This window comes from Triplophysa rosa, linkage group LG9, assembly GCF_024868665.1.
Source record: "Triplophysa rosa linkage group LG9, Trosa_1v2, whole genome shotgun sequence".
NCBI lineage: Eukaryota > Metazoa > Chordata > Actinopteri > Cypriniformes > Nemacheilidae > Triplophysa > Triplophysa rosa.
Genome location: NC_079898.1, coordinates 8,784,677 through 8,915,795, shown reverse-complemented (window position 1 = coordinate 8,915,795; position 131,119 = coordinate 8,784,677). Strand labels below are relative to the sequence as shown.

At 40.0% G+C, this 131,119-nt stretch overlaps 7 protein-coding genes and 1 pseudogene across 9 annotated transcripts in view; 2 read left to right on the top strand and 6 right to left on the bottom strand.

The window, feature by feature from the left end:
• Nucleotides 1-490: 490 nt before the first annotated feature.
• On the bottom strand, nt 491-1,344 carry LOC130559264 (regucalcin-like; annotated as a pseudogene).
• Nucleotides 1,345-10,718: 9,374 nt separating this feature from the next.
• Nucleotides 10,719-40,600, bottom strand: si:ch211-250c4.3 (uncharacterized protein LOC100535981 homolog). Its single transcript, XM_057342933.1, has 8 exons — nt 40,267-40,600; nt 31,753-32,531; nt 25,217-25,381; nt 21,366-21,534; nt 20,682-20,800; nt 14,385-14,506; nt 12,811-12,914; nt 10,719-12,163 (listed from the first exon to the last, which is right to left on the bottom strand). The coding sequence occupies exons 1-7, from the start codon at nt 40,343-40,345 to the stop codon at nt 12,821-12,823; spliced, it is 1,527 nt and encodes a 508-aa protein (XP_057198916.1). The 5' UTR covers nt 40,346-40,600; the 3' UTR covers nt 10,719-12,163; nt 12,811-12,820.
• A 9,439-nt stretch (nt 40,601-50,039) lies between these two features.
• Nucleotides 50,040-56,544, top strand: hells (helicase, lymphoid specific). The gene is made up of 23 exons (XM_057342097.1): nt 50,040-50,377; nt 50,455-50,552; nt 50,656-50,759; nt 50,873-50,995; nt 51,379-51,432; nt 51,547-51,571; nt 51,682-51,743; nt 51,837-51,875; nt 51,981-52,205; nt 52,516-52,698; nt 52,802-52,945; nt 53,066-53,262; nt 53,383-53,479; nt 53,633-53,794; nt 53,943-54,094; nt 54,172-54,316; nt 54,411-54,494; nt 54,846-54,965; nt 55,049-55,165; nt 55,262-55,421; nt 55,560-55,656; nt 55,915-55,991; nt 56,099-56,544. The coding sequence occupies exons 1-23, from the start codon at nt 50,370-50,372 to the stop codon at nt 56,185-56,187; spliced, it is 2,562 nt and encodes an 853-aa protein (XP_057198080.1). The 5' UTR covers nt 50,040-50,369; the 3' UTR covers nt 56,188-56,544.
• Nucleotides 56,545-57,132: 588 nt separating this feature from the next.
• Nucleotides 57,133-60,619, bottom strand: si:ch211-250c4.5 (myosin heavy chain, embryonic smooth muscle isoform). Of its 2 annotated transcripts, XM_057342791.1 has the most exons (3): nt 60,345-60,619; nt 58,297-60,135; nt 57,133-57,305 (listed from the first exon to the last, which is right to left on the bottom strand). In XM_057342791.1, exons 2-3 carry the CDS (start codon nt 60,062-60,064, stop codon nt 57,253-57,255), a joined length of 1,821 nt encoding a protein of 606 aa, XP_057198774.1. In that variant the 5' UTR covers nt 60,065-60,135; nt 60,345-60,619; the 3' UTR covers nt 57,133-57,252. The 2 variants fall into 2 exon arrangements, with proteins under 2 accessions (XP_057198774.1, XP_057198775.1); XM_057342792.1 differs by having other exon boundaries at nt 58,297-60,619.
• Nucleotides 60,620-60,825: 206 nt separating this feature from the next.
• On the bottom strand, nt 60,826-70,396 carry atl2 (atlastin GTPase 2). The gene is made up of 13 exons (XM_057342793.1): nt 70,295-70,396; nt 67,853-68,190; nt 65,274-65,408; nt 65,091-65,195; nt 64,662-64,712; nt 64,539-64,595; nt 63,898-63,990; nt 63,679-63,817; nt 63,472-63,599; nt 62,895-62,951; nt 62,751-62,822; nt 62,034-62,465; nt 60,826-61,675 (listed from the first exon to the last, which is right to left on the bottom strand). Exons 1-13 carry the CDS (start codon nt 70,365-70,367, stop codon nt 61,556-61,558), a joined length of 1,800 nt encoding a protein of 599 aa, XP_057198776.1. The 5' UTR covers nt 70,368-70,396; the 3' UTR covers nt 60,826-61,555.
• Nucleotides 70,397-72,249: 1,853 nt separating this feature from the next.
• On the top strand, nt 72,250-75,101 carry galm (galactose mutarotase). The gene is made up of 7 exons (XM_057342434.1): nt 72,250-72,594; nt 73,350-73,504; nt 73,616-73,822; nt 73,960-74,041; nt 74,271-74,421; nt 74,509-74,683; nt 74,787-75,101. The coding sequence occupies exons 1-7, from the start codon at nt 72,408-72,410 to the stop codon at nt 74,862-74,864; spliced, it is 1,035 nt and encodes a 344-aa protein (XP_057198417.1). The 5' UTR covers nt 72,250-72,407; the 3' UTR covers nt 74,865-75,101.
• A 111-nt stretch (nt 75,102-75,212) lies between these two features.
• dhx57 (DEAH (Asp-Glu-Ala-Asp/His) box polypeptide 57) lies at nt 75,213-88,801 on the bottom strand. 2 transcript variants are annotated; one of them, XM_057342431.1, is made up of 23 exons: nt 88,696-88,801; nt 87,938-88,362; nt 87,573-87,788; nt 86,313-87,205; nt 86,026-86,219; nt 84,601-84,722; nt 84,304-84,502; nt 84,007-84,131; nt 83,790-83,923; nt 83,296-83,350; nt 82,985-83,199; nt 82,676-82,792; nt 82,454-82,550; nt 81,138-81,311; nt 80,014-80,214; nt 79,620-79,896; nt 79,442-79,537; nt 77,072-77,155; nt 76,856-76,993; nt 76,677-76,751; nt 76,462-76,596; nt 76,155-76,355; nt 75,213-75,702 (listed from the first exon to the last, which is right to left on the bottom strand). In XM_057342431.1, exons 2-23 carry the CDS (start codon nt 88,333-88,335, stop codon nt 75,559-75,561), a joined length of 4,290 nt encoding a protein of 1,429 aa, XP_057198414.1. In that variant the 5' UTR covers nt 88,336-88,362; nt 88,696-88,801; the 3' UTR covers nt 75,213-75,558. The 2 variants fall into 2 exon arrangements, with proteins under 2 accessions (XP_057198414.1, XP_057198416.1); XM_057342433.1 differs by having other exon boundaries at nt 86,026-86,213.
• Nucleotides 88,802-98,083: 9,282 nt separating this feature from the next.
• Nucleotides 98,084-131,119, bottom strand: part of epas1b (endothelial PAS domain protein 1b) — a 50,917-nt gene continuing 17,881 nt past the window's right edge. Inside the window, exons 2-16 of the mRNA XM_057341995.1 lie at nt 128,096-128,286; nt 121,251-121,396; nt 120,041-120,125; nt 111,489-111,601; nt 111,202-111,404; nt 108,778-108,884; nt 106,424-106,571; nt 104,756-104,922; nt 104,386-104,567; nt 104,164-104,277; nt 103,225-103,685; nt 102,908-103,004; nt 102,480-102,585; nt 101,121-101,273; nt 98,084-101,018 (exon numbers count right to left, since the gene is read on the bottom strand). Coding sequence (XP_057197978.1) covers nt 100,867-101,018; nt 101,121-101,273; nt 102,480-102,585; nt 102,908-103,004; nt 103,225-103,685; nt 104,164-104,277; nt 104,386-104,567; nt 104,756-104,922; nt 106,424-106,571; nt 108,778-108,884; nt 111,202-111,404; nt 111,489-111,601; nt 120,041-120,125; nt 121,251-121,396; nt 128,096-128,286 — 2,425 coding nt within the window. The 3' untranslated portion in view covers nt 98,084-100,866. The remainder of the gene's footprint in view (nt 101,019-101,120; nt 101,274-102,479; nt 102,586-102,907; nt 103,005-103,224; nt 103,686-104,163; nt 104,278-104,385; nt 104,568-104,755; nt 104,923-106,423; nt 106,572-108,777; nt 108,885-111,201; nt 111,405-111,488; nt 111,602-120,040; nt 120,126-121,250; nt 121,397-128,095; nt 128,287-131,119) is intronic.

The following is a 131,119-nucleotide window of genomic DNA, read 5'->3' as shown; positions in this document are numbered from 1 at the left end:
AAAAATTGTCTCTTTTGATTTTAACAGACATCAACATGGAAAACGCAACTGTAGTAAGCAATCGTTGTCATTGTACATAGCACCATCATTAATACACCATATAACGTGTCTGATCAGCTCACTTCACACCTCTGTTTGGCAGCAGCACGTTGAGATCATAATAATAAACATTGCAAATGTGGAATTATGATCTCTATCAAATCCATCCCTGGAAATCTTTATTAATACTTTTGTTCCAGAGTTTGGTTAATGTAAGCAGATCGAAATGCGTCAATCCTTTACTACTCTGTACATCCGCTGATAAGGTCTATTAAATCAGTTTAAGGCAAATATTTTCCTTGTCTAATACCACGAAACAAAGAGTTTTCATCTCACCTAAGGCGTGCATTAAAGCGACGGTTGCACATTACAACGGTGGTAAAATAATCATGTTGTTTCGGCAGGAAAAAATTGGACGGTTTAATAAGCATCATCGCTGTCTTCTTGGTTTTTATCCAGTACATGAGAAGGATGGAATGCCCGTCACTCCCACACCCGTAACCTGCGGTGAGAATAAAGGATATTATGTGTCAGTTATGATGTCACCCCGTGATGTCACCTTATGTGTTATGTCACCTTAAATATGCAGCCAGCCACGGGCTGTTTGGCCAGTGAATCTCCATCCATGTCTTTAGACGCTGTGATGGTGACGTACAGATCAGCGTGATCCTTCCCACCTTCCCAACATGAGGTGGTCTTCTCCTGGAAGTTTCACTGTCTGCAGTCGGGTGCCTGAAAGAAGTCATTCAGATAAAGATGGCCGTTTTAAAGCCTTTATTGCAATAAATGGTCTCAAAATGTAATTTTAGTGTGGTTCATTTTCCTCCAGCAACACAAACACACACGGCAAAGGCTTTTACAAACTCACACACCTGTTTGTGGGTCAATGCGCAAATCTCTTCCTCCGTTGTAGCAGGCGACCCACCGATGCCCTCTGGGTCTATGCACATGCCGTCTGGTATATCTTCGTCGGGCTCCACCCTGTAAACCCCTCTGTGGTCAGCTTCAATACACACACACACATACTGAAAATACAGTATGGACATCCAGTCTGGATGTCGTAGTCATGTACGACAGGCTGTCGATGTGGTAGAAGATGCGGTGATCCAGGGACCAGTCCAAACTGTGGGAGATGTCCACCTGGTCTGAATGATGAACGGTCAGGATAAAGCGTGTACACAGACCCCGGTTTCCTCTCCACCACGGCCGGCGGCAGTTCTATTCCCATGGTACCCGGACACGGTGGGGGAAACGTGGGTATAATAAAATGAACTGCAATACATTACACTTTTATATAACTATACACTTAGCATACAGCAAACCCTAATGCACTGTATTATTGTAGGGTCTATGCACATGCCGTCTGGTATATCTTCGTCGGTTTCCACCCTGTAAACCCCTCTGCGGTCAGCTTCAATACACATACTGAAAATACAGCATGGACATCCAGTCTGGATGTCGTAGTCATGTACAGCAGGCTGTCGATGTGGTAGAAGATGCGGTGATCCAGTGGGAGATGCCCTGGCCTGGGCGAGTCAGACGTGAGCGCTAGCACGAAATTGTAACCGTCCAGTGGAGAGGTAGGGGGTCCCAGAGCTTTTGAAGAAAAGGTGGGAAGCCCCTGCCACCGGCCGTCACGGGCGGAGGCCTTGATTCTCTAACAGCGAGAAGCCGCCCGGCACTGTAAGGGCCACTGGGTAAGCATTATTCCCCCCTGGGGGAAAAACGCTACAGAGACCACTACCTACCGTAGGGAGGAATTAGTGGAGACACCAACATGGTCTCACCATCAGGGGAGAACTCATGGGAAAATGTGCGGACTGAAGGAGTTAACCGCAAGGTGGAAGTCCACCTAGGGAGGTCATGGGTTGCCGAGGTGGGAACCAATCATGAGGATACATCAGACGGAACCACCCAGTGGGGAGGGGTTACCACATCTGGAGCACTAGGTCCGGTTAGAGCTATGTGGTAGATAACTCAACTGTTCCCCGGCCTAAGGTGCTTAGTGATGGATGGAATGCCTGTTCTTTACCCAGTGGGGAAAGAAGGGAGGCGGAATTAGCGCACTGACCCACCTAGAGGAAGGGGGGAAGGCGCTTTCGCAGGCGTACGCCCTATCGGTCGCCGGTCTTACCTGTTGCCCTGCAAGACACGGGCTGACACCGGTTCCACGCGGAGGTTGTAGAACCTCGCGAAGGTGTTGGGCGTAGTCCAACCCGCAGCTCTGCAAATGTCTGCCAGAGAGGCGCCCTGAGCCAGTGCCCATGAGGAGGCTACACCACGAGTGGAATGTGCCCTCACTCCTAATGGGCAGAGGCGATCTTGAGATCAGTATGCTGTAGCAACGGCATCCACGATCCAGTGCGCCAGTCTCTGTTTGGAGACAGCCCTCCCCTTCTGCTGACCTCCAAAACAGACAAAGAGCTGCTCAGAGCTTCTGAAGTAGAGGCGCAGCATGTGTACTGGACACAACACGGATGGGGTTGGGTCTTCCTCCCCAGGGGAGCGCCTGCAAGTTCACCACCTGGTCCCGGAAGGGAGTGGTGGGAACCTTGGGCACGTAGCCAGGCCGTGGTCTCAGGATTACGTGAGAGTCTCCAGGCCCGAATTCTAGGCATTCCGTGGACACAGAGAATGCTTGAAGGTCCCCTAACCTCTTGATGGAGGCGAGCGCCACCAGGAGGGCCGTCTTTATCGTAAGATGAGAAAGAGCGGCCTCTCCCAGGGGCTCGAAGGGGGGCCTCTGGAGGCCCGCCAGGACCACTTCAAGGTCCCAAGAGGGTACGGAGCGCGGACGAGGCGGATTCAGCCTTCTCGCGCCCCTAAGGAACCTAATGACCAGGTCGTGCTGTCCTAGAGACTTGCCAGCAACTGGTTCGTGATGTGTGGCGATGGCGGCAACATACACTTTTTCCAGGGGCCAGACATGGAGGTTCCAGAGGTCTGGCCTGGGATGCCATAACGTGCCCTTCCCCTGCGAAAGAAGGTCCTTCATCAGGGGAATCGGCCAGGGGGAAGTTGTTGTCAGAAGCACTAGCTCTGAGAACCAAGTCCGGTTGGGCCAATAAGGCGCAACTAGTAACACTTGATGCTCCTCTTCCCTGACCTTGAACAGGGTCTGTGCAATAAGGCTCACTGGGGGAAGGCATACTTCCGCTTGTCCCGCGGCCAGCTGTGCGCTAGGGCATCCGTGCCGAGGGGTCCCCCCGGTCAGGGAGTACCAAAGCGGACAATGGGTGGAGTCCGGGGAGGCAAACAGGTCCACCTGCGCCTGGCCGAACTGCTCCCATATGAGCCGGACTGCGCGGGGATGGAGTCGCCACTCTCCGCGAGGCGTCGACTGACGGAGCGCGTCGGCTGCTCCAGGCAGTTGATATGCCAAAGCAGGCGGGAGCCCCTCCACCTCCCCGACACTGCGTGCCCGTTGCACACGGCACCCCAACCCTGCAGGGAGGCATCCATGGTCACCACGACGTGCCTTGACACATGCCCTAGGGGGACCCCTGTCCACAAGAAGGTCATTGAAGACCAGGGGGTCAGGGTGTGTTGGCAGAAAGGCGTGATGACCATACGCCTGCTGCCGGTGTGCCACGCTCTCCAGGGAACCTGACTCTGTAGCCAGTGTTGGAGCGGTCGCATGTGCAACAACCCGAGGGGGACCACCCCCACCAAGGACGCCATGTGCCCCAGGAGCCTCTGAAATTGTTTCAGGGGGACCGCTGACTGCCTGTTTCAGGCAGTTCAACACTGACTGAGCGCGCTCTGTAGTCAGTCGCGCTGTCATGGAGACAGAGTCGAGTTCCATACAGAGAAAGAGGATGCTCTGCAAGGGGGAGAGCTTTCCCAGTTGACCTGTAGCCCCAAACGATCTAGATGCCGGAGCACCAGGTCCCTGTGTGTACACAACAGATCTCGCGAGTGTGCCAAGATGAGCCAGTCGTCGAGATAGTTTAGTACCCGCACACCTCTTTCCCTGAGGGGAAGGAGGGTGGCTTCCACGATCTTCGTGAAGACCCATGGAGACAGGGACAGAAAGAAGGGGAGGATGCCCGCCCTGATATGATACGGACTGATATGCCCGCCCCTCGAAAGCGAACCGTAGGAACGGCCGATGCCGAGGGAGGATCGAGACATGAAAGTACGCGTCCTTCAGGTCGATTGCCATGAACCAATCCTGACATCTGACAGACGTCAGGATGCGCCTCTGCGTGATTATCCTGAATGGCAGCTTGTGTAGGTGCTTGTTCAGGGCACGCAGATCTAGGATGGGGTGCAGTTCCCTGACTTTCTTTGGGACAATGAAGTACGGGCTGTAAAACCCATTGAACATCTCGGCTGGAGGGACGGGCTCGATCGCTTCCTTCGCCAGAAGGGTGGCGACCTTGGCCTGAAGCACGGGCGCATCTCTGCCTCTGACTGAGGTAGAAAGGATGCCCCGATACTTGGGCGGGCGTCTGGCGAATTGGATCGCGTAGCCGAGACGGATCGTCTTCCCTAGCCAACATGACGGTCTGGGAATCCAAAGCCAGGATCCCAGGAACCGAGACAGGGGGACTAGGGGTTCGATCTGCTTCATAGTCCCCGCGGGGGGTGGTTTGATGGCTAGCAGTACGGAACCCTCGCCGTGGGGAGGCCCCCGGGGAGGAGATCGGCTCTGCTGTTTTTCCTGCCTGGCGATTACGCAGGTCAATGCACTGTCTGACTGAGAGTGCTGAGGGCTGGTGATTATACTCAACGTTGTGTTATACTTATGGGGGACCCCCATAAGCCTTGATTCAATTAGAGCACTGGTGCATACCCTTTTATAATGGGGATTGTGGTAGTGTTTGAAATCAACCAATCACATTCAGACTTAAGTTAAATATGAACTAATATACACCCGCCATCAATTCAAGTCACTGATTAACCCTTAAAAAGTATAACTGTTCCCAAAGGATATTTTCTGGCATCAATGGGCTATGTATGCGTTACTTCCGCGTTTCACAAGAAGAACCCTCGGCAGTTTCCGGTTGGCGAGACTTAAAGCAGAGAGAAATTTATCAGATGCTGTACATTGCGGCACACTGCAGTGGTATATAGAAGTGCTGTTGTACCGTATTTGAAATGATACTTTCAAAAGTTAACATTTCGTTATATGTTCGTTATGTTCCTTATTTGTCTGGACATTGTGAAGTTTTTTTTTTTAAAGGATAATGCCATCGTCCACCCTGTTATCTTATATAGACGTCCAGGATTATTTGTTGCTGAACTCACCAGTGTGTTTTTTCCCCAGAATGTATAAAATTGTTGATTTGGCCACTCTTAATATTCCAGGGGTGTTTCTGGTGGATTTGTTGTGTTTTTGAAATCTAACAGCAGACAATGCCGCGTCTAGGTATGTCTATGGTTGTATAAAGGTAGGCTATAGCGTCACAGGTGCAGGAGTGTTTAATGTGTGACACAACCTCGTGACGAAAATAATGATGGTTTTTCGATATTCGTTTTTCAATATAAGAGAAGCACTCTTGCATTGTGATATTGCTTAAACGAATAGTTCACCCAAAAATAAAAATTCTGTCATCATTTACTCACTCTCGAATTGTTCCAAATCTGTAAAAAATCTTTGATCTTATGAACACAGAGAAAGATATTTGAAAGAATGATTATAGCCAAACAGTTCTTGACCACCATTGGCTACCATAGCAGAGCATATGAGCGCCCGGGGAGCGAGCGGGGAGTGGAGCATGCAAAATATAGTCGGAGCGTGCAAAATATAGTCGGAGCGTGGAGCGGGTTTTTATCCAAAGGCCGGAGTGATCGCTCTGTCTTGCTCCGGTTCGCCAAAAATAGACTAGGCGCCTATGTTTAGCGAGGGATGCTTTTGAAACGTACCGCGACGCATCTGGTGTAAACACAAGCATAGACTAGAATGACCGTGATCAGTTCCGGTAGCCGCGTCGGAGCCGTAACGTGCCACAGATGTGTGCGGTGTAAACGAGGGGTAAGGTTTCGGTTGAAAACGGAAGGTGTTAGGCATGCAGAGGAATTTTAAATTTGAGCGAGCGTGGAGTGATTTCACCGGAGCGGGATGAAATTATAGGTGAGCGGGGAGCGGAATTGAGCGGAGAGGTCTGGTTCACTTTGAGCGGTGGAGCGGGGGGAGCGAACACCCACGTGAGCGGGGAGCAGAAATTCTCACCGCTCAGCTCTGCTCACATACTCTGTACCATAGTAGGAAAAATTACTTTATAATTATTTAAAAATATTAAAACATTTTGGTTGAAATCCCATTGCTTTGCATGCTAATTGAACATTATTGATGCAAAAAAACATCTTTCTGTAATTAATAATTATGTTGTGTATAATTAATTTTTCATTTGCATGTTTTGTTTTCTATTGGATAATTCGGTGTCATCATACTATAGGTTTTGTATTGTATCAGATTCTAGTAGTCCTTGGTTACACTGTTGACAACTAACACAGCACTGACCTCTGCTGGTGAAGCTTTGCAATCACAAACAAAAAGTGAGAAAAGATCAGCAGCACGAACAATTTTCAGAAAAATGTGAAGATGGGTGACGTGTACATATGCATGTCTTGGATTTGCTTGTGTAGTTTTGAGGAGACAGACATGTAGTTCAGCTATGTGGCAAGAATTTACTCTACAGACTTCTATACAGCATGTGGCCCATGCCATCATTTGTTTTACCGCAGGAGAGGACTATTAAAATGTATGTTTTAATTGTGATATTTCTGTGAAAATAAAGGTTATTTCCTCTAAATTCTAATTTACAGTGCCTCACTTACCACAATAACAAATAATCTTTTAAAATATCAATCCGGATGCTCTGGAATGGATATGTTCTTGAAAGGTTAACAAGATCAAATATACTAAATGTGCTTGATGTACAAGTATACAAATATACTAAGAATTTTTAGTTCATCTGATAAAAGAAACAAAATTTTAATTTTCATTAGATTCTCATTACTAAAAGGTAATGCTTTGATTTAAATAAGCATACATTTAAGCCAATATGAAAAAATATATAAATTAGGGTGTCAAATGATTAACTGCAATTAATTGCATTCAGAAAGTTGTTGTCTACATAATATATGTTTGTGTACTGTGCATATTAATTCATTTGTGCACATTCATGTACATTCATGTATATATATATATATTTAGGAAATATTTACATGTATTTAGTATTTATATTTACCAATAATTTAAATTATACATAAACTTTTATTAATTTTAAAAATTTTCTTAAATACTGTATATGCATGTATGTGAATGTGTTTAGAAATACAAAATTATCATCAGATTAGGTAAATACAACATTTTATTCTGGATGAATAAATGGATTATTCTTGATCCCAATTAATCATTGGACAGCTCTAAATACATTTTTGGAAAGAACTGTCACCCAGAAATGTTCTTGGCAGGTAGTGGTCAAGTAGTCAGTTTTTGCTTTAGTTTTCAGTTTTTTGGAAGCTTCTAATTTAGTGTTTATGGAGTTTCATTATTCTTCATTTTGATCTCCAAAATCTGAACCTATTTTAGTTTTTGTAATTGTGTTGTTTCAAATTACACAAAATTAAGATGTTTGGTATTTAGCAACACTGTCATTATGAATATATTACTGCTCTGTGGTAATTATGATCACGGAATCAATTTTAGGCATTTAACAATTCATATAGCTCCAAATAACACAACTATGCATAACACAGTTTTGTTGGCAAATAGATTTTAACATTAGTTGCTACTTTTGAAACTATTTTGAACAAAGCTGTATGATTTATTCAGTGCCACAGACACATGACCTACTTTGTCCAGTTTGGAGAAAAACAAAGAAAAACAAAAGCACAGGTTTTGCTTCACCGAAGCGTCCATATTGCTGTAAATCATCAATGAGCAGCAGACATTCCACTACATCTCACCTCTGCTCCGTGACGGTGTTATCTGTTGATGTAGAGGGTGGGTTTTATAACATTTCTATGATTCATTTGTACTGTTGTCGTGTTGGCTGAAATGCATCCTGAAAGCAGCCCTTCGTGCCCCCATGGACCTCTGAGGGTACAAAAATGTGGTTTGTATTCATAAAGCAGCTCAGCTTTCATAAAAAAAATGTATAAGTTTCCCTCAAAGCATTGATTGACCTACATTTAGTTTTGTATCAGTAGATAATTCAAGAAAGTTTCTCATATTGGTACTGTTCTGTTCCTAGTAGTTCAACCCAAAATTAAAATCCAGTCATCATTCATTAACCCTCATGTTAATAAATGATAGGTTAATAAAATGTAAATAAAACCTGTATATGGCTCTTTCTTCTTTGAAACACAAAAGAAGATATTTTGAGAAAGGTCTCAGTGGTTCTGTCTATACGATGGAAGTCAATGGGGGTCAATGTTGTTTGGCTACCAACATTGCTCAAGATAACTTCTTTTGTGTTCTGCAGAACAAAGAAAGTCAGGCTTGGAATGACATCAGGACGAGTAAATAATGAAAGAATTTTAATGTTTGAGTGAACTTTAACCCCTTAAAATGGCCCAGAACATGCATTACCAATATGTTCCAGAGGGAGGCGCTGAGTAACATCTAGTGTGGACTGCTTTGCAAAGTGATACATTGCTCAAGTGTCACGAGTTTAGGTTCTACGGTATCGCTGCGTCCCAAATCGCATACTCAATGAGAAGGTACTCAAATTCAGTAGGTACGTACTCAACGGGGCAAAATGGGTACGTACTGTTTTCCGTGAATGGGTGTAGTATGTATGCGATCAGCCGTTGTCCGCCATATTGATGATCTTCTTTTCCTTTTTAATGGCGGGGAGCAAATTACGGTTGTGGTGCATGTCCGCCGCCTACTGTAATGGAGTGTACATGGCCAGAGATGAACCATGCGACGTAATACCAAGCGCAACAACTGAAGTTATGAGAGACAGGTGCATTAACATCAGTAATGCTAACTTTACCTTCCATGAGTTTTCCCAACATTTACAACATGTTTGTAATGCTTTCACAAAGGAGATCTCGCCTTAGGAGAGCACTGCTGATTTTATTGTCAAGGAATATAAGTATTATTGTTTATAAATTAAGTGTACCCTAGAAATGGCTCCCACACCTACACTTGTGCACAATATTATTGATAAGTGCTGACCAAATGACATATTGTATTAAAATAAACTACTAAATGTTATTGTATTGCCATATGCCATCTATGCATTAATACAGACTACAAAAATGTGAATGCATACGTTTTCAGTGAAGCAATGACATAATGCATGAAGTAATGTAATATGTTTTATTTACAGAAAACTATAGAATAAACATGAATAAAAAATACGTACATTTGATGTAAGAAAATAAATAAATTTAATCATTATTAATACATATACAAGTAAACATTACATAAATCAAAGCTTTATTTCAATTTATTGTTGTAACAAATTATTGTTGAACCCCACACCCTACTGCCATCTCGCAGCTGACCACCGTCGCCACCTTCGTGATTTTAACGAGTGTGCTCATCTGTCCCTGTAACAGTCAAAACAAGATTCTAGTGACCTCTGTGATTTGTGCTCAATACTGCATTTAAATGTGGAGGTAGTTGCACATGTGTTAACTCGCTGTTTATTCAACTCAAATGTTCCTGAATTCATCATCAGTACTAATGGACAAATAAAATATATACATTATGTTTAGTTACATTACTTATATGTATCTATGCAAGCAGTGAGCAATGCTTTGTACCACATATTAACAGACATAAGCTCCATTACTGTGATAGTGTATTTCATGTTGTGATGTGCTCATTTGCAATACTTCTCGAGAAATGACAGGTCACATGTTACACAGACATTAAAAAGCGTCTGTAACATGCGTATGGTTTAAATATTTGTCACGTTAAGTCTACTTCGAAGACGCATGTGTGCGTGGAGCTCCCCTTTATGCTATACATATTAAAACACTGCATTTTCACAGCAAAATCAAAAATGTACTAAACTATGTAGCATCGTACAGGTTAACCTTACGCTACAGCACTTTAACAAATGCGACTGCAACGCCAAGAGAAGCGTTGTTGGCTAGTAATACGCACTTTTGAAAACACCTGCCTCGCAGTTCTCCGCTATGCTCCTGTTTGAACTTATCCTGCCCCGTGGGCTCATGGGATATAGTAGTATCCCAAGTATCTGTCGCTGGGTGCTTCAGAATGTAGGCGTAACCAGTAAGCCATCCAGGAGTTTTTCACCTACTCTTTTATGAATACTGAGGTTTGGGACATACTATATTGTTTTGTTTTCACATTATTTTCGCAGTTTCGGACGCCACAGTAGTATACACACGTCCAAATCTCGCGAGAAATAGTGCACCAGGCGTAAATTTCTCGCCTACTGTTTTATGAATACTGAGGTTTGGGACATAGGCCTACTACTCTTTCGCCTACTGCTTTTTGCCTACTATGTAGTATGACAGTATGCGGTTTGGGACGCAGCACATAACACATTTATATGACACTGTGGATGACATTTAATACTTGAAAAAGAAAAACCTGAGATATGAAGAGCAATGCTTAGAGTATTTACTGCCAACTCTTAATGACATGAAATCTCTTTTTAGTGACTATATAAAAACAAAATATGAACTCTCATGTATTTTATCAACACATCACTAAATGAACTCACACCAGTTGATGCCATTTAAAAAATATCATGTTTTATTTATTAAAAAATAACTTTGAATAACAATGCAATATGCATATTGAATTATTCTGTCGATTTGGTACGCTGCAATGCACAACATAAGTACAAGCCTTTTGTCTTCTGTCCTTAACCAGACAAAGAAAATCTGCCATTCATCAGCAGCACTCATCCATTTTACACACATTTTACTCAATAGACACAGAACAGTTACTGCTACATGAAACAGAACGTCAAGCATACATTGTGTTAAGGTCAAACACTATCATGATGGCAAAGTTTATTATATTTAACTGGAAAATCAATGCATGTTTCGCGTGAAAGATTTCTGCAGGTGGTCTGCAAAACAGCCTGATAAGTAGATCAAATCAGAATTGTAGTACCTCACTCAGCTGTGAACAAAGAAAAAAGTTGCAATACTGGTCTAAACGTTGGGTGAGTGGTTACATGTTGAATTTAGGATTCTGATATTCATTTTTAAATTGATGTCGGAAAGTTTCAAGTTTAAAAGTTACAGGCTTTTATAGTTCATAGTTCTTTTGATATAAAACAGCCATAGCAGATTTGTTTACACTAAACCTTTAGGCAACTTTTTGTTTGGTCCGATCGCTGCACTCTTTTAATCAGAACAGCAGTAACGTATGGCAGGCATGTACTGTAGAAAGCCTCCCAAATTTCATATTTAAGGATCATTTTACAGGTTCATACACATTCCTCAGCTTTGAGAGAGGTGAAAGGTCACAAACATTATATAACATCTGGCAGATGAGCTGCCATAAGTCATTAATGTGTTATCATAAGGCACGTCAGTCGAGCCATGCGTACGTATGTGGACGTAGGAATTCAGGCGTGGAAGTTTTCCTCTTCCACTCTCATCTGTATCATATCTTGTGGATTTACATATTTGTTACATATGTATATACTGTACATACATACACAAGTCAACTCTTACAATAGTGGTATAAAAGTTACACATTCCTCCTTAGGAAATACCTGCATGATAGATATAGATATACAGCAACAGTATGCATATTCAACATTTGTAATTTTTGTTCTTTACAAATATTTTACAATTAGAGCGTATGGTAAATTGTTCTGGAAAGAAATGTACATTAGACTATACATTATTGTTATTATTATCATCAGAATATACTATAATTCTGAATTCATATTCTCAGAATGCACGTTTCAAGTCATATTACACATTTGAGCTCCATCAACAGATCAACTTAACACGTCACTCGACATACTGTATAAACATCCCCTCTAGTATCATGTACAAGCAAAACCAACATTTCTATTATCAAGACTCAAATCCAGTTTCCTTTTGTCATCTTTGTTGCATCCGTTTCTCTTTCAGTTTGTATTTCCAAGCTGGACTGCAAAAGCCCTCGCTTTGTCCTTTCATGAAAATGTAGCTCCATGGCAGACCATCTGCTCAATGTCTGATGAGAAAACAAAAGACGAGTTAACATGTTGCTCATTCAATGTGTGGATGATATCAGCTGTACTGAAATAACACAGCAGAGAGATACATCTCTACTGTCTAAACAGTGTTGTAACAACACTGCGCCTGAGACAGACGATGCACAGAAACCGTCTCTGAACACTGGACATCAGTAGGTGCCTGGCACCAAAGGGTTTATTGTCTCTTCTGCCATGGGAGTCTATGGCAGCCCGTTGAACTAAATGATACAACATGATGTAATTTGGCACGATGATTGTGAAGAATCTTGCAGTGTCCAGTTTTAACCTTCTAGTGCCTCAAAACTGCTTCAATTTGACTTTGGCTTTTTTAATTCAGTTCGCAAATCATACAAACTTAGGATGTATTTGAATCATATGTAATGACCACATTTGTCATGGATGTGCTGCTTGCAGCTATATTTTACTTTTACGTTATGCATTTGCCTACCGCTTATGTACAATTATTTACAGCGCAGCCAAGGTATTACATCTTGTTGTATGTGCCCAAGACCTTGGCAATGCTAGCATTGTTGTTTAAATGTAAGATTTATAGTTCGTTTTCAACCCCATGTCTATATTTCTGTCTCTGCAAATTATAATTAACAAATTTATATTCTTAGCCTACCTGATAAATGCTACTGGGGCCACAGATAGTCCACCTTCTGATGTCCCAGAGCGATCATTGAGTTCCTGTTTATCCTGGGCCGCTCTGATGACATCATATCTGGCCTGTGAAATACACCGAAAACATTAGACGTCTTATTAGAATACCTTTCAGCTCATTTGTTCTGAAATCTGGATGTAGATTTTAGGCGTGCTTTTCATATTGTGATAAATATTGCAGAACGACGTAAAAGTATTAAATAAGTGATTTATAAAGTATTACTTTTTTTTTTAGGTAGAACTAAAGTTAATGCAAATGCCCCAATAATTCAGCTTGAACTGTGGAGGAATGTCCGACCTCATTTTTTATTAACATTACACTTACGCTACATACGAGTATTGAAACACAATTTGACATGCGCCTCCCACTGTTTCACAATCGTCTTATTGTATGAACTTCTGGTCCATATGGATCATTCCCTCAGAATGTATCTGTTCTTGGGAGGAGAGCACGTTCAGCATAGCTTCCATATCTCATCTAATGAGTGAAATACATGGGGAATTCTTCTACTCCCACAAGCATACCTCCGGCCTAACACTGCAGCCCCATAACTATTAATTCTGCCTCCGTGCCAGCTAGCGTGCGCAGAATCACACCGCACTTGTGGAATAGGTTGAGGGGGAAAGGAAACCTGTTTATTTTGTCCACAGGTTGTGTGACTCCCACTAGATTCCTCGAACCTTAAAGTCGAATTGGTTTTCAGCACTTTATAAAGAGTGCCTCTTAAATTCGAGGCAGAGTCTGTACAAGAGTACTACTTTTTGCAGATATACAGTACTCAAAATGTGCAAAATTTGCCAAAACGTAATGATGACTCATCTTGCACTCATGGGTGAATCCAGTTTTTTGTCCAGTCAAATGCTGCAGAATGAGATAGCCCCTCCCCCAATATAACCTACTAGCACCCCGTCTTTGTTTGATAGAAAATACATCAACACAAGATTTGTTTTTCGATTTCAATAATTTTTTATCTGTTTATCTTTTTTCACACTGTCTAACTTGTGTCCTACACCACTGAATCCTGCTTTGACACAAACTCAAAAAACTGCACAGCGATTGAACTGTGAGTATCATTGTTGTCATCCATAAAATCCCATCATAGTGGAAGCTTTGTGACTGAATGTGATCCAGCGTTCAGTGCTCGGCTCATTCATCCAGCGTTGGTGCTAGTCACCGACTACCACATGAGTCCAGTGCCAAGATATTTAAGAGGAGGCAGTGTACACACGAGATTAGGAAGCCACTCTGTTTACAGCTTAAGCATGCACATGTGATGAAACCTTTATCTCCATCACGTGGAAACATAGTGAGTCATAACATCAAAGGACCGGTCCCATTAGTACTACTTGTTTGTGATATGGTTTCCCAGAAGTTGCCGTAGCACTCCCATGGGAACAAGAGAGGCGTGCAGCTGTGGGAATTACTGTCTGTTCTAACCATCTGTGACATATTTGGACTAAGTATTAGAAATAATAATCAAATATTCTGCTTGAAATCAAATCTGTTGTTTTGAATTCTAATGAACCGAAATTTACCGGTAAAGTTGTGGACACGATCTCTTCAAGGATACCGAAGACAATCCCAATCTGCTCTGGTTCCTCAGTTTGGTTTTCTTTACCAGTTCTTTAACTCGGCCCCAAGTATAGTTCTCACTTAACTGTGGACAAACAAATACAGAATAAAGATACATGTACCATAGTCTGCTGAAATGAAAGTACAATACATAGGTTGCAAACTCTGAAATCTTGTTCACGTTTGTGTTTAGAATCATGTTGATGTCAAAAAGCTATTGGTTCTTATGTGTGATAAACAAACTGGCCGTCACAAACAAAATTTCAGTCCTTACAAAAGGTATTGTACAGTATGACGAAAGCACTGGAATATGTCACAAATCATATATCATGTTATAGTTCATTTAAAGTATTCTTAGTCATTTTCTGAGTTTTACAGTATACTGTACAAAAAACTTTTTTTAAAAGATTTATTTGTGTCGCTTTTGCCTTTATTTACACAGTTTTAGTGAGAGAGAGGACAGGAAGCAAAGTGTTATAGAGCGAAGGGAGTGGGTTCGGGAAAGGACCACGACACGGTATTCGAACCCGGGTCGCCCGATGCGCAACCACACCACGTGTCAGAGCACTGCCCATGATGCTATCAGCTCTGACTAATTTTACGTAATTTTACTGTTTTATTTTACAGTTCCCTATCAAAAGCTACTCTCGATGCTGCGTTTCAAAACGCTATGGGAACATTCTTTGTTCGACCGGTTGTGAAGCACGTGTGCCAAACACGCCAAAAATTGGCTTAAATAACCACGGTGGGTGACGTAATTAATTACACACACCTGAGGTCTATAAATACGCGTGAAAACGAACATATCCTCAGGTTCTTTTGTCTTCAAGGATCGCTTTTTGTGTGAGTGTGTGTGTGTGTGTGTGCAATTTGTTGTGGGAAGAAGTCTTCTCTTTAGCATAGCTGTTTAAAATATATATATATATATATATATACTTATGGCGGAGTCATAAGTATATATGACTCCGCCTATCTCCGAGGCTTACCTAAGAGGCTTATCTCCGACGATGACCCACATGAGTTTTGTTTCGAGTGCTTGGGGGCTGAACACGCTGGTCTCGGGCTCGTGGGAGAATGCGAACATTGCAAGGGTTTTGATATCCAAGTTCTTCGCGCTCGGCTCGCGTTTTTTAAATGAGACCGAACCGCCTCTCCCTCGTTAGCCTCCTGGGGATCGCACCGCGATATAGCAAGAGATCACCAAGCGCTCGAGACTCAATGACAGATTTCTGTCAGGTGGCCCAGGGGAGGGACATCAGCAACGCTCTCTCCCCTTCTTTGGTGACATCCATGATGAGTTAACTCGTTCATGGAGTAAAGACACAGGGCTATATGATGATCCCCCCGTGGAGGAGACGTTGGCAGGCTATCTCTCCCTTGGAACATCATCATCCCTGAAGAAGCCTGTACTCCCCACCAAGCCTTGCAGAGCATTATCTTCATTGGTGGGGAAGGCTTTCCAGGCAGCAGATCAGGCTGCTGCTGCTCTGCACACCATGGCGCTTGTGCAAGAGTATCAGTCTCACCTGCTCAATGACCTGAGCACAGGTGGGTCTATTGACGAAGAGGCGTTCTCAGAACTTCGCCAGGCTACAGATGTATCCCTCCGTGCCACCAAGCAGAGGGCCTGTGCTATCGGCTGATCAATGGCCGATCAATTTGGTCTCCACAGAGAGGCATCTGTGGCTCAACCTCACGGACATCAAGGACAGAGACCAGGCATTTCTCCTTGATGCCACCGTTTCGCCTTCCAGTCTATTTGGCGATGCTGTTAATACCGTTGTCAGTAGATTCCGGGAGGCCAAGCGCCATGAGGAGGCGTTCGTAAGGTTTCTTCCCCACCGTGCTCAGGCGTCAGGATTGCCGGCCACCCAATCCCGACATGGCCCCACCCAGACTCGTTCTGGTCCGGTCTGCCTCAGGCGTGAGGTCCAGAAGGAGAGCGTGGCGAATTGTGCTCCCCCTCGTAGAGATAGGGGAGCGGGTCGCAATGCTTTTCAGGCCGCCTCTGGGAGGCCAGATCTGAGGAACATCATCTCCTCATGAAGAGGTCCTGATGTTTGTACGCCCAGGACCGTGGGGGTGTGCCCTCCCGGGAAGGGGCGATTAAAATTTCAAGAGTGATAAGAGGCTCCTTCCTGGCACCCTCAGGGGACCCCTGTGCTATCTCCGCCGCCAATGGTGTTTCTGGGGCCAGCAGTCCACAACAAATTGTTACGTATCCGGTTATCTCCTGCCACGATTCAGGATGCCGGACATCTAACGCCCCCCCCGACAAGACAAAGTGTCAAAATGAACACCCCTTTCAGAAAAATTGGCAGCGTGGATACTACTGCCAGATATCTCCCCTTGGGTAGTAATAACTGTAGGCACAGGCTACAGGATTCAGTTCGCATATCATCCTCCGTGTTTCAACGGCGTAGTTTCCACTTCCGTGAAACCTGAACGAGCGCATTTGTTGACACAGGAATTGCAAGCTCTGCTGGACAAAGGGGCCATAGAACGTGTTCCCATCAGACAAAGAGGCAGGCTATTACAGTCTGTATTTTCTGGTTCCCAAAAAAGATTGGGGGTCGCGTCCGATTTTAGATCTTCGTGGGTTGAACTGCTACCTGAGAACATACAAGTTCAAAATGTTGACGATCAAAACGATCATATCTCAGATTCGAGTGGGCGATTGGTTCGTCACAATCGATCTCAAGGACGCGTATTTTCACATAGAGATCTTGCCACAACACAGGAAAATTCTGAGGTTCGCTTTCGGGATGAAGCTTACCAGTATTGGGTTCTTCTATTCGGCCTAGCCTTGTCACCCCCAACGTACATAAAATGCATGGATGCAGCTCTGGCTCCTCTGCGACTCCAGTGCATCCGCATTTTAAACTACATAGACGACTGGCTGATTTTGGCCCTGTCACGGGAGCTAGCGCTTCGCATCGGGATGTTGTCCTAGCTCATCTCGAAAGGCTAGGATTGAGGCTCAATGCCAAGAAAAGAGTTCTCTCTCCTGCGCAGAAGACAACATATGTAGAGTTGTATGGGACTCGATCACGAGGCGGGCACAGTTGTCCCCAGCACGTGTCGAATCTGTTCAACACCCTGAGGAACATCAGGCTAGGCCATAAAGTTACAATTCATTACTTTCAAAGAGGTCTAGGTCTCATGGTGGCTGCATCTACAGTGATACCATTGGGCCTCCTGCATATGAGACCGTTTCAGTTGTGCCTCAAAGCTAGGGGATTTCATCCAAGGGCCAATCCCCAGAGGCAAATAAGGGTTACGCGCCAGGGGCTTTGTACCCTTACTATGTGGTTCAGACCTCGGTTTCTGTCTTTAGGTCCCACTCTCAGTCCATGGTGTCGTCGCAAGATGCTTATGACAGACGCTTTCCTCATGGGTTGGGGTGCGGTCTTAGATGGCCGTCCAGCCCAAGGGACCTGTGAGAGGTCTTCTTCTCGCATGGCACATCAATTGCCTCGAAATGATGGCTGTATTTCTGGCCCTGAAATACTTCCTCCAGCAGGTAAGAGGTTACCATGTCCTAGTGAGGGTGGACAACACGGCGGTAGTCGCTTACATAAATAACCAGGGCGGACTGCGGTCGCGCCACCTGAACAAATTGGCACAGCAGGTTCTGCTTTGGGCAGAGGGCAAGTTCTTGTCCCTCAGGGCAATTTACATTCCGGGGGATATGAATGTGAGAGCAGACTTTCTGTCCAGACAAGCTGTGACGAATGGGGAATGGAAACTCCACCCAGAAGTGGTCAATCAAATCTGGGAAAGATTTAACGTGGACCTCTTTGCTTCACAGGAGACAGCACAATGTCCCCTCTACTTCTCTCTGACTCATCCAGCTCCTCTGGGTCTGGACGCGATGGCCCAGACATGGCCCAGACTGCGTCTTTACGCATATCCTCCGATAGCTCTGCTCCTGGGAGTCCTGGCGAAGGTCTGTCAACAGGGGTCTCACCTATTATTGATAGCTACCCGTTGGCCGACAAGAGTGTGGTTCTCGGAACTAGTAGCCCTCCTCGACGGCTCGCCTTGGGCGATTTCAGTCAGGAGAGATCTTTTGTCTCAGGCACAGGGGACAGTGTTTCATCCCCGTCCCGAGCTCTGGAACCTCCATGCCTGGCCCCTGAAGGGGACCAACGAAGAGAGGCTGGCCTTCCAGCCGATGTAGTGGAGACCATTTTAAGTGCTAGGGCTCCCTCCACTAAAAGAATTTATGCCCTCAGATGACGTGTTTTCGAAAGGTGGTGTAGGACGCACCATACAGACCCAGTTCACTGCCAGATTGTTTCAGTGTTGCAGTTTCTGACCCCAGGGACAAGCCCCGTACTCTCAGAGTTCATGTGGCTGCCATTTTGGCTTGCCATGCTCTGATTGGTGGGGTTTCTGTGGGAAAACACCCGTTAATCGCCCGCTGCATTCGTGGAGCTAAGCGGCCCACTAGAATGACAGTCCCTTCATGGGACTTAGCCATAGCGCTCGAGGGTCTGGTTTACACCCCATTCGAACCAATAGAGTCAGCACCAGTCAGGTTTCTGACCCTAAAGATGGTCTTTTTAATAGCTATTACTTCTCTGAAGAGAATTGGAGATCTGCAGGCCCTGTCAGTCTCGCCATCCTGCTTGGAATTTGCTCCTGGGATGGTCAAAGCCATTTTGTATCATTTTTTAATTATCTCCCGAAGGTTCCATTCTCCACCGTGCATCCGGTGGTTCTTGAGGCCTTCTGCCTTCCGCCGATCACGACATCAGAGCAGGAAAGGCTTCACTTAATGAGTCCAGTACGTGCTCTTCAGAACTACGTCCACCGCACCAGCCAGAGGCGTAAGTCAGAGCAGCTTTTCATATGCCACTAGACAAACTATGTCACATTGGGTGAGGGATGCTATTGCCCTGGCCTACGAGGCGAGTGGTCAATCTTCACATCTAGGAGTTAGGGCTCATTCAACCAGGGGGTTGCATCCTCTATGGCTTTAGCAAGAGGTGCCCCCCTACACTAAGTGTGTGATGCGGCGGTCTGGTCCTCTCCGCATACATTTGTCAGATTCTATAGCCTGGATGTCCATGCTACTCCGGGCTCACGTGTCCTGGAGTCAACATCCCAGAGTCGTGTTTGAGGCCTCTTTAGTGCTTGTGCGCAAACACCACACAACCTTGGGGGTCCAGACACTTGCAGTGCGGCGGTGTTGGTATTCTCGTTCCCATAGCGTTTTGAAAACGCAGCATCGAGAGTAGCTTTTCATAGGGAACGTCTCGGGTTACTTGGCTGTAACCCTGGTCCCTTAAAAAGCGGGAACGAGATGCTGCGCATCAATGCCGCACTGTGGGCGTGCTCGGACATCCTTTCAGACAAAGTTTGAACCTGAGGATATGTCCGTTTTCACGCGTATTTATAGACCTTAGGTGTGTGTAATTAATCACATCACCCACCGAGGTTATTTAAGCCAATTTTTGACATGTTTGGCACACGTGCTTCACAACCGGTCGAACAAAGACTGTTCTCCCATAGCGTTTGAAACGCAGCATCTCGTTCCCGCTTTTTAAGGGAACAGGGTTACAGCCAAGTAACCCGAGACGAATTTTTGAAATGCTGTAAAAACTTACGTATATTTCTGGTGCCCCAGCTGCAAGAATATTTCTTTTTTCTTTTTCACAGTTTAGTCTATGAAAAATTGTTCTTTGGTGTTTCATGAAACTATAACAGCTTGCGAGTTTGCAGCGACATGGGGTTGACAAAATTAATGTCTAACTTAACTGAGTTTCATTAATTTAGTCCTCAATTTCACAACCCATCTTTTCCATACACTCTTAAAAATAAAGGTGCTTAAAAGGTGCAGCAGTGCCGTAAAAATAACCATTTTTGGTTCCACAAAGAACCATTCAGTCAAAGATTCCATCTGTTTCTTAGCTTTTTATAATCTGAAGAACCTTCGATGTTAAATGTCATTATGGAACCATTTAGGCATCATGAACCTTTTCAGTGTTCTCTTCAGTGTGTATGGACATCTGAACTAACCGTAATATCTCAGACATCTTAATTTTCTTTTGCATCAAATATGACATGTGATCTATGAACCCAGATTCCTCTATTACAATGAACTGAGTTTTTTTTCTGAGATAACAGATGTGTAAGATAGATGGGCTTGTCCAAACATTTGCCGTAATTCCACATCCCCTGAGTATTGAATCATGTGTAATAGTCAAAGTGAGTCAGAGAGGTAAAGTTTGTTTATATCTCGAGTGACTCACCCGTCTGTGAGGTGCAGAGAGAACCTCAGCGCTGTCACTCAAGTACTTGGCCTCTCCCTCTGTGTAGCTCCTCCTGTTCAAGCCCCGCCTCCAGAGGGGCTGGCAGCCCATCTCAGTGTCTGTGCAGGGGAAAAGTTGCACTGATCATAAATGCATATTTCTCGCTACAAGAGGAAAGAACTATTATGATGTGGTGAGCTGTATCTGTGATCTCTGACCCTTCACACACTGATGGGTGTGGTGTGATTTATGAAACATTAGCTAATACATTAACTCCAGTTTCCTGCTCCCCACGAATTCCTAACTCCCTGAGATATGTTTTTTCTTATTATGTGGAATACCAGAAATTCCACCTATTGCTGAAGTATTCATTTCCCATTTCCCCACAGACTAATGTTTTGTCGCCTGCCCGGCTGAAGGAATGTGAGATGGGAGGAAAACAAACCAAGAGAAATACATCTTTAGTGCAGCACGGGTGGATAGCACAAGTTTCTATGTGACTCAAGAGGTTATGTGGGGTGTGACGACTGTCATTTTGACTAATTCTTTTTTGTTAGATTACGGAATCATAATTCATTCCGTCATCAAACTAATGCGGTAGTTAAATAGCTCATGTATAGTTTTTCTTTAGGTTCAGCAGTATACACGGATACATCTCAGCTCCAGGTGTGTTTGCACACTGACCTCTCGTCGCCGCCCTGAGGGGGATGCGCGTGACCTCAGGGATTGTGCTGAGGTCGGACAGAGTGCTGCTTGATGCCGTCAGGCTGTGGTGGTCACTGCGAAAGTGTCTCTTTAGTTCCTGGAAAGCCAGACTGGCTGCACCACAGCTACAGTGCTGCAGAAAAAAGTCCTGAAACAGACACGGAACAGAGTTGAGAATAAACCAAGCGCTCTGAATTTGTTTTGTTATTCATTGTTTTGGTATGTTTTTATATATGTGTGCATGGATAAATTGTAATAGTGCGAAAGACTGTTTTGTCTTAGTCTTCAAAACACAGTCCTTTAAAAAAGTACAGTGAGACCTATTGGGACAGAGATGGCTAAAATAGTTATGTTAGTTTATGAAGTCTACATGTGTTGATGTTCACGCCCATGGGTCAGGGCAAGACCTCTGAAATCACATAGTTGGCCTGTTGAATAGACATCTGTTTCAGATTTGTGCGAGTTCAAATCCCTCAAACAAGTGCATTGATGACAAAGGGAAAGCAAACCTATTTTAATCGAATTGAAGTGCTTGTGTTAATATTTTGTGAAGGGCTGCTGATTTGTAAATGTTTTTATTAAACCCCTAAAGCGAGTAAATTCCCAATCCCTTGTTATCTGATGTTCTGATTATTGTATGTCATAGTTCATAAGTCATCTAAATGTGATCTAGAGTATTTCACTCTCAACCATTAAAGCACGAAAACACAGCAGAACGACCACAAATCGCTTTTCCTATGGGAAAAATCTGGATCTGTGTCACTATTTTAGGCAGCTCCTAATGTATTTTACATCATCACCTGAATCTGCTCACGCTCAAAACCGCTTGTGTCATTTCCACCAATTATTCTTGATTCTTTAGACTGGCCTGCCAATGGATTTACAGTGTAAATATGAATTGGCATTTTGGAGAGTGTGTATTACAAATACTAGATAAGACCTGGTGCTCATTTTTCAAAGATCAGTCAGCCTGTGAAATTCAGAGGGCAGTTTTTCTTACAATGTTAATGCCAGACTGATAAGGTGTTTCCTAAATCTCTGTTTATTCAAGATTATCCTCTTAAGAGGTGGATTTACATCTGTATTTGCATTGTAAACACTGTTAGATTGATGAGGTGAAGATGTTTTTGCTGAGGATTTGATTGACCGTTGTTGACACTTGGGCTTTACTGTCCTCTGTTTATTTGAACGTTGGGTCACTGATTCCGCTGAAGGTATATCCATCCTAAAGATTCACTGTTAAAATAAATTCTGAATTTTGATGTATTTTGAAATACAGCAAAAAAATGTAAAATTGCAGAAAAAGACTGCAAAATTACAAGAAAAACGTTATTTTACTGTTTATTTCTGGCGCATCAGCTACAGAAAATGTCGTTTTTTTAACAAGATTTCTTTTTTACAGTTTATTTTTGAAATATGTTCAAAAACGATAAATTTACAGAAAAAGACAACAAATTTACAAGAAAAATGGGGAAAACTATTTTATATATATCCTTATATCCTATAGTTTTACAGGAAAAAACGTATTTTACGGTATATTTCTGTTTTTCCAGTTTACAGAAAATTTCTGTTTTATTTACGGAATAGTTTTTAAAGTGTTGCTGATGTTGTTGAAAATTACATGCAATGCCCTATAGATGGATGACAGTGTGATCATGCTGAATACAGGCTTTGTGTTGAAAGACTAAATCTGGATATTATTTTAACTTGCCCTGCAAAAGATACTTAAATGCTTAAAAAGCTATTTACAATTAAAGCAGTGGAATTAATTAATGTTAAATGTACCATAAACAAAAGCAACAGAACTGCTGTATTGTAATATCCATCATGGTTGATGAGAGATCAGGTTGTTGGAATAACAAGAACAATCGTAGACACTACAATGGTGATACGTATTATATGAGTGCTGAATGCTTTTTAATGTGTACAGATGAAAGTGTGCTTTTAAGGTTTAGAGGGGGGTGACCAGTGAGACAGTTTGGTCTATTATGGTGGAGACTGGGATGTGTTTCAGCGGGGTTCCCCTGCTTTTTGATGTGTATAACAACACGTTGCTGCCTGTTGCTCTGTCTCCAAAACACACAACCAAGAGACAGAGTCAATGTGGTTCACACACCTATTATAGTTTTTCACCTATAAAGTCTGTTCATTTTTTTATTAATAAAAGCTCTGTCCGTTTCACTGCATGAATAAAGCGATAAAAGATATGTATCTCATGAGTTGATCATTGCCGTACAGATTCTTGAATAGATTCATTTAAAAGTCCTTAAGAATTGTTCGTTCGTGTGTGAATCAGACTGCACAGGTTGCTGTCGTGTACAACCCATGAGAACAAAAGAACAGAAAAATATTTTTCTTATTTGTCTTTCTACTGTTTTTCAGAAGGAAAACTGAATATTTCATAGAAACACATTTACAGTCGTTCTTATAGAAGTGTCTGTTCTCTGAGTTTCTACAAATGCTTCTCTTTTTCTCTTGGATTCTTTGATGACTTTGAAGCGCAGGCCCCCACTGAGCTCACTCACTGTGACGGTGGAAGGCTTTTCCGGCCCCAGGGCTCATCCTGAGTTCCTGACAGAGCCAGTTTAGAGCCGACTGTCTGAAAAACCATGAACCCAACTGCTCGCATTCAGAATTCAGAGGTCGGGAAGAAAGTCTACACAATATACTGACACAAGCCTACAGGCGGTAAGCAGAGAGAGGAGAGGACTGAATGGTGTAAACATTTCGGTGTTATGTTTCTAATAAAAGAATGTTATGCAAATCCCAATAAAAAACAAAGAAAAAACATTCTGGAGAAACATGCATAACTTAAAGAAGCAATGTGGAGATTTTAGCGGCCTCTAATGGTGAGGTTGTAAATTGCAACTAACGGCTCACCCCATTCCTCCCCCTGTCCTTTTGAAACACTACGGTGGCTGACACAGAACTAAGATGTCGTCACATTTTCACTTCTTTGCTGAAGGAGATAATGGACGTTTAGGGCTACTGTAGAAACAACATGGTGAATTCCATGTAAGGGGACCCACAGTGTATGTAAATAGAAATAGCTCATTCTAAAATAATAATAATATAAGGCTTCATTATGTAAGGTCTTTATACACCTCTGAACACATAATTATGTTTATTATATTGTATTTCTGTCAATAGATCCTCCAAAAATTACACACTGTACCTTTAAAAAACAGAAATGTTAGGTTTTTCCCTGGCTTGAAGTTTACTGATTTATATTTGGGCATATTTTAGTGGATAACTCTGTTAGGATCTTTAAGACTTTCAGTTTACCATTTTTGTTTATCAAATCTGCTATATTTGTTTTAGTCTGGGGAGTATCAAAACTAGTGTGACTTTCCCACCGTCCTTTTATAAAACAAAACATATTTTACGCCTGAGAAAATTTCATCATTAAACAAAAAGGAAAATACTTTTGTCCTGGGTATGTCAACATGAGATAGATAAATAAAAACAAAAGAAATCCATGTGAGGGGACATCAGGTCCTTTGAAACCATCTGTGTATGGGTGGAAGGGTGACAAGGGTCTGAACTCGGCAGCTCTGTTTATTAAATACTCTTTTATCTATCCCCATCAGCCGCCCAAGTAACCCATCAAAATCAGCTGGATTTACAGAAAGACACTATGAGACAATAATCCTTTGCTCAAGGCATCGATATGAAGTTTAACCCACAGCAAATCAGTGCTTGTCATTTCTCAGGCCCACAACGACAGCAGGCTTCTTCAGGGTGAGAAGTACTGTATGGTGTGGTCACGTGGGTTGTGTTTAAAAAGACACATGTTCTGCAATGTAAAACTAGCAGATGATTGATCGTACCTCTTTAGTCTTGATCACTCTGCCTTCCTTTTGCAGGCCACAGATCTGTCTCTGTAGTCTGAGGTTGTGTTCCTGTAGCTGCCCGATCTTCTCTATGAGCTGGCAGATGTGCTCCAGGTACCCCAGTCCGGACCCTAGTGGATTGGATTGATTTGCCTGGTTTACCTGTTGTCAAAACAACACAAAGATTTCAAGATTTTTATCATTTTGTATAATGACTGATAAACCCCATAGTTGGTCTGTTTACCCTTTACATAGTTCTGTGTGCATTTTCACTTTAAGCTCCATAACAAAGCATGCCGTTCGTGTTCAGCTGTTACATTGCCTTATATTTGTTGTCTACATTTTAATTATAGAAAACAATAATGCAAGTTATAAACACATTCACACTGGTCCCTAGCACTGTACTCTTGGAAAAAAAACACCCCACCCTTCTTTGAACAATAGGGTAGGTGCTAAATAAAGGTTTTACCAAGCATGTTCTATGCTCACCATAGGGGGTTAACCAACTTTTGTTTAACAAGTAAATAAGAGCAGTGTGAACTACGTCCTATTGTTTGAAGGCAAGTGTCTCATTTAAAGTGCTAATGATTCCAACAGCCTGACTTTATGTGTTTAGGTGAACCAGCAAAGAGACTCAAACTGATGATGGAAGCACCCAGGTATTTCTTTATCCCAGAGGAATTCTTAATGGGCTTTAAAACAAATAAGATGGTTAAGCACTAAAATGATTGCCAAACACAGTTTGCACCGGTTCTCTGGAAAAAAGGTACATTTTAAGATATGAGAGAAAGTACATCATTCACAATTTTACACCGAGACTGCGGCTCTGTTATGGGATCTCTGTACTGGGCGTCCGAGACATAAAGTGGGGTCCAATTGTCAAAAAGACCACCATGTTTCATTTTTACATTCTAATGAAATTAAAGGGCATCTTTAAGCTTTAGTGGAAGATGTGAAATCTGTTAGCAAAGAACTGTAAATGTCATTCATTTGCATTTTTGTTTTGTGACTTAATATGGTGTAGAATTTAAGTCAAACCCGCAGGTTTAAATGAAATTTAAGGCAAACTAAAGGTAATAATGCTGCTGTGCCATTGGTCAGCTTTTACGGTGTAAATTATTGGTGGGAAAAGCGTTAGGTCCTATTGTTTGTTTGTTGACTCATTTTTCCATCACCGCCTGTAAAGATGCACATGCTCACGTTCTGCAACAAATTTGACAACAAAAAGGAAATTTTGAACAAATATTTATGCAATCATCAACATTCCAAAAAGGCGTCCCAACAAAAGCAGGATGTGAGTTCAGGTCTCAGGCGTTTTTCCCCAGAAAGCTTTTCCGTGCCGTTTGCGTCCAGTCCCAAAGCCCAACGTTAACGGAAACAGAAGCCAAACAATAGAGAACATGACAAAGAGCTGAAATACTAGGACTTGACATCATCACTTCCTTTGAAGGAGTGTGAGATCCTCAGCCAGTCATAATTTTGCTGCCTTGCCCATGAACTTTTCTCATGGTTTTCTGGCAAAACTCTAAAAAGTAGCAATGCTTTTAAGGAAATGTGACACATTTTTATTACATTTCTCCCTGTGTGCCATTACAGTTTTTCTCGATTGCTTAAACACATTTCTTGAAATTATGCCTCGTATTCTCAAAACAGTGAACACAAATCCATAACATCTCACCCAATTCCCCAAACATCCTATTTTCAGGTCAAAATGAAGCTCTCTTCTCTAAACCAATCAAACTTGCTGAAAAACCAAACTTTTCCCCCAGATATGACACACAAGCCCTCAAAAACACCCACAATGCAACATAGTCTTAGACACTGGTGAGATCAATTCAAAACACTGTTATTAAAATCTCTTTGTGGGACTTAAGAATAATTTGACAGCTTAGTGTTTATTAGAATATACAACATAAAAGAGTGCACATAGAGCAAAGTACAAGAATGAGCTTTAGGAAAAAATAAAACATTACACTATTGGAAAGTAGATGAAGATGATCTTACAAGACAAGAAAAGTTCAAAAACCAAAGAACAATTTAAACTGGTCATGCAACACAATTCAGTACACATCTGCACAAATAACATTTACATTCAGGCATTTAGCAGATGCTTTTATCCAAAGCGACTTACAGAGAAGATAAAGGAAACAAAACAGTGAGGCGATTTGTCAATAGGAGGCATTGTAAAAAATATGGCATCCTCTGCACCTTTGGCCCAATTTCGCAAAAGTGTACTATTTTCTGCAAAAATACGGAACAGGTAAAAAAGGCTATGCACATTTGTAAACTTGATAATCAAAAATTTGAGGGTGTACACATGCTACAGTTTACTGGATACAGAATAGTGAAATTTCTCTCATATAAAGTGTGTACTGTGATTATACTGTCTATAATGTTTACTGTAAGTAGTATAAAGCGCAGTAGATGATTCTAGGATGCACACTTACCTGTGCTCCTATTGATATTATCCTGAGCTTCTGGTTGGTGTGTCATCAGTTTTGCAACTGAATGTTTACTGATGGACAAATGTGTGCTATTTGAGTTTACAACTTGACACTTCAGTTAATTATATTGTGTGTTTGTGTTTTCTGAATGAGAACATGGTTAAACCTTTGCAAATTGAGGCTGTTTGTGTGTGGGGTTTGTACAAGATGGTGTATTGTTCTGAGAATGTGTTTATGGTTGTCAGAAAATGGTGAGTTGTTTCATGAATTGTGTGTTAGCAATCGAGAAAAACTGTAATAATGTCAAGTGTTTGTGTCAGAATTTAGTTTAAGTGCCATCATTTATTTTTAATTATTATATTTGGGCTATATTTGGAGATGTTTTTTGCAGCTTAACATAAAGTGAGACAATGCTGTGCAACGCTCACCAAAAAGCTGTATTTGCCTTAAGTCCAGTATAGTCAGTCCCATCTTGTAATAACAGCTTCACAAAATAAACATTTTAGACTTGGTACAAAGTTTCAAGATCTGAACTTTATAAAATATTTTCATAGCTCAATCTAATAATAATGAGATTTCACTGAATACAAATATTAATACTAGTAAATATTAATTAAAAGCAGTTTGCTGTTCTCAAAACTAGTGAAAGTTAGTTTGGGTCTTTAAAGAATCTGGCCTTTCAAAAATGCTCTTTCAGTCTTTGTGTCAATGAAAGAATGAATAATAAAAGGTGACGCACAACAGGCCACGTAAAACAAGTTCTCTGTAATGGTCACATTTGCATACAGTGCATACTATTCTAAGCCTTTATTTATAAATGTAGAAACATGACCGATGTTATCACCTCAGGATCCCAAGTGACCCAGGAGAAGGGAAGAAAGGTTTAGTAAAGCCCCGCTCCTTTCCTCCTCACATCCCCCACACAGAGAAGAATCTGCTGCGCTTACATGCAATTCTGCTCAGGTTTAGAAATAAGGGGGTTTGGTGGGGTATCTTGTTTGATTGGATGTTTAATTACGTCTTTTGAAACACAGAGGTCATGATGTGAACTATATAAACTGAGCAACATAATCTCAATGTCCTCATCAAGATACATGTACAATATTCTCAAATAGCTCAAATGTTATGTTTGAAGCTGTTGGTATACTTTACTATGACAGTCGGTTTAAATGACAGTGTGTCGTGTGGATGGAGTGTAGTTCTCTCTCTGATGTGAGAATGTGCTTTTTTAACCACACACCGAAGTTCAAAGCAAACTAGAGAAAACAATCGTGCATATGCCTTTGGCTTGGATTGCATGAAAAATATTTTTCTAATTACATAAGCCCTGCATTACCAAATATGAGGAAAGACATTATAAACCCATTCAAGGGGCGTCTGTGAAAATAATCCGTTTTATTGGAAATGTGTTAGCGAGTCTGTTTTAAAGCAATACTTTTCTAAACATGACATCATTGGAAAGGAATGAGGAACCAGGTGAGAGGGATATGCAAAGATATAGGGTGTATGATTTTTATAAGCATAACTCTGACCGAAATCATTGAAGAATTCGTCAGGCCTTCAGATAAAGAAGACAATTTGATGAATATTGTCTGAATAATGTGTTATTACAGATTTATTTCATAAAATGACATCATGGAACTAAAGTCAACATTTTACAGCCATTTCACAATATATATTAAGTATCTTAAAAAGCTATGGCAATAAAGATCATTATTTAATTTTATATAGTTGAATATAACATACGTACGATCTTATTCATACGTTCTTGTACGATTTTCACTCCAGTGATGGTTAGGTTTAAGGGTGGGACTAGGTGGGCTTAGGTATTGCTTTTTTTACAATAGTTGTACGTTTTTATAAGATTCACATTGTACCAATTCATACGAATTAGACACTTCATAAAATAAATTCCTGTGAGATCACACTGGATCGAAAGTCCAAGTTCACGCTTACTTTTTTCTTCACAAAGGGGAGCTTGTGTTGTTCCATTTTCATTAAAAGCGAAACTACATTTTCATTCATCATAATGGATATTATAAACCTACATTCTGAAGCAAAGGACAAATATTGTTGGTCGATATTATGTGTCACAAAACAAGTGCGTGTTTATCCAAGGGCATCATGCTAAGCTGAGAAGATGTGTGAATATCTTGTGTTTTTCTGTGTATCTGAAAAACATGTCAGGAGCTATTATGTCACATTTCAGGGCGTCGGCCAGAAGTTTGAGGTTGGGTCAGGCTCACGCAGCGCTGATCTCCATGCCTCATCCATCATGAGATTAAAGCCTCAGCGCATTGGAAATGTTCGCTTTGTGGATGTTTATGTACTACAGCTGAGGAATTCAACCCAGCTGAAGACTTCATGGCGGTGGAATGGGGGGGGCAGTTTTTTGGGCAATTAAATTCTCTTTATTCCACGCTGACGCTATATTTCCCTCTGCTTCATGCATGTGTCCATCAAACTCAAAAATTCTTTAAATCACAGGAATCTGTTTTAAATGTTGTCTATACACATATTAATCCATTCGGCATAATTTAACATATTTCCCCATAAAATCGTTGCAGCGAATGCGCAGAAGTCTGCAGATTCCATCTGTGCCTGCGCATCAATCAGTCTACTGGCGTACACCTGCCGTACATTACTCTTCACTGTAGCTCTGTGTCCTCCCAACCCTCATAAGCTGGAAACAAATCAGATTAGAACCGAGAAGGAAAGAGGGCCCTTTGAAGTGGCCATGTTTGAAGCGGATGGGAAAAAAAACTTACGCTCGCTTTTCAATATCCTCTTCCTCAGGCCACAGAGCTCCATTTAACAGGCCAGGGAATCAGCTTATTAGCTGTGGTGACAGGTAATGATGAAGGCCGAGTTTACAGCCCTGACTGCCTGTCATCGCAACCCCCATAAGGTAGATCATTCGTCCAAAAAATGGCAACTAGAAAACCCAGCCGCTATCAAAGAGGCATTATTTGGGTAAATATGTGAGTAATTGGAGCTATTTGACACCTGTTTGATGCATCCAGGTAGGCATGGCCGACTGAAGCACATGGCCCAGATGAGAGGGGCATTGGCTGTACCAGCTGTAATCATCACAGCCATCTGCGCAGTCTCTCAACACAAATGAACAGGTGCTGTGTGATGTGCCGGCTGCTTTAAAAGAACCGAGGTGTGTAGCACACCATACAGTAGATGCTCTCTGTACTGTAACATTGACCAAACATACAGTTCTGTGTGTTATTAGAAACAACACCCATAAACTGTGTGCACTACATTGTCAAGAGGACAACACTTTTTATTTTTGCCGAGAGAAATTTTGCTCGGCGAAAGGCTTTGTCCTGTTTTCCTTTTTGGTCATAGTATGCTCGCACATTCAGTGATCAGCCCACGATGTCAATCTGAGAAAAGCCGTCATTATGGTCAATGAGAGAGGATATAAAGGTACCCCTAAACTGTACACATTTCACCGTGACAGCGTTCTGGGGTGTATCTCAAACACCTTAAATTCACAGCCTGTGCTTGAGTTTGCCGAAGTTTCAAATACTTCGAATGTCTGGACACAATTAAGACAAATGATAAGCAAAATTCTGAACATTACAATGTTTGCAAATTCCAGAAGCTGTTTTCTTATGTTTTTCATTTCTTGATTATCTTGTGATTAACAGTCATAAACAGTCATTGTGAACGTGATTGGTGGTATGACAAACATCTTCATTTCACAGAGGCTTACAGAGACACTCATTCTTATTGTTTTTTGAAATACACCCATTCTTATAATTTGTTCAAATCATTAAAAACTTTTTTTAACATTTTTTTCTTGTTTTCTAGTAAAAAATATTTAAAAATATGTTTTAAATACTAAAAATATACATAATTGTTTTTGTTTGTGTTTTAAAAAACACAAAATATTGTGGCCTATAAATGCCATCTTATTGCAGTAAAAGAATTCAATACCCCTGACCATGAGTATGAACTTCCTGTTTGAGTACATTTAAGTGTTTGCAATGAGGCTGACCATATTTGATCATGAAAGCAGATGTAACAACATGACATCAGGTAAATAACAATAAAAGATGTGTAAACTGTTCTGACCTCACTTAGCCTGCAGCATTCCTCCATGTACTCATCCAGACTGTCACTAGTTGTACTTTTCCTCAAAGGCTGATGTTGAAATTCACGTCCTGCATTTCCATCATAATCTTCTACAGTTCCCTTTGTGTCTTCAACCATAGCAGTCTCTGTTATTTCCTCTTCTGCTTCTGTGATCTCTATGTCATCCTTGCAGTTTTCCCTGGTGTTCCTCAAGGTTCTGTCCTCAGTCCTCTTTGAATTTGCTGTGATGTCCATTAAATCAACATTCACATCCTCGGTTATGTCTTCAAGAACGGTAAAAGTATCTTGTTCAGCACATTTACAAGAAGTTTGTGCAGTTTCCAAAGAGTCCAATGTCTCTTCAAGAGCACTGTTGGTGGGTACAGGAGAGTTTAGATTACCATAGTCACATGAAGACTCTCTACTGTGGACGACAAAGCTTTGCTCTGAACCTGTAGGGGTGGATGGAGATGTTGCTCCGCTAGTCATCTCTACCCCAGAGTCCTCAGATTCAAATTTGTACAATCTTGGGAGATCAGAATCTGTAAAAATTGTGGAAAGGTAGTCTGTTTTTGATTCAGGTATGGTTGGCTCAGGAGCAGCACTGTGGACAGAGATCACCTCATCAACCTGAAGAGACTCTGTATTATCTTGCTCAGACATTGAAATGGAGATGGCCGATATGGAATCCTCCACATTTCGGATTTTCTCAGGGAAGTTGTTGAGGAACTTCATCTTTGTCAGTACGACCTCATTCTCTAAAACCATGTCTCCTTTACCTGGAAAACAAATGAAAAGAAAACAACTTCTGAATGATGTTGGACTTTAATGTTATGATTTGCCAAATATATTTTTTTACATCTGTTAAAATGAGAAAAACTATAAATGTTGAAAAATCAGCAAAATATCCACGGCTGTTGTGCATATCATGTAATTCATGCAGTCTTATAATCTTTACGTTAAAAGCATTGGTATGTGAAGAATGCTCACTTATGTAATAGAGATGAGGGTGAAAACACATTTTACCATAGTAAAGCTCTCATTATTTAAATTATATTAAAAGCGCTTATATGCAGACATGCTTCTCTGTGCTGACAGAAGAAAGCTTATCTCAGGCTATAAAGCATTCTTCAGTATCAGTCATCCACAAAGAGCTCATAGCACAGTAATATAGTTCTGTCCTACTCTGAACTTTGATCTGTATATTCACTCAATGCCATTATAGGACTCAGTCACATGCCATACATCTTCTTGCTTAGTATTGGAATTCTTATACAACTGTCAGTCATATCTGTTTCAAGTCTGCTTGCATCTATTATATTCACACACAGTATTACAACAAAAGTTGTGATGGTGTTTTCCATATTGTGATGTGCATCTGAGTGAAACGGCTATAACGGCTCTGGAGTGAGAAAAATAAATAGGCCATGACCTGATTTCGTTCTTATGGAATTGATTGCAGGATTGTTATAATTTATTAAAATAAGTTTACTATTAAAACAATTGTGTTAAAATCAAATAACATTTTGGTCTAAATATAATTTGAAAATCTTAAAGAAAATGAAAAATAAAAATGTTGCCCTAATGGAAAATAAGTAAACGGAAAAATGTTTGAGACACCAAAATTGTTAAATTAAAAATTAATAAAATGAAAAAATCAACTAAAACTGAAATGAAATAATGTAACTTACTGTATATAGCAATATAACAAATAAGCAAATAAATAATAAAATGACAAATGCACATAACAAAGTTGCTTAAAATGAAATTCATAATAATAATAATAATAAAACTAGTATAAAAAGAAAACCAAATTATAATAACTCTGATTGATTAAACTGTTGGAAATTTTATAGATGACAAAGAAAAAAAACAGTAGTTAATCATTAATTATAACACTGCAAAATTCCAATGAAAAAGTTTTGATTTCATGTGACTTTTTATTAGCTATATAGGAGCTGCGAAGTAGGGCTTTATAATGTGTTCTGCCCCTACTTCCTGTTTCAACAGGAAGTACATCAACACAGGTAGGAATAGTGTGTTCGTGGCCCCATTTAATGTTGTCTTTAAAGCGGAGTACTATGGGCGTAATTATGGTCCATCCGTTGGCATCTTTTATCAGATCTCCTTTTTCTTTATGATGGTGGTCTAGTGATTAACAATGTTAAACATTAACTTGATGGCAGGAAGACGTGTGAAGAGAATCTGGGTGGGAGTAATTATGACAGATGATTCACAGGAAGTATTGTGGCATTCTGAATGTGTTAGGAAGGAAATGCTTTACTGATAAAATATTTAAAGTTTTCTGAACACTTTTAGGTTTTAGTTTTCCAGAACTGTCGCACTGATACAATGTAAAATTAGATATCACATACCGAGGTATCGAGTCCTTGAAAATTATAAAAATAATAACAAGTTCACGTGTTTCCAGCTCTCTCATAGGTCAAAACAAGTTGCTTTTTGTATCGCTTTGAACAATAAGCAACCATCTGAAGCCCACCCATATTCTGTGAGAAAGAATCTATTATGATAGCTTTGTTTTTTTCAGATTGGATAGCGACTGTGAAAACAGTGATAGCATTTCAATGATGTAGGGTCATACAAACTGTGCTGCTGGCCCAGGTTTCTTCCATTCAAAACAGTGACTGTGTTTTTGTGCCTGTCCATTCTCACAGGCTCTGCTATCATAAACAACCCATGTGTACACAACACCTGGCTCTACCGCAAAGAATCATTTCATCAAATATGTTATTTTGACAGAGACCATCTATATGTTGCCTTATGCCATGCCAGGACCACAACTTCTGTCAGTCACTAGGGGTTTTCTTTCCACAGTGAAATATTGTTGTTCTTAAATCCAGCTCCACCTGTTGAGTATTAAACATCAAACATGTTCAGATTGACTGTGATTGTGATGTGGCACCCTGAATAGGACACAATGTCAGACTGCTCCTCTGTTTGTACATACAGGGTGAGGTGTTTGTGTTTGAGCAATCACGCTGATGTTTCCAACACACAATGCTTTACTTGAGAAAAGAATGTGCTAGTACCTACACACCTCACTCCTTTTACAATTGGGAGGATGAACCTTTATACCTGTCACTTAACTGTGTGGAATTGGTAAGCCTACCTCTATTTTGCTGACTAATTGATCAATTTTACATCTCGTTTTCTTTTTAGCTCCACATTTAACATTCCAGATCTTATTACGAGCTTAGATCTTCATGAACAAATCGCCTCAGATCTTTCCCAAGTGTAGACAGTTATGTACAACCATCAAATCCCAGCATTTACAAAACGTTTTATTATTTAAAATTACAAAAATTTTCTGGCAGCGGGGTGCCAGAAATAAACCGTAAAATAACCGTTTTTCAGTTTTTCTTGTAAATTTGTGTTCTTTTCTGTAATTTTACGTTTTTTTTACCATATGTTCAAAGATAAACTGTAAAAAATCCTGTAAAAAATGAAATTTTCCAGCAGCTAGGGTCACCAGATATAAATGGTTAAATAACAGTTTGTACAATTAAGTTTTAATTCAAATTAAGTTTAAAAAATTGTAAATTTGCAGTCTTTTACTGTAATTTTACGTATTTTTTTTTACCATATTTTCAAAGATAAACTTTAACAAATCCTGTAAAAAAAATGAAAATTTCCAGCAGCTAGGGTCGCCAGATATAAACGGTTAAATAACAGCTTGTACGATTAAGTTTTAATTCAAATTAAGTTTTAATTTTATTTTGGAAATTTGCAGTCTCTTACTGTAATTTTACGTTTTTGACTGCGCTTTAAAAAATTACATAATTACATTTACAATAGCATAAAATTACAGTTTTTTCAACATTATACATGGACAATCTGTAAAAAAAATAACAGACGTCTTTTTTACTGTGTACAGTAATCTGTGTGTTCTGCATGAGGCCCAGTTTAGCTAATTTACTATAAAGGTCAATTAGACCGGCCCATTGGGTCAACTTATTTCACACACCGGCGCTCTCCAGCCGAGACCACAGAACTGCTGAATGTGGGACATTTTTGATGCCACTCAGTAGGGAGCGAGTAGTCAGCAACCAAATCCCCCAAGGTTTTCAATTAACGTCCCCGAGACGTGGCTACTTGTAAAGAGAGATCAAAAAGCCCTCGGCCAGCCCCTGGCAGCCAGGAATGTAAGTAATGCTAAGGTCTTTCATACTGCGGAGTATAATGCATTCATAATAAAAACGAGAAGTTCACTGTTGGCTGGAATCAAGAGCCACATAGTTTTAGTCCTTATCTTGCTGTAATATGAGGAGTTAGTTCAGGTGTAAAGGACACTTTCAACACTGTAAGAGTATATGTACATGCTCTTTAGATGTGGCTTTTTGCTTGTTTGCTCATTTCCCACCTGTGAAGCCACAACCACGTCCAACCTGCAGAGGAGAATGTTTTTCTCTGTGTGCAACTGGCAAGTGTCTCACATTTTTGAGCTGATAAAGTACTCTGTTCACATTCAAGAATTCTAGTATCGCCTGCCACCGTCATTTTTACGGCTGCGTACATAGAAACACTGATATGTCCCAGATGGATCTTATAGCTCGATGTTTTCAAGTGATGTCTAATAAATGTGTCACTTAAAGAATTTCTGTGAGACCTCAAACATGTTTGGTCAATTATCTTTCTTGGAACTGCAGTCTGCTGCTGTTACCAAATGTTGCTGCTATTCGTTTTGCCATCAAGAATGTGAGAATTGTCAAAGGGCCATTGATAGAAACATTCGAGAGGATAAAATGTGAAGAATTCACTAGATGAGAACATGTTTACTCCATCTGTCCTCACACCCTCATGTTTAGTACATTTGAACGCTGCCGTATTTGTGAGTGCTTCAGTGACACTAAATTCTTTAATTCTTCAAATGTTAAATTCTCAGTTACACTGACATGAATTGTCAGTATTTCTATGGTAAGGGACTGATGAGCGTCAACTTATTGCAACTCATTGGGAGGGAATGTTCTCATTAGAAAGCATTTTATTGAAGGCAAATTTTCTATGTTATCAATGTGTTGGTGTGTTTTCCAGAAAGAGAACTGTCTGTCAATGTTTAATGAGTTTTAGGAGTGCACCAGCATATCTGTGACCTCAAAGCTTTCAAAATGTGACCTAAAATCCACTAAAGTTGGATTTCATGGGGTTTTAATAATAAGCTCTCTGAAACTATTGCCTATATGGAAATTTTAAAAAAAAACTCTGTTTAGCCCCTAATAATCCTAACACTAAATAATTGAAAACAATCTTTTCCAGTAATGTGCAAGTAGGTATAGCATGCTTGATGATATTATTGGAGGATGCTGAAGAACATGCTGTTGACTGCAGACACAGTCTTTGTGCTCCTGGGTGGAGAGGTCACAGGCAGACCTCTGCTATTTTTACAGCCAGGAGAATGTCAGAACCTTGTTAGCACTTGGGTGGGCAGACTGAATGACCCCGGGGGCATATAGTATGCACCAATACCCCTACCTTGTTTCCATATATGGACTGTTTTAACACACCATTGCAATTTCTTACAAGAATAAAGCATTTGCATCAAAACAGATGATGATCAGCCAAAAATGAAAATTCTGTCGTCATTTATTCACCCTTGAGTTGTTGCAAATCTGTATACATTTCTTTGTTCTGATAAACACAGAGGAATATATTTGGGGGAATGCTTATAACCAAACAGTTCTTGGACCCCATTGACTCCCATAGTAGGACAAATTGCTTTATAAAATTCTTTGTTCTGTTAAACACAAAAGAAGATATTTTGAAGAATGTGGGAAAGCAAACGGTTCTGGGGCACTTTTGACTACCATTGTCATTTTCCTACTATGGTAGTCAATAGTGGTCAAGAACTGTTTGGTTACAAGCATTCGTCCAAATATCTTTCTCAGAACAAAGTAAATGATGAGAGAATTTATATTTTTGGGTGAACTGTCCCTTTAAATTTAAATTAAACACTAAATGATTGATTCAAGTTTTTCAATTACTTAAAAGTAAAGTGATGCTTTCCAAGTCGATTACAATGACACATATTGTGGCAAAGAGTTAGCAGTAAACATATGACTCATTTCGCACTGCTTGTGCTATGGACGTATATGACACGACATCAATTTTAGTAACCAAGGCAAGCAGCCCTCATATTTACTTTCGATTTTTGGAAAATTTACAGACTATACTGTATATCTTCAGAAAACACAACTTTTTTCCAAAAATGCATTTCAGTTTTGGAACTGGCAATTAAAATGTCTCAAAGGACCAGTTCACCCAAAAGATGAAAATTCTCATTCATGTCATTTCAGATGTATATATTTCATTTATCTGAACACAAACAAAAAATGTAGAAAAATAAGATTAATTATTTTATTTTTTGGGGTGTGCTATCCTTTTAAAACTGTCAACCCAATTGGACACACACCGGTGTTCAAAAATGAAGGCAAAATTCTTGAGTCTTTCTGGCTCAGTTGCTCAAGGAGGTGACAAAGGCCAGATGTCGGGTTTGATGAGGTGTGAAATATAGCCGTACACCTTTTTCTCCCCTCTTCCTAATCCCCAAAGCCAGCAGACATTTAGAGCCTCACACCTCCCCGTCTCTCTCATCACAGTGCCAGGACATTTTCTCTCCACTCTGTCGTCTTCCACCAGGCCAATGCTTTTGACCCTTGAGGAGTCTTTCCAGAAGCACATTATCATTGTGAACTGAAAGGGCCGGTCTCTCATTATCTAACAGCGTTGGGATAAGACAAGAATGTGCGGGAGCAGTAACATCAGTCAAGCCTTCAGGGCCAGGCAAACTCACCCCGCCAGCCATGGGCTCATTCTCACTCCTCTGTCTTCAATGAAATTGTAAATTTCGGAAATTGTTGAACTTATTGTGAGATTTGATTTCCTCAACATTTTCTACTGCTGGTCATAACAAAGATGCTGAATTGTCAAAAGAGAGCCAAGAACCTTCTTAAGTGTCACAAACATTTAAAACTGAGGAGTGGTTTTCTATGGGAAAATCTTCATGTCTCTTCAGCAAAACTTCAAATCTACATTACCTGAAACACACATCGGTGACTTCTCGCATGAAGAATTCAGCTCAGCGCGGCCGTGCCTGGTTTCAGTTATGAGTCACATATAATATAAGTCAAACAGAGGCGAGGAGCTTCGCTCGTGAAGCTGTCACCACTAAAATATTCACATGTGATATCACTCTGCTGCTCGTGTTGGTTTCGCTTGAGGCTGGAACAGTTGATAACACCTGTTAAACACTCTCCTCCTTTTGTCTTCATGTGAGACACATACTATAACACCTTTCATGTCTAAACTGTCTGTTCCTGAAAATCACTCCTGCTTATTAATCCAGTATGTTAATATAAAAGATAAACAATATGAAAGACCTTTGGCATAATGTGCTTTACAAGCTTCCAATTGGAACCAGATATTACCCTTTTGAATTTTGACTCTCTAGTTCTAGAAGAACCTGTGAATGCAACCTATTCTTTCGTCCTTTTTTTCCATGGATGAATGATATGCTTTAACAAAATGTATATTTAATAGAATGTTCACTTAAGAGCAAAAAAAAAAAGAGTATGTGGCAGAGAGAGTAGGATAGACTTGTGGTCACATTGTTTACAATGTAATAAGAGTCTCTAGTGACTTAAGACAAAGCTTTCAAACATCTCATAAGAAACGAACTGAGAAAACAAGTAGTCCAACAATCGTGTTTTAATGGCTAAGAAATGTTAAAATTTAATATTACATTTTAATTTTGGTTTTGCCAAATGACGATAAACTCTAGTCAGATGTTAACCAGATATAAAGGAACTCTAGGTTACACTATCCCTGCTGTGATTTACACTATAAAGACAAAACAAATGGTGCATAAACTTCCTCTCATTGGGATCTGATGTGAATTTCTTGATAATAAAAACAAATCTTCGCTGCATGCTTTGTATATGATCTATAACATCCAAAAAACACTTAATGAAGATAAAGAGCTAGTTCACACAAAAATGAAAATTCGAAAATTCTTGATCATGTCATTCCAAACCTGACTTTCTTCTGCAGAACACAAAAGAAGATATTTTGAAGAATGTTGGTAACCAAACAACATTGACCCCCATTGACTTCCATTACATTTCTCAAAATATCTTCTTTTGTGTTCCACAGAAGAAAGAGTCATATACAGGTTTTGAACAACATGAGGGTGAATAAACAATGACAGAATTTTTATTTTTGGGTGAAGCTTTTAACATCAGCTCAACTTCACTTAAAAGACATCAGCCTAACTAAATCTTAAACACATCTACCTGTGTGACTGCTTTGATGAATGTTTTGAAGATAATCCTGTCTGTGTTGAAGTAAGCACCTAACACCGCCGACTTCAAATTACAGGTTGCTAAAAACCCTCCGACACCTCAGCCAGACTAATGACTACCTGTGCCGCAAATCCAGGTGTTACACAGAGCTGTCTGGAACAAGCAACATGACTCCATGCATCCAAACACACCAGCTTACCTTTTCTCCACGGGGCGAGAATGCCAATGGATTTGTGCCAGCTGAACACCATGCTCGGTTTCCTCTTCTTAAGACTCATCTTGGACGTCCTCAACTTCAGCCTTCAGTGATAAGAGGAACAAAATAACTCCTCTCTGGTTTATTCAAGCACACCTCATACCTAAGTGCTGAGTGATCTTCTTTCTCCTAAATGGAGTGTTTAATCATTCCAGAAAGGTGCGCAGCTTGCGGTGTATCCTGTTGTAACCATATTGCCAGAATAGAGCCCAACACAGAAGTGAACGTGAGAGGAGATGACTGGTTGAGTCGTGTGCTGTCCTCTCACTGAGGAGAATGAACAGGCCGCCTCCTGCAGTACCATCAGCAGCTGGAGGAGGGGGGACGGATCTCCACATGGAGGAAGGGAGGGAGGGGAAAGACTGAGGGGAAAATCTGTGTGTGTGTGTGTGTGTGTGTGTGTGGTGGTGTGGTGTGTGTGTGTGTGTGTGTGTGTGTGTGTGTGTGTGGTGTGTGCTGTGTGTGTGTTGGTGTGCTGTCGTGGTGTGGTGTGTGTGTGTGTGTGTGTGTGTGTGTGTGTGTGTGTGTGTTGGAGAGAGGGAGAGATAGTGGGAGAAGTTGGAAAAAGCGTTTTGCAATCAAATGCCAGTGAATAGGATATCTTTAATTTCTTCTCAGAAGTCATTGGTTGAGGAATGCAGCTCATAATGTTGGCTTGACAAAAGCCAGCACACTAGTAGGCCTTTTGTGCAAAGTTTCATTTTTGGAAGTTTTAAAGGGAACCCAGGGTATAGAGAGATGTATGGCTTAATACGTTGTAATAGCTTTACACTACTGGCATTTGTCGTTAGAAACACATCAAATATTTTCATTTCTTAAAAAAACCCTAAATGTAGTACTCATCTTAACCTAAGGAGGCCGCCATGTTCTTTTTTGATGACATAAAATGGTTGCAAATACAGGCAGCCAAACTGAACACAGACACACTAATCAGTTCTTCAGTAAATATAAGGTGCTGCTAAAATAATAAAGAAAGAAAATAAAGACGCTATTTGGTGTATTTTCATACATTTTAATATTGTTGGTCAGAAACAATACAAACATACATACTAATAACCAAAATCATTTCGAATTTAATATACACACAGTGTTTTTAGCCATTATAAAATGCATTTTATCCAGATTTAGACTTTCTCATGTTAATTTAGTACATCAGTAGCTTATTGTCTTCTATCTCAAGGTCATTAGCTGACGGGGGCTAATATTCACGTGATCTCTAATACAGAATAAATAACCAAACCACAAGCATCTTATTATTGTGTTTATCAGTATATTCTCATAATGCATAAAGTATATGATAATGGTGGTGGATGATGTCTTAAATAGTCTTAACTGCCTTGAACAGATGCTTACTGAACGCGTACTTCTTTTATGGCTGGCAGGCTGGCTTGTGTCAGGAGGACATACCGCCACTTACTGTCCCTGTGTATTTACATATCTGATCTTATGTTTGACGTCTCATATTTTACTGTTATATATGGAAAGCATGTGTGCTTCGCTGTAGCGTTAAGAGAACGGGTTTAGGTTGCTATCATTTGACGTCACGGATTTTGATGCAAAAAAATGGCGGCCTCCGAGTAAAAATATTTTTTCAAAGTTTATGAATACTGTGACAGTTACACTGTTTTTAAATTTCACATTTGTAAAGTCAATGCCATTGTTAATATATTAAGCCATACATCTCTCCATACCCAGGGTTCCTTTTAAAACAACTAACTTGATTCTTACGGCTTCCAATGCTTTCAAACTTCAACCACTGAATTTAAAAATAGTCGTCCGTCTGTTGTGACCAAGTTGGCTTTGTTTTTTTCTAACTGACTGGTTTCCTCATAGCTGAAAATTTAAGAATAAAAATCTCAGAAGTCCTGGACCTACGACTGGTTCACACTGTCCCAACAAACACCGAATTCCAGCGGTTGTTTGATTTTGTTGGATTAGCGTGTTAAATCTGTTTGTTGGGTCTGTGTGAAAATGATTTAGGAATATTTAAAATGTTTCCTATCAATCTGAATCCATCAAGAAATGAATCTTTGAAAGATCATTACACATTACGCAGTTTGTTGTACGTTGATCTTATAAGTTTATAATTCAACTTCAAGATCAATTTTGTTCAATTGACATTACACATTAACTATATGAATCAAAAGTTTACATTTCGCCAATATTAAAGTACAGTGTAAAAAGATGGAATTCATACGCACCCACACACTCCAGCTTTCTTGGCCACAATGACAGTCTTTCTATAGTTCAGATGTGGGAGTGAAAGCCAGTTTTGCAGTGCTAAATGAAGCGTTCCATTGTTCTGGGAAAAACACCACAGCAGTTTGCCACGTTAACCAGATTTAAAGTTTATTACAGCCTAAATATATCTGTGGAATAGCTTTGTTTTTGACACAATGCTGACATCTGATGCCATTCCTGCTCTTTGTGTTGTTTGGGTAAAAAACAGGTGAGGACGTTGCATTAGGGGGTGATGGTGTGGTTAGAGATCTCGCCCTGGGCTAGAAGATGAAGCGTTCATGAGTAATTACCTCAAACAGGCCTGGACAATGCTGAGGTCTCCTTACGCTGTCCAATTGTAAACCAAATGAAGATCATGAAAAGCCACTCGAGTTCCTTGGATTTGTAATGTCTGATGACTGCATAGTTGCCACCAGCTCATGTAAAATCTTTGTGATTCAACCATAAAACTTAAATTGACTTTTCACTTTTGTTGATGTTTCTTGTAGTTCCTGACCCAACACAGATCCAGAACAACTCTAATAACTCTAATAAAACAAACATATTGCTTTTGTTTGAATAGAAACCAGCTTGAAGAAAGTCTCACTTGTCCTTGGTGGTTGCTTGGGCTTTGCTAGGTGGTCATCGATGTGTTTTGGCTGATTGCTAGATTAACCGTACATTGCTTTGTCATAAACAGCGCGACACATGAGAACGTCGTGCATGGGAACATCACAAGTCAGATGAGTTTCTAGGGAATCACACACACAGAGCGAGATAGGATGTGCAATGATACGAGAAAGTTGGATGAATGTGTGTTTACTTGGGAACCTTCCGTGTGATCTTTAGAGTGTCTTGTTGGTTTTGGATTCAGACGGCCTCTATCTCTTCAGATTTGATGCTGTGCATTTTGAATTATTATGTACTCTGACTTTGAAAAGCATTGTTTGGAAGATATTGCGCTGCTTGGGACCTTCATGTGTGTTTCACATAGTTTAAAAAGGTTTATGGGGGGTATAGGAGTGTTCCTGTCTTTTGAAAAATAAGACATTTAAGTGGAATGTTTCAACAGGCTCGTGACCTTATTACATCATCTATTTGCAGATTTTTAGTGCAGGGGAGTGAGTTCGCCCTAATGGAAACCACAGAGCGTGCAGGTGGGCCCCAGAAATACAGTAAGGCCTCAATAATCGGACTGTGCTTGTTATCCCATCTTAAGTGACCGTTTTAATTTGAACTGAGAGTATTTCTCGACGGGTCATAAACTGCTTTCCAGTGCTACTCGCAATACTGTATAGCAAAAGAATGTCAACATATAGTCTTACACGATACTCTCCTATCTGGTACTGTAAATGCAATTCTCTTGACTTTTTGCAGATGTGGGCATGAAAAACTTTCAGCTGGAAGAATTAGAAGTTAATCATTTTCAGATCGGGGCAGTGAGATATTATTTTTGTTGTATATTTTCACAAAGTTATTGGTTTAACTTAACTTGATTCAATGAGTACAATGATTCACGAAGATTTATTTTTCAAAAATCATAAGGTGTTATACAGTATGATACAGGTGTTTCCAATGTTTTCAACCTTGATTATTAAAAGATTTTAAAGGGAGTGAAAAGAGATGATATTGATGTCAGTTGTCAGAGAGTAAATGTAAGACGCTGGCATCTGACCCCCAGTTAACTTCCGGTTTGTGTTTGGCTAGTGTATAATAATATAAATATTTATATTTAATTTAATTTATGTAAATATCAATTTATATGATTATTTTACTGTATAATAATTGTATTGAATAAACGATTTGTTGAATTTTGTTGTATGTTCATTTTATGAAATAAACAATTTGTTGAATGGGTCCTGTAGTTCGGTCACATTTAAACAAACCATATGGTACATTGACATCTAGCGGTGGAGCTTGGTATAATATTGCAAAATATTGGAAAGACAAGTTTAGCCAAGTAACGGTTCTTCTCGGTTTCTTTTGATTGTCATCAGAAATAATCTGCAGGCACTCTATTGTTTGTGTATGTGTACCGGAAGTTCAGTTGGGGTCACAAAAGTGAGCATGCGCAGTAACGTTTGTTTATGTTGTTAAGATGAAATCGTCTATAGAAAAAAAATCAATTGAATTGAATTACAGAAGAGTGTTAGTAACATATTTTTTTATCAAGCACAGTCATGAAATCTCTGATCAAATGTGCTACTGAGGAATAAAGTAAAAAAGAAACGTTGACATGGTTGTGAATTTTTTGTTTTTAGGTTTAAATTAGCATTATTGTATGAGGAAAAAGAACAAATATTCCATGTTATGTATGTAATTTATGAGAACATAAGAACCACAAGACTATTAAATATCGTCGGTGTTCTTCCGAAACATCGTATGTCCAAAGTTTTTCAAGAAATTAAAAAACATTCGTTTTTAAATGACTAAATACTGTGTTGTCAAATTTGACAAGTACTTTTAAATACTTTTTATTGGTTAGATATTTACAAAACCCTGTGACAAACAAAAAGAGTGACTAATAATAATGATTTAGGCAAAAAATTAAAAGAACGAAATATGAAGATACAAGGTTTAAACATACAAGTTACTACTTGACGTGTCAACTACCAATCTTCCGGATCTACTGTCCTCTTTACATAATCTTGCACTTACAGTTTCATTAAATTGTTGTGGTCTTATACTATCTCAAATCTCTCTCTCTAAATCTCTATCATCTTGTGGGAACTAGAAAGTAGATTAACGTATAACATTTCCATCGTTCTTTTGAGAATTTAACATCTCAGGGAGTAAAACAAGCAAAGATGTTTATAAATGATTTGAGAGTTGTATATCTTGGCATATTTATTAAATAATACAGATTCAAGTAAACTGAACCACATGGGCCTCCAAGAGTGCAAAGATCTGTTGAATGAATACTTTTACTGATAATAAGGCCATATCGGCATGGTTCAGATGTCCGAATTTATTATTTTGCATTACACGTTTCCTATTTTTCTAGCCATCATATCAGATGGTTCGCTTTTTGGTATCCCCTGCGGTATTGATAAAAATCAGAGCGATTCCTACAACCTTCAGCCACCAAGCCCCATGGCACCCTGTACTCATTGTGTTTGATATTCTGTTGCTTCATTTTAATTCAAAATGTCCTTGATGAGGTCAGACACAACAGTGTATTTTCAGCTTTTACAGCTGTGAAGCCGGACGGACCCCCCGTCACACCCCAAACACAATTTTCCCTGAACTTCCCAAACGTTTACCCTAATCTCATTTCCTCAAACTGGCCCATACAACAAAGACATCAAATGAAAAAGCGGGCATCATTTCCAAGTGGATTTTTCCAACATCTGCCAACATGCCCTCGAGTCAAAGAGGATGTGCTGGTGTTCTCTTTATTATGTTTTTATGTTTTATTTATCTATTCATTATTTATTAATATATTTTGTAGGGTTGAAAATTTTGTTTATGTGTGTATCCAATGGTCAGCCTAGTTTTAGGAGACATGAGCTTGATTTAAAAGAGAAGGGGATGTTGACTAAACCAAGAATAACCAAATTAGGGGTAATTTACCTCCAGCAAACTTGCCACTTGAGTAATCAGTTTCTTGTTTTGATGTTTTTCCACTGAAAACACGTGACCTATCAGCATTTCCTCTGTCCCAAATCTGACATGATTACATTAGGCTTTTCCTGGATTTTAAAGGTGTTGACTTTACTGCAAAGCACTGTTTACATGGCAGAATCTGGGTCAGACTTGGGTGGGGGGTGGCACCCGCTCTGTTATCCATGACCTTAGCTATTAAATTATTCTTTGTGTTATTTTAAGCAGAACTGTGCACTTTTATTAACTTGACCAGCTGCTTTTCTGATGGTGTTGAATGGATAAAAACATATTAGGCTAAAACGTTGACTGAAACCCTGCAACACTGGAAAAAAACAGCAAAATATGTGTTTCTTGTAAATTTGCAGCCTTTTCTGTAATTTGACGCTTTTTTGACAATATTTTAAAAATATGTGAAAAATTTAAATCAGTGTATGTTAATGCATTATATGAGATCAAACCTTTTTTGAGCATCAAGATCTACCTAAATAATAATACAATTAAAAGAAGAAAAAAGTACAAATGAAAAGTACATGACATCAAACCTGGCACAATATACTATAAAGCAAGTGGATAACCACCCAAACATATGCACTGTATCCACTAAAACATACAAAAGTGGTGTTGTTCTGTGATTAAAATGTGGTAAAAAAAAAAAATTACAAACATCTGCGTTAATCAGTGTTTAGTAAGTTGGTATGAAACAGCAAATGACAGAAAAAGAAGACAAAACATCTGTTTTGCCAGTCAACAAACAAGAGATGATTTAGTAGTATAAATATTTCTTGTATACTGAAATCCCCCTGCTGTTGTCCAAGCACGTTCACATCATGACTTCCTCACACCTGTGTGATGTTTGTACCTCCTCACGAATGAATCCTACACTTTGTCATTTGATCTTTAAAGCTGCGAATAAACCTATATTTATCCTGGGCGAGAGGACAATAACGCTGGCCTGCGAGCAGGATGATTTATGATGAGTACAGAAAACCTTGAAGTGTTTGCAAAGAGACAGACGAGTTTCCACATGTGAGCTTCTGTCTGGATTGTTGCCTCAAGATGAAGAACAATGTGTGCAGGGGACAATGGAGACTCTGGACAGAGTTAACTGTTTGCCAACACCACCAATACATCTAAAAACAGTACTAAATGCAACATGGCCAAAATACAGTTAAGACAATAAAATGTGCATTTCTTTATCAATCAGAAAATCTTCAAGACTGTCCCTGTGAGATAAAGAATATCACAAGTTTAGAGGTCATAATTACAAATGAGAGAGGAGTCAAATGAGTGGCACTCTTTAAACTCTAAAATAACAGGCAGAATGCTCCAATAAGGGAAATGGGTTAATAGGTTGTTTACATATGTTTATATTTAGCCAGCTGTCTATGATCACCTTCCTGATAACCCGAACGTATCCCCCACTAACTAACTTAACACGCCCAGCACATGCAAGAGCAGCAGAAGGGATTTACACCCGATATGTGTTATTATTCTGAAGGAATTCATAGCGAAAGTCACCTCCTGCACCCCATTGTTTGGTTATAGCTCCTCCTGCATATCTTGAGTCAATGATTTCCTAAGAAGAAGAAAATCAAAGGCATACTACATACTAAGTTATGCTTTATGTCAGGATTGTGTAGAAGCACCAAAATAGCTTAATAGAAGCCTCATATTTTTATTTTTTAAAAAGGTATATATTTTCTTATTTATGGAACAAAACACATTCCACATCTTACTATAAACTGTACTGTGTTATAATTGTATAACTAAACCTCAGATTAGTTTCTAACCATTAAAGGTCCAGTGAATGAAATTTAGCAGCATCTAGTGGTGAGGTTGTGAATTGCAACCAACGGCTCACTCCACCCCTCCCTTTCGAAGCACTACGGTGGCTGACACAGAACTAAGACGTCGTCACGTTTTTGCTTCTTTGCCGAAGGAGATAACGTATTCATGAAACGTGTTCTGTCGAGCAGTTTGTCCTTGTAGGGCTACTGTAGAAACAACATGGTGAATTCCAAGTAAGGCGACCCGCGGTGTATGAAGATAGAAATAGCTCATTCTAAGATTATAAAAACATAACGCTTCATTATGTAAGGTCTTTATACACCTCTGAACACAATTATGTATATTATATTGCATTTCTGTCAATAAAAAAATGACACACTGGACCTTAAATGTTAAACACCTGTACTTTTAAATGACTACATTTTATGATAATCTGAATGAATGAAGACCTTCCGGGACATATTTTGTTCCATTATGAATGTGAGGATATTGAATTTCAGGTATAATTTAGGCAGGTTTGGCCTCAGGCTCACGTGGTGTCTGTCATTTTTCAAGATGAAATAAAGGAAGGACTGCTGAAGACTCACCATGCAGACCCTCACCATGCAGACATACTCTCTCAAAGAGAAGATAAGAGCTCTCGGGGACAGTGTGCAGAAGGGAGACCTGTCCTTTGACGAAAAGCTGTTTTGTAAATGGATCTGCTCTTATCAAGCGTGAAGAATTTCAGAGCCACCTTTGTTTCACTACTGTTGGCTTATGCTCAGAGCTGAGCGTGTGCTCAAAATCAAATTAAAGGCCATAAAGCATGAGTTGACATGTTTTTCAGCAAAGTTCAATTATGGTAACCGATCGTGCATTACTAAGATTTTAAAAGACATTTTGAATGAATGTTGACTTGGATTCATTTTAAAGAATAATTTTTTCTTCAAATAGCTTCTGTCTTCAGAATGAAAGTATTGGGAGAACAGCATATTTTATAATAATTGTACATAGAATGCAATTTTGTTTGTTTGACAATTGACTATTTCTAGATAGTTTCTTTATGACATTTTTAATGAATCTGTCTAAATGTGTCAGTTTTTAGTGTAGCAAAAAATCTTGGTGTATAAATGTACGTCATATTAAAAGATTATGTGTTTATTCATTCATTTTTACAAATATAAATTATATAAAAGTGTAGTAAAAACAAGATGATCAGAGTTCATCCTACAGCTTTCTCTGCCGTCCACTTTATGCAGGTTTAGTAGGCTCACCTAGTTTGAACTCGTGGAAAAAACACATTAGCACCTCGCTACTGACATCTTGTGGTTAACTCAGGTCATAGCATACAGAGGACGCCAGAGCCTGGTGTTGGCATGTCCACAAGTTACCGCCAAATTAGGGCACCTTTAAGCTTTTTCTGTGGGGTAAGATTTATAAGAATATAACATAAGTTTCGTATTACTGAAATACTTGTATTGAAATATTTATATCCAAAAATTATGCAATATTTTACATACAAAACAAATTGCTTCATTTCTAGGCAACATAAACGGTGTTTCTGATGAATTTTCTTCAGATTTACTAAATTATGTAGCTCTATATTGAATATTTAGAATATTGCCGTTTACGACGTTTTATATAAAATAAATAACGAGAGGCTGTTTTAGAAATGCCGGATTATTACAAACAAATTGAAACCAGTTCATGATCAAAATGATGTGCACCCATCTATCACTTTATCAATACTCCATAGTCCATTTTAATTATTTGCACAATAAACTATTTTTACAAAACCAGTGACGTTACATACGTTTATGTAATTTTATACATACAGTACATTTTGCTATTTGTAAGTCACCACACACACCCCATTTTTGCACTGAATGACCTGCACTTCACTTTCGCGGGAAATATCAACTAGGTTTTTTGCATATACGCTGTCGTCCAAGGGGTTGCTAGTAATACGTGTCTAACTTGTTCTCGTGTAGAAATATATTATACAAATTATTTCAAAAATAAATATCAAATTATAAGTAAATATGTAATCGTCATTAACGCCAATGCATAATTTTATATAGAAAATAAATAATTAAACAAAAAGTATTGCTGTGCACCCCTCCGAATGCGATCTGTAGTGGTTTCGTCCGAAGTGGCGCGAAACGTCTCCCTTCTCCACTCCAAGTTTTGCGTTACGCTCGCCACGCTGGGTTGTGTAACTCCTGCAGTCGCTTTTAAAACGTTTCTTTTTTGTTTAGGTTTATATGCATAGTTGTGTAACGTGCATTTTATTCGGCGGTTTCAAAACCTGTACGTCATTTTTGTTGCGTAAGGTTTTGTTATATGCTAACTAACTTGGTCATCAGTTAGACATAGTATCACTTTGCAAGACCTACACTGCAGAAATTAGGTAACTTTTAAGCAGCACGTTTACACAGAAAGCAGCTGAAATGAGCGGGTAAGTTACGCATATTTATAACCTGAGTTTTCGTAAGAGTCGTGCTTGTATTAACTCATTGCGTTACATTGTCTCAGTATTGTCAAAGAAGAGACACGCAGTGCTTCGCCTCATTGTCCCAAACCCAATGAATCCGAAGAGCCCGAGGGTACTTCAGTGGAGGAGCCCACGACAGGTAGGCGAAACATTTCATAGAAAGTTAATCCTATAGAGATGATTGTAGACCTGTGTGAGCAAGTTCAAGCATCACGTGCTTTATACACAATCTGCCGTTATAGAAAAATGCCATGACGGAGAGATGATCATTACCAAAGAGATGGAGGAGGAGGAGAAACACCTCACGGAGGAGGGAGGGAAGAAAGAAAAGGAAATGATGGAGGAGGTAAACATACATTTTAAAACGCAATACTTGTGAAAACATTGTCATTTTATCTCTTGCCTAGTTTTCTAAATCTCAGTATTGTTATAAATGTATGTTGCATGTTATGTTGACAGGCTAGACAGTCATGGCAGAAAGATTCCCAAGAGATGCGCTTCAGAAGACTTCAGCATCTTTTGGAGAAAAGCAACATTTACTCAAAGTTTCTCCTAACCAAAATGGAACAGCAGCAGCAAGAGGTAGTGTTGTGTTCAAGAGACAGGAAAGAGCTGTAGGGTTTATTTCCTGATGTTAATCTCTCGAGTGTTTTCATCTGAAATGAATTGTAACCTGCCTGAGTTGCACGGATGCAGATGTTTGTGGGCAGTAGTATGTTAAACAACCAATCCAAAACAGTTGTTGCATAGAGCCGCCCACCCCCTGTTGTGAGATTAAAGTTTGCGTTGTCAGTTTTTGAAGAACTTAAATCTTATAAATCCTGTCAAGTACCTTGTATTTGCGTCAGAGTGACCAGAAACAATGCAAAGCTCCATTATTTTCATCCATATTGTACACTTAAAGCAACTCCCTTGTGTTTTAGTCTGAGTCATAGAATAACGTATCTTTTATTTCTTAAATGCAGGAAAAAATAAAAAAAGAGAGGCTCGAGAAGAAAGCTGCGAGTCAAAGTGAAAAGGTAATTTTCTGAGACCGTTTGCAAGACTTTGTTGCATGAAAAAATAAAGATTTTAACTTTAACTGTAACTGTTAATTAATACTTGACTTTCGTGTACATGTGTTTTTTTTGCAGGGCACCAATAAAAAGACTGCCAAAGGTTGGTCTTACAAATTACCTTGTAACGTAATCCAACATAGGTTATTTGTTATTATATATTATATTTATTTTGCAATGCAACGCTTGTCTAATCCACTATTGTGTGTTAAGTTGAGAGAAAGAAGCGGGAGAGAGAAGAGGATTACAAAATTGCAGATGTTATGTCCAAAGAGGTGAGCATTCAGTTTGTTTGTTTTAAATCTATACCATACTATTAAACTATTACCATGTGTTACTGATGTATTTTTTCCCCTCTCTGTTTGAAGGAAATTCTCTCCAAGGCCAAAAAACCTAAACTGGAAGCCGTAAGATTTTTTCATTCTTTTTCAGATGATAAGGTTTTGACTAGTTTCATTTAAAGTTGTTCAAAACTACATATTCCGAATGTTTTGTATTCTGTCTTTCTGAAGGAAGCTAATGTATCTGTTACACTGGAAGCTGAGGATATAGAGAAGCTGAGCGACTCGAACTCTGACATTAAAGGGCGACTGTCTGAGGCTTTGCGGGAAAGCAGCAAGCAGATGCTGGATCCGGAAAGAAAAGTCAATGGTCAGCCCGTTCCTGCACAACAACCCAAACTCTTAACCGGTGGGGTGATGAGATGGTACCAAGTGGAGGGCATCGAATGGCTCAGGGTGAGTTTCTTATTAGCACTTGGCCAGCAGATGGCAGCAGTTATTTCCAAGTCTTTAGATTTGTCACATGAACATATATACACAAACGAGATCAACAATTGTGAACATTTACAACAAAAATCGACAATCTTCAAAGGCAACAAAAACCGACATTCTGAATTCTCATTGATCTCATTTTTGGAGTTTGTATGGATCAGTGTAAATGAGCCTTTTGTGTGTCTGTATGTACATGTGTTTGTTAATCTCTAAAGCAATGTCATATTACTTAATAGGTGTTGATGTGTAACTGTTGCTCTTGTTTGTTTTATAGATGCTGTGGGAGAATGGTATCAACGGTATTCTCGCTGATGAGATGGGTCTTGGAAAAACAATCCAATGCATTGCACACATCGCAATGATGGTGGAGAAGAAGGTTCTCGGGCCCTTCTTGGTCGTGGCGCCTTTGTCAACTCTTCCAAATTGGATCAGTGAATTCAAGCGCTTCACACCAGAGGTGTGCACTTTTATACGTATTTGGGATGGAAAATACCTTTCATCCTAATTACAGCAAGAGACGTGAGGTTTTGACTTAAGAATGACTGGTATTTGTGTTTAAGGTGTCTGTCCTGTTGTATCACGGCCCTCAGACTGAGAGGATGAAAGTTTTAAAACAAATGCGTCAACGCCAAGGTCCCCTAAAGATGTATCCTGTTGTTGTGACCTCCTTTGAAATAGCTATGAGGGATAGGAAGTTTCTTCAGGTAAACAGCCTCTCCAGTTCTTCATTCTCAGCAGGCCTTAATGCTTTAAGACACCACTTAGAGTCCCCGGTGTCATCTTGCAGATGTATTCACGAGTGAAACTCATGCTTGTTTTCTCAGCGGTTACACTGGAACTATTTGATTGTGGATGAGGGCCACAGGATCAAGAATCTGAACTGTCGGCTAGTACAAGAGCTGAAGATGTTACCGACAGATAATAAACTGCTCCTGACAGGAACCCCTCTGCAGAACAACCTATCAGAGCTGTGGTCTCTACTCAACTTCCTTCTTCCAGATGTTTTTGATGACCTGAAGAGGTAAGAAGTCACATTCAGGATAGTACTTGATTTGTCCAGTATATCATCTTACTGATTCTCGGTTTTCTTTTTGAGGGTTGTTTTTAACCTTACGCCGTGTGTTTGTGATGTTTCACTCAGTTTTGAGTCGTGGTTCGACGTCAGCACCATCACATCAGATGCTGAAAACATTGTGGCCACCGAGCGGGAGCAAAACGTCCTTCATATGCTGCATCAGGTATGTTCACCTTGAAAAGTAGAAGCTGTACATCGTCCTAAATGCCCTTTGGCATAAGGCACTACCTTTTAAACATAGCCAGTCTTCTCGTTCAGTGCTAAACCGTTCAGTTCACATTTGCATCTTTTCGTTTGTTTTGATGGCATTTTCCAGATCCTCACTCCCTTCCTTCTGAGAAGACTGAAGTCAGATGTCACGTTGGAGGTTCCACCAAAGAAGGAGATTATTGTGTATGCTCCTCTTACCAGCAAACAAGAAGAGTTGTACAGGGCTATTGTCAACAAGACCATAACAAAGCTGCTGGGACAGGAGAAGGTGAAGATTGACTCAGATTCTAAAACTAAGTCACTTCTGTATCATCATTGAAGTTATGAGAGGGCTGTGATTATACGGAGTAGTGTAGTTCCTGTTATGAGTGTGTTTGATGTAAATTATTAATAACAGCCTTAAAATATTTGCCAAGAATGATTCAAGGCCTGTGCAGCTGACGTCAAGCGGCCGGCCAAAGCGCAGGACCAGGAGGCCTGTGGACTATTCGGAGGATGACACAGACACTGCCGCAGACTTCGAGAAATACCTGGAAAGGGTTCAGAAGGAGATGGAAAGTCAGGAAAGGTGTGCGTGTCATCTTTAGTGTCTGAATTGATGTCATGAACCCAAGCTTTATTTTCATATGTGGTTGCTCTTCTTAGCTCTGGCCCAGTGATGGATGTGTTTATGCCTCTTGATGCTCAAATCAACCTAAAACTTCAGAACATACTGATGCTGCTGAAAAGATGTTGTAACCACGCATACCTGATTGAGTATCCTCTGGACCCGGCCACAGGAAACTTTAAGGTAATTTATACACAGGTTAACATTTAGCTTTAGTCGAATGATCTTGCTTTGTATGAACTTTGATTTATAGAGGCGAATAATGTAATTGATACAGATCGATGAGCAATTGGTGGAAACGTCTGGAAAGTTTCTGGTCTTGGACCGAATGCTTCCTGAACTAAAGAAAAGAGGACATAAGGTAAAGTTCACATTCTCTCCTCGTAGATGTAATGATTAACTGCTCTATCGGCGAATCTATCAAACTCCAATGTGCTTTAGCAAGCTATGCACAAATTTAATTGCCTGTTTTATCAAAGCGTATTGTGTGATATCTGTTTGTGTACAACACATCTATAAACATTGGGTTGCTGAGATAACATCGAGCAGCATAGAGAATGTCACAATGATTTTCAAGAATGCATTTTTTGGCTGTTGGTTTCCTAAACACTATGACTAAGATTTAAAGCAACAAAATGCATCTTCATATACATTATATTAAAAAATGTAAACAAAAAATTTATAAAGCATTGAAATCTTTTGTTGTGTGCAGGTGCTGATGTTTAGCCAGATGACGTCCATATTAGATGTGCTGATGGATTACTGTTACCTGCGGGGTTACAAATACAGTCGCCTAGATGGGAGCATGAGTTATGCAGATCGAGATGAGAACGTAAGCGCAGTGTTTTAAGACGTTGTTATTTAAATCACTTTGGTCATTTTGAGCCTGTTAATAAAAGTGTGTTGTTGATGCAGATGAAGAAGTTCTCCGATGATCCAGAGGTGTTCCTCTTTCTCCTGAGCACTCGAGCCGGTGGTCTTGGGATCAACTTGACAGCTGCAGACACGGTCATCATATTTGACAGTGATTGGGTACAGATGAATGTCTCACCTTTGTGTGCTTGGCTCTTTCGTTAATGAATAAGGAGCTGTCGCTTATGATCAATGTGTTCTGAATTACGTTTTCAGAATCCTCAGGCAGATTTGCAAGCCCAAGAACGGTGTCACCGTATTGGGCAAACAAAACCCGTCATGGTGTATCGCCTCATAACAGCAAACACCATTGATGAGAAGATCCTCGAGAGGGCATCTGCCAAGAGAAAGCTGGAGAAGCTGGTTATTCATAAAAGTAAGCAATGACACCGCAAGTACTCATACAAACCTTTTGGAGCAGTGTTGTGCGTATTTTACACCAGTCATTCTATGTTTTTACGGAGTTTTTTTTTTAGCTCTGTTGATGACTTTTGTCTCTTATGTTTGTCATTAGATAAATTTAAAGGCTCAAAAGCAGAACTCAAACAGACAAAAAGCTGTGTGGATATAAATGAGCTGGTAGACCTGATGAAATCCAGAGACTACGAAAGGTAGACAAAGTTATAATAAATTAGAGAAATAGCTTACCCCAAAAAAATCATGCGATCATTTACTTGCCCTTACGTTGATCCAGACATGAAAGGTTTTTTTTGTTGTTAAATGAAAAATGTTTGGAAAGACATGTGGGCTAGTGATGATAGCAGTCACATGTTTGGGTGAACTTTTGCTTCAGGCAGAGGATTGCCAAATGTACTGTAAGTTGCTTCATTCGATACACTTCTGACATGGTAGTGTGTGTTGTGTTGCAGGGCAGTGAAAGGCACTAAAGGAAAGGTCATCACTGACGCAGATCTGGAATTCTTACTGGACCGCAGCGATTTAATGGGTAAATGTCTTTCTCTGTATCATAAAATCAATAATATTGAATTTCATGTCTTACAAAATATTTATGTTGTAATGTCTGCCTAATGTGAATCTAATCTCTCGTTTCAGATCAAGCCAAGAAGCGTAGAAAACAGGCAAAGGATGGTGTGTTTAAGGTTATCGAGTCCAACAATAATGAAGACATTAGTCTGTCCTGAACTGAACGAGCAACATCTACATGCACTAAACGTTATCTGCTGGTTTTATAGAAAGAGTGATTCTTTCTACTGTTTTACATTATGTTGATCACTGCTGCTTTAAATCAGTCCATCCATGTAGTTCTAAACCATTGAGTAGTTTTATAACATGGTTTTTCCCAAATGTGGTGTTGTGTGGTAATAGCAGTAAAGCCACAATTGGTAACATGTAAACACTTGCATTTAACATCTAGTTGACTGAATAGAAACGTCTAGACAGATATGCTCCGTTAAAGCACTTTGAAATTCTGAAATACTTTAGAATGTAGAATTTACTTTTTGTTTCACCTGTCTTCAAAATAAATATTTTCTGTGTTTTCATGGAATCGTGTCTATGCTAGGAATTTGGCGACTAGTAAAGTAGAAGACTATATTGTCAGACATGCTCAGCCCTACATTAGACAGCCACTGACTGCTCTTGGGTAAAGTCACTTTAACATTTCATGTACATAACCAGTAACATTTACAACAAGATTGTTACTCCATTAACATGTAGCATACTAGAACAGTGGTTCCCAAAGACATACAAAATGTGGAGAGGAGTAGGTACTAGAATACGAGTTGTAGCAGTAACATTTGGTTTTTACCCGGTACATTCAATATCACTTATTCAGGTAGGGTGATTAATTCATGACTATTGTTTAATACATTAAGATGCAGTCACTAAAAATGTAGCAAGATTTTTTGAGCTGGTAATAGAAATGATTAAGAATGTGTAATAAAACAGACAAGGTAAATCGTAGGGATTAGAGTATTGCTGCTCTGCTTTTGAAGCCGTATTGTATTTGGTCAGGTGTTATTCACTGCCCCATACAGTTCCATTGTAAGAACATTACTACAAACAGGATTTCATGACAGCCATAAGTGTAAATTGTGGCAATACCAACAGCATGTTTAAACCTGTAGTTTATTAGTTACATTGATAAAGTACATAACACTTCTGCTTCATAGAGTATCACAAAAGAAAATGTGACTAACAAAATATTCATGATAAAAGTAAAACAAGTGGCTTTTGTGGTGCGAAGCTCATGAATTGTGGATATTCTCCTCTTCCATCTTTCTTCTTATGTTCTGTATCACTGTGGGGTGGAAACAAACACTCATTTATTGCAATTCCAAAATATTACCACCATAAGGTAATATTCTAAAAACAAAGAAATCCTGAGGCCACATTACAAACACACAAATGTAAGGATTTTGGAAAGTTCAAATGTTTTAGGTATTGTGTTCATTTAACATATATAATTTGTAATAAATGGAAATGGTGAAGCATTTACACTACACTGCAAAAAATCTACTTTCAATTTTAAGGCAGCTTTTAACTTCCAAAGCTAATTTGATTTCATTTAAAGGGGTCATATGGCATGAATACGTGTTTTTCTGTGTCTTTGGTGTGTTATAAGTTGCCCATGCATGTATTAGACAAGTAAAAATGAAAAAATGAAAGTGCCGGAACAAAAGATGCATTCTATCTAAAAGCAATGCTCACCCAGACCTGCCTGAAACGCCTCATGTAACCACACCTCGTGTAAACACAAATCTACATCAGTTAATGGTATGATTTGACTAAGACCGCCCAAATGTATACGCAAGTAAGGTGGGTGTACCTGTCAGTACAATTGAAAAGGAACCTGATGTTCCAAATATGGTAAGAGGAGTTACATTTCCGTCACACGCTTGCAGTATTCGACCAATCACTACGCACTGGTTAACTGGCCAATCATAGCACACCTCGCTTTTCAGAGCCATGAGCTTTGTTAACAATCTGCGCGTTTCAGAGAGGCGGGGCAAAGAGGAAATACAAACATGCACGGTATGTGGAAAATACAGCGTTTTTGAACCTTAAATTGTGTATACACATTACATTACATCTAAAACAAAGGATAATATTCTTTTTAGCCGTGTCATATGACTCCTTTATGTTTTTAAGTCAATAATTTTTTTAAAGTTAGTTCGTTATTAATTCAAGTTCACTTGACTCATAAAGCCAATTTGATCTAACTTAAGTTTTTGAATCAATTGTACTTATAAAATACAACTAGATTTTAATATTTAAAAAGGTAATCATACCATCATCAGTAGGACACTTCTTTCGTGTCTTTCTCTGTTGATTTGAAGTCATGTCTGTGATGGTCAACGGAGGGTCAGCTGCACCCATGTTGCCTATCTTCTGTGCGATTCTGTCACTGATGCCCACGTAGTCATTCCTCAAATCCTCCATCTCTGCAAACAGCACCTTCCTCTCACCTTCCAGCAATCGAACGGCCTCCTTCAGTCTTTCTCCCTCCTTCATACTCGCCATCTTCGTCGCAGTTTTTTCTTGATGAACAGTCTCCAGTTTGTCTGAGAGGATCTGCTTCTCCATCTTGAGTTTATTGACCATCTCCATCAAGGTCTCACATTGTCTTCTCAAACCGTCCGACTGCTGCTGACGGGCTTTCTGCTGCTCCTCAAGTTGAAGCATATCCACTCTCTGTTTGTTGTGGATCAAGTTCGATTCTTGTTTTATGGCCTCCACCTGCTGATGCACTTTGTCTTTTTCTGTCTGGCACTTCTTTAACTCGGCATTCAATTTTTCAATCGCGTCTCGAGATTCCTTTACGTTCTTCACTTTGTCGGCCTCTTTGGAGCGAGCCAGTTGAATCAGGTCTTTGTTCTTCTCTTGAGTTTTACACAAATGATCTCTGAGGTTTGCAGATTCGGTTCTCAATGCCGATAGCTCCTCTTCAAGTCTCCGATTGATGGACAGGTTCCTCTTGTGTTCTTCATCCATCATCTGCAATGTCTCTTTACACAAACCCAGATCTTTTGCCACTGCATCTCTCTGCTCCTCAAGATGTTTCTGCTTGGTTAACAACTCTTGAGTTGCCTGATGTAATCCCTTCAATGTTTTTTGTGAGCTCCTTTTCTCCTCGAGCTCCACGTTGAGTTGGTCCTTCACAGCGTTTGCACGTATTTTGAGTCGCTCATATTTCTCCAGTAGTGCTTTGAGCTGTTTGGTTAACTTTCTGTTGTCGCTTTTGGCTTCAGAGAGTTCCTTCCTCATGTCTTCACAGGAATGCTCAAACTTAGCGGTGATCTTGGTGTTCTTCTGTTCCTCACATTTCAACTTTTCAGCCGTAAGGAGGGTTTCCTTCTCCTTTTGCTTGCATATCTCCATCATATCTTTAAGTTCCTCTTGCTTGACCAGCAATAAATGGATGAGATGTTGGTTTTCCAAGTCCTTCTGTTGCAGTTGTTCCTTCACAACTTCAAAGAAATCAGGCTGTTTGCCCTTGAAAGATGATGACCCTTTGTCAATTCGGCTTCTTTCCCGACACTTCGCTATGTCTTTCAAAATGACCGGGGAAGGCTTGGAGGAACATTCTCTTGTTGAATTCGACCGAATCATGTAACTGAATGGCATGCGTAATGATTTAGATTGAAAATGTTTTTGCTGATCTGGATTTCTTTCGTATTTTGGTCCATGGATGCTCATTGCTTCTTTATTGAGTAGATCTGCAGACAGAATTCTGTGCAGCGATTCCATCGCCTGCTCATCAATAGTCCCAGCTGCATTTTGAAGCAAACTCTGACGCACTTTGAAGAATCCTTCAAGACTATCCACACCAGCCTGCTGCGTTTTAGCACAAATGAATTCTTGTCCTTTCTGTGACTGACTAAAAAGTATCTCCTTGTCATTGGATTGCATTTCACAGTTGATGGCTTCTGGTTGAAAGGTGTCCGACTTATCAGAAATGGGTCTTTCCGAGTCCTGCAGTGTTTGAACGCTGTCAGGTTTGCACTTGTGTACAGATCGTCTAGTCTGTTTGACACCTGGGTCCATTGTTACTCGCATGTAAACAATGTCTTCACAGTACAAAAGATTTAGGACACAAAATCTTGTTTGGACAGTTGTCCATCCTGAAACTGCAAAAAAAAAATGTATCGTTTAACAACAGGAACATGCAGCACTCAATACAGACAATGGTGAGCAAATTACCATTGAAGACATTGCTTGCTTGTACTATATTAAAAGTTTCCAACACTCTGAAGTGGTTTATAGCTGCGCCAACAAAACAAATGTAGAAATTCAAAAGAGTTTTAAGGACGTTAAGACTTTAGCAAGGAGCTCTTACCTTAGTTGCACCAATTCCCACTGTCCGAACATACTGCAATACAAGCCTACTGTGCAACTCAAATCCTATTGTTTCAAAGCTTTAAAATGTGTCACCATAGTAACAGCACCAACGCTAGCAAACCAAAGCGCTTGAAGAGACGTTGTAAAAATGAGTTTGAATCGAACCAGTTCCGCTTGAATGGGAGTAACGTAAGACTTTCATGAACAAAAGCGTCCATTATTACACTGGCGAGGCTCAATTCAAACTTGTAAACACCAACTGAGATTAGAGGGGTGTCACTGTGCCAATGACCTCAATCATAGATTAAATATCTGATCTTGAAGAGATACTTGACAAGTTACGTATTTTAGAGTTCTGATAACTGATTTGTTGCATACATGCAACGTCCAAGTAGCATAGTTGACTTTAAAAGCGCAGTTAAAAAATACACTCTTTAGCAAGTAACTACTAAGACTTACTACTATTAAGACGAGTCAGAAACAGTTTAAATATTTTAATAGTTTAAAAAATAAATTACAGGTCATTACCTTAAAAGACAAATCAAGTGATAACATCAACACTTCCACATATCACAAAACATCACAATGAAGTGCTCTTAACTTTTCACAAATAAAGGCAAATAGAAAATCACAGTCTCAAACCCCCCATGATCTACATAGTAACAAGTGATATTTGTACACTCATTTACATGCATAAAGCTAGGATACAATCTAAAACAACACTGTACAGATAGGGGGCCGGTTAAGGGGACTTACGGATGGATTTACGGCTTCAGCATTCCTGAATGGCTCTAAAAAACAAGTTGCAAGAAATCGTGCAAAAGCAGCAGTACAGTTTCACATTAAATAACTGTATGTGCTAGAAGGCAAATCTGCAAGATGGAAATAAGCTCTTATCCACTTTCGAAGCAGTAACTTTAACCGTGCAAGGGATTACAGATGTAGTGTTCAAATAGACTTTGCAGCACTTATATAGGAATAAACCCTCAACCCCAGAGAAGATCAAACCTGTATGTAAACCTGATTAATCTACAGCCTGAACGAATGGTAAATGCTGTTGTTTTGGTGGGTCATGTGTACGTGTGTATTATTGGTCAGGGTAAATTATGCTGTAAACTTTGGTTAGAGTCTACATAACATCAAAGGAAACTAACACATGACAAAAGCACTGCTTGTTCACACAATGGGCAGAAACGGCACAGCAAACTGTCAGTTGACCTTCAGCTTAGTTGTCTGTGTCAACTGATCCGTTAGTGTGGCTCTTATAGAGTTTACTACAGTCTGTCGGACGTTTTCTTGCATGTATGGTTCGGTAAGGGGCTTCAGAACCTAGAAAAATAAAAGAGAACAACATTAAGATCTAGACAGTTTCCTAGAGAGGTGCTTTCCTATTCACATTTAATAATCATTCAAATCAAACAAAAAATTATGAAATGTTTTTTCTTGAAAAAGGGATGTGCAATTGGCATTTATTCTGTAATCACTTTTACGCATACCTTCAATAATAGAAACTTGCTTGGAAAAATATCAAAAGTAAATACGACTATTAAAAGGAGACGGTGAGGTTATTTCTAAGATGCAGAATAATGTTCTAAATGAGATTTGTGGGACTAGAAGTGTACAGTACGGTTAACTGATTTTCAAGATAAATGAAGATGTGAAACTGTATACAGTAAACATAACTGACCTGTTCCCACAGAGCCTCTGCTGTCAGGTCTATAGCCACGCCGACTTCTCTATACTCTCCCGAGTATCTGACATACGCCCAGGCGCACAACGACAGCAGCGACACCCCCATCACCAGATTGGCCAGAGTGGCGATGACTAACAGGCCAATGAAGCCCGTTACTGTGGAGACCATGTAGGTAACAAACATGACGGCAAACAGTGTGGCTGGAGTTCTGGCTGCATAGAAAATGTTCTTGCATTCGTTGTGCTTGACGAAATTCGTGTACACCTCATCCAGCTCTGTCTCTAGCTGCTGCTGGTAGCGCTGACTGTACTCCACACCGCCCATTTTCTTCACCGCGCTGAACTGCTTGACAGAGGCGTCCTTGAGCTCCTCGTGATAGCGTTGGAGGTCGATGGGGGCGATGTAGGCTTTGTCCCCTCCACATACCTGTGACAGACGAACACCCAGAATAAAAATACCCCATCATTTAGTCATCTCTCGAATCATCAGATGTGTGTATTACTAATTGAATTAAACCATATCCGTGACACTCTTTACTTTCAGTTATGTAGGCCAGACTATTTTAGTACAACGGCATGGAGTTATTTTCAGTTATACAGGCTAACTCAGCGTGCGTCAGGGTTCTGCTATATTTAAAGGCAACTGAGGTCCCACTCCATCAACGATCCACTTAAACATGTAGAACCTTATTCTATAGAAGACTCAAGTTACCTTCTCCATGGTTCTGCTATAGGTGTCTTTTGCTCCAGCGACAGCTGTCAGGTTATTCGCTTCAGCGGTTGCCTGTTTGGCAGAGAAACAATGAGCATTTAAGAGTTTTCATGTAGGCGGCATTACTATTGATGTAAACCATACCTGCAGCATAGATTTAGGATGTGGAAGCTCCTCCCCTTGATAGATTTTAATGTATGCCTACAAAATGAAGAAAAAATATATATTACTGATCTTCATAAAGAAAAGGGAAAATGATTTAAACAAGATGTAAAATTAACATAAAAATGAAGAGTTTGGTTACAAAATGAGAGAACTGAAATTTTTCAAAAATCATGTTTTTTATTGTGCATTCCAATTAATATCAATCAAACTGCAGTGGGTTTGTTTTGATTTAAGTCACAACAACACAAAAAATACAGCTAACTAACACAATAAAACACAATAAAAACATGATAACTTAAAAAACATGATTTTTGAAAAACTGAGTTATCTCATTTTGGAACCAATCTCTTCAAATAGTTTATTGTTATTATTATCATGAAATAATTAGACATTGGTCAATAGCAAGATTGTGCATTTTATTATATCAATGTCAAGAGTGCAATAAAAATTGCATCAGCTATCTCACAAACCCTTTAAGACTAATAGAGGCATCCAGACACAACACACTCCATGAGCACCACGTTTTATATCGAGTATTCAAATTAAGCAACCTGACCTTAAAATATTCCAGCAGGTCTCTGCATGTGACTTTGGCTCCGCCGATCTCTTTCTCCACCAGGTTCTCTGGTGCCAACAATAAGGGCACTAGATCCTGCAGCTCCTTTTTAAACTCATCATCAATATCTGCAAACATACCGTTTACAATGAGCCTGCAGTTTAGATCTGAGCATGAGTCTGTTTTACAGAAAGAACATGAACCGACCTCTCAGTCTGCCATCAAAGTGAGGGTTGGTGGCCACCTTCAGACCCGGATGTGGCAGTAGGAAGCAGTTGACGCTGGAGAAACAAGCGTGGATGTGCTTCCTAACATTCTGAAGCTCTTCGTGTTGATTCTGTTTCACCTACAGCGCACAAATAAAACTGCTTTAGCATGTTGAATGAGTGTGAATCATGTGTTCAACTGTTGTGAACTTGATCTCGCCTGTAATCTCCGCTCCAGGAAGCGATTTCCTCCATCCAGCCCATAATTATAGTCGTAAGGGAAACACCAGTCTCTGATTAGAAATAACAGTTTCTGGTAGACAAAGAAGAGTAAGACGAAATTTACTCAAAGCAAACAGAAATTTTAGGCACAAAAATATGCACAGCGAAAATGAACAACGTGGAATTGAATACTGGAATGCAAAAAAAATCCTGTTACAATTAATGCAGAAACAGTTTTTCAGAGAATAACAAACATTGTACATCGAACACAGTAGATTTGGTATTTGCTTTGCAAATATGGTGTTTAATAGTGCACAAAAGCCTTTAGACAAACTACATAATAAAATACATAGGGGAATTCAGATTCTAAAAAATATTATTGTATATTGTCGCGGTTCTTCTGCAACCTTGAATGTCTCAGTTCACTGTTTTTCAGGAAATGAAAAAAAACGGTACTTTTTAAATGATTAAATCCTTTTAAATAGTTTTAATTGGTTAGATATTTGCAAATCCCACTGACAAACATAAAGGGTGACTAATAGGAATGAATTATGGCAAAAAAATAACAAAATATGGAGATACAAGGTTTCAGAAGGACAACAGAGATTGGTTGCTTAATATAAAAACATTTTTTTTTACCTGAAATGGTTTCTCATAGATCTCCTCCATTGCAAGTCGGCCATATTCTGTGAAAAGCTATAAAATACACCTAATGTTACCGTCACAATCTAAACTAACAACATAAACTATGAAAGTTACTACCTGGAGATGCTGTAAATCATCTTCTTGGATATTTTGAGAAAGATTATAAACCTGAAAGAAAAAAGATATAGATTTGTATTTCTAGACATACAAACAGTTCTTGGACACCATTGACTGCCATATTAGGAAATAATACAAAGGTAGTCAAAGGTGCCCCAGAACTGTTTGCTTTCCAACGTTCTTCAAAATATCTTCTTTTGTGTTCAACAGAACAAAGACATTTATAAAGCATTTTTTCCTACTATGGTAATCAATGGTGTCCAAGAACTGTTTGTTTACAAGCATTCTTCCAAATATCTTTCTGTGTTTATCAGAACAAAGAAATTTACAAAGGTTTGGAACAAATTGAGGGTGAGTAAATGATGACAGAATATTCATTTTTGTTCCTTTAACTACACCCGTTCTCCTCGCCATTATTCATATTCATACCTGCACAGAGCTGGTCATGGTGCTTAGGGCAAAGACAGTAGCACAGTCTCTGATGGTGGATTGACTGTCAAATGCTCCCTGAGTGTCCACCAACAACACAGCCACCTAGAGGAGCCAGATCAAGGTTAGTCTTATCAGACTATCAACATATTATGTTGTATATACAAGTGAACGCTCATCCACCTTAGTTCCATCAGCCTTCTCTACAACAAACACTTCACTCCAGGCCTGGATTCCTGTGGTCTCCCTCTCGCATCCTCCCCTCCAGGAGAAACCCGTCAATGGCTCATCATCACCTCCCATCCATGACTCAGATGACTATAAGACAAAAGACACACAGGCGTATGCAGGCTGTTTTTGTGAATGCCTTGAACTGACAGCATCAACAAAAATGCATCATGTTATGCATGCGACACAACTGGTTTTAAGTGTGCAGGGAACAGAACGCAAGTTAAGACATGCCAGTGATGAGAATCATCAGAAACTTGCTCTCAGGAATGACTCACTCAGGAAAGAGTGAGTGCGTTTATATGCACAGTCTTACTCCGATTATGCTTAATAAGCTGATATAAGTAAGGTCATGTAAACGCGTAAAACGGGTTTCTTTTATCGCAGAAAGCTCATAAACGGCGTAAGCAAAACCCGCTCGGCAGAGGTAGTTTTTTGCCCATTACTCCAATTTCGCGCTGCATTTAAACGCCTTTACTGGTTTTCTCTCAGTTTTGTTTATGTGCGCATGTACACTGCGTTCCAAATTATTATGCAAATTGGATTTAAGTGTCAGAAACATTTAATTTTATATTGTTCAATTAAACTTATGGATGGTATTGTGTCTCAGTGCTCTTTGGATCACTGAAATCAATCTCAGACACCTGTGATAAGTAGTTTGCCAGGTGAGCCCAATTAAAGGAAAACTACTTAAGAAGGACGTTCCACATTATTAAGCAGGCCACAGGTTTCAAGCAATATGGGAAAGAAAAAGGATCTGTCTGCTGCCGAAANTGTATGACAGCGCAATAGTAAAAGTCCCAAACGGAAGTAAAAGTAAAATAATGTATAAAAGTCCGCTCTCGAGTCATGCAGGATGTAGAAACGTCAAAATGAAAAACTATTGTTGCATATGCAGATACTACGGACATGAGAAGAGCTATAAAAATACAGCTTCTGACCATTTCCAACTGCATTTTTAATTACTAAACAGACTATCGACGATGATGTCACTGCACGCGAGAAACCCGGCAAGTCTCAAACTTCCATGTAAACTCGGTTTTCTGCGTAGCCGGTTTATTATATAAACGCGTGAAAACAGGTTTAGCAGATTTTTGATAGATCCGTTTATTTTGTGCATGTAAACTCACTCAGTGTCAGATGCCTTAATCTGATTTTAATGCATGGGGGTAGCTCATATAAAATGTCATTTTTTTGTGTTCAAAGACAATGGGCATTCGTTATCATCTTTCGGTCTTCTCATACTTTCATCATTTAGGTGTGCAGAAAATAACACGTGAACTGGGGAAATACTATGTAAATACATTTGCATTACCTAACTTTTAAATGTGAACAATTCACATATTTTTCTAACAATAAGGGTGTAACGCTGTTATGATTATCGCAATGCAGAAAAACAGCGATTGTTTTACGATATGACTATTGGTTGAACTGCAGATCAATTCAATTTTTATTAATTTACATATAGAAGGTTTTATGTAAAGGGATAATCTACAGGAAGCCGGTTGTTATCGCAGAAATAAGCCCCGACAGTGTGATCATGCATTTTATAACAGCTAAGGGCGTTGTGGCACGACGCAAAGCGGAGTGCCTAAAACCCCCTTAGCTGTTATAAAATGCACTGTAACCCACTGCTTCGCTGGGCTTATTGCTTTTATAAAACGGTTATTCCATATGCATAGCAAGGTTTCATAAAATAAAGTAAATAAAGTGATATTTAGGCTATGTGGTGCGGTCAGCCGTTATATATTGAGGTATTTTATAACGGCTTAGAACTCCGCTCAGCCAATCAGAATCAAGGACCAGAACTGACCCGTTTTATAATTCGTGATAACAACCGGCTGCTTGTACATTATCCTGCTTATTACACGGCTACTTGCCACATGAGAAAAAAACTGGACATGAAATGTGAATTTGAAATATTTTATTAGCTCATTTTTGCCTAATGCAGACCTTCCGCCAGGAAAAGCCGTTTACTTTCGGTTTTAAGGTAAGAAACGACGTTCAAATGTCACGAACAGCCAATTTGGTTTAATCATTTGTAAATATAATGTCATATACTGTATGTTATTAAAAGACATATTTATAATTAATTTGTCAAAAAAAACCAGTCAAAATGATTTGCTGCATCCGGGTTACCGTGTGTTATTAGTTTTAAGAGGTTGTTATCTGGGGATAACGAACCTGCAAATGTCGCGACTGGCCAATCTGAATCAAGCATTCCAAAAAGCCGTGTAATAAAAAACTTTGAAAGCTGTCAATTCCATAAAAGTAACATAAAACACTTGCTTACGCTTTGTAAATAAACCTATTTTTCAGACTTCATCTTCATTTTTTACATTTTGTGATTATTTACAAATATCATCCCAATATGGAAATCAAACTGAAACTTCAATGATTTGTGCTGCAACAAACTATTTCACCAATACCACTTTAAGCAATCAAATTCTACAAAAAAAACCTATATTCAAGCCAAAACCTTATTCTTCCTTTAGTTACAGTAAAGACAGGTGTAGGAGTGGGTCAGCCCTAACCTGACTGTGCATGTATCGTAGCATGAAGTCCAGCAGGAAGGACTTGCCCTTTCGGAAGGCACCGGCCACGGACAGCACAACCACGTTGAGATCCCTGACATGTTCCTGCATCAGAATTTTTTCCAGCGCGGCTGCATCCAACTCAAACTTATGATCGTCCTCATTGGCTATCACGATCTGGATGGGTCGAGCTCCCTCTGGGACAGGGTCCACCTCAGCTACCAGCTCCTCCTCTACAGCATAGGGTGCCAGCCCATTAGTGTTAGGACTGACCTCGTCCAATGAGCTCAACTCTTGAATAGGGCGGCACAATGGAACATCCTCCACACCGGTCATATCTGCAGGAAAACACAGTATTTTGTATATTTATGCCTTGTACTAGGCACTATATATACTTTTCTGATGATGTGCACATAGAGTTGACTATATAGTACCACAGTATGCAGTGTTGAGAGTCAGGACAGACTATCGTGTCATAAATTTAAATCTTGGCATCATAAACCCTTAACACTTAACAGCCATATTGTTTGCATTTAAGCATTATTATATAACGGTCGAAACCGATCCTTGAATCTGAACGATTAAGATAAGCGAAATAATAACGTTTACATGTAAACGGTTGAGCAAAGGATTGTGGGTAATTTAGCCAGAAAGCATCCACTAGAAACCATTTATTAGTATTTCAAAAATATTATAATGCTTCAATGCTCTTATCTAGCACGATACAGGACCTGCTATAAATGTGAATCAAAATGGTCCTGGTTTGCAGCTTCGGTGTCCTGTTTAACACCTACTGATACACAACTCCCTCTAGTCCGACACTGGTTTTCTGACATTATAGATTTGCTTTTCAGCACATCATAAGCAGCTCATTACTGGAGTCAATTTCTATTCCAGGCGTGTGGGTCTCTGTTCTAACCCCATGCACTTTATACATGAGCCGCGATAAGCCCGGATCCCTTCGGCCACGGGGCTAAATTTGGTCATTTTTTTGCTCGAGTTAAGACACACGCAACACAAAAAAACCACCCTCTCCCCTTCACTCTACTCTCCTCAGGCACATGGCCAACCAAAGCCTGTGTGAGCAAACACTACCAAGGACACTGGAAAAGGGACAGTTTATTCTCAACTGCTTTAAGGGCAGGCTTATAGTCCGATACATCATGTAGTATTTCATTAAAGCAGTTTACAATAAATCCAGGCCAAAAATTGCCATTTTTGGAGAAGGCACTCTGGTCAAGTTTTGTGATTGATGGCCACAACTGTGCCATCATGTGTATTGGGGTTCAGTCCAAATTTCAGTTTATTTCTACAATTAGTATTTTTTCAAAATATACAACCAAGATCAATTCACAATTTATGTATTTTCAGAAAATATGAGTAATACCTGCATATAATTACTTTTACAAATACTTAAAAGTTTATTTTGGTTTATAAAGTTTATGCTGGATACATAAAATACAGTAAAATAAAGTCCGTCAGATAAACATGACGCTATTATCTAACACAACAAAACATCTGCTTGTGTTATCTGTTCATTAACGGGCTGACACGTTTATAAAGATGAAAAAAGAAACTTATTTAAACTTATATTATTTATCATGGTCTGTGCATCAGCACAGGGTTGAATGACTGGACACAAAGCCTTGCCCTGCCTGCAAACACATTTACATGGCAAATTATGCTACGCATATAAAGAGCACCCCTCTAAACCTTAACCAATACACAGTCAATAGTACAACGAAAGTGACAGACAAAACGAATGTGGTGTAAATGACAACAAATTAAACACCGTGTTCAGTAAATAAGTTTCAAGTGGCGCGCGAGACATCACCGCGTGTAGGTTGCATTGCGCGCGCGCCAGCCAGCCCGCCCGCAGCTGCCAAACTCTTTAGTGAAACACAAACTGGGATTTATGGCGGAGTCGGACATATTTCCACTCGCAATCATCTATAATAGTCATATAAAACATGAACTAAACGAGTGTGACAAAAGTGTCGCGCAAGAAGGTTAAAAGCTGGCTTTAAAGTTTGCAACGTTGCAAGCCATCTAATAATAGCAAACATATAAATAACTCCGCGAGAACACGGTTTTTGTACCGGTAAACGTGCCTCGAGACATTGTTTAACACGCATAAAACCGCTAAGGTTTGAGTGACAAATAACCAAACTCACTCTCAAGCGTTCTCGTATTAAGTCGACACGAGCTAACGTTAAATATTCGCCGTGCTCTTGGTTTCAGCTCTGGGTGCACGAGGCGATCCGTTTACCGGAGCGAGTTTATGCACACCTGGTACACTTTGACCATGACCGGAAAAAACACAAGTTCAAGTCTCGTCTTTAACCCGTCATTAAAATCACAAACAAACAAACAGCGGCAAGTCAAGAGTACTTTATAAGAAAGGTCATTTCGATAAGACACGAATTGAAACGAGGTCATCACCTTCGTCCAAGTTGTGGCGTTTATGTTTGTTGGCCGAGTAATGCCGATTCCTCTGTCCGCTGTCTTCCGCCATCTTGCTTGAGTCGCAACTCTCCTGCGTGACGTCACACAGTTTCTCACATAGGCTACTGTACATCTCACACACAAAAACTTTAATCGTGTTTTCAGTTTGAATTACAAAGGAAATGTGTTAAAATACCCAGGTGGAGTCAACTTAAGTTAACTTGAAATATTGTTTATTAATACTGATGGACTCTGTTAATATTGCCATTGACCGACCACAGTGTTTACATACCCTGTTAAAAATCCCCAATACAAATTATAATGGTTTCCATTACAAAACCCATTGCGACCTTCAGCTATTTGCTATTAAAATGACAACATTCCCATATGCAGTTCGGAAGCGTTTAGTAGAAAGCACTTTCCTGGACTATGGTGATATAATCATATGCATGCATAGGGTGCGTGTCAAAGGGTCTTACATATGGAATCTATACCATCTCTTGCCTTGTTTAAAAACATTTTAAAATCTGTTTTTATGGAAAAGTGCACATGTTTTAACAGTTGATCACGATTTTATTTTATTTTTAAAAAAATTTGTCTGGTGTTTTTGTTTGTAATCTAGGTGCTTTGCTGCTTATCTTGACCAGGACTCTCTGGTGGAAGAGATATTGTATCCCAATGGGACCTTCCTGGTTAAATAAATATATATATATATTTGTAGTAAGTTTTGGGCCTCATTCCAGTAGGATTTAATAGCCTATACTGGGTCGCATCTGCCATGTAACATCCACAACACATTACCTGAAGAAACCCACAGAGACCATTAAAGTTTCCAACAAAGCCATTACAAATATTATTCATGTACTCGCTGTGCTAATGTAAACTGACCACATCCTTTACACACACTTACAGACTCTTCACCATTCCAGCTCTCCACCTGTGCTACATGACACATTTCTATTTTTTCTTCTTCGTATTTGATGAAGTATTAGCCTGGCTACTGAATATCACAGTGAACAAACAACACATACAAAACCAAGCATCACAACTCAAGTGAATAAGAGAGAATGGGCTCATTAATCTCAAATGTGCTAAATAAAGGAAACACACAAAATTAGTTAATCTTTGGTTTGGGCTTTTAAGGAAAAAGCCTCTGAGGTGCAGCATATATAGGGCTGTTCTATTCTTAGCCTGGCACATTTAAAATCCATGTGTGTTTTTTCATTTTATGACTCTACAGGTCATAATGTTACAAAATAATCATAGAAATTCTGGAAGAAATGTAATGTAATGTGTGTGTTTTATAAAAAGTAGTCAACTGTTTTGCACCTAGTAGTCTGTAAAACAGAGTTATCACAGTGATACAGACTAAAAATCATTGATTAGGCTTTATAAAAAACTGGCAATGAACAAAATATAAATATATTGCATAGCAGACCAAACAAAGCTTACATATAAGCCTCTGTTGGTGGCACTTATTGCTTCTCTACATGTTTAGACTTACCAAGGATGGCTTTGCTGTAACATATATTTATAGGAAAGTAGATTTCTTTGCAGTAGACTTTTTTGTTTAAAAGGAATTTATAGGTATTATTTAGAGGAATTATGATGTAACAAATATACAGGATATAATAAATAATTTGTCTATAAAATCTTATCATACAATATAATTTCTGTGTATTGCATAGGATGATTTGTATCGTATGTATACTTCTTGTTTAAACTGCAGTTAATGTTTTTCATATTTATTAAGATTTCAGTTTTTTATTAAAGGAAAATATGTAAGGAACACTTTATGAACTAGATAGCATGAATTTCTTGGGTTGTTTTCATTTTGTTAAAATGGGTCGTAAATTCACGTTTCAAAATCATAACAGCAATGCACAGTACTGCTCCAATCCACATGGTGGCAGTAATTTACCAACAAACTATATTAACTTGCTTAAAATACAACAGAAGTGAGTGACCACTTCAGTAGGAGCGCTACTTTGTAGTTTATTAACTTTTAAGGTGTAGTCGTGTTCTGTTCATTGTAATTCATTTTAATGGTGGACTTATTGTTAGTTATAGTAAATCCTGTGTAGAGTAAGCGTTGTGATCAAGGGTCAGGATGACAGAAGTGTGCAAAGAGGAGTTTGGTGTTGCAGCAGGTCTGGGACCGGTGGAGAAATGGACCCTGAGCTCAGACAGTGTCCGTGTGGAAATCCTCTCATTGGGCTGTGTTATAAAATCTATCACAACAGCAGATCGCAGCGGTCAAAGTGCGGATATAGTGTTAGGATACGATGACTTAGAAGGCAAGTTCTGCCATTTAGTATAAATGTCTTGATCACAAATGTAAACAATTTGTTTTTATGACTTTGATTATTGTCTTCTCTGCAAATGACGTGTCTTGATATGTTTCTGGACAGTACTAAGATTCAATGGAAAACAATTAGAGACCTAAGACGTTGATGTGGTTCGTCTGGTTTCATCAATTATTTCAAGAAACCTCCAATCCAGAGATAATATGAAATTAAACAGTTTCTCCAGGACCATTACTGTAAAACCTTATTGTAAACCAGTTGTTTTATTCGTTCCTGTAACACACACAACTACAATTATACAAAACTGAGAAAGCTGTAACAATTAAATGTAAAAACAATCATTTAAAAATGCTTGTAAGCAACCTATTTTATACCATCAACAAATTAGTATTTTCATAGGAAGCACACATAATCATAATAAATATGATTTTATCATACACGGTTTCGCAGACGAGGCTTAAGACTAGTCCCAGACTAAAATAAATGCTTGAACTGTCTTAACTGAAAATAACTTAAGTGCCAGTGCCATTGTTTTGTCTCAAGATGCACACCAGTAATGTTTTTTCGAAGGCATTTTTATGAAAGTATTCATCAAAATAAAAAGTACTAATTTAACCAAGGTCTGGTCCTGGCTTAAGGCAAGCCCCGTCTGTGAAACCGGCCAATAGATTATTGAAATATGTGGCTGCACACTATTTAAAGCTGTAAAATGATTTAATAATAACTATAAACTATATTCACTTCAGGTTATCTCTCAAACCCACGCTACTTTGGAGCTGTAGTTGGCCGTGTGGCTAACAGGATAGCCAAGGGCCGGTTTGTGATCAATGAGAAGGAATATAAACTGGCTATAAACAATGGACCCAATGCACTACATGGAGGGCTACGGGGCTTTAACAAGGTAAAAACAGCACTTTTTTGGAACAGAACCTCTTGTTCTTTTTGTATAGACACAAACTTTAACCTTGTTGTAGGCATTTTAGTTTAGTTTGTGTCTATGTGTGTTTTATAGGCAGTGTGGACGGCAGAGGCTGTGAAAAGTGGAGTGAAACTGAGTCACACTAGTCCAGATGGTGACGAGGGATACCCTGGAAACTTAAGCGTGTCTGTTATCTACAGCCTGGAGAAAAACACACTGAGTGTGTTCTACCATGCACAGACTGACCAAACTACACCGGTCAACCTTACTAACCATTCTTATTTCAACCTAGCTGGACAGGTAACACCCGACATACATGACGTATATAGTATGGTACAGCTAAAATCCCAGACAGACAGAACATATACCGCCTATATTCTTGAATATGAATGGTGTTTAACTGTAATCACTCATTTTCTTTTGTCCCTTTTCCTCAGGGCACACCAGACATTTACGACCATGAGGTAACCATCTCAGCAGAATCTTACCTGCCTGTAGATGACACAATGATCCCCACAGGTAGTGTTACTGAAATCAAATCAGCAAACCCTTATAACCATATTCCTTCTGAGCATATTTGCAAATACAAAATAACAAATTACAAGCCAATGTAACAGCCCGTGTCTTGTAAAACTGCATGTTTTGAGGTTTGGATTGTCCATTCTGGAGAAAGTTGCATGAAGTTTTCAAACATCTGTATCATTTCGGAAGTCGTTGAAACAGTCTACAGCTTTTTCTCCATTTACAGGAGAAATAAAACCTGTGGAGGACACATTGTTTGACCTGAGTAAGCCTGTCCTTCTTGGCAGCAGACTAAAAGAGCTTCCTGGTCCTGGCTTTGACCACAACTTCTGCCTGTGCTCACCAGGTGAAACACAGCTGGAACGAAAATGTGCAAGGTAACGTTTATTAGAATATACCTAGCTGATGGTGTACTGTTGACTCCTCGTGTGTCTTAATACTTCCCTGTTCCTTGCTCTCCATAGAGTGGTGCATTCTGGGACAGGACGTGTTCTGGAAGTGAGCACTACTCAACCTGGGGTTCAGTTCTACACATCCAACTTCCTGGATGGGACAATAAAGGGAAAAGGTGAAGCTACTTACCCCAAACACAGTGCATTCTGTTTGGAGACCCAAAACTGGCCAGATGCTGTTAGCCAGGTAATGTAAATAAACATACATTACAACTAAAAAAGTGTCTACCAGAAAAAAAATCGACACAACTTCTTTTAAGGAATGACATGTCTCCCCTCTTACCCCTCAGTCTCATTTTCCTGATGTTCTGCTGAGACCGGGAGGGCAGTACACACACAGCACACACTTCACATTTTCACTAATCTGAAGTCACGTGAGGCTGCCGTTTACTTACAACATCTATAAACAGTGTATTATCATTCATAAATCCATAACATTGTTATTTCATTGGCATAAATATTTGCATTGAGGTGACTCAATGCAAACAGACTAACAACAGACTCGACTCACATTTCACAACTGAAGCCAATTTGTGACAAATGATCAGTTGTTTAAATTTGATTACGAAAAGTGTTTGAATGAAAATGCGATATGATTAAAAAAAGAAATTAAAGCGAATAAAACAAATGTCACTTGTAAAATAAAATAATTGTACTGTGTTTGTTTTAAGTAATCAAAGGTCCAACATGAAATTTCATTGTCATAAAACAGTATATGAATCACAACACCGTGTTTATTTGATTTGACGCATATAGTAACGCATACAGACATGTAGCCATAAATACCCCATGATTTACATTCAAGATTCATGCACGTGCTTTCTGTGTTTAAATAATTGCAACATTGTATTATTTTACTAAAAAAACAGTCCAATATGGACTCAGGTTTTAAGGGCTGTTTGTATAAAGTTACACAACACCAAACAAGTTTCAAGTGATTCCACGTTTCATCCAGCTCTTGATTTGTTTGTACATAAGACCGTTTTTGGCAAACACGCCACTTTCATTGAATCGTACGTGTATTTGGTTGTTGTGAAAATATGATGGATGTTACAATGTGTGTTACTGTGTTGAAATGAGTGACACAATAGTGTGTATGATGCGGGACCCTCGAGGGCAGCTGATCAGATCCATGCTGGGATTTTTGATCTTCTCCTCTAAGAGCTGATCCAACTCCCAGCGCAGCTCTTTAACCAGCTCTGCCACCTACACAAACAATACAAACAACCCAGAATGAATTAAAAGACGCCATGAACAAAGTTTGTTTGTCTGTCTGTAGGATTTTGATATATGTAACTTTGGGCAATTTGAAGTATGCACAGTACTGAGCCGATTTGTAAAACAAATGATTGTACATTTGAAACTGCTTAAGGGCACTAGATAGTGTCTGTGTTTGGTGTAGAGCGCTATAACTTAGCTTACTAAATACTGCACAATATACAGTATGCACTGTATGCTGCCTATAATTTTGTGTTATTAAATAACAAATCTAACTATTAAAGATGAGTTTAAAACACATTTGTTGACATTGTGAGATGCAGTGTGCTCTGTTTACACATTTAGACAAATGTAAAAGGTCTTTTTCACGGTACACAAACTATACACTCCGCAAATAGTAGTAGCGGTGCTATTCTGAACATAGCCAGAGTCTGTTTTACCTCATGAGACGCGGCAGCGAATCTGATCCAGCCGTCGTCCAGAGAGATGGTAAACTCTCCACGTTGCAGCTCCACGTTGACCTGACCCCCACCGAACAGCACCATGGGATATACGCACACCATGCTACAGTCACGGATGAACACTCGGCTGGTCTTCACTTTCTCATGGTACACTAGGTACGGACTGTCATAGTGCCTCACCTACACAGAGTAAAACATTAGATATGTGTATACAAAGAATGTACAAAAATATGATAAATCCTCATAATTCATACACTTTCATAATTAGTATGTAAAATAAAATTACAGTGTAGTTGATGGATGAGGGGTGTATGTGGACGGCTCCATCATTCTTGGTCATAAAACGCAGTTCCTCTGCTTTAGGCTGCATCTTCATAGCGCCCTTACTAGTGAGCTTATACTTCCCCTGAGGAGACCTTACCTAAACACACAACACTTTTTACACACTTACTTTCATATTGTACAGCTAGTGCACTTGTTCCAGAGATTTGAGGCACTGACCTGCACTACATTAGGATACAGGGCTGCACACAACATGGCTGACATCAGCTTTGTGTTATCAGAGTTCGAGTTTGCCTTTGGGAAAGAAAACACATTTGTTTAAGAAACAGCAGCGTCCATGGGTTCTTGTCAGCACCATTAAAAACGTTATTTTTTTAAATGTATGGACGCAGTGTTACCTCATATCCTGTGGCCTCCAGTATACCATCAGTGCCTTTCGAGCTCATTTTCTCAATGACTCTGGCCTTCAGTCCATCCTTCACAAAGCCGATGTCGGACAGCAGCTCTGCAAACTGCCTCTTAAGACAAGCTATTTCCTGAGAGATCATGTACAACATCAATGTTATCCCAAAATGACTGACATCTACACACAGCCAATCGGAGAGCAGTCTCACCTGTAAGCCCCGGATGGAGAGGAAGTTCTCTCTGCAGTACTGATAGCCGGCCTTTGAGCCGCTCTGTGTGGCATTACACCAACCCTGAACAAAACACACATGACAAACAGCACATTTAAGCACATTGTCGATGTCCTTCCAAAACCTCAGATGTCCAAATTTGCTGTTTTTCAGGAAATGGAAAAAACAATGTACATTTTAAATGATCAAATATTGTGTTGTCAAAGTTGACAAGCACATTTTAATACTTTATATTGATTAGATGTTTGCAAAAACTAGTGACAAACATAAAAACATAAAAGTAACCACTTAGTCTATTGCAACAGAATTTTTTTGCTAAAATTATCCAGGCTAAGGGAAATCTGCTCAGTTTAGAGTACTGTGTAAAAAAAGTACACAGCGTAACAAATTGTCGTTTCGCCCGACCTTTTTATAGTTCTTGTTAGGGTTGTCACGGTACCATAAACATGTCTTACGATACTATACCAGCTGAAGTATCTCGATACCAAGTAGTATCACGATGCTGTGCCATATAATTAAAATCTATACAAAAAACACAGATTTAGATTAAACATTTGTATTTACTATAGTAAACTGTATTATACTTTGCACTAGAATATGTTGTTGTATTAACTCTAGTAATTGGATAAATTGTAGCAAATACATTTACATTTAGTCATTTGTAAATACTACAAATACTGTAGTATACTTAAATATTTACTATGACAAGACTCAAAAACACTAGTATCTATGAGTTTTAGTAGTTTACTGTAGTAAATACTAAAGTACACTAGATCATTTTTCACGTAGGAACTAATTCAAATGTTGGACAAATTTCATTGATACAGCAGTCTTTATAAAGGGAAATATTAGGCTTACTTTAAATGCAGAACTAAAAGCGGCCAGTAGGTGGCGTCAATTTTCCACTGAGTTAGTGAATCATTTAACCTACTCGTTCAAATTGCCAATTTGAATCATTAACTAGTCCGAGACATTCAAAACACACATTCATTTACGGAGATAAACACTGCAAAAAGGCAGATGTAAGTGTTCAAATAAATATTAATGCGCATATGCAACATTAACTACGGTACTACGATACTACGTTTCAAAAATAGAGAGGCATCGCGGGTATTTTAAGCTTTAGCATCGCGATGCTACCGTACGACCGTAACCAATCGTACAACCCTTATTCTATGTTACAATTTCTGTGGCGGTGCAACATTTTACGTCCGGTAAATTATTTTATTGTAGCGATCAATTTTTAGAAGTTTAAAATTGAGCTTATATCATTAATTACAATATATCCGTATATTGCAAATAACCAAAAACTGTACACATTTTCACATATTTTAACAATTGTTTTCCAGTTGTAAATAAAATTAAATAAAATTTTAAATTTCTGTAGCACAGGGAAGGTGGGATGAAGCGATGATGGGTGAATATGTCTGGAAGTTGGTTCGTGATGACAGTATTAGTCATAAAAGACAAAAACGATCATATGTACACTTCTGAGGTTTTGGACGACTCATTTTTAGTAACTGTTATGTTAAACTGTTGTTTTGAGCTCAGTGTTATGCCAGTACCTTGTCATTTCTGCATACGAGTAATAAAAGCGAAATGTATAAATCTGTGAAAATATATATATATATATATATATATATATGTGAGTATGTGTCTTACAATATGTGAGTACCGTCGATGGTAAAAAAATGTATGTGATTTTCGTATGCGCGTTAAACTTCAAGTAAAAATTAAAGGGGTCATATGGCGCGAATGTGTTTTCTGTGTCTTTGGTGTGTTATAAGTTGCCCATGCATGTATTAGACACGTAAAATTGCAAAAATGAAAGTGTCGGAACAAAAGATGCATTCTATCTGAAAGCGAATGCTCACCCAGACCTGCCTGAAACGCCTCGTGTAACCACACCCCCACAAATCTACGTCAGTTCATGGTATGATTTGACTAAGACCGCCCAAATGTATACACAAGTAATGTGGGCGTACCTGTCAGTACAATTGCTTTGAAACCTGATGTTCCAAATATGGTAAGAGGCGTTACATTTCCGTCACACGCTTGCAGTATTCGACCAATCACTACGCACTGGCTAACTGGCCAATCATAGCACACCTCACTTTTCAGAGCGATGAGCTTTGTTAAAAATCTGCGCGTTTCAGAGAGGCGGGGCAAAGAGGAGATACAAACATGCACGGTATGTGGAAAATACAGCGTTTTTGAACCTTAAATCGTGTCGTAAAGCCATGTCATATGACCCCTTTAAAGCGAAACACAACTTTAAAAAAAAAATGTTACATTGTGTTATCCACATATATATCAAGGATTAATATATTTGTCTGAGCTTGTACTGACCTTGTATGCCTGCAGCAAGGCTAGATGATCACTGTTAGCCAAAGCAAAACTCAGCTTCCTCTCATTAGCTTCCTCTCTCTTATCCCAGGGAGACACCTGTGAGTGCGTCAATCTCCATTAACAAACCCCTACAATGAAGTATCAGAATCATTTTTTACACAAGAGTCTTATGACTTACAAATGGGCTCTTAAAGGCCAGGCTGGCAGCGATGGTGAGGGCAGGGTCCAGACAGCGGAAGATGGCTCCCAGAAGCATGAGTTTACCGATGCGGACGTCTACAGGCAGACAGGCCAAATGCCATCCAAGTGGCGTCAAAGTCTCCTCCTCCATCAGAGCTCCGAGAGCACATAGACGCTGTTTAGCCGCTTCCAGACTACCACCTGCAGGTGGCTCGATAAGCTGAGAGAAGACTGAGTCCAGAGGACGTTCTGCAAACACCTCCAGCACCTTAACCCTGAGAGAAAGCCAGTTTTGCAGCTTAGTTTTAATAGCTGCTTTTATTCACCAAGAACTATCTTAAAGAAGATCTGACTCTTCACGATCTGCCCTCTTTAAGCTGTTTTCTGTTTACCTCAGACACAGCTGCTCTAGAGGAACTCTCTGGATCTCAGGAAGCTGCTGTTGGCTAAGGTGCTGTGTGAAGCGATGGCTCGTGAAGAGATGGATGCAGACACCCGACGCCACGCGACCAGCTCTGCCTTTTCTCTGAAGAGCATTAGCGCGAGACTCCCACACGTCCTCCAGACTCTCCATACTGCGACTGGCATCATACCTGAAACACAATAATACATCCAATGTGCGATCTTATATCTAATACAGTTGCATTCACTTTTTTCTGGTTTTACTAAACAACAATGTGACCAGGGTTTTTCCTGCATAGAGAAATTGGAGGCGGCCGCCTCCGTCACATGTCGTGCCGCCTCAGGCTCTCGCCAAAATTATGTTGCGAGTCTTCACAAGAAATGCAGCGTGCATTTAACAGACTGTCATTTGTAACTGCAGTTGCGACATTACGCCACAGTGGAGGCGCTGTTTCGTTATCAGCACACTGAGGCTCTAAAAAGAGTTGCAGAACAAGAGCCAGCCTGTGCTTCACGGCTGTTTGTTTTGCATCCAAGTACGTTTAATTTCTTGAAATGTATTAAATTAACATGATGCACATCATTGTAATGTCTTTAGCTGTGCAGTTGGGTCGTTTAATCAGTGTATACTGTACACAGCGAGTTCGCCAGTATGAACGCACATTGCGTTCAGAACGACTCACACACAAATGACTCATTTGAACCGATTCATTTAAACTATTGAACTTTTCAGTCACTAGCAAATATAAGAGATCCTTGAATCATTTAAAGTGAACCACAGAGAACGCAAGATGTGAACGAGCTTTGCTCATTTAGAAAGACTGGTTAATTCCGTTGGCTATTGTGGGCTGAAAAGTTAGTTGAAATGATAAAAAAGCTTTATTTGATTAAAAAAACATTTCTGTTTGGTTGAATAAAAGTAATGTTTTAAATAATAATTGTCATTTTTATCTAATTTTATTAGAACTTTTAATATGTCAAACTCAAAGTCACTTTGGTTAATCCACTTAAAGGTACGGTAAGCCTACGTGTGTGTGTACAAGATCAGGATGGCACCACCTCCGCCTCATTTTGAGTCAGGAAAAACCCTGGTGATGTGTGCAGGCTCTCAAACCTCTTCTCCTTCATCCTGCCTGAGTCTATGACATATACCACATCATCAATGGTGACAGAGGTTTCAGCAATGTTGGTGGAGATGATGATTTTGGTCACACCCTCAGGTGGGCGGGTAAAGACCGCCTGCTGCTCCTCATTGGACAGGGATGAGTGTAGAGGATAAACAACACACCTGAAATTATAAATGATAAACAAACAAAAAACATCATCATCATCGCTTAGCTAAAATTTATTTTTAGGGCCATTATAGCTGCAATCTGTAACTTTTGCTTAAAGAACTTTTTATCTCTGAATTAGAATAGAATAATAATTATTTGACAGTTAATTTTTTATAAGATTATCACTGCATATTGAGCTAAGGTAATGACAGTTTTCAACAGTTTTTTAAGAAAAAAAATAAAAAATAATGAATTGCAGCCTTACAATTTCTTGCATCGAATCATTTTTATGACAATGGAGCCAGATAATTGCTGTGTCTAAAACCGCTCACTCCTTCACTATTCGCTATATAGCGAATGACATTTGAGTCCACTATATGGGTTAGAAGTGAATTAAATTGAGTGAACGATTATGGACAATGACGTAATATAACCTGAGTCTGACAGTACTGTCACAGACATTCGACATAACGGTTATCGTACACCTGTGTGGCTTCATGGATTGCTTAATAAAATGGTAAAGTTCATTTTCACCTTATTTGTCGCGCTTTTGTATTCGTTTTTAATAAAGAGAACAAAACAACTGTTTGCCACGTTTATTTACTTTTACGTTTAATACAATTATTTAATATATTTAAAATAAAGCACCACTGTCTATAACATTCATTTAATCTGTTTATTCTCAAAAACACGAAAATAACTGTCAACAAGAACAAACACAAATGTATAAACGTGCATTCGTGACATTAACGGTCACTCTCCTCCAGCTGATTCTAATCAAGCGGTCGTGGCATGTTGTATCATGGGAAATAATCACAGTGCATTGTGGGTAAAAAAAGAGTGAATGAATGTAGGGAATGAAGTAGTTCACTCAGGTTTCGGACACCACTACAAAATGGCGGATACCCAATATATTGCACTTTACAAGGGAGCAGTTTTTCTTTTAATTAAAGGATGTGAAATATGAATAAAACATGTTACTCAAGTTTCGTAGAACTCACTCATGAAGAAACTGGCAATGTAGATGAACTAAAAATTCAACTATTAGCTCCTTTAGGACAGTTTTCCCAAAAACAAAATGGCATGTCAACAGTTTTCTCCTCTGATATGTTTTTGTAGTGATAAGTTTAAAAGCATGTGTACAGGTAAAAATCACCTGTTAGCTCTTCTGTTATTAAACATCCTGTTAGACTGCAGATGTTCATATAACTGCTTGATTTCAGACAGTCCTGGCAGAAAGACCAGAACAGCACCTGCGATCCACCAACAACAACATGCACAGAAAAAAAAACCTTTTGAACATTTCTTTAACATTTCAATAAAGGTTGTAATTTCTTCAGACATATGAAGTACCACATGAAATTGGAGTGTGTTGTACCTGGTGGGTAGCCATGGCCTCCATCTACAATCCATTCTAGCACACTCTCCACCAGATCCAAGTTAATTTTGTCAAGATCCATAGCAGCCAACGTTTTCAACACAGACTTTGAGTAATCTTAAAAAGAGATGTCCATTAACACAGTTTACTCACTCAAGTCAAATATACAACATAAATTGTTGAAGCTTTTCACTCTTTAACTTGGAGTGTTCGCTTTTTATGATCACTTAGACTAAAATATAGACAAGAAGGGAAAAAAAATGAATAAACAATGAAATGACACGATCATACTTATTTCAGTGTTCTTACTGGAATATCGGACTGTGAGCTCCGGCAGACTGAGCTGTTGGTCTGGGACAGAGTCTTTGACTGAATCTTTATTCATGAAGTTGGTAAAGGACCAGCCACCATCATCATCAAGATCTTCCACACGAGTCTGCCCCTTCCCTGTCCTGACACTTTGACCTGGTGGATTGTTCTTCTTTGTGGAACGCCGGTATGGACTGCCGTCCTCAATGACATACCTTTACAACATGTAAACATTCTCTACTATAATAAAACTTGTATTGTTGTGTAACAACACAAAACAATCATAGACTATCAGTATTAAAAACATGTACCTGGTCTTAGCAAGGGCGTCTTCAAGAAAGAACTGCTCCACTGGATACGTACGTCCTTCAAACAGGAAATTCAGTTGTTACGAACCAATAGAAAACGTAAAAAATATAAATATTTTGAATATTTTTTTGTGACGATCAGCCAGCAGATCATAAATAATAAACCAAAGGATTTTTAGAAGGAAACACTAGTCACTGTAAGTCACCAAAAATAGTGTTAAAATTGAGTTAAGATAAGGTTTTTAGGTTCGATTCTTTATAAATAAAAGCTTGTGATTTCATTCAACAGAAAAATCAACATGCAGTTGCTGTGCAGTGTAAAACTGGTTAAATACATAACAAAATTCAAAAGAATGCAATAATAGAAAAATGTAACAGTAAAAGATATTAGCATGCAAATATTACATCATGATTTGGGAAATGGCACTAAGTTGCATTAGTGAATAAGACACAGGGCATGTGTATGAGTGTGTATCAGTGAGGGGTGATGAGTTTACCTGGTATGTGGATGCTGGGGCAGTTGTTGAAGTATTGGGAGAAGAGCTCTGCGTTCAGCGTGGCACTCATGAGAATGACTTTCAGATCAGACCGTTTCACAATCAGATCCTTCAGAACCAGCAACAGAAAGTCACTGTAGGACAGGATTGGATTCATGTTACTGTCTGATTCATGTTCAGAAATGGTGCTGTTTTTGCATGTCAGCATTTTACAAACCTCTCTTCTGTTCGCTCGTGAACCTCATCCACGATCACATGACTGACTCCACCGAGCTCAGCATCACCTTCTAACATCCGCAAGAGGACACCGGTGGTGCAAAACAGCAGTCTGGTACTTGAAGACTGTACACAAATACATTCATTAACTGGATTATGTAGTTTAGTGGTAAAGCTTAGGAATATATAGGTCCATTTTAAGTAACTTGTAACTAAATATTTGGAAAATATTTAATGCAAAGTACTGGCTAAAGTAAATGTCAATGGTGGATATATGTAAAAAAAAAAAAAGTGTTACCCTGACAGTCTCCAGACGGATCTGGTAGCCTGTAGAGTGACCCAGGGCTTCTGCTCGCTCTTGGGCCACCCGAGTCGCCACAGTGATGGCAGAGATTCGCCGTGGCTGAGTGCAAATAATGTTGGCGACTCCATCCGGCCGTCCAGTCTGGAGGAAACGATCCAGGATAAACTGGGGAATCTGAGTGGTCTTTCCACACCTGTGTTGTCAAGGGATGTTCAGAGACTTGTTACAGACTGTAAATCAACTGTGGTGCAAAAGGTTTGAAATAGAAATCCTGTAGGTCATCTCTCTTACCCAGTCATTCCACTGATAACGAGAACCTGACTTTTATCCAAACACTTCAGAATGTCCTCTCTCTTCAGCCATGCTGGTAACTTCTGCCTCTGCTCCTGCATAGACGTATAGCGCCTGGAGGACTGGGAGAAAGAAGACATTTTAAAAAATGAAATAAAAAAAAGTTAAAGGCACAAAATGTGATTGATGGGAGTTGTCTTTCTATGGATTCAAATGTTGTTGGAAACATTTAGCATAATGCAAGTACAAAAGTGAAGAAAATATTAAACACGGTGCTAGTGGTTTTTGGATACTTTAATGCAAACATCTTACATATTTTGTTTTAATAGCACAAACGTGTCATATGGACTCACAAGACGAATCGTTTCACTAAACGTTTAGTGAGCAAAACTTTTATGGGCTATATTTACCAACTTAAAGCTTGACAGCCCAAGTCTTTAATTACTTTCATTATATAGAAGAGAGAAAAACTTTTTTATTTTTAAAGTCCACCCTTCTTATTTCACAAAAGAAAGTCATGCAGGATTGGATATTGTAGAATTACATGAATGGATTTCATTTTTGCATTTGACAGTTTTATCCAAAATAACTTGATGTATACATTTATTACTTTATTTTTTAGTCTGTGCATTCTTTGGGAATCAAACCCAGAGCCAAATCCAATCCAATGAGGATCGGGTAGGTTTTTAAGGTTTTTTAGTGATCGTTCACCCAAAAATGAACATTCTGTCATCATTTATTAACCCCTTTGTCATTCCAAACCTGTATGACTTTCTTTCTCCTGCAGAACACAAAAGAAGATATTTTGAAAAAAGTTGGTAACCAAACAGCACTTGCCCTCATTAACTTCCACTGTAGAGACACAAAACCAATGCAAGTGAATGGGGGTCAGTTAAAAACATTCTTCAAAATATCTTCTTTTGTGTTCTCTGACAATCTGAATATTTTGGTCCCTAATTTTTTATCAGTTTTACCGGTAGTCCACTGTATGAAGAATTTTTGTTTATAATACGTCACAGTTTACTTTATTTAGCTATCCTATCCCTCACTTACATAAATAAACTATAGCATCCTGCACCCAATAGTGAAAAAATACCAAATATTATATCTGGTGTCTGAATCATTTTTGATTTGACTGTATATCTGAGTCTAACAGCGTCTAGAATGAGGAAAAATGTACTGGATTGTTAGAATGTGGAATCCTGACATTCAGACAGTCTGTTTAGCTCTGCCCTCAGGTCGAGACATACAGTATGTTATGCAAAGAAAAGATGTTGTTTGAATGGGGGACGTGATGTTTCCGTTTTTGATTTTGAGGGCATATAAATAAATAAAAAAATGACCCACACAAATAAATCATTTATTATGAACACTGCAACATTATAAAAAAATAAGAATAGTCCATTTAAGTGACAGATGCGTTACCTGTTTCTTCTTAAACTCCCGGCAGAGTTTCTTGTTCTCTTGCTGTATTTGCTCAGCTTTGATCTCAGTCTTCTTCACCATCCTCTTCCTCAGGTTAACATAGCTCTCATTTTCCACCGGGATACTTTCCTCTTCATCTTCATCATCATCCTCTTCTTGCTCATCGTCGATATTCTCTCTCAAGAGGGCTGCATCTAATTTCATACAAATTATAGTTCAAATATTATAATGTATTTTTAAAGGGAAATATCTTGATCTTACACTCTTCATCCAATCCAATCCCTTACCTTCCTTTTGTTTCAATCTGTAATGCGTGCTTTCTACATTGTTGGTTGACTGATCTCTGTTTGCCGTATGGGTCGCAGTGATGTTGTCCAAGACATTCTTACTGCGGACCCTCGCTGGAGTGGCAGTGGGAGGAGCCAGCACAGGCGGTGGAGCACTGTACTTGTGATGAGTAACTGACATCAGCTCTCTGACAGGTCCATCCTCCTCCAGGCTGGAGATGAGGGTGTAGACCACCGGCTCACCCTCCTGTGCCGCAATTAGGGACTGCTCGAAAAGACACTCAGTCACGCTGAGGCGACCCGCGCCTGAGAGCGATTCATCAGTGGTACTGAAGGCAACAAATGGTGGTTGAAAGGGGTAAAAGCTCCCTGGCTGGAACCGAATCTCCAGCTGGTAAAAGGGAGGATCTACGCTGTTAAATCCCGGTCGACTCGGTCCAGAAGAACCTCTGGAGGTGCTGGATTCAGTCTGACGTTGGTGCTTAAACTTGCAACGGTTTCCAAACTTACAACCTGCACCTTTCAGGTAAAACTTACAAATCTGATCGGACCTCGACCGCTCTTTATGATGGGCGGAGTCTGAAATCTTGCTCCGCCGTTCTTCCAGCCACACCAAATCGAGACTAATAGTCCAAACACGACTGCTGATGCGCTCACAGAAGCGTTCCCCATAGATGGCGGTCAAAGCCAGTGCCTCTTCCTGTCGCAAAGCTACACACTCCTCCTGTGATGGACGGTCAGATGTCTGAGGGCTCAGGGCACTAGAGCCGAAACGTTCTGTAAACATTCGGCAGAGGAGGAGCTCTAATGTCGCTCCAACGTCACCACGCCCACATTCTTTTCCAGTTCCCACCTCCAAAGCTTGCCTACTGCGCTCGCGGTCAAAACCATACCTGCAACATAAAAGATTAAATTATGCATCAATTCAATCTTTTGTCAAAATAAAAAGTACATCTGGACCAGTGTTGTTTATGTTTTCTGAAGAGGTATTTAATGTATTTAAATATTGATATAGATTTCTTGGTGTGCTATTGCAATAGTTTTATGTGAAGTCCTTTATTTATCATTGTATGGTCATAACTTGTGTAATATAACAAGAGCACACATTTGATCATGGTATGCGTGTGATTTTCTGTGGTGGTGAGTAGGTCGTACTTAGACCTACTTACTTGGACGCACATTTTGTAAAAGGTTAGCTATTCATTCAAATAGTAGTAGTATTAGATGCAAGTAGATGCTTGCATTAGCAATTGTCAGTACCTGCAAAGAGTGCCCAGAGCAAACAGGGAGATCACTGGCTCTGGTTTCGTCTGCTTCTCCTCTTCCCAGTCCTCCATCCGCTCATAATCCTCAGCACATTTCACTCCATCATCATGAATTACCCAGAACTGACCTTCCTCACGATGGTCCAGCTCATCATACTCCTCCTCCTCCTCCTCTTCATCTTCTTCCTCCCCTGCTTCATAATCAGAGCCGCTACATGACAAGATGACATCATTGACGAATACATGCATCTTAATGTCTGTAAATGTTTACATGCGTGTTCCCTCGGTGTAGAACCCATTACCTTTGTGTTTATAATACAAATGATCAGAAACTATCAGGTGTTAGAAAGGCAACCTCACCTGCAGGTTGCGTGATACTCTGGGTTTTGAAGTTCTCGCAGCAGTTCTTTGACCTGTAGCTTGTTCTCAGATGTCATGTGAATCTTCTGTAGAGGCAGTTGCACATGTTCTGGTCTGAATCGCTCTCTCTTCTGCTGCTCCTCGTGTTTTCTGGGAGGCACTTGAGCTCTTCCTCGCCCTCTAGGACCTCCACGGCCAGCTCCTGAACCTCTGGATGAGCTGGGTTTAAATGGCCGCCTCGGTCCCAGATCCAGGCTGAAGTCATCTCCATCATCCCAGTCTCCAGTGGCAGCCTTCTTGCCGCCTCCGCCACCACCTCTACCACCACCACCACCACCTCTGGGTTTATTAAAGCGTCCTCCACCCCGGTTGGGTTTAGTCCTCCTGCTGCCACTCATCACTTCAGCTCCGTTTCAATGTATCTTCTATCAAATGAAATATACACGTGTCTATGCGTTTCTCAAACCATTTAAAGTTATCATGAAAAGCATGAGTTCCTTTTAATTGTAAATCTAACATTTAAACAATTTAACGTATACATCCTAAGGTCTAAGACGGCAAAACATATTCACGCAATGAGTTTCTATTTGTTAGGCATAAATGAGTTCAGTAAGCGCAGTAGCAGATGTAACGTTAGCCTACTGTAAGTTATAATGTAGAGCCGATTCTGCACATTTGTTGTTCAGATAGCTATAATCTGTACCTAAAATCAGCAAAAAATAGATATAAGCATAATTTTCAAATGAAAGCACACTCACCGATCATATCTCACGCATCACCGGTATAACATTTGAATCATAAATGAAGTTTCGATTCCGCGAAATGAAATCTCCAGCAATCACTTAAAGGCAGACACGATCCTCTGTCAAAATAAAAGACCACACAGGACCAAAATAAAAGCTCTTTCGTTTTTTATTTATTTTATCGCTCTTTTATAGTAGTGCAATATTGTACGCAAAACGTTTTGTTTGTTTCATTTAAAAGATATATAGAAACAATAAATACGTAAATAATTAAACGAGCAAATAAATAAATATGTTCTTTTCTTACACATGTACAACGTACTTGATAGTAATTTAATTTGCCGTTTATACACATGTTAAATATTTATGAGTAGCCTACGATGTACATTTTGAGTTTCTATTGTTCCTAAAATTGCTTCTAAACTTCTAAAAAAATTCTAAAAAAAAACAGCTACAAATGAGATTCTTAGAATCTTTGTTTTAAGCAACGTATTTATTGTTTATGGTGTATGCATGTCTGGTACACCTGATACACCGGCATTACAGTTAAAAGACCACTTTTTTAGGCTTTAAATGTTCCACATTCTTTACTTCAGATTTTAGAGAAGATGTAACGCATCAAGTAGCCGATAGGGGCGCTATGTGAACAGAGAATGATGTCTGTACCTGGCTAAAGCGAATGGATTTATAACAAAAGATTATAAAAGATTAGTCAGTGGGGAAAAGCTAGTAGAAGCACTTAAGGCCGACAGTATTGTTTTGAATTCAATTCCAAAAGTTACAAGCAATTAATGTAGACATGAGTAGAGGCATGGCATCTTCATTTGTAATGCACAAACAAACAACAACAATAACATAAACACAGGTTGCACACACTGTTGCTCTCAAGTATACTTCATTTATCAGTTGTTCTCTTTTCAATTCATACCTAACCAGCAAAGTGGTTGTTAGATAACTAAGTAGTCCTTTGGTATATACTGCCCAAGCACGCATCAGGGCATATCGACATTTGGGCTACACTAAATGTTATTTGGTCACATGATTTTTGACCCTGTTTACACTTCAGATTGGATGAACACGACATACATCATCTTCATTTATGATTGTGGTGAAGTACAAGTATAGGTGATGGATGGACTGTCTGAGTTGAATGATGAGCTAAAGCCATTTAAATGTGTTGACATTTCAGAAGAGGGTGGATTAAAGGGTTATCTGAAGTAATTCCTCACCGAGGATGATCTTAAAATGTGCTATATGGAGTGGCAAAGTTTGTAAATTAGTGTCAGGATTGTGTGGGAATCTGAATGATGTTTGTTTATGGCCCTGTTAGCCCCCTGCTGGCAGATAACTAACATGTCTTCTACATCTTTCTTCACTAATGGCTATTCAAAAGCAGTTTGTATTCTTAAATTTGATTCTTAAAATGTGATAATGGATTTATAACTTCATAAAATGTTTTTAAATGGAACCATATGTGTGGGACAGCTTTAAGGAGGTTGTGATGTACCGTATCTGCAGGGATAGCGAATGGAGGGAATGGCAGAATTTAAAGGGGTCATATGACACGGCTAAAACGAGTATTATGGTTTGTTTTAGATGTAACGTAATGTGTATACACGATTTAAAGTTAAAAAACGCTGTATTTTCCACATACCGTGCATGTTTGTATCTCCTCTTTGCCCCGGATTTTTTACAAAGCTCATCGCTCTGAAAAGCGAGGTGTGCTGGAAATGTAACGCCTCTTACCATATATGAAACATCAGGTTCCAAAGCAATTATACTGACAGGTACGCCCACCTTACTTGAGTATACATTTGGGCGGTCTTAGTCAAATCATACCACCAACTGACGTAGATTTGTGGGGGTGTGGTTACACGAGGAATTTCAGGCAGGTCTGGGTGAGCATTCGCTTTTAGGTAGAATGCATCTTTTGTACCAACACTTTCATTTTTGCAATTTTACGTGTCTGATACATGCATGGGCAACTTATAACACACCAAAGACACAGAAAAACACGCATTTGCGCCATATGACCCCTTTAAGACGATCAAAATTTCCTCCTGAATAAGACTGAAGATGAGTGGGAGAGGAAATATGGATACAGAAGAGGGAAACTGTTTGTCTGTGTCTGTTTTTTAGACTGGACAACTGTTATATAACAAGAACTAGAACAAATGGGAAGAGGGCCATTTTCTCATACATTTGGTTTGTTTTATCACTGCAATACATTTGGTTTGTTTTATCACTGCAAGTTGTTGTTTTATCGGCGGGTCTTTATTTCAAGCTGTTTCTTTTTAATGCCATGCGGATATCCTTCCTGCTTTCCTCTGTTTTTATACTGATAGACCTTAACCTTTTGGCTTTCTTCATTTATATTTGGTCTTTTCCTGAACATTGAAGAAAGAGGTCAAAGGGTGTGGGTGAGCTTATGTCATTTCTTTGTGCTTCATTGTAAACAATTAGTGGATACACACAGTAATGACTACCACATTTTGTTCAACTTTGGGCCTGAGGGCAGAAGAATGCTAACAAACAACATGCTGTATTGAAATGTTTAACTAAACAACAATCAAAATATTAAATAAACTAAATGTTATTGAATGATGACTGTTTTGGTGGAGCTACTTTGAAACTGTGGCTTCTCAAGCTTCAAGCCTCAAATGCTCCAATTCATTGTCATGATTCTTGGGTGAGGTGAGACACAGTGACAAGGAGAGTGGACCCAAATGCAGACAGCGGTTAAGGGGTTAACATGACATTTTAATAAAGACAAAATACAAAACAAAGACCCACGTGGGGGTAAACAACAAAACAGAGGAACAAGAACAAGACTAACTAAACTGACAAGACTAAACTAATAACACATCACATAGGGACACAATAAACTAGACTAACTAACATGACCAGAACTCACCCACACGACACAGTGCAACATAACAGTACAATGATCCGACACCAGACAGAGAACACAGGGGCATTAAATAGAGGGACAAATCAAAGGGGAACAGGTGTGGGGCATGAACTAATAAACAACCAATAACGAGAGATACAAAAGGGCGGGAACACAGACAAGGACCGGAGAGAGTATCGAAGGCCGACAGGGTCAAAATGACTCTCTCCACACATAACAAGGGATCCTGCCGTGATTCTACCACAAGATCAAGACAGACATGACACGACGAGGCAGAATCACGACAGAACCCCCGCCTTAAGGAGCGATATCCTGAAGCTCCAAAAGGCACAAACAAGACAAGACAATGACAAAAACCATAATACAAGACATGACAAAAACATGATACATAAAAAACCAAACACTGACATGGCGCCGGCTGGAATGCCGGCTGGACAGTACATAGCGCCGGCTGGATGGCCGGCTAGACAGTACATGGAGCCGGCTGGAAGGCCGGCTGGACGGTACATGGCACCGGCTGGAAGGCCGGCTGGACGGTACATGGCACCGGCTGGAAGGCCGGCTGGACAGCACATGGTGCCGGCTGGATGACCGGCTGGACAGTACATGGCGCCGGCTGGAGGGCTGGCTGGACAACATATGGCGCCGGCTGGATGGCCGGCTGGACGGTACATGGTGCCGGCTGGATGGCCGACTGGACTGGACATGGTGCCGGCTGGATGGCCGACTGGGAGGCCGGCTATCACTGGCTGGGCAGGCCTGGATGTCGACATGACAGGACAGGATGTCGGCGGCTGGGCAGCGCTCTCTGGCAGCTGGGCAGCATTTCCGACGGCTGGGCAGCGCTCTCTGGCAGCTGGGCAGCATCTCCGACGGCTGGGCAGCGCTCTCTGGCAGCTGGGCAGCAAACAAGGACAAAAACACACAAACAGAGTCGACTCGACAGGCCTGGGCACCAGCTGGAAGGCCGGCAGGGATCTGCAGCGGGAACAGAACACCGGCGGCCTCAACCCTGGAGGGGAATCCGACGACCTCAACCCTGGAAGGGAGCCCGGCGGTCTCGATCCTGGACGGGGTTCCGGCAGTCTCGACCCCGGAAGGGAGTCCGGCAGTCCCGACTCTGGACTGGAACCCGGCGGCCTCTACCCTCCAAGGGAGTCCGGCGGATTCAACCCTGGAAGGGAGTCAGGCGGAATCGACCCCTCCCACTGAGATCCCTCTGTCTGCTGGGTCCAAAATGGTCGGATCATTCTGTCATGATTCTTGGGTGAGGTGAGACACAGTGACAAGGAGAGTGGACCCAAATGCAGACAGCGGTTAAGGGGTTAACATGACATTTTAATAAAGACAAAATACAAAACAAAGACCCACGTGGGGGTAAACAACAAAACAGAGGAACAAGAACAAGACTAACTAAACTGACAAGACTAAACTAATAACACATCACATAGGGACACAATAAACTAGACTAACTAACATGACCAGAACTCACCCACACGACACAGTGCAACATAACAGTACAATGATCCGACACCAGACAGAGAACACAGGGGCATTAAATAGAGGGACAAATCAAAGGGGAACAGGTGTGGGGCATGAACTAATAAACAACCAATAACGAGAGATACAAAAGGGCGGGAACACAGACAAGGACCGGAGAGAGTATCGAAGGCCGACAGGGTCAAAATGACTCTCTCCACACATAACAAGGGATCCTGCCGTGATTCTACCACAAGATCAAGACAGACATGACACGACGAGGCAGAATCACGACATTCATGTCATGCTACGCTTTTAGCGTCGTTATTTGTATATACAAGTTATTAACTAACTGCTGCTTTCTACATTGACGCTATCAAATATGTATTTTACAATATAGCCAAATGAAAACCATTTCAAATTTCTCTTTAATCAACATTTCATGTATTGCAGTTATTTCAGTTAATTCCAGCAAAGTCAAACCTCAGGAGTGATATATAATCACTCAACAGCGATGTAAAAGACACATAAAAACTGTGATAAAATCAGGGTAGCGGTTAGGTTTGTACCATTTTGACCCGACGCTGGATTAAAAATAACCCAGAGTTTTTTTAGTGTAGGGTTGTGATGTTTAAAAATATGAAATTGTTTCCTTTGCAGTGTTCATTGCATCTTTTTTGTTATGTTGACAACTTTGTCCAGTTTTTAGGAATAAATGCAAATTATTTAACACATAGTAAATTTAGAAAATAAATGTAAATGGTCTCTTTTTCCAGAGTTACAAACAATAAACCTCACAGCGCACCTGAACTCACGTTAATATACAGTAAATGCAACCAAAACTCTAATAGAACACCCTAATTTATTCAAGCAAGTTGAATACAAAGTAGAAACATTTTTATGAAATCAATTATTTATACAAAAATGACTAAAAACAGAGGGACATGCATTTTGACATACAGTAATGGTGCTGTAATAGACCGCCCTGGTTCTATATGCCATCATAACAAAAATACACAAAAACTAGCTGGAAAATGTCTTTCTGGAAATTTAATAGTAGTGCTACTATATCATACATCAAACTTTGTTTTGAAAAAAATCCTTACACTGTGTGTCAGCTCTTAATCTCCCAAATGTGCAGGGCAGTTTAAAAAGAAGCTATCGCTGGCTGAAGTCATGGAACCTGGAGGAGGAGTACATGTCAAATGCACCCCAATAATATGAAAAGAAAATGAATGGTGACATAACAGTAGGTTGGCATCCATTAAAAGGCCTGTACTCCATCTGTGATTCATCCTCCGATTAAATTACTGATGCCCCGCTTGTTACAAACTGGAAACTTCTCGATGGATACACACTGGCTGTCATTGAAGATGAGCAGAGCCGCCACAGACTGCTGGGTTTTCTGGGACACTAAGCACTCCGGGTCCGGGACAGGCCGGCTTGCCGGACACAGTGTGACAAGGGCCGATGTAAGGCCATACAAGCCCCGTAAATGATGGTAGAGGATGGTACTGAGACAAGTCAAATGATAAAAAACAAACACATTATACTGAAATACAAATGAGCACAGGCAATTCAGGGTCTTGTTTATTCTTATTATTAGTGTCCCAACATGCTGACAAACAGACAAACAATATTATTGTGCATGCACTTCAAAAATGATAAATATGCAGTCGTTACCTTTAAGGTGAACTTTGTCAGTTCTGCACCATGGCACCAAAGAGATAAGAACTGTTTCAACAGGTTTCCCGACAAATGATTGCACTTGTCCCCCATTAGTGAGATAAACAGGTGGTCCAACCATCCCCAAACCTAAGCCATTGAATGAGTTCATGTTGAGATGCTTGTTTAAAAGAATTTAGAAGAAATAAATCAATGAACCTGTTACTCTAAAAAAATGATTTTTCAATTACATTCGAATTCAATTTATTCGTTAGTAAATGCAGTATAGCTATCATGAATAAACAATTAAAAATATAGTTTTTAAAATGCATTTTTATTTAATTATGTAAATTATGTAAAAAGCTTATTTAATAATAATTGTTAATGTTAGTTAATGTCAATACAATGTTCATGTTAATTTATTGTGCATTAACTAGGCCTACAATGTTTTTTATTAAAGTCCCACTGCATTCGATAATTTGATCACTTAAAACTCATCTTTAAGCATTAAAATAGCATATGTGAAAGTTTTTTCCTGTGATGATAATTTCTTCATGCCTTAAAATGACTTGGATGTAACTCTACACCCTTGCTTTATTTAGTATACGTGGATTCATGAATATGCAAATTAGTCCACGCATTCATTCAATCGCTTGAGCTCATACCATTGATTATAGATGCCTCACTGAACCTTGCCTCATCTTATTTTAAAATGTTGTCATATTGAAATAAATAACTAAATAATTAAAAGCCTCACTTAAATAATATTTTGTTATACCTAAACCTTTCCTTTCAAGTAGAAAGGGCCTATGATGATAAAGTCATAAAAATTACATTTAAGAAATTAATTAATTTATTTAAACGTTTTACGTGGTGCCCATTTTAGGTTACCCGATAAAACAAATTTACATTGTAGCTATTTGTTAATATTAAAACATGCTTTGTGTGAATTGGAAATACAGACTTCAAATGTGAATCGAATGGAAATGTGGGTACGTGGTTTGGATGCGTTCATGTGGAAATGACCTTCATTATTTTAAAAAAAGTCTTATTTCTCAGCCAGTTGTGTGATACTCTTGGTAGCCGGTGTTTTGGACTCTTCAAGAAGGAGGAAGTCCCATGGCCTGAATTGGCAGTCACTCCCATTTTCCTGCGCTTTGTTTTCTTGTTCACTATATAGATCAGAAATCTCTGAATCAACAGATCCAAAAATGAAATCTTTGTAGTTGGGGAAAGAGTGGAAGTCTGGTTTTCGTAAGGAGTCTGGTTCTCTGTCCATGGGAAGGAAGAGGCACACGAAGCCTTAAGGGGGGGATTGTTATGGTTGAGATGCAAGCTTTTGCCCCTCCGGAGGGTGAAGTTTGAGCTTGTGTCAGCACTCTAAACAGTGGCATCGCCAAGACAGACCGCTGAAAAAAATACTCCAGGGAACACAGAGGAAGAGAAGCCTCTCGTCGCTAAACTGCTTTGCTTATTTTCTATCATTTGTTCCACTGTTTTTCTTTACCGCTTGTCATTGGTTCCAGAATAAATAATGATTAAGCATGGAGTTTGTCCTTTATAGGGGGACAGTTCACTCATGTCATTCCAAACCTGCATGACTTTCTTTCTCCTGCAGAACACAAAAGAAGATATTTGGAAGAATGTTGATATCCAAATAACATTGACCCCCCCATTGACTTCAACTGTATGGACACAAAACCACTTAGAAATTTCTCAAAGTATCTTCTGTTGTGTTCCACTGAAGAGAGTCATGTACATGTTTTAAATGACATGATGAGGGTTTCAAAAATGATGACGGAGTTTCATCTTTAGGCTGCTCTTCAACACTTCCCACAAAACAAGGTTTTGCTTAGTTGACGACGTTACTGTAGTAATACAATGGTATAAAAACTTTTAGAAATCTTAGAGATTTATAGGCACATGTGTGTAAAAATGCTGTAAATATTTTAAACTATGAATAAAACAGTATTACATCCTTTGAAAAATGTATTTTCCTCTACCCTAAAGAAACATTTGGTTCTCAGCACGTGTCGTATGGCTCAGTGAACATTATGTGGTGTTAATGGGCCAACAGAAGTGTTGGAGGTCTTTGCTGCCACATTTTGTATTTGCTCAAACGTGTCCAACGAAGTACCTGTGCAAAGACCGGGAAACTGTGTGAAGCGACCTCCATTTGTGTCCATTTGCCCGTGGAAGCTGGAGGGGATGTGCGTCATGTTCCAAACAGAAATAACAAGGGCAATAACAAATAAATGAGAAAGTAGGTTGGATTAGGCAAATGTCCAGCAGACATTTTAGTACAAAAGTGACTCCACAGGGAGGAGAAGGGTTGGTGTGTCTGTGTGCCTACAGGTTAGCTGAGGACACTGTTTTTTGCCGCTGGTCTGCTGACCTGTTGCAGTGGTTGACATAATTGTTATTGATGATTATGCAGCTAAAAATGAAAATTCTGTCATTTTGGACTTAGACACAGCACACAGGTTTCAGACAACAGAAGGATTTTTTTAGATGAACTCACCCACTAAAACAAGATCCTAAAACAAAAAGCCTTTTTTGTTCGAAGTAATCTCATTACAACCGTAGTTTTTGCAACATGTAACTCGTGCTTTTCGGCATTGAATGCTCCTCTTTTGATTGCAATGGGAAAGAGCGACACATTTGCCAATGGAGAATTCTTTTAATTAGCATGTGTGTTTTGGCGAATGTCCCGGGGCTGTTTAGGACCTTTCTCTGTAGCAACAGGTTTTTGGGGACATTTTGGGGGTGGAAGGGCATCATCAGTGGGTTAAATAAGTGTCTGTTTCCGATATAGGTTTAAAAAGCCAGGTTGAAATGTGTCTGACATTTTCTGTCAATTACTGTAATAGTGCTGTTTTGTGTCTTTTCGAAGAGAAAGGAGACGTGTCTTCCTGTCCTTATAAATAGAAATGAAACAAGCTGAACAGTGATATGACATTGAAATGAAATAACAGTCTGTTAACTTTGACAGTGCCAAATGCACACAGTGTAACGGTGACTGATGCTTTGCTTGTTTTCAGAATAGCTGGGCTGTGGATTAGTTTCAGAGCTGGGGGGCATCTATTGAAGGGTTTGATGGGTGCATTTGTTTAAAACCCGATTTATATTGCGTTTTACCTGAATAACACATTAAAATATATATGTAAATGTATTTTTGGGACACTTTCCTGTTATCCATCTCATTTAAAATATGTTTTAAAAATGACAGAAATAGACTTAACACTATTAAATTTAAAATGAAAATAAAAGCGTGTTTTTTTTTTAATATTACAGTGTAGTAATCATTCAAAGGAGACAGTATTTCTATGAACACAAAGAGACCAGCAATGGAATTGATATGCTTTAATAAGATATCAGTGCAGAGATACAACTTCTTATTGGATAAAATTTCCCATACAGTAATGTCAACAATAATCTTAAAAACAGTAATAATGCCAATATAAATCTAGAATATTAAAATATGTACGTACTTTGCTTAACATGACTAAAACACCTGTCATTTTAATAGAGCGCACGCTGTCAAAATAAACCACTAATGTTGTCTTTAAAGTTGAAGAAAAACCAATCAGGTCAAAGTTCGGACAGATTCATTTGAATTTCAAATGTATTTTTGTCTAGCAAGGGTGCGAGACTGGTGAATGAAAAACTTACCACTTCAATCTGCACACATTCAGAAGCTCTTAAATCAACACCAGCATCATGGCTGCGCAGTTAGGGAAAGCCACTGAACTAAGTGGTGAGTTTTTGTGAGACTTTTACTTTGGCATTAATTTCTTAAAATTCAAGTAATAAATATAAAGCATTGCTATTTTGTGTGCGATATGGCTAAATGGGCAGGGCTCACCGGCATTTAAATGTATTTGTGTTAAGGCACCTTTGTAACCATTTAAATGTGAGATTATTGCCATCATTAGGTAGTGATTAAAAATAATAAATAAATAAAAAGGGATTAAACACTGTAATGCACTGAGTTGACGTTTCTTACTATAGATGTTATTTCTAAAATAAAACACATAAAATCTGTCATTTACTTTATATTAAAATATTTGGGGGAAAATATGCATAACTCTATGTACCTATACCCTAACCACCCCAAACAACCATCTATTAACCCCCCCAGAGACATTCACATTTCTCAAGATGTGGAGAGGCTGGAGAGATCTGCATCAGTGGACAGATCTCATCGTCTGACCCTCACCTCTTACACACCTGTTATCTCTCTACGTGTCTTGTCTATATACTAATATTGTCTACTGTAACTGTCTATCACAGTTTCAGATAGACTGTCCTGAAATTAAAATATATTTTCAAGATCTAGTTTTAAACAAATGTTGATCTTTTTGGATCATTGGGATATTTTGCACTAAATTTACAGTGTTTTCAGGACAAATGGGAAACATTTTCCTAAATGTCCTCATTACTATGATTGTTTTGTATTGCTATCATTCTCAGTGTTCATTATTATTGAATTTTTGTTACTGCAATTACAGATTTTTAAATCGACAACGGCTGTTCAACATACTATAAAAGTACCACCACAATATAGACATTCCATAATTTTATCCTATTATCTGTTTTTACACTAAGGATTAAATGCAATATGTACTGAGAATCATGGGATATTTGTTGTGGGTTTAGGGGGTGATTGTCATTCACATTTGTATATTAAATATATATTTTAGATGCAATTCTTACTTTTGATTTTGGGTTGAAGAATGACCCAGGCGTGTATCTGACAGGTTTTATGAGTTCATCCCTCTCCTAAATAAGCTTTGCTCAGTTGTGCATGCACACAAACTGTCAGGAAGCATCTCACACAGCTAATCCACCACAAATGAACATCTCCAGTCTGCTAACAAAACTGACTCTTTGTACCTTCAATTGTTTTTAATCTTTGTCACGTGCCACTCTGTTTTCACCAGGGGTTAAAATTTAACAGAGGACACGTGAGGATGTGTTTGGTTGTGTGTTTGTGAATGTGTGCCTAAGCATAACAGAACATCAGATCTAAATATCTACTGTCTTTATATTACTATGAGTCTCAGTCAAAACTAATAGTATTCAAATAATATAAGGACATTAAAACGGAACGATTCAACTTTAAAGACAACCTCAGAGTTGACGTTAAAACACAGTTAGAATAAAGATAGTTAATGCTATAATGTAAGAACGTGTGTGAGCAAAACTGCATAACGCAATCAACAGCAAGAAACTGCTCAAATAAACCAAGCACTCAATATGCTACATAACGTGTCTAAAAAAAATAGCCGGGGAAATGTTTTACTCCAATTTCAACTTTCAAATCAAATTGTATTGGCATGCCAATAAACATAATATTCATTTGCATATTTGCAAATAAATGCCACCATAAACGAACACGGGACACGAGCACTACAGACTGTTTTTTTCTATAAGGAGGACTCTGATTCACATCTACTGAATAGACAAGACAAAGTACCAGGACAAATAAGTGCTACGACACGTAACTTTATCATCAAAGAATAGAAATCTATAGTAGAAATCTTAAGATTAAAGCTTTGCTTTAAATATGTATGCTTACAGCTACATGTTTTCGAGTGGTCTCCAGAATAAGGCAATAAACCGACACAAAAATGAAGCCACTAAATAAACAAAATAAGGCACAAAAATCATTCCAACATGAGTTTTGAAAGTGGTCAGTGAAGAAAAGGCTTACTGTGTAAGAGGTAGGAAAGTTAGAGCGAACTGAAGAAATTACAGTAGATGTTTTTCCTTTTGTTTTTTTTTCATTGACAGATAGCATGAAAGACCAAATGAGAATTTACTGAAGATGTCTTCACCAAAAGCAGAAAACCAGCCGGCCAAAGTCACAACACAACGGTTAAACTCCTCCAAAAATACTTACGTTCATCCAGAAACTTTCTTTTAACTAAAAAAATAGTACATGTATATGATTTATGAAGATGTAGACAATAAAAATAGACTCAAAGCTACATTTGCCGTCTATGCAGTCACTGTGAGAGTGTGTATAAGAGTAAATGTGCTAAGCTGGGATGGTTACTGTCGCCTTGACGATAGCGAGATAAGCTTAAGAAAGACAGACTGCATTTCTGTTCACTTTACAGACGGCTTTAGGTGGCCTGGTCTAATGCCTTCAGTAGGTCACTACCCTGGAGCAAATGAAGATTTCCTTGCAAGGGGACGTTGACCTCGCAGTCATAACGCGTCAGTTCGGGCAGAGAGTAGGTCTTGAAGGAGGTCCCGATAAGACGACTCGCGATTCCTGCAAACACAACCAATTCTGAGAATCAGTATCAACAATGCATACGTGTGCAGATGAGAAATGCAGATATGTTCGTGTGTCGTTTCAACAGTATGAGCTCACCGTCCATTTTTGAAGAAGTCTGTAGGTTGAAGTCTCTGTAGGTGCAGCACTGCTCTCGATAGCATTTCGCAGCGTTCTGTCCGGCCTGATTACCTGGATATTGTGTCTTCCTGTGCTGCTGGTCCATGCCTCCCCTATGGGTCATGCCTTTGTCTAAGTACAATAAATGTGTTTGATGATTAATGATTCATTTAGTGTTGGAATACTTGATTCTGATTGGCCAATCGCTAAATTCCAAGGTCTGATATTCCCAGATAACAAAAGTTTAAAACAAATGAAGCATGGTAACCCGGATGTTGCAAATCATTTTGACAGGCATAGTAAAATGTTACACAAAAATGAAATCGAAATATGTATTTTAATAACGCATATGACATTATATTGACAAATGATTAAACCAAATTACCTGTTCCTGTCATTTTGACATCGTGTCTTACCTTAAAACCAAAAGCAAATGGGTCTGCATCCGTTAAAAATGAGCTAGTTAAATATTTAAAATCAGTATTTAGTGGTAAATAACTTTCTTATGCGGTAACTAGCCGTGTAATAAGCGGGATAATGTACAGACAGCTGGCTGTTATCTCAAGAATAACGAAGAGCCCACTGTTTGGTCTATAGCTATGGCTTGGTCCTGCCTTAAAGGCGGGGTGTCCGATTTCTCTTAGCCGTTGTTGATGTTCAAATCACCAAAACAAACACACCCCTACCCCCATCTTTCGCTTTCGTCAGCGCTCGGCTCGGCTAATGTCCGTCCTGTGCACCTTACTGCTGATTGGCTACAAGGTTGTTTTGGTACTCGGCCCGACCCAGTTGTCTAAAGCGTAATTCGGAAATCGGTTACCCCGCCTTTAATGTAAGTTTATACAATTTTTTTGCCCATTTTATCATCCGGCAGATGAAAAAAGTAATAGCACACCTTTCGTCAACAAGCAACAGGATTTCAGGCATCATTCCTGTCTGTAGCACAATTGTAGGCAAGGTTGGAAACGTTTCTGTTAAGTGTTTATTGAAATCAAATCAAATATTGGCCAAAAATGTTTTAAGGTTGCCACAGAAATAAGTTTAAGGCACTAAAATTATAAAAATAAACAAAAATTAAAATTAAAATACATTTAAAGTTAATTTAAATTAAATTTGGTTTAATCTTATATAGAAACATAAAACTTAACTACAATTAACATAAAACCTAAAAATAGCTGATTTAAAATATTAATAAAAACAAAAAAAACTTCAAAGGGTTTTTAAAGGATTAAAGGGTGTTGTCTGTATAAGTAAAAGAAGTAAGAGTAATAAAAACAGTAATGTTTGCTTGTAATTTTATCAAAATAATTTTTCAGTGTATAAATATAGTGTTGATACCTGATAAAGCGCTATTGCTGAGAGGCCTTCTGTCCATGACGGCACAGTTCTCATTCTTAAGTCTCTTCCACATTGTCTGATGTGATTTAGTGGACGTTGTCTCAACCTGAATTACACAGATAACATTTGTTGACTTTAGAAAATGATATGTGAACATTAATACAACACAATACAGAGACGTCTGCCACATTAACACTACCAGTCAAAAGTTTAGACAACGCTTAAATGTTTGTTGGTTTTGACCTTAACCCTTTCACGCATGGAGGTCACTACAGTGAACAGCTATAGTATCTCTTCAAAGAAAAACAAGTCTGCATCTGAAAATCTTTGAAAAATATGTTTCATATTCCCTATGAGAGCTCTAAAAATAATCAAAAAGTAATTTGTTTAACAGTAATTATTTAGTTTAACAATAAATACAGACAAACCATGGCCATCTGTGTGAACGAGCGCTTGAAGTTGTTAGTGAGAGCGAGATGAGCTGGACTCATATCTCTGTAGTTCTGCGCAAAGTTTTCCATGGGTCTGCAAAACAAACACACGTGTTATTCAGACCAAACACTAAGATTAAAGTTCAGCACATCATTTTAATACTAAATCAAGCGGAACACATTACAGGTGGATGCATCATTTCAGCACCAAACACATAAAGTGAATAAGCGGTGCGCATCACCACCCTGAAGCAATGCAAAACAACTGTATTCGGTGCCAAAATTGACACACTTTACTTTCGAGTCAGAATTACCTTTGCATATAATATGGCATTCGACTGGGTGGCACGGTTTGGCAAGAATGCTTCGCAGCTAAAGGATCCATCATTCCAGCCTTGTGTAATGGAGGGTCAGGTGGCCACTGCAGATTTTGACGCCCTCCCATAGAAGACAGAGGGGTGCTGGCTGGATCGTGATAAGGAGGCATTTGCATGGGCCCATGACTGTAGGGAAGTGCTTGCCATGACTCCACTGAGCCTCCATTGATGGTCTGCTTTTCTCCTCCTGAGCTCATGTTAGGCTGGAACTGTGGGGCTGAGGGGGAACTCAAGGATTGAAAGAGACTGGTAATGTTGCTGAAGCTCGGCTGGTTAGTTCCCAGGGCTCCAATGTCAGTGGAGGGTTTGTCTGGGCAGATGGGGTTCAGCTGGAAGTCCTCGCCGTCCATGGGGATGTAGGGAGCCAGCGTCTCCAAGTCCAGATCACTTAGGTCAGTCTAAACAGTATTAAAAAGGTCAGAAGTTAGGAAGGCCGCATTCAACGTTGGATTTGTCTTGACGGAACGAAATGTTGACAACAAAATGTGACATTTGTGGCTTTATGATTTCCTTGTTGCTCCCAAGTTTTATTTTCATGATCTGCACTGTACTGAATACAGCACGTATGGTTTTCTTTTAAAGCCACACACAACCATCAAAGTTTCATTTGTGGTTGATTGACAGGTATGTTTTGCTTTGGCTGGTAAGCATCAGGGTGAATTTTGCACTGCAAATCCAATGTGGTCACATGCATTTCTGAATTTGACTATAATCTGAGTAACTGGATCACAAAATATTTGGACCCTCTTAGATCTATATTGAGCATTGTCCACCAAACCGTCTCATACTGTATATGGTGGTAAATACCAGGGCCTGAGTGATAAAATAAACATCAACAGATGTCAACGAAATATCACAGATTGAATATCTTTTAACCTCTTGGTTGTAAGAAGACTTTGTCTCTTGTGTGTCCAAGGAAAATAGTTTTTCGGTGAGCTCCACCTTCAGATCATTGTCCACTGTGCTGTAGTAATCGTCCGGGCTGCTAGGCTGTTCAACAGAAGAAACACACCATCAAGCATACAGCAGATGTACATTTGAATAAAATGAACTAAATATGACAGTTTTTGAACAAATACGACACATAGTCTTGTTTACCGTAGAGCAGGTGCTCAGGGTGGGAGTCGCACTGCTTGAAGGCGGAGCTTGAGGCACAGAAAAAGTGGCGGCCATTTTGGGCAGGTCTCCAGGGCAGTTCTTCTTATGAGAAGACTGAGAGGCAGGAGGACCAATCGAAGACACTTTGCTGTATAGTGGAAGCTCCTCATATTGGGGCTGACCTGAGAACGAGAGAGGGAATGTCATGATGTAGCTACGTCAGACTTGTTTTGTATAACTGTTAACTTTCCATAATTTTAGCACTTTTGTGTATGTCCTATTAAACTGTACTATCACGTCAGAAACGAGCTACCTCTCTGGACATTTACCATTAAAAACCCTACACATGAAAAAAGCAATTTTTTCTCACCAAAGTTAAGTGGGATAATGGTATCACCAGGTGTAGGTGCCAGTTGGGCCAGATCCTCATGTTCTTCTTTGAGTTTGGAGAAGAGCGTTTTGCCTGCCAAGTGATGACTCTTAAACAGAGACTCAGTCTGATCCATAGAGAAGATCATTGATTTCTCCTCAATGTCACTAACAAAAGAGAACAAGATTTATGATTTATTAGCTCTTGTGTCTTTATAAATAAAACTGTTTTAACCTGTTCCACGTCACTGTTCCGTCAGTGGAACACTTAAGTTTACTTGAAAATTTTACAATTAAAACTTATCTAATCATGACAAACCTTATGTCACTATTAAATTCTAAGCCTCTAAAATACACACCTGTCCAGTTTATTACAATTTATACCATGGTCTGTTTGAATACTGGATTCTGATTGGCTGGAAGATGTGCATTAAAACCCTTTAACGCACAGGTAGCTCCAGTAAGTTTGATTACATTTGAAATTTAACTGAGAAAATCACTGTAATTTTCACCTGTTTGCTCTAAAATTTCACTGCAAACATCAATAAAAGATTTAACTTGGCAGATGACCATGGTATAAGCGGGATAATCCACAGCTAGCCGTGCGTTAAAGGATTTTAATGCACTCCGCTTCGCGTCGGGTGGTTCTTGGCCTCCACATCGTGCATTAAAACCCTTTAACGAACGGCTAGCTGTGGATTATCCCTTACATAATTTATGTAGAAACAGTAATTGATCTAAAATAATGTTATTTTTTGGTGAGTTATTTTTTGGTCGACATAATCTGCCAAGTGTCTTGTTTTTAAATAAAAGCCAACTTTAGGACTGCATTCCAAATTATGAATTTATTAAAACAGTTAAAGTTTGGATACATCATACATTTTCTGATAATTAACAGGTTAATTGCAGTGCTTATAAGGCATTTTGGAGGGGATTTGTTTTAAAACCCTAAGCATTAAAATTAAGCAACTCATTATGCCCAAACCAAAAAATGATCATTTTAAAAGATTGAATGGATTAGATTCAATATTGTATATGTATGGTTTAAATGTAACTTATTTAAAGAATACTTTTAAAATATTTTTATATAACAATCTAATATTTAAAGAATATGTTTGAAGGTTCAAATGTTTAGAGTCACAGACTCACTTTTATATATTTTTACCCCAAAATAAAATAACTCATCAAATAAAAATAAGCAATAAATCATTATTATAAAACGAATAAAAAACAAAATACAATAATTATCATTTTAACGACTTAAAGAAGAATTATTCAGTAATGAAGTCATAAAGTTCAAGAAAAAAATCTATTAAATATTTTAGCATATATAATAGATATTTAAGCATATGCCTTCAGATCAAAAGAATAGTAAAATCATGAGAAACATTTCACTCAAGTGACCCTAAACACTTGTAAACAGCGCAGTGTAAAGGTCTTGTGTGCAGTCGACCAAAAACAAAACATGTGCTGATGGCCATTGACACAAAACTTAACTCTTCAATTGCTGCCTTGCAAGTGCTACTGTTTCCTTTAGGAACTGTACATGTAGTTTCAAAATCTTCTTCTTTTTATCTTCAGTTGGATTACAGGTGTTGATAAGCAGAGAAGAGAGAGTGCCGAGAATCAAACAAAACACAAGCTTTGCCACCTTTTATTCGGGCCTCACCTCAGCACGTAGTTCACACACACAATGCACTGTGGCTGGGAGTTACGACTGTTGTAGATGACGGTACCCTGGGTCTCCACCCACACGTAACCCCCATGCTTAGCCAACATCCGGTACTGCCCGCTCACTGCCTGGCCTTTAGTGCACACTGAAGAGGGAAGAAAAGAGCAGCATTCAAAACTGTTTTACACCACGGTTCCATCTTGTGGAATCTATCTTCCCCCTTCCACGTTATGTTAGAGCATCAATCAGATTATGAATAAACTTTTCTCTTAGATTAACTGTTTTGTGAGGTCTTGGGTTGCTATAAAATAAGCTAAAACATGTAGACAGACAGCATCAAGGGAACGCTAACATAAGCAACATACATTCAGACAGACACAAACAATAAAGGATTGCTGATCTGGTTTTGACAGTCAGTCTCTCTGGCTTTCACCCTTGGACTCGGTCCAAATCTGTCGTGGGAAAGCGCTGGTTGCGGGTCATGCGGTTCATTCCCGGCCTGTGCATGCACGACTCTACAGCGACTCTTACGACTGTGCATGTGCACGGAAATCATATAGAACGGCTTTTCTCTGAAGCCAGTGGCCCTTGAATGACTATCTATGCTGTGTCACATAAGAAAAGTGCTTTTGAATGTATATACACACGGCCTCTGTGGAGAGTGAAATGGTGAATTCTCTAATATTTTATAGAGGTACTCCATTATTTACTCCCCCCCAAATTGTTCCAAATCTGTATTCATCTCTTTGTTAGCAACTGACATTTCTTGGCCACCATTGACGACCAGCCAAAATTAAAATTTTGAGAACCGTTTGCTTTCCTAAATTCTTCAAAATATCTACTGTTGTGTTACTACTTGAGTTGAAACCTCAATTATTACATTTATATAAATGTATATATTAATTTACTATAAAACATGTATATTATATTTATTATAAAATTTGCAAGAATATTACGTTATCATTTCATGTTGCCGTTTTATTCATGTCGTCGACATTGGATTAAAATCTCAATCTTTCATCATTTTTATTTTATTATGATTTTATTTTGTTTATTTTATTATTGATTTGTATTTTTATAAATAATTATCGGTCATCCTTCATGCTGACTGTGAGTTTTGCAAATACTTAACAAATAAAATGTATTTAAAAGACGTTATCTTCCACAATGCAGTGTTTATTAAAAATGTCTTTTCCATTTCTTAAGAAAGTATTTAATTTCTGCTTTATGACTTTTTTTTAAAATACTTTATTTCTGCTTTATTTTTTATACTTAATATTTTTTTCCTTATTTCTAAGTCTGTAGTAACCAGTGTTGGGTGTAACTAGTTACTAAGTAATTAGTTACTGTAATTTAATTAATTTTCCCTTGAAAAAGTAAAGTAAGGGATTACTCTTATTTTTTCTGTAATTTAATTACATTTACTTCTGATGTAATTAAACTAAATTACAACTAAAAGTAAACTAAAAGAGCAACTTCAAAGCTATACGGTTTTCCTCTGGGCACACAAACGCGCAGTCACGAGGCAGCCACACTCTTTTTCTCTCATCGAGCCCAATCCAGATCAACAATTTTGTCCTCCGCCACACAGTATGAAAAGAGTCTAATTACACGTTAACGTCACTGTGGACAGAAGCCAATCCACTTCAGCATCTGATCAGCGAGTAATCTGGGACACCTGGCTGAGACGAGGAGCACCATCCTTTTCTACCGCTGGGTTCTTATCTCTTCTGTCACTCATAATGGGGTTCAAGATGTCCTAATAGGTGCTGCGGTCGTCCCTAATAGAGCCAATCCAATAAGGCTCTTTTGAATCGTATTCATAACTCAAACATGCATGCCAAATGCAATTTGTCCGAAATGCAATTTGACTCGGGGGGCTGGCGACCTCAGTATATATATCGCTGTTTGCTGTCTGCGGACGGTCGGTGCTTGTGCGAGGCGACAGATATCAGGTTTCACCTCTGCTTAGCAGGAGAAAGAAAGAAAACGGAAATGTAAAAAGCAATTAGGTGCAGGCGGTGTGCGGATGATAAAAAGATCCACAAGATCTGTAGAATAGAAGAGAATAGATGCGACTGAGGTTTTCGCGTATGCATTTACAGACTTCATCTAAAGAATTATTTTAGGGTAAATACATATAAAGTGTGCATGAATGTTCATATATCCCTTATATTTAATAAGGGTTAATATGGGTTTAACAGCTACAATAAGACAATGCACAATGAAGACAATTCTGTGTAGAGAGTAATTTTAAGTGCAGCTTTGCTTGCTTGTGTTTGCATTTGTTTCTGTATATATGTGTATATGTACATATAGAGCTGAATGGACCAAAAATGAATGACACGTACAGTTCTGGTGGCTTTTGGTGACACTGTTGGAGTCCAGAGCGTGATAGAACTCGTAGGCAGATCGACCAAGAAGATCTTCAGGACTGTAGCCTATCAACTCTGTAACTCTGGAAAAAAGAAGTGGCGATAAAATTAACACACACACTCACAAAATTATATAAATTGATATAATTATATCTTTACACGAGCTTAGAAATATTTCTCTTAATAAATCGTATTTATTTTAAAGCTGCCTGCGCCTTTATTTGCACTTTAAAGTCCCCGTGAACGGGAAGTTGCGATCGTTTTTACTCAGGTATTCTGACGCATTTCTGAGTGAAAAGGAAATTCAAAGGAGAAAATGAGTGGGCGTGGCTTGCGTTTTTCGCTGCGAATTGATTGGATGTGTAAAAACAGCTGTTGCATTGATTTTGAATTGAATCTGGCAGCAGACTGACAGTTGAAGGGGAGGAGTTAACGGATGCTCCGCCCATGCCGTCTAATTTACGTCATTTGAGATGGATAGTCAGATTTTAACTGAAGATTATGAGGGTACATGAATTTAAAAAAGAAAATGACCCACATTGATAAGCCATTTACTATAAATGCTGCAATATTTCATGAAAGAAAATTTCACTGGGGCTTGAATGTGTCTTTTTTTTCCATTATGTTTTTGCTTCCATTGTGTTATTAAGACATTTTGCATTCTATTTAAAGGAACATTATTTAGCCGTTATATTGTGAAAATGTGTTTTCGGTGTATTGAACTGAGCCGTATCATAAAGTTACATAACAGCAGAGAGGTACAGGTCACTGACTCTGTATTCATGAGTGTGTCTGTCTGAAGGCCTCTCTTCACTACAGAGCCTCTATTCTTCAGGCTTTGAATAAGCCACATCTGAGCCGATGGGCTTTCAAGACGCACACACAAATTAGAGCAGATGATTTACAAAATCTACGGCAAGAGTAAAATGAGGGGGAAAAACATCAAAAGCTATATTAAAATACAACAAATATGCTATACAATAAGAGCACTGGTTTCTTTCCACTGAGCATGTTTGAGACCAATTTTCAGAATAACTCTGACATCATAATAATGACCATAATTACCACTAGATGGGTACTTGAAAAAAAGTTAAATGACTCTACTTTTCTCCAGATCTCCAGGTGACAGAAGCCACTATTCAACACGTGATGCACTTTTTTTTGAGGACGGATTAATTTGTACAAAAATATATTTCAATAAAAATTGTGCAATTATATGTAATAATCTTCCGCAGTGAATAAGTTTTTATAATTTTGTTTATGTTAAAATGTTTAGTCAGTACCTGTCCAGAGATTGTAAAAAATATAATCTAATTTCAAAATAATTTATTTTCATAACAATTGTTGGTCATATACATATCATCCAAGTATTTTAGTCACTTAGCACAGATTCTGTTTTTTTGCAGCATTAAATACATCATCACATTTCTGAGAATTATGTTAAAACAACGTGTCAAAGGATCACTCAGCAGGGAAACAGGTTTAGTGCTGTACTCTTATGTTCTGTTTACTGTATGGATATCATCAATCATAGAAACCATGACAGTCAACACTCTGAATTGTGTGTGTGTGTGTGTGTGTGTGTGTTCAGGGAACAGTAAGATCTTTGTCGGATATTGTGAAGTTATGATGTAAACAGCACACGTCCAATGCAATGATCAGCTGGAATGTCCGTCACATTTTACTGACTCAATTATTGATTTATGGCCAATATATGCTGAAGATTGTGGCCTTAATTTTATGGCTTTTAGTGAGTTTGTTTAAGTGTACCTTCATAAAAAATATATATTGTGATTTGTCGAAACTGAGACCAATGGTAAAAAAAATCCATAGAAGAGTTACAAACTACAGTAAGAATGTCATATTATTCGGTCTATTTTCCAAAAAGCATCTTGTGTGTTTCTGTACATGTAGAGTAGATACAGAAATCTCACCTAAAAGAAAAGAAGTGACATTATGATTTTAAAATCATCATTTTTTTATTTTCTTCCTTTTTTCTAGCTATAAATCGTATTATGATTCCAAAATGTATATTTTTATTTATACATTTTATTTAATTTGTTTTGTAGAAATCAAGAGACATTTAACAAGGCTTGCGAATCCATACATTAAATCATAAATTAAAATATTATACATAATAATTAGTTTGACCTATTGACATTGAATCCTAAAGTTTTAACACCTTTCATAATCCTTCATCTAAATTGACTTTTACTTTCCAAACTGGCTTATTTTGTACTGTATTCATAAAAAGTGTTTAATATCAAACGTCTGCAGTATTCATCAGATGATGTGGGCTCATGAATGAGTGAAAAGTGTGTCACCTGATATTTCAACCTGTTTACTTCTACATTTATAGCATTCTAACTGTGTCGTAACACCGGTGTGTGTGTGTGGTACCTGTCATCACAGTAAGTAAACTTCATGTCCATGCTGTGGCGACTCAGAAACGTTCTGCTGTCGAGGGGCGTGTCGATGTTTGAGGGATGTGGGATGGGCTCACACATCATGACCACACAGGTGAGCGGCGGCTCTTTAAAACCGCACAGCATACGCGTAGGGCAGCCGTTGCACACCTTCAGATGCCCTGTGCAGTGCAGCACCTGAAAGAACAGCCGGTACCTTCATGAGTTACAAATAAAGTCTGATTCCAGATCAGTGCTCCTCATGAAAGAGAAGTTATTCACCTTCCAGCTGGCAGACTTTAGGTTGACGTTGCGACCGCGATTAGTGACTGTGCATTTCATTCTCATGAAGAAATCCCTCTCTGTGCTTAGCTCTCTGCCTTTCTTCTCCATGCCTGCAGATTAACACACACAGGGTCTTAGGTTAGAAGTGATCAGCAAATCTCAGGAAAACATTCTTAGCATTCCCCTTAAACTGAACAGATATCCTTTTCTATTGATTACAGCGCTTTCAATATCTTTCAATAGTTACTTATACAGTTCAATAGTTACTAACAGAGCAAAAACAGAATAGGCGACATGCTCCCGGCCGCAGCATTCTATCATAGTGAAGGAGGCAAACACCTGACACTTGACCTCAGTAAAACAGAGCAGAGAGGTTACAGGAGGCACACAAGAGGGCCAAGGGAGAACGAAAGAAAGGAGGTCAAATAAAGCGGAGCGAGAATGAAAGAGCGAGGGCTTGTAGGTTGAATAGATTTAAAAGGCATGATTGTTTTTTCTCCACATAACTAATCTTCGCTTATGAATCTGTGTGTTTGCTTTGCATTTGGCCTTTACATAGTTGTTTTTCTTATTTCGTAAAGTATGTTTTCATGAAGCGATAAGAACGTTTCTTGAGAGGCAAATGTGCAAGCTTTCAACTCCCACCAGGTCCTCTTCCTTCCATGCTAAAAGCACTTTGGTGAAATGTGTATTTAGAGGAATGTGTGATCTAATGAGCTCAGTTTGAAGCTCTGAACCCATGTGCTGCTCTCAGATCTGTAATATGTGCTTTCACACTTACAGAGTTTCTACTTCAATTCATTTGGATGGTGTGAAACAGTGAACTTTACTATTATTCTCAAACGTGAAACACAGTAAAGTTTTAATTTGCTAGTGTCAAATAGCAAGTAAAATCACAAACGATTAATCGCATCCAGAATAAAAGTTTGTGTTTACATAATATATGTCTGTGTACTGTGCATCTTAATTTTGTATTTATAAACACATACACAAACATGTATAGATATTTAAGAAAATATTTATGTTTTTATTCAGTTCACCACACATTTAAATTATATATAAAAGTTTATACATTTTTATATTTTATATTTTTCTTAAACATTTGCATGTACTGTATGTGTATGTGTTTATTAAAGCCCCCCTAATCTAGCCCTTTTACAAAATGTAATATAAATCTTAGGAGTCCACAGAATGTGTCTTTTAAGTTTCAGCTCAAAATACACCAGATATTTTACTATACTGTGCCCTACACGTCCTTTTTGCATGTGAGGAAAAACGTCTTGGTTACGGATGTAACCTCAGTTCCCTGATGGAGGGAACGAGACGTTGTGTCGAACTGACAGATGGGGTTCGCCCTTGAGAACCTATCGCTTCCGACTACTTTAGAAAAGGCCAATGAAATTGGCGAATGAAATTTGCATGATGGACTCCGCCCCCGGATATCTGGGTATAAAAGGGAGACGGCGTGCTTCATTCATTCACCTTTGTGCTGAGGAGCCTGAGACCTCTCTCGACTGCTCCAGCAGGCAGCACGCATTGTGGCATAAGGGACACAACGTCTCGTTCCCTCCATCAGGGAACTGAGGTTACATCCGTAACCAAGACGTTCCCTTTCTGTCGGTCTCTCGACGTTGTGTCGAACCTACAGATGGGGTTCCTATGGAAAACGCCACGGCGCTGTGCCGTGTCACAATCTCTAGCGAAGCGATGGTGACTGGCCTGGGCGTGTCAGACGAGAGCGCTACCGTGAAATTGTAACCTACCAGTGGATAGGTAGGGGGTCCCAGAACTTTTTGAAAGGTGGGAAGGCCCCTGCCTTCGGCCCTCACAGGCGCCTTGTTTCTTTAACAGCGAGAAGCCGCCCGGTACCGTAAGGCCACTGGGTAAGCGCTACTTCCTCAAAATGGGGTACACGCTACAGAGACCACTTCCTACCGTAGGGAGGAGTTTAGTGGAGATACCAACATGGTCTCGCCGTTTAGGGGAGAACTCATGGGAGGAATGTGCGGACTGAAGGAGTTAACCGCAAGGTGGAGGTCCACCTAGGGAAGGTCATGGGTTGCCAAGGTGGGAACCAATCATGAGGATACATCAGACGGAACCGCCCGATTGGGGGGGTTACAACGTCCGGTAGCACTAGGTCCGGATAGAGCTATGTGGTGGATAACTCAGTTGGTGCCCGGCCTAAGGGGCAGGGCTGCTCTGCCCAGCCCGCCCGCAGGAGGTGCTTGCTTAGTGATGGATGGAGTGCCTGTTCTTCAACCAGTGGGGGAAGAAGGGAGGCAAAATTAGCACGCTGACCCACCTATAGAAAAGGGGGGAAGGTACTTTTGCAGGCATATGCCCTACCGGCTGCCGGTCCTACATGTTGCCATGCAGGACGCGGGCTGATACCGGTTCTACGCGGAGGCTGTAGAACCTTGCGAAGATGTTGGGCGTAGCCCAACCCGCAGCTCTGCAGATGTCTGCCAGAGAGGCGCCCCGAGCAAGTGCCCATGAGGAGGCTATACCCCGGGTGGAGTGAGCTCTCACTGTCAGTGGGCACGGGAGGTCTTGGGATCGGTACGCCGTCGTGACGGCGTCCATAATCCAGTGCGCCAATCTCTGTTTGGAGACAGCATTCCCCTTTTGCTGACCTCCAAAACAGACAAAGAGCTGATCAGAGCTCTTGAAGCTCTGCGTGCGGTCTAAGTAGAGGCGCAGTGCGCGTACTGGACACAATACGGATGGGGTTGGGTCTTCCTCCCCGGTGGGGAGCGCCTGCAAGTTCACCACCTGGTCTCGAAAGGGAGTGGTGGGAACTTTGGGCACGTAGCTAGGCCGGGGTCTCAGGATAACGTGAGAATCACCGGGCCCGAATTCTAGGCAATAAGGGGACACGGAGAATGCTTGTAGGTCCCCTACCCTCTTGATGGAGGTGAGCGCCATCAGGAGAAACGTCTTCATCGTGAGATGAGAAAGAGCAAACATCTCCCAGGGGCTCGAAGGGGGGCCTGTTGAGGCCCACCAGGACCACATCAAAGTCCCAAGAGGGTATGGAGCGCGGACGAGGCAGATTCCGCCTTCTCGCGCCCCTTAGGAACCTGATGACCAGGTCGTGCTGTCCTTGAGACTTTCCAGCAACTGAGTCGTGATGAACGGCAATGGCGGCTATATACACTTTCCGTGTGGATGGGGAGAGGTTAGTCTCAAGTCTCTCTTGTAGAAAGGACAGCACGTTCCCGATCGAGCAACTCAGCGGGTCTTCTCTTTGAGAAGAGCACCAGGACGAGAAGAGACGCCACTTATAGGCGTATAGCCGCCTAGTGGCCGAGGCCCTAGCCTGAGTGATGGTCTCCACCACCGCAGGGGGTAGGCCACTCAGGATCTCCTCGTCCAGTCCAGGGGCCAGACATGGAGGTTCCAGAGGTCTGGCCTGGGATGCCACAACGTGCCCTTCCCCTGGGAAAACAGGTCCTTCGTCAGGGGAATCGGCCAGGGGGAGCTGTCGTCAAGAGCATTAGCTCCGAGAATCAAGTCCGGTTGGGCCAGTATGGCGCAACTAATAACACTTGATGCTCCTCTTCCCTGACCTTGCACAGGATCTGTGCCATGAGGCTCACTGGGGGGAAAGCGTATTTCCACTTGTCCCGTGGCCAGCTGTGCGCTAGAGCATCCGTGCCGAGGGGAGCCTCGGACAGGGAGTACCAAAGCGGGCAATGGGTAGTGTCTAGGGAGGAGAACAGGTCTACCTGAGCCTGCCCGAACTGCACCCAAATGAGCTGGACTCTCCGCAAGGCGTCAACTGACGAGAGAGCGCGTCGGCTGTCTGGTTCAGGTCGCCTGGGATATGTGTGGATCGCAGGGAGGGGATCACCTGTTGACTCCAGAGGAGGAGGCGTCGGGTGAGTCGTGTTAACTGCCGTGAGCGAACGCCACCCTGGCGGTTGATATACACTACGGCAGTTGTGCTGTCTGACTGGACCAGCACGTTCTTATCCTGCACGAGAGGTTGTAGCCTCTTCAGTGCAAGTAGCACAGTCAACAACTCTAGGCAATTGATATGCCAGCGCAAGCGGGGGCCCGTCCATCGCCCCGACACTGCGTGCCCGTTGCACACTGCACCCCAACCCTGCAGGGAGGCATCTGTCGTCACCACGACGTGCCTCGTAACCTGCCCGAGAGGGACCCCTGCTCGTAGAAAGGTCATGGAAGACCAAGGGGTTAGGGTGCGTCGGCAGAGAGGCATAACTACCATCCGCCTGCTGCCGGTGTGCCACGCTCTCCAGGGAACTCGACTCTGTAGCCAGTGTTGGAGCGGTCTCATGTGCATCAACCCGAGTGGTATCACCCCCCGAGGATGCCATGTGTCCCAGGAGCCTCTGAAATTGTTTCAGGGGGACCGCTGACTGCTTGAAATGTTCCAGGCAGTTCAACACTGACTGGGCATGCTCTGTAGTCAGTCGCGCTGTCATGGAGACAGTGTTGAGTTCCACACCGAGAAAGAGGATGCTCTGCTCAGGGGAGAGCTTGCTCTTTTCTCGGTTGACCTGTAGTCCCAATCGATCTAGGTGCCGGAGCACCAGGTCCCTGTGTGTACACAACAGATCTCGCGAGTGTGCCAAGATAAGAAAGTCGTCGAGATAGTTTAGTACCCGCACACCTCTCTCCCTGAGGGGAGTGAGGGCGGCTTCAACGATCTTTATAAAGACTCGTGGGGAAAGGGACAGACCGAAAGGGAGGACTCTGTACTGATATGCCCGACCCTCGAAAGCGAACCGTAGGAACGGGCGATGACGAGGGAGAATCGAGACATGAAAGTAAGCGTCCTTCAGGTCGATTGCCATGAACCAATCTTGACATCTGATAGACGTCAAGATGCGCTTCTGTGTGAGCATCCTGAACGACAGCTTGTGCAGGTGCCTGTTCAGGGTACGCAGATCTAGAATGGGGCGCAACCCCCCGTCTTTTTTGGGGACGATGAAGTACGGGCTGTAAAACCCGTTGAACATCTCGGCTAGAGGGACGAGCACGATCGCTTCCTTTGCCAGAGGGGTGGCGACCTCGGCCCGAAGCACGGGAGCATCCTTGCCTCTGACTGAGGTTGAGAGGATGCCCCGAAACTTGGGCGGGCATTTGGCGAGTTGGATCGCGTAGCCGAGACGGATCGTATCCCGTAGCCACCGTGATGGTTTGGGAAGCTCTTGTCAGGCTCCCAGGGACCGAGACAGGAGGGCTAGGGGTACGATCTGCTTCATCGACCTCCCGGGGGTGGTTCGACGGCTGGCAGTGCGGATCCCTCGCCGTGGGGAAGCCCCCAGGGAGGAGATCGGCTCTGCTGATTTACCTGCCTGGCGATGATGTAGCACAACGCACCATCGATTGAGAGTGCTGAGGGCTGCTGATTATCCTCGACATTGGGTCTCGCCGTGACGTAACGTCGAGTTGCCGAACACATGTCGTGTAGAGGGTGAGAGCGGCTGTGATAAACACCCAGAGAGAGAGGAAACTCTTAGAAGTGGGCTGTTGGGACGGGGCAGGAACCGTCCCGGATCTACCAACCAGCGATGGAATGGCTGGGGTCGGGCCCGATGGTATTCTCGATCTCCCTGGGGTCTTCCCATGAGGGCCGCTTCGGCTTCCACCGCGGCTGCTGACGGGGTGGTGGTCTCCTCTTAGACGTCTTCTTCCGGGGGGCCGCCTGAGTGGGGGTGCCAGAGCCGGAGGGCATTGAAGAGGACCAGGGCTGCTGGGAAGCAGACGGTGCACGGGATCTCAACGGCCGGCCGGCATATCCTCCCCAGCCGCGATTCGGCTTGATAGCCTCTGTCTGCTTCTTTACTGTCGAGAACTGTGGCTCGACAGTATCACCGAACAGCCCCCCCTTGCGAGATGGGTGCGTCGAGAAAGCGGACTTTCTCGGCATCACTCATCTGTGCAAGGTTCAGCCAAAGGTGTCTATCCTGGACCACAAGTGTGGACATCGCCCGACCCTGGTCGCCTGTAGTGCGAGGTCGGTGGCGGCGCGGAGTTCCTGCATAAGCGCTGGGTCAGTCTTACCCTCGTGGAGCTCTCTCAACACCTTGGCCTGATGGACCAGCAGGATGGCCATAGCGTGGAGAGAGGAGGCAGCTTGGCCCACAGTAGTGTAAGCTCTCGACACCAGAGATGCCGAAAACCTACATGCTTTGGACGGGAGTCTAGGTCGAGCCCCCCAGGTGGCCGCACAGTCCACCTGGGGGACATCGACGTATCCTCTAGCTGCCCCACCATCGAGGGAAGAAAGGATGACGGAACTAGTCTGATGTGCACGCGCTGAAAGGGGGCGTTCCAGGTCTTACTAAGTTCCTCATGCAGTTCCGGGAAAACACGGCACTGGGGGTGGGCGCGGCTTGGAGCCGCCCTCAAACCTGAGGTACTATGTATCCAGCCGCGAGCGTTGGGAGAGGCAGTGTGGTGCACTGCAACCCAATGCCGGCGGCCGGGGAAAGCATGGCTGACATTTCGACGTCGGCTTCTTCCTGGGCTCGACCCCCCGAGGGAGGGAGCTCCGAGGAATCGTCGGAGTCAGATGCCAGTAAGTCACCCTCCAATGCTGCAAGGGACATCTCATCATCATCATCACGCACCGTTTCCGAATAAGTGGTTGAGGAACAAGACAGTGGGACGAGCGAGACAAGGTGCGAACGGTCCGCGAGCTAGTGGCTGACGGATTAGGTTCACAGTAATCCTCATATCACCCTCGCTGCTTGCTGTAGCAGATGGCAGGGCCGTAGCCACTGCTGTCACGGAACGGGAAGCAGACAAGGTGGTGGCTGAGTCCCGTGGGAACACAGCTACCCGTGAACGCAACGCCTGAATCGTCAACCGCCCACAGCACGGGCAGGATGTATCCACAAAGGCTGCCCCAGCATGCTAGAAGCAGACCTCGTGTCCGTCCCCCTCCTCGATGAGTGTGTTGCACCCACGAGAACAGCGGGACATGCCACGCTGGAGAAATTTGCTCTTTTAGAGAAAAAAAACTTCTGGAACTGCCGAGATGCCCAGGGGAAGTCGCCACAGGAAGGGACAGTCCGCTGCACCACGTCGTAAGATTCCAGCAGTAATTCGGCGTAGAGTTTGAAGTCTCAAAGTCGATCATGTGTGAAGGCTCCGAAGAATAAAAGGTAAATGAATGAAGCACACCGTCTCCCTTTTATACCCGGATATCCGGGGGCGGAGTCCGGCATGCAAATTTCATTAGCCAATTTCATTCGCCTTTTATAAAATAGTCGGAAGCGATAGGTTCTCAAGGGCGAACCCCATCTGTCGGTTCGACACAACGTCGAGACACCGACAGAAAGGGAACAGGCTGTTTTCGTGTATGTCTCTTTAAATGCAAATAAACTGCTGGTCTCCGCCCCCTTTCCAGCAGAAAGTGCAGGGCTGTGTGAGCCGGTGCTTCCAGTAACAACAAAACTGAAGAGAATGGTCATTAAGCGAATGAGAAACACTGTCTCATCTTTAAAAACCAAACACATTGTTTTGTATAAGTGAGAGTACATAAGACAAACGCGTTATTTGTTTAAAAACTGAGCACGCTGTTTTCTGAGTAAATGCACAAATGCGGTACGTCTTTAAATCCAGCACATTGCTCTTATAAGTGAAAGTTAACATGATAAACGCATCATATTGGTAAAAACTGAAAACATGCTCTCTATGAGTGAATGCACAAACGTGTCATGACTTTACAACGTGCACATTGTTTTTATAAATGACAATACACGGGACAAACGCGTCATATGTTTAAAAACCGAAAACATGACCCATTATGAATCCAGCATTTTTCTAACATTCGATTGTGAAGCATCCCGGTGTGAAGTGACTTCATCTGATGTCTTCTGCACATTCCGTTGAGAAATAAAACTAATCCACAGCGTCTTCAGCGGCTCAGATGTCGAGAGTAAATGAAGATTTATGTTCAGTCTTGCATCCAACAACAAAACACCTTGTTTGTTTACAAAACATTCTTGTAGCTCACTGTAAGTAGTCCAGCGTGAAAACAATGGTGGACAGTGTACCATGAGTCCATCAGCAGTCATAGGCAGGGCTCAATCAATGTGACGACAGGTGAGAGAATGCCAACAGCTCATTCAAGAGGACAGTTGAGGTTTATTGGGGATTTAAAAAAAATGTATGGGTGGATTTTTATCATTCTAGGGTGGTTCTGTACACACACTCCTGACACACAGATATGCTCAGACAACATTTAAAAGTGCATTTTCTGGATTAGGGGGTCTTTAATACAAAATTAATATGCACAATGCAAATTAATCACGATTAATCGTTTGACAGCCCTATAATCAATGTAAAAAAAAAAAGTGTACAATTTATTTAATTTGTATTTCTATGAAAAATCTATAGATCTAATCTAGGCACACTTTTAGACTTCTTCATGTTCTCCATTTCTCCATGTCTACTTAACTGGACATTCTGTGTCATTCTCAAATGTGTTTGTCTACATATAGCAGAATTTAAGGGCACAGTGCTGAATAAAGACAACTATCGAAACTTTGTGAGAAACAACATACCGGCTTTGAGGCTGAGGTTCTCACGGATCTCCTCATGGTCACAGGGGTGAGTGAAGTCGAAGATACTCTGCCCTGTTAGTTCCACCTATAACCAAAGAAAGAAAGAAAGACTGATGCTGTTATTTGATTGAACATCAATTGCCGCTTTTCCTCACACGGGTGATTTCACGCTGCTGCCAAGAAGATGTCCAGGTCACATTTCACCACAAATAAAATGAGTATAATGACAATTAATCTTATTTTAACACTATTAAAAGCCACCGGAGACATTCCTGCTGATGAACAGACATAATGGATCGTTTACTCATCACAGTCTATCTGATAACACATTGATAACAGGCTGTAATTCTGGGAAACAGCAGCCATGTGTGAGCAAGCAATCATTAGATAAGTGTACGAGCCAGAGGCTGAACTTCTGCACGAGTATGAAGAGAGCGACACATCCTTCCACCCATACAGGCCTTGAGGGATGTGCTGTGGTTAATAATGGCATTTCATCGACCTATGATTAAGTGAACCCAGAGGAAACGTACACTATGAATGCTAAAGAGATCTGTCTGCGCTGTAACTTTAAAAAGCAACATGTTATAATGTTCATTTTTAATCAATAAAAATGTAAAAGTACAGAATGGAATTTTACTGTTCGTTGACATTCCTTTTCATTTTCTCACACTCCTTACATTTGTATTTTTTTATTTTAAATATATACTTTAGAATTAAATATATATTTTGTTATACATTTCATTTTTATATCTGTTCTTTACTTTACCTTCATCCTATACTGTAGTTTATATTTTAGTTCTATTTTATTTTATTTCTTCAATTGTAGCATTTTACTATTACTCGGTTGACAGTGCTTTTCGTTTCCACCTACTCCTCACATTTTTTGTAAATATATACTTTAGATTTAAAATATATTTTCTTTCACCATTTTTTTTATTGTATTGTATTTTATCGTAACATGTTACCTCTTTCTGTATTGGTATTACTACTGAACAAAAAACATCCTGAACCAGACTAAGATGATTTGCTAGATTTATGTGGTTTAAGCTGGTCTAACTGGTCTGGAAGCTGGTCTTTAGCTGCCAATTTCCCAAAATCCCTCGAACCAGCCTGACCAGTCTGAGAGGCAGGCAAATCATTTTAGTCTGGTTGAAACTGTTTATACAAACAGGTTTTGACACATTTCACTAAAAGTATCCATCCGTACCGGTGTGAGGCCCATAAATTTGTTGATGTTTTCCGATAAGAAGATCATGTCTCCATCTGATGTCACCACGGTAATGAATCCGCCCAGTGATTTCAAATACCAGCTGTCCATCATTCTGTCCATCTTTGACGTCTCTGTGACACGGCCTGCAACATAACACAAACACCAGCTTCATCATAAAGTACATGTGTGTGTGTGTGTGTGTGTGTGAGTGTGTGCACACTCTCCATCTTCTTCTGGCTCTTAAATCCTTGGCTGAGGTCCAAAATAAACAACAGCAACTTTATCCTGTTACTCTGAATCCTCCCAACAACACTGACCTCTGTTCTGTCACTGCCCAACACACACACACACACTAGAGGGTGACACGGGAGGGGATTTTCAAACCTCTCCCGTCCCACTCCCACAAAAAATCCTGTCCCATCCCAATCCTGCGAAAAAACTGGGGAAAAATCCTGTCCTGTCCCAAGCCCAGAAGAATGACGCCCATTCCATCCCACTCCAGTGTTGTGTTTTTTTTTGTTACAGCAAAAAATGCAGTACAAATCACTGCATTCCCAGTAAAATCCAAAATATAGTTTTTATGTGGTTTTATAGAACTGAAAGCTAACTGAAAGTACAGTCATCTGCTGTTCAGCCGCTTGGTACGAGCTTCCGCCGCAACGGGAACCGTGTCTGAGAGATGCTGCAAAAGTTGCAACGCGCACGATCGGTCAAACATGTCTGTCTAGCGCGGGCCCTCGCACAAATGCTCCCACATGTTTTGAGGACAAACAGGGTAAATTTCGGGAGAATATGCAACCATTGTGGCCGAATTGATAAACAAGACCTGTCGTCGTTGAGGCGTTCGATCAAGCGCAGAGAGTTGAAATGTTCAATTTGGAAGAGAGCGCTCAGCTCATCATAGCATTTTTTACTGTCCAATCACAGCGCCGCAGAGACGGGACAAATACCACACCAACCAATCGACGCATTGTACTTGTACAGCTGCATGTCTTTATATAAAGCATCGTATCATAGCTCCTCGGCTTAAACGCTGTCAAATGCGCCTGCCGTTATCAGCTGCGTAAAAACGATTCCCAATCCCGCCCACTCCCGCTGAATTTCTTTCCGGTCCCGTCCCAATCCCGTGATTAATAGTGATTTTGTTTCCGTCACCTGCGGGATTCCCGAAAAAATGTCAGCCTCTAACACACACACCAACATGCACTACAAATACCCAGACACCCACAATGCCCTGCTGTTTTGATGATACTAAATGTGTAGAGTCTGTCAATTTAAAAAGACAGCCCCAAGCAGTTACCTTATGTGCGGAAAACCCACATCTGGCACAAACGTTTGAGTGGAGGTTGCGCAATCCAAGCCGATTGTGGTTATGCTTCTATGAAAATCATATGCACTTTTGGAAAAGTACATAAACTTACACGGAGCAAAGCAAATATGCAGTATACATAGACACAAGCATTGCTGTTAGGGTGTCTGATTTCACCTATGAAAAGTTATGTGAATATGTAATACTGGATAGGGTCCAAACATTGAAAATCTTTGAAATCATTGAAATGTTTTTCTTGCTTCTGCTGACATTCATTAGAAGCTCTTTGGAAGATTAAATCCACATGTTGTGCAAAACCTGTTGATCTGGGTTTTTTGCCATGCAGATTCTGTGCAAGATATTAACCAAGCAAAAGCACTGGCATATTATTGTAAAAACATGAAATGTAAAATGTGATTTTTCTTACAATTTTCATGTGTCATGTGTTCATCCAACAGCAACCACATTGCCGGTGGATGACTTTGTCACTCCTGAGGTTTGATTTTGTTGAAATTCAACAGACACTGAACTGGAATGGCCACAATACATCTAGAAATTCTGATGTGGAATGGTCTCTTCATTTTTTCAGCAGCTGTATATTCACCTTATATTAAAAAATAAATGAAATCATTGGACGATTTAGAAAAACCTAAATGTTCCTGCTGGTAACGCTGAGACATGGAAGGGATGGCAGACTTTTCTGAAATACTGTAGATCTGGCCGAGGTTCAGGAGGGAGGTAGAGTCAACCGGGACATGGAGAACACGCCGGCTCCGCACCGGGGGGTCGGAAGCCTGTGATTGCTCCAGTGTGCTTCCTCCAGATAAGAAACTTTCTCAAGGCCCATTGAGAGCCCAGGGCTGGATTCGGGCCGAGCCCAGAGACCGTGGCCCCAAGAGAATGAAGGTTACGTCTTTGAAGGAATTCTTATGCCACGGCTTTCATTTTGAAATGAAACGAAACTGCACCCAAATTTGGGATTAGTGACTGACCATCTGGGCAATTCCATGAAAATGTCAACCTTACCGTGACCTTTACCAATGGTTTTTACTGTACTAACAGCACTGATATCAACATTTGGTGGTTCAAATACACATGTCAGGTGTCTCTTCAAAATTTTAAAGCATTTGTTTTAATTTTAGTGCATGATTTTTCATAGTCAGGTAAGTGCCATTTTCAGGATTGTCACATCCATAACGGTCCATATTCCTCATAAATGGACACATGGAAATTAAAATAAAGTAACTATTTGATGTTCTATAAAGAGGCATCCCTTCTCCTTTCATTGGGGATTATTTCTTCAGGTTTGTGCATTTTAATTCACAGATATCCTACAAAGTTGTCCTTTTTTGTCACATCCACAACGCTTGTTTATTTGCCTTTTTCAAAATAGAAAATTTGCTCAAAGACTGACATTTTTCTGATTTTTAGATTCATCAACAAGGATTTAGTAAAATATAAACAAGACGGTTCAACATATTCAGAACAAATACATTCTCTGAGCATTTTTATGTCACGTCCATAACGCAAAATGTCACGTACATTACAAGGAAATTGACCATCTGTCAATGTGAAATCAACTGAACATACAAAATAAAAACATGGTGCTATATAGAACTAAAAGTGGTTCTTGGCTCGTAATCACAGGGGAACCACTTTTGGTGCAATATATGTAACGGAGGCCAGCTAGTGAAGAGCTGTGCAGTGTGTAAACCTCACTCCCCGACCAACAGAGACGCTCTAGCGACAGACGCTAGAGACTGTGGTCTTTAGCCTCCTCGTTAGAGCGCCCGTCTCCCATCCGGACCGACGCCGGTTCGAGGCCCGTGCAGAGCGGGGCGAGTAGGACCGGTTACATATAGAACCATACTTTGGTGCTTCAGTGGTTCTTCAGCGGTTCTTTGGGATGACTGAGGTGCTAAATAGAACAACTGAAGAACCATATAGGTTCTTTATATGGAAACGGTGCTATATAGCAGGTCATCCCAAAGAACCGCTGAAGAACCACTGAAGCACAAAGATATGGTGCTGTATAGCACTTAAAGTGGTTCCCTATGATTACGAGCAAAGAACCACGTTTAGTGCGATATAGCACTTTTTTATATTGTATGATTTACAGACAAAAAGGTATAAAATCTGTCACAGGGGTAGTACCTTTTCAAAAAGTACACGTTTGCGCCTAAAGAAAGTGAAAGTGAAGTGAAAATGACCTATTGGTCAGATATGGTGACCCATACCCGAAATGTGACCTCTGCATTTAACCCATCCAGAGAGTAGTGAACACACGCACAGCAAGTGGTGAACACACGTACACCCGGAGCAGTGGGCAGCTATCACTGCAGCGCCCGGGGAGCAAGTAGGGGTAAGGTGCCTTGCTCAAGGGCACCTCAGTAGTTACCCGCCGGCCCTGAGAATCCAACCGGCAACCTTCTGGTCACGAGTCCCACTCTCTAACCATTACCATGTACCATCCCAGTGCCAGGTGCACAGTTTTTGTACTTTTTCTTTCAGTGCACTTTGGTAAAAAACAAGCACTCAAAATTTTAGAAACAGTTTTGACGTAAACATTCACATAAATCTAAAGACCTCTGACCCTTAAACAGTAGGCCTATGTACTGGAGGAAATGGCATCTCATTCTGAGAAATGTAATTCCTCAACAAACAAAAGGCAACGTCAACTTCCCACGTGTCTTTCTCAACCCTAAAAGTGACATACAATCCAGTGATCATCTTCACGGGTTAAACGTAAAAAATTGTACGAGTTTGAATAGAATAATTATAGCAGTTATAGCAGCGGTGAGTCATAGATTATAAAGAGATGGTATCTGCCCAAAGATCGGTTTCATAACAGGTGTTTTCGAGCCGCTCACGGACGGAAAGAGAGATTCAGCGGGTGAGTAAATCAATGAATCTATATCAGTGCATAGGGGAGCGGCGATCTTATGTAAAATGTGTTTCCCATGCACCCTCAGCGTGGGTATAGTGATGTTGAGAGGAAAAGAAGGGAGAAGAAGGTGTGGCGCCAGTGCTCGCTTGTGTTTTGGCTGGCTTGAGATGAAGAACGCCAGGCTTAAAGAAAGCACCAATCATGGATCTCACAGACCAGCTGATAACATCTGATGTGTCATCTCAAACTGACAGGGCTGCCTTTCAATCTCTTTCTCTCTCCATTTCTGCATGTACCATGCACCTGAACACTTGACTTTCAAGTCACTTCAAGTCCAAAGCTTCAAAAATGTTACTTCAACCTGAACGGAAACCGACTTGCACCGGAGGCAATTTACAGTAGCGGCCCGCCGCAGGCAATACTGCGAGCTAATTCTGTTCTCTGTCGTCCAAACACAGGGAGGAATGTCGAACGCAGGGGATCCTTTTGTCCAGATTACGGAAATTCTAATTTTATAATCAAGACACACAAACAATACGAGCACACTCACATCCTTTCGCCTCCTCGAGTCAAATAAACTTAAAAACAAAACGGAGCGGTGCAGAGAGCACTTAAAGGGACAGTTCACCCCGAAATGACAATCCTGATTGTTCTCACTTTCGTGTTGTTTCAAAACTGATGTTTTTTTTTGTGGAATGCAAACGAAAATATTTTGAGTAATGTTTTTTAATACAACAAGTGTTAGACAGAAAGGTGGGCCGTATGACAAATATATAGGCTTAGAAGACTTGAAATATAGTGCATGTCACATGGACCATTTTTATGATAAAATAATTAAAATAAATTAATAATTATAATAAATTAATAAATAAAAGAAACTTGAATCAAAGTGAATTAAACCTGTTTTATGTACTATTCAAGTTTTTATTTCATGCAAATTCATTCAATGTCTTTTGTGTGTTTCAATCCAATCAGCTTTTGCATCAGTGGTGGTTAAGTTAAGGCCAAGGGGTTCATTAATGCTTTTTAAAATAATAATAATAATTTGTTTTTGTATGATTCACACAAGTCATAGGTCTATTATTTTGTGGTGAACTGTTTCCTAACACAACATCTATACAGACACACACGTTCATATTTTCTGATGCTTGTCGTGACCGTTGACTCTGTAGGTTTTTATTAAAATTGATATTTTCATTGTGTTCTAGCTTTGATTTATAAGATTAGCACCTACAGCCACACATAATTAACCCAGACAGTCTTACAGCAGGTTTAATATTCACTAACATAATTATAACCGTACATAAAGCGCGTGCCCGTTTGATATAATACAACAATAACTTTAATACAGACTGACAACACTAGCACAATGTTTATTCATGATCTGTGCTAATGATGGTTAACCTCGATAAGAGAATATGATTATCAACATGTATTTGTACAGCGCTTTCTACTTTGACATGATACAAATATATAAATAGAGCAGGGTCCATCTGTGTTGTGCTAACAGCAGCACTGGAGGCACAAGTTTATAACATTTTATGGAAATGTAAAAATAATTCTGTAATATTAAAATGAATGTTCAGTATTCACTCAAAAAAAAAAATGGTGCTATATAGCACTAAAAGTGCTTCTTGACTCGTAATCATAGGGGAACCACTTTTAGTGCAACATAGAACCATATTTTGGTTCTTCAGTGGTTCTTTGGGATGACCGAGGTGCTATATACATAGAACAGCTGAAGAACCCTACAGGGGCTGAACAAGTTCTTTATACGGAAACAGTGCTATGTAGCACTTCGGTCACCCCAAAGAACCTCTGAAGAACCACTGAAGCACCAACATATGGTGCTATATAGCACTTAAAGTGGTTCCCCTATGATTACGAGCAAGGAACCACTTTTAGTGCTATATAGCACCATTTTTGTTTTGTTTTTGAGAATAATATGATACAGGGTTTAATTTTGAGAATAAATGTAATATCCTAATATAAACGATTAAATAATGAAAATAAGTATTATACAGTATAACATTTGTATATAATTTAAAACAAATAATATTAATTTAAATGTATATTAATGTTCAGCCGTCCAAATTTTGGACACACTTGCATTCATGTATATTTTGACCGAAAGACCTATGTGTGATTCTTAAAATTTGTTTACATATTTACATATTGTTATTTACATATTTACATATTACATATAATACATATTTAATTTTTTGATAAATGAACAGTCAAAAAGTACGTACATTTAAAGTGCACCTCATGATGGGTGGTTTCTTGGAAGAAGCTCAAATGTAATTATAATTTAATTTGAAGATTAATGACTTTACAATTACCTTAATGTGTACAAAACAGTTATAATAACAAAGTATGTGTCCAAACTAGTAAAATGTATAAATATAATCTAATATTTGAAAACCTCTTATATATTCATTATATCTTGTTCTATCTTAAGACACTCAGTTGTCATTTAGCATGTGAATGAACATATGAACATATGAATATTAAAGGAGCGTAATGGCGCCAGGCCCTGGTGTTCTACATTTAGACTAGATTATAAGTATGTGTTTGCTTGGCAGCCTCATAGATAGGACTGTCCTCGTGTGATTTTCTGCGTCTGTATGTCTCTGTATAACACACCTGATTCCAGAAGTTTACGTGTCTGCAGGAAGCTGATGGCCAGTCTCATGATGGACGCTTTGTCCAGGTGTGAGCTAATGCTGTGTGGGAGGGGCAGCTGGTGGGCAAGTTCATAAAACACCTCTGTTTCTTTACTGCGCCTGCAGCGCGCCGCATCTCGAGACTTCTCCTTACGACGCTCTGAACTGCATCTACACACAGACAGAAAACAGAGAGAAATAATGAGTAAGCGCCATTTAAACATTACCTGCTTATGTAACACCTAATGATGAGTGATTTGTTATAAGCGGTTTATTTACAACAGCAAAGCTCAAGTTCTGAGTTTGTTTATGCAAATACATTACATCGCACAATATGTAAATCAAACAATAGATAAACAAATTTAGACATGTGATAAAACCAGTGTTGTTGATTTTTTGTTATGTTGGGGGGTATTGTGCTTCCTCAAATGTCTTCAAAATTCATTAAGAGATTTAAATGAAATCATTAAATAGAAATATCACATTCAAATGTTTCTTTTTATATTTTAAAATGAATATGTTTATATTTCATGTTTAAAGTCACTGTGAAATCTAAACAAAAAAATCATCGCAACTTTCGTTTCATGACGACTTTAATATAGTTTCAACAGTGACAACATAAACAAACCTTACTGCGCATGCGAAACTTCCGGTACACATTCGCAAACAATAGAGTGCCTGAAAATTATTTCTGATAACAAGCAAAAGAAACCGAGAAGAACTGTTCCAAAAATCTCTCCAATATTTTGAATTTAGATACCAACCTCAACCGCTAGATGTCAATGTACCATACGGTTTCTTTAAATGCGACAAAACTAAAGGACCCATTCAACAAATTGTTTATTTAATAAAATGAACATAAACAAAATAAAAAAAATTCAACAAATCGTTTATTTAATACAATCATATATCATTATACAATAAAATAATAATACAAATTAATATTAAAGGCGGGGTAACCGATTTCCGAATTAAGCTTTAGACAACTGAGTCGGGCCGAGTACCAAAACAACCTTGTAGCCAATCAGCAGTAAGGTGCACAGGACGGACATTAGCTGAGCCGAGCGCTGACAAAAGCGAAAGATGGGGGTAGGGGTGTGTTTGTTTTGGTGATTTGAACATCAACAACGGCTAAGAGAAATCGGACACCTCATAAAACTAGCCAAACACAGACCGGCCCCAGCGCGCGCATCCGATGTGTCCCGGTTCGGTACGTTTTCTATACAAATCAAAAAGGAAGAAATGCCAGAAAAATGTCCTTGATTTTTTTCACATTTTTATTTATTAAAACTAACATCATAAAGTATGATTTTTTTAACTTTGATCAATGAGCTATACTTGACCCATCTTCTGTGGTGATTTCAGCTATTGACACACTGGGGTGATGTCGGCGTAAATGAGTTGACATGTTTGAAGTATTCCCGCTAATGTAGCTTATGCGACATAGTGTTTTTATCCACCACTCTCTACCCATCGCCCTCATAAAACCAAAGTGGTCCCAAACACCAGTCCTGTTGGTTTTTGGAGGATCTTCTATTTCTGGTCTAGTAATCGCATTCACATTAGTAGCCATATTGCTACGTGCTAGTCCAACATATGCCTGACTGGAGTAACGGTTAAGTGTAATTGTGTTTTTCTTTGGGGGTGGGTGGGAGTGGCATACAGCACGTTGCCTTTTACTTCATTTGGGTTGCCTTGTTGAGCGAAGTCGCACTGAGAACATCATATTTCACACACTTTAAGCAATTTTATTTCATTAGTCAAATGAACCGTTCGGTTTGTAATGCGTTCCGAACCGAAAGCCTCGTACCGAACGATTCAATACGAATGCACGAATCGTTACACCCCTAGTAGGCGGAGCTACGGGCATAACAGAAGTAATCTACATAAATCAGGCAACCTGTCATGGCACTTTATACATTATTCTCATGCTTAAAAATACCCACATCTGTCTTTCCTATCATAAATGTAAAACAAATGCAGTAAATACAGTTTGCATTGAAGTGTGTGTAAACAGAGACACAAACAATCACACATTTGTCTTCACTCTGAGTGTTTATGAGGCTTCAGAGAATAACAGTCTCTATGATAGTGCCTTTGATAGTCTTTCTCATTCATCACAAGCCGCAGATTCACAAACCGGACCCTAAAAACTGAGGCCGTGGAGAACAGCCCAGTGTCCCAGTGGGGGGCATGTATTGCTGCGCTCCCACTATGTCCATGCAAGGCTGCACGGCTGCAGAACAGTTTCATTCCGCCAACCTTAAATATATGCTATTGTTAAATATTTGACCACAGTGGTCCTGACAGAAATAACACCAGTCTTAATAAACCCTCACTTTCCTGAATTTGATGAGAAATGGACATATGGGCCATGCATTATATTATCCGTAATCTATAAACCAACAAACCAGTAAAATAAACAGTGATACAGTTTTGTGCTTTATTTATTCTAGTCAACCTGAACTTTCAGTAGAGGATGGGTTACCATAGATTTCAAGTGGGACATTCCTGTACACTTAAAGACAAAAGTGAGCACAGGCTTAAGTGCTTATGGGAATTATCTCTTATACATCCTGCATTTAATAAACAAAAATAATGCTCCCGAATTAGAACACATCTGCTCCATGATGAGCAATGATTTACTGGAACTAGAATTTATTGGTTATTTATAGTTATTTGTTTATGTTAATCAGTTTATTGCCATACAACCAGGGCCAGTGGAATATATTCCCTCAATTTTATTGGGCTGCAATAAACGTAATAAACTGTAGATGGACTGTCAACGTTAACGCGTTAACACATGCGATTAATTTTTTTTCTGATTAATGCGTTAAAATATTTAATGCAATTAACGCAGCATCCATTTACTTTGCCATTCTTTGTCTAGCGTTACATTATATAATCAAGCTCTTTTTCATGTAAAGGCCTTTAAACCATTTAAGCGTGATTTGAAACAGTTGCTTTGTTAATGGATGAGATAACGCGTTCAGTAAAGATAGAC

What these genes read in the sequence shown, in the direction of transcription:
- si:ch211-250c4.3 (XM_057342933.1), bottom strand. Translation starts at nt 40,345, where the DNA reads ATGAGTCTTAAGAAGAGGAAACCGAGCATGGTGTTCAGCTGGCACAAA. An exon ending in AATGCTGCAGGCTAAGTGAG is followed by an intron (nt 25,382 to 31,752) that starts GTCAGAACAGTT and finishes TTTTGACAACAG; the next exon opens with GTAAACCAGGCAAATCAATC. An exon ending in GAGTGATCAAGACTAAAGAG is followed by an intron (nt 21,535 to 25,216) that starts GTACGATCAATC and finishes TGTCTGTTTCAG; the next exon opens with GACTTTTTTCTGCAGCACTG.
- hells (XM_057342097.1), top strand. An exon ending in CAATAAAAAGACTGCCAAAG is followed by an intron (nt 51,572 to 51,681) that starts GTTGGTCTTACA and finishes TTGTGTGTTAAG; the next exon opens with TTGAGAGAAAGAAGCGGGAG. An exon ending in GTTTTTGATGACCTGAAGAG is followed by an intron (nt 53,263 to 53,382) that starts GTAAGAAGTCAC and finishes TGTTTCACTCAG; the next exon opens with TTTTGAGTCGTGGTTCGACG.
- si:ch211-250c4.5 (XM_057342792.1), bottom strand. Translation starts at nt 60,064, where the DNA reads ATGCGAGTAACAATGGACCCAGGTGTCAAACAGACTAGACGATCTGTA. An exon ending in GAAGTGTCCTACTGATGATG is followed by an intron (nt 57,306 to 58,296) that starts GTATGATTACCT and finishes TCCACCCCACAG; the next exon opens with TGATACAGAACATAAGAAGA.
- atl2 (XM_057342793.1), bottom strand. Translation starts at nt 70,367, where the DNA reads ATGGCGGAAGACAGCGGACAGAGGAATCGGCATTACTCGGCCAACAAA. An exon ending in ACCTGCTGGAATATTTTAAG is followed by an intron (nt 62,952 to 63,471) that starts GTCAGGTTGCTT and finishes TTCATTTTGTAG; the next exon opens with GCATACATTAAAATCTATCA. An exon ending in CAGAGGCTCTGTGGGAACAG is followed by an intron (nt 61,676 to 62,033) that starts GTCAGTTATGTT and finishes TTATTTTTCTAG; the next exon opens with GTTCTGAAGCCCCTTACCGA.
- galm (XM_057342434.1), top strand. Translation starts at nt 72,408, where the DNA reads ATGACAGAAGTGTGCAAAGAGGAGTTTGGTGTTGCAGCAGGTCTGGGA. An exon ending in AGGATACGATGACTTAGAAG is followed by an intron (nt 72,595 to 73,349) that starts GCAAGTTCTGCC and finishes TATTCACTTCAG; the next exon opens with GTTATCTCTCAAACCCACGC. An exon ending in ATTTCAACCTAGCTGGACAG is followed by an intron (nt 73,823 to 73,959) that starts GTAACACCCGAC and finishes CCTTTTCCTCAG; the next exon opens with GGCACACCAGACATTTACGA.
- dhx57 (XM_057342431.1), bottom strand. Translation starts at nt 88,335, where the DNA reads ATGAGTGGCAGCAGGAGGACTAAACCCAACCGGGGTGGAGGACGCTTT. An exon ending in TCCGTCTGGAGACTGTCAGG is followed by an intron (nt 84,132 to 84,303) that starts GTAACACTTTTT and finishes ATTTGTGTACAG; the next exon opens with TCTTCAAGTACCAGACTGCT. An exon ending in CCCCAGCATCCACATACCAG is followed by an intron (nt 83,351 to 83,789) that starts GTAAACTCATCA and finishes TCCTGTTTGAAG; the next exon opens with GACGTACGTATCCAGTGGAG.